Raw genomic sequence first — 144,179 nt, forward strand, 5'->3', positions numbered from 1 at the left:
ATGGTTGCTGTTTATATACTGTTGTATGTTTGGTTACAGCAGTCAATGCTTTTTTCAGTCGTCTTTGTTGACAATTGGGAAAACTCTTCAGATGCAATGCGTTTTGTGTAGCATCTTGTCTATCATGGTTTTTGTAAATACTGGAGAAGCTTTGACCAATTTGACTTAGAAATGGAATGTAACTTTGCTTACAAAATTGCTATTAAACTCCTCTGCTTAAGGTGTTCTAATTTTCTGTGAGCACACTAAAAGCGAAAAAAATAAATGTGAATAAAGTTTCGACTTAGTGTTTTTATTATTTGGTTCATTCTTTAGGTGAGAGAGTATACAGGTGATGACTCATTTGAGAATGTCAATGATTGCACTCAAGGTAGCTAAATCTTTAATGTTGAAAAGGGAAAGGTATTAATATACTTGACATTTGACAGAGGTGAAAGGTAGAAACTTAACTGAACGCAGGTGCTTTATGTATTATTCAAGTCCATATTTTATTCACTTCAAAATAGTCAAAACTATATTAAAGCTATGAGGCACTTTGATTTTTATTTAAGTTGCATGCACTTATAAGTGATGTGTAACATCAAGATCTAAAACAATGAATGATAGTGAAAATGAATTCCAGCCAATATGGATCTATTTTGAAAACTTTCCTAACTTGTTAACACTTTGACCTGTCAGGTATTTTTGCATTAATATGTCACCATTGCTTTCAATTAGCAAACTTGCTCTTAAAGAAATTCATCAGTTTTACTATATGGAATGTTTCCTACTATTGATTTCCAGATGGAGGAATTTTGAATCTTCCATTGGTGCTTTGCCACCTACTCCTGTGAATCAGCATTTTTTTTCTCTGCACTTACACAGAAGTGTATGTAAAGGACTTGTACCTGTTGAATTTTGCAATAACTATCTGGGTTTGATAGGTTTGTGTACCACATTACATTCTCAAAATGGCAGATGTTTCAATATAGACAAGTGTGCATTGACCTCAACACAACTCATTTCATACTTACAGCAATGTAAAGCATATTAACAAGTTTGTACAGAATTTAGTTCTGTTAAAAGTGAGAAAAAAAACATTCACCCATCTCAATTCTCCAGCTATTTGATAAAACTACATTTTAATGTGCAAAATTTCAGACATAAATCCTTCATAAAATTACTGGCACTGAATACTACGAGTCAATCTGGCTCAGTTGTTAGTACAGGTGCAGTCTCATTATGGGACTTTGAACTTATCGTCTAGGCCAGGGATTGTGGCCCCCGTGGGGCTGTCAACAAAGTCCCCCCACCCTGAACATTCGCAAGAGTCTTGGGTAACTGCGAGTGGTAGTGTGTTGTGTGTTTCAGTTTTTTTTTCTTGATTTGATTTGACTTCAATCAAGAAACGCTGGCTGGCTGACCATAAAACTTAGGCACCACTGGTCTAGGGTGACACGAAGGAGAATGCTGCTGTATTTTGAGGTGCCAGTCCTTCAGATTAGATATTAAATCTGCTTGTTTGGGTGGACATAATGGATCCCATGGCACATTGGAAAACGGAAGGGAGTTTCTCCAGGTGTCCTGGCCAACAAGCTCCCAAATTAATTGGCTATTCATTTGATAATGGTGTGAAATATTGTATGCAAATTGGCTACTGCATTTGCCTACAAATACAGAATCACTGCACTTTGAGACATTGTGATAAGATACTACAATACAAATGCAAAGATTAATTTGACATCAATAATCTTGGATAGTTAAATACTGGGCAGTTCATTTTCTACTGGATATGTCTTAATTTCCACAGTAACATTAATCGGTGCACATATTCAGATGTTCTGTTTGTCAAGCTAAATATTTTCTCTGTTTTAACAAACAAATGTGATTAAACAATCAAGTAAATTTGCCTCTTTTGAATTTTTAAGTTTAGGCTTGAATAGAATTTGTATTGGATAAAGGAAAATATTTAAAAGTTTCCTGTGGAGCAAATGTTTTTAACTTGGATGGTATTTGTGCCTATCAAGTTTATGTTCACCCCGTTTGTAAGCTTTTCTTAATTCTAGCTTGCTTTCAACCAAAATGAGCCAAGAGTGAGTGATTGATTTCCTTCCATGTGGAAGAATTTGCCCCGCCTTTTTGCATTCTGTCTGGAAGTCACAATTGGACATTTAACTACATAAAGGGTTGGAGGGGGAACAATATCCCTTGTTGCTATACTATCAAGACATCTTGAAATTCATATTGAGTTAATAATGACTTTTTCCTCACAATTGGATCTTCAGTTCAAAAGAAATGATGAGACATTTAAACTTCCAAATGGATTGACTGGGGATAACCAAATGGATTGCTAAAACGTTGAAATTGTTTTTTCCGCAGTAAAAATGAACCCAAACTGGCTACCTTTAACTCGGGAATCAAATAGCCTTAACTGTTAAGTCATATTATTGGAATAATTAAAAATGATTACTCCATACGAGCTCCTAGTCCACATGTTTAAATTAAGTATGATGCAAAAATGATTTATTTGACCGATCAGTTCAGATCATAATTAAACTATCGTTGTCCGCACTCAACAATGATCTAGATCGAACATTGAATTCTAAAATACATTTACTGGTGATTAGATAATAATAAGGATGTCGGGTAGTTAAAACACCTCCAATGTTTCACTTTTTAAAATATAAGTTATAATAATCCTTGCCTTTGATATAGTGCCTTATAATATTGAGACTTCTTAAAGCGTTTCACAGAATATATTGTAAAGTGGATTTACTGTATTTTGTGGGCGAAACAGCAGCCCAATTGCACACAGTTGTGCTTAATCCAAATATCTAAGGTTTCGCCCCACCTGGAAATCAAACCCAGATCCTCATTTGCGAGGCACATGCTAACCACTAGAAAAGGACAAGAATCCCTTAACAAGCACATTTTCATAACAAGACTGAAACAGAAACAACTTCCAAGATGTTAGTCTTTTTTAACAATAATGTATTTTTTTAAACTGCTTAATAGCACAACTGTTTAAAATTAATGTAAGCAAATCTTTCATTTTAGATACAAAGAGATACCTACCTAATCAATTGTTTTCTTTTTTAAAAAAAATTGGTATAATCATTCTTGTTCCATTATGTTTTTAAGCATTGACTGCTCAGTATTATCTAATAATCCTATTGGATGTTAACAAATGCCTAAAATTGTTAACATGTCTAAAATATCTGATCGCTCAACAAGGAAATTCTTCTAACGAAGTTGGCCAAATGCTAACTAACTTTGTCATTATAGGGCAGTTAAATATCTTCACATTCATCTGAAACGTATGGTAATTCTAAAAAGTCCCAAGCAGTACCAGCTAATGATTTGATTCAGTAAATTTGATTCATTGCTTTCCAAATTCAAAAAAGGTCACTTTGCTGAGCTTCCTACCATTGTTGGAGGGGCTGTTCCTGTTTGTGTTAAAAGACTGAACGTGATTTACAGTTTTTCTTATCGGTTTCCGTTAAGTAACAGCACAGTCTTTAACAGTTTTACAACTTAATTCTCAAGGCAAGTACTGACCTTTACCTACTGCAAGAATGAAATGCGACAAATCAGATTGTGTGTTGCTGTAAAATACATTCAAGAAAGAGCCACTGAAATAACACATCCAGTTTGACCTGCCGCCTCCTTGCTGATTGAGGAGCGGCATCAAGAAACTTGGAACTGGAAGGGATCTGGCTTTGCAGGCTGGAGAAGGTGGAGGAATGTTGGTGAGGCACGTATAAGGGCACAGAAATAGGGGTGGAGGGCAGGAAAGATTTTTTTTAAATCACAGAAAATGTGTACTCATTGGATTGTTTCTTCCATTGAGTAACAGTTGTAGAAAGTCTAATCTAGCTGGTTATTCGAAAGATGAATACGGATTGTATTACATTTTTTTAAAAACACAATTTGTTAATATAACAGTAGGCTCAGTAATGCAGTGGGTTAGTACACTAGTTTTACTTGTACTTGGGTTAAAAATCTACTTCATATATTAAAGGGAAAGCAGTTGCTTTTCTATTTAGTAGAGTCCTGTAGGTTAGTGGTTAGAGCACTCCCCGGGTTAGAGGACCCGGGTTCCATTAGCGGGCAGGGCAAAGCTTAGGCAGGTTTCCTTACTCCATAAGCCTCTGTTTACCAAGCAGTAAGTAAGTGATCCCTCCACCCAAAAAAAAATAATTTGGTCACAATCCACGACTGTTTGTGGGACACTGCTGTGCGCAATCGGCTGCCGCATTTCGCCCACAAAATATACAGTTAATTCACAGTATATTCTGTGAAACTCTTTGAGACATCTCGAAGACATGATCAGACACTATATCAAATGCAAGGATTATTATTAGTGTCCCTTGTGTATTTACCGTTCTTTGCAGGTACAAGTCTACAATAAAATAAATGGAGGTGTCTTTAAGGAATATGCAAAATGGGGGAAAAAACTCGGTAAAGCGATGTATTCCCCATCTCTGGATGCTCTCTCCACTTCATTGTGTCAGTGTGTAACTATGGTGTTCTGTTTGACCCTCAAATCTCTTTCCTTCCTTACATCTGGTCCTTGTCCAAGGATGCTTTTCTTTATCTTCACCACAGCACCCATCCCTATCTCACACCTCATTTGTCCTTAGCCGTGCCTCCATTACCAGATTTAACTTCTTCAATGGCCTCCTCGCTAGCCTCCCTAGCTCTAGCATCTACAAGCTCAATTCATCCAAAATACAGTCGTTCTAAGTTTCATATGTCTATCACTCCCATCCTTGTCAGGCTCTACTGTCTCCTAGTCAATGAATTTCACTCGATACCATTGACCACTCTATCCTCCTCCACCGCCTCCCCTCAACCTTCATGGTTCTGTCTTTGAATGGTTCAGATCCTACCTCTCACACCATCTCCACTTTATCTCCACAAGTGGTTTCTCCTCTTGACTCTGCACTCTCATCTTCAAATCCAACTTCACTTAGCTACTAACTGTGCCAGACCATCAATCTAAAGGACTTTGAGCTATGACACTATGTAACAAGAACAAATTATATAAGTGCTAAATAACTATGTATGTTATTGTTTCACATTGTTGACCAATGACACTGATATCGCCTAATTAACAGAAATGGAACAAGGAGTAAAATCAGGTGTGTCCCACAGTCACTAATACTGGTACTTAGCTGTGGTCAATAAGGGAAAAACAATGTTTGAAGATTGGAAACTCAATAAACACTAGTACTTCATTTATTCTTGTACAAACTTTGTCTCAGCTCAATCTTGTTGTGATTTGCAGTTTGTTTGGATTCAGTTGTATTATGTTGTCTTCATTTGGCTTTGTTACAGAACAAATGATTACTGTAGTTAATGTGAGTTGGCCACATTATAGGCAGAATCCTCTTAATTGGTCTATTACCATGATAAGCTAAAACATTCTCTTTAACCCATTATGTGTTTCATAACAACTGTATCAATGAAAGTACAATGAAAGTACACTGATCCTAATTAGCAGTTAAGTGACCAAAAGAATCCTGTATCAGGTGATGAATTATTACACTGTTTTACTGAGCTCTTTGAAGCATCATTTGAATTCTGGTGTCATCATCAGAATGAATCGCCACTGAGTGGCAAGCTTTGTTTTTGCTGCTGAAAAGCCACTACAACTACGAGTCCTTTTCTTAAAACAAAAAGAAAAATAATTAATTGCATATGATTAATGTGCACATGAACACACCCAGGAATGGACACAGACATTTAAAAATACAATGTAAATTGATATTGAAAGGCAGATGAAAGGAAACGGCGACAGTTTTTGAAGAATGGGATGATCAGATTAAGAAAGAAATTTGATGTAATTTCAATGAAAAGTTATCTCACATGAAGAGCACTGTATAAATGCAAGTTATTGGTATTGTTGTTATTATTGCAGAATAGATCCAGCTTGTTTCAATAGATCAGTGGTAAATTACTGAAGAATAACATGTTTTCGGTCAGCTGGGTGTCGGACGCATGCTGAAACCCATCCCAAATCCTTTAAGTGATGCCAGATTGAGAGTTCCATATATGTATGCCCACCTAGACATGGAAATTTCCTGTGTCTTGAAAGGAATGCGCACTCTCTCCCTGAAGGAACACACCCTGCTTGCTTAAATCTGGAGAGAATTAGGCACAGATTGGCAAGAGCTAAGCCTTGGCATCCCCAGAGTAGTATATATTGGAGTACGGCTGAAGTTTAACCAGCTAAATGCATTGCTTGCCTCCAAGCTTCCTGATTCTTGTCCAACCATGACTACCCTACTAATTAGGACTTAGCTTGCAGGATTTACAGGAACTGTGTGGGAAAAATCCCTGCCCCCAGTGCCCCTCCAATTCTGGTTGATGATCTAGACTGGCTGGTCTGTCATCGGCAGTGCTCTGGATTACTGTGGTCCTGCCCGGCTCAGGAACCAGGTTACCAAGACTTCCACAGGGGGTTGGCTTGATTCTAACATTCTGACAATGCATCACATTGGAGCCAGCTCATTTCCAAGGAGAATCTACTTACTTACCTCCCTCCAGAGAGAATAGTCACTCCACAGATAATAAAGATTTCTTCTTGATAAGGATGCAGAATATTACACATTGTTTAGGAACATCCCTCTGCTACCCCACTTAATAGGTAGGTATCATTGCTCATCTTAGCGAGAGTGTGCTTAGAAGCCTGCAACTTCAATCTTTATGGCTCCTATTCTTCATTGGAATCGATTAGGGAAAGAGCGATTCCATTATCAGGCATACACCAAATAATTCTGATAGAAACTTCTTGAAAACAAATATAAATAATATTTTAATGGAGTGATAATAGGATGTTAGCACAAATTCAGGTTGAAAATCTTGAAATTTAGTTTAATATTTTGATATACTGTGTAGTACAAAGACTTGGGATATTGATTTATTTTTATACTGAAAAGAATATTCTCTTTTAATGACAGGTTTTATGGATTGTTCATTCTCAGCTGTCTAAACCGTGTATTTTATTAATAAAATGGACAATGGTTGCACCCATTCTCTTGGTAGCTGAAATGTTTGACAGTGTGTCTCAGTTGGTACCATTCTCGCCTTTGAGTCAGAAGGTTGTAGGTTTGAGTCCCACATCAGGATTTAGGACGTCCTCCTAATCTGAAAGGCACTATACAAATGTAATTTGTTGTTGTAAAAGCACCTGAGACATTATCCAAGTGAAGGGCAACAAAAACAACTTGCATTTATCTAACGCAAGCTTCACATGGGATAGCATCCCGGAGTTCTTTACAGTGGCGGAATCTGACACCAAGCCAGGAGGAGAAGGAGGGTGGAGGTGACCGTAAATATGATCAAAAAGGAAGGCCTTTAAGCAGGATTTGAAGGTGGGGAAAATTGGGGCAAGGAGGGATTGAGGGAGAGAGTTCCAGAGTTCGGGGCATAGTGGCTGAAGCCAGGGCCACTGATGGTGGAATGTAAGGGACGAGGAACAAACAGGAGGCTGGAGCCAGCCGAGCAGAGGCAGCGGATGGTTGAGTAGGGGGTAAGCAGATCGGATAGGTAGGGAGTTTCGAGGGCAAGAATGGATTTCAAAATGAGTTTGAGAATCTTGAAATCGATCTGTTCGGTGATTGGGAGCCAGTAGAGCCTGGCAAGGACTGGTGTGATGGGGGTACACAATTTTATGCAAATGAATATCCGGGCGGCAGAGTTTTTAATTAATTGGATTTTGTGTATGGTGGAGCTGGAGAGGGAGACCAGTGAGGAGGGCATTAGAATAGTCCAGCCAGGAAGTGACAAAGGCTTGGACAAGGGTTTTAGCTGCGTTGGTTGTCAGATATGGATGGAGGCGGGCAATGTGGCAGAGGTAGTCCTGGTTAGAGAACAGATGTGTGGTAGATAGGAAAGCTGGGGATCAAACCTGACGCTTAACAAATGCATGTTGTTGTTATTGTTGAACTATTCAGCTATTCAAGGTGCTGTATAAATGCATGTTGTTGTTATTGTTGACCTCACATAATCTAGACTGCTACTCCAATACAGTGCTGGGGGTATGTTGCATTGTCGGAGATGCCATCCTTTGGGAGGAGATATTAAACCATGGTGCTAACTGCCTATTCAGATTAAAGATCCCATGACATTATTCAAAAAGAAAAGGAAGTTTATTCCCGTGTCCTGGCCAACAATCACCCTAATAAACGTGATTATTGACTTCATGTCTGAGGGACATTTGGCTGGCAATTATTTGTGGAGTCCTGTAGCTCAGTGGTTAGAGCACTCGCTTTGCAAGTGAGAGACCTGAGTTCAATTCCAGGCAGAGGGCGAAACCTTGGGCAAGTTTCCTTACTCCACATGCCTAATAATAATCCCTCCAAAAACCCAAAAACAATAATAAATTGGTCATTTTCAATCTACAACTGTTTGTGGGACATTGCTGTGCGCAATTGGCTGCCGCGTTCGCCCACAAATATACAGTCAATTCACTTTACAGTGTGTTCTGTGAAGCGCTTTGGGACGTCCTCCCGACGTGAAAAAGCGCTATATCAAATGCAAGGATTATTATTATTATTATTATTCCACTTCACAGTAAATCCTGTGGATTGCTTTGAGATATCCTCCTGACCTGAAAAGCAAAATTATTATTATATTGTTATTTACCATTTAACTCAGCAAAGACTGGTGATGAAACCTGGGATTGTAATTAGTCTGCATGGCTGAACTATTCACTGGAAAAACTCCTTTGGACTTCAATGGAAGCTCAGTGTAGTACTGCAGTTAGTTTCTCTCAGCCTCTTCCCCCACACTCTTCACTCCCCTTCCAGTAATTCTTTTATTGAGCTTCATTGTGTTCAGTGAGACCCAATGGCATTGACCTGTAAAGGATTGTAGCATTAATTCTGCAGAACATCAATCACCCCTTCACCATATGAAGCACACCAGAAAAATAAATGTAAAAAAAGGGAACCATGATTTAAAAGCAAAGATATCATGACATGTGATATTAGCAAAATACACGTCAGGGTAAAGGTGATTTACAGGAAATAAACCACTCACTTGTAACCAACATAACTTGTGCTTGTGGTTCTCAAAAGTCATGCATTACACATCACTTGATGGTTTATTCTATAACCAATGTTTATATTGTAGACATACATATAACTGTAGACAGATATGAAAAACAGAATGAAAAGCCTATCACTATGCTCTTGTGACCCAACTAATTTTCATACAAGCTGTTTCCTTATAGCTGCCACTCATTTGAAAAAAGTTACTGTACCTTTATGGAATCTTAACATTTTATGACAGTAATACAAAATATAAATAACATAAGATATTATCATCTGAAAAGGCATGACAGTAGGAACAAAGAAACTTCCTTTAACCTTTAATCAAGAATTAACTAAATGTTTTCTGAGGGCTGCCCCTACATCTGAACTGTCATCAATTATTATTACCATTTTTATTTCATGATAATTTATTCTTGATGTTGTAAGTGAGGTTAAAAGATATTCAGATGTCTCACATACTAGCCAGATAAAAGAAAACCAGCTGATTGCATAAAGGGAGCCTCCTGAGTCTCACTGTTCTTTCCTGTCTTCCTTTCTTCCAGACAACTCTGTTTGGAATTTAGTTCAATCTAAATTGGAAACACTTAACTAAACAACCTGCAGACGGCCAGTGATATTCCAGAACCCCGCAGGATACAGACTGCTGCTGTGATTATTTTTTATAGAATGAAAGACTCTTTATCCACTTCTCTGATCACTTCATTAGAATTTCATTCATTTCTAAAATAACCCTTAAACATACATTTCATAAAAGGCCAACTTTAACACCATGCTTTCACCTCCTACTCAAGAATGACCAGGAGGTTACGGATATATTGCCCACATCTTTGCTATTGTAATTGATACAACCAATTGTAAGGCAGTTTCAAGTTTAGCTGATTTTAAAGTTGTATCAATCATTACAAACTCTATGCCTTGTGAGTTGTTAGTTAATTGATGTTGGCAGTGGTATGGGGCTGTACTCAGAGTCTATGCTTTTCTGCTTAGTATAAAAATGCAGGGTTGTAAATTAACTGGAATCTCAAAACAGGATTCTTAAATAATTTGATTCTAAATCCACAATCTCTTTATTTAAAAATCCACTTCTCCACAGATAATAGATTTGCATCAACTTCTTAAAGCAAACCTGGTTTCAAGGATGCATTGAGTGGATAATTATAGTACATTGTGTTTCAGAGCCATGTGATGTTTGTTTGATGTGCTTTAAAATTGACGATTTCTGCTTGGTCCACTCATGGTACAAGGAGGGGGAAATCAAACAACATCTTGCACTTATATAGTGCCCTTCATGTAGGCTAAAGTTTCACTGCTCTTGAAAACATCAAGCCATGACTGCTTCCATTGAAAGGTGTGTAAATGACAGTGTAAATGGCACGTGTGAATGATAGATGAGGACAGGACTGGATTCAGTTGTGAAATCTCCCACTGTTGAATAACCTGTCAACTCTCACTGCCAAGAATCACACATGAAGAATGGTTACTTGAGTGAGATAACAGAGGGAGTCCAGCCTCTGTAGGTAGATGTTTACTGCAGGTATGAGGGAGGATCTTGAAGAGTGGGAAGCAACGATTCTTCTCACTTGCCTCCTGTTAATCCTACATATCAAAACCCTAATGGCTAACGTGTCCTATCTGAAAAAGCAGTGAGAAAGCTTAACAGACACTGATCTGAAGAGCAAGCTATGCAGATTTAGATGGTTAAACTCCAGCTAAAGTACCCCAATGCACACTCAGGAGCTTTTCAAGCCTCTCTCCAATTAATGCTTAATACTGTCTGGAATTAGGTAAGTAGGATGTGTCTCTCCAATGAGAGAGAGTGCATTCCATTTCAGATACAGGAAAATTTACATGTATAGTTGATATGCATACATGGAATACTCTGGTTTTTATAATCTTAAGTATGGTGATGGGTTTCCACGTGTGCCACAAACCCATCTGACCAAAACCAAAAGGTTTGATGAAACCATAAGAGGTTGATATCAAATGCTCATTATCTATCAAATCCATGTTAGAATATAAACCACAAGCAAAATCCACACAGTTTAAAAAATCCAAGTTAAAACCTAAAACCATTTGTACACCTTTCATTCTTTCTTTTCTCTTTCGGCCACATTCCTTCCCTCTCCATCGATCCCCAACCAAGCTCGGGTGCAAACTTGGGATGTCCTCCTGATGTGAAAGGCACTGTATAAATGTAAATTTGTATTGTACTGTGTTGTATTAATTAAACTTGTTTCAAAATCATCAGCACCTATTTAAGAAAATCAAATTGCTGGATTCCATTGATAGTACAATTAATAGAAATCTAGCAATACTGAATTGACAGACAATCATTCTACTGATGGTAACATTACCCACAATATTATTTAGCCTTATCCGGAAATTCACGAGTCGATTTATTCTGGGAAGAATTCACAGTGCCAGTGTTTATACTGAAAGAAGCTTTCTTTGCGTGACAAGATGAAGATCCTCAAAGCAATTGCAGAAAGAAGTTTGTCTGGAGTGGGTCAGAAAGATATGTGAAGCACTTCCTACGTTTCCTAGTCAGCTACTTTTTTAAATACCAATAAACTTTGCAACCAAGTGACCTAGTGATGATGCACAGTGTGGTTCATATGCATTGGACGTTTCATATGCTCCAACTCACACAAACCTTTGTAGCTTGTATCCTCTTTACACCAGGCTCTGCACACTCACCAACCCCGTCCTCATGATACTCCACTGGCTTCCTGTTCTCCAGTAGATCAATCTCATACTTTGCTGAATTTCAAATCTTTTTCTGATCTTACCTCACACTGCCACTGCAGCCTCCTTCGGCCCTGTTCTCCAACTTATACCCTCCTTTTTAACCTTGGTCTGCTGCTCAATTTTCCCTCCATCTGTGCCACTTTTGGTGGTTGGGTATTCACACTATGGGAATCATTAGGAACTCTCATTAGGAAAATAGGATTGAACGAGAGTGCAGTGACAAAGTATGAGATTGTTCTGCTGGAGAACAGGAAGCCAGTGGAATATCATGAGGATGGGGTTGGTGAGTGTGCAGAGCCTGATGTAATGAGGATACAAGCTACAAAGAAACTCTCACTCTTTCACTGTAAAGGGACTGAATTTGTTCTCAGCAATGTCTGACAAACAACAACAACAACAAGATTACATTTGTAAAGTGCCTTTTACGTTGAGAGAACATCCCAAGGCGCTGAAACAGCTATGAAGTGAATGAACTATTTTATTTGGTGAGTTGTTGGTCAGGTCATCGGGATAACCTCCCTTCTATTTTCAAATAGTGCCATGGGTTCTTTAACATCTACCTGGATAGGCAGACGGCACCTTTGTTTAACGTCTCAGCCACAGGATGAACCCGACGGACACATTTGAAGGTTGTGGGCTGGTATCAGCAATTCCACAGACAATGTGCAATTCTTTGTAGATGGCTAGAAGCAGGCAATTGTGCAATGTCTCAACAGACATAAATGAGGAGAGAAGAAAAAAATAAAATAATGAAATAATTGTAAAAAAGTGCAATGAGCCATTGTTCACAGTTGAAGTTGCAATATTTTTTTCTCTTTCCTCCCCTCTGGTGAAGGACCTAACACATACTGAGTTACAGCTTTATGAACTGTGACAGTCAGTCGTTACTGACAGTCCTCACTCAAAGTGGCATTTCTCATGTGTAAACCAAGTGAGTGAGTTTCAGTAGGTTATTTGAGGATCATGGCATGCACACACATATATACACACATGCACACACTTTCCAGCAAAAGAGGGCAGGGGGTTGAATAGTGAATAGGAATAGAAACCCGGCATGATTATTTTCTCTCTCTAACCCAGGGGAGCTAAGGTCAATTATAGAAGTGATTGTAAGGTATGAGAGATAGAGTAGTTTTGACTGGCTGAATGGGCCCCAAAGGTCCTTTCCGGTGTTCCACATTCCTATGTACCACAGGCCTGGATGAGATTGACTAACTCAGCACAGACCAGGAATCTGCTGTTACTCTTAACAAGTCAGCAAATATGTTGCTGGACCCACATCACTTCTCATGGAAAGAAAAAGTGCATTTTGCTGCATGCATGGTAATAACAAAGTTATAGCAACTAAGGCAGGCATTGTGAAAGGGAAAAAGCAAAGTGACATTCAGTATTAAAGACCTGCCAGTGAGCAGAGCTCCATAACAGGTTTTAGTGGAAACTTGCAGATTCCCACAACTGACAAGGGACAGCACAACAAGATGTGTTTAACACATGGTATCAAACTGTATGTGCATAATACAATATTATAACATGATTGGTCTGAACGTGAAGTCTGCTTAGCAAAACTGTCAGTTCAGGAAGTTAAATCATCCAGAGCCAAAATTGTTTTATAAAATGGGTTTGATTCTCCTGGGGAAGTTAATTCACATTCTGGGAGGGGTCATTTTAAAAAATGTAATGTCCTAAAGTGCCCTTTAGAATATCATTGTTAAATGTCACTGTCCAAATAAGCTTCTGAATTAATTACTTCTCAAAATCCCCAGTTTGTAATGTAGTTAATTACTTCCGACTTTGGATAAACCTCACAGTCTCTTCCTAAGGAAACAAAAAGTCTGAAAGTCAAACACAAATGGTGAGGCATGACCCTAAGTGCAGTTTGGTGCTCCCTCTTTGTCTTTTTCCAGGTGAATTAATGAACAGAACCATAATGGCTAGGGACATACAGACAGGGGGTAAGGACTTGCATTTTATAGTGCCTCATCAAATTAAAATGTGTCAAAGTGCTTACAATCATTTTATAATAATAATAATCCTTGCATTTGATATAGCGCTTTTCACGTCTTCTCGACGTCTCAAAGCGCTTCACAGAATAGACTGTAAAGTGAATTGACCGTATATTTGTGGGCAAAAATATGCTTTCTTTCCATTTGATATAGTGCCTGGAAAGTTGAAGCATCTCAAAATGTTTCACAGATAATATCTGTCAAGTGTATTAGCTGTGTACTTTGTAGGCAAACGCAGCACCCAATTTGCACAGCAGGTTTCTAACAAACAGCCATGAAGTTAATCACCAATTTATCTGGAAAATTATTGACCAAAACAAACTCCCTTTCTTTTCAAATTAAAATGATAATAATCCATGCATTTAATAGAGAACTTTGTAACATCATCAAAATATTTCAGTGCTTCAGTGGAGAAAGTGCTTCACAAAATTTATTGTACAGTGGCTGTCGGTCTGTTGTTGTTGTTGTTGTTGTAGGTGAATGCAACAGTCTTTTTGTGCACTGAACTGCACTCAGGGTCATGCCTCACATTTTTTTGACCTTGTGTTTGCTTAAGAAGAGATTGTGAGGTTTTCAAAGTGGGAATATCCCACAAACAACTATGCAATGAGTCACCAATTTTACTTGGGGGTTTTAGGAATGAAATTAGGAGACAGTTTTTCACTCAAAGGGTAGTGGAAATCGGAACTCTCTCCCCCAAAAGGCTGCAGATAATAATATAACAATAACAATAATCCTTGCATTTGATATACCACCTTATCATGTTTCAAAGCACTTCATAGAATATACTGCAAAGTGAACTGACTGTATATTTTGTGGGTGAAACGCAGCAGCCAATCATGCACAGCGGTGTCAAGCAAACAGTTTAATGTCTCTTTCAAAGGACAACACTTGCAACAATGAAAACCCCCCACCAAACCGCCAGCAAGATTACTTCCAACTGACCCAGGCTGACACACTATGAGATTCCTTAAACTTCAATGGAGATTTGAACCCACAACTTCTGACCCAGATCCAAAAACACTATCATCTGAGCCAGGCCGATATTTAATGAAATATGATGGTTTTTTTATTTGGTTAACTGATGTTATATATTTCAATTCTATTTTAGCACCATGCCAATTTTTATTTTATAGATAACCTGTTTTGCAGATGTTGTGTTAAATAAAAGCGGTGTTTTTGAATGCTGTACAAAATCTTGGTACACAGGAGATTAGTTGCTGAATATGTATTGTTATTGCCAAGAACTAAACTGAATTTAAGGTGTCCATATGCCAGTGGCCCAACCTAGACTATTGTCAACTGTCGTTAAACTTTTATTAGTTTTGCAATAATGTTGTAGCACATGTTCAAATGTTATTGGGTAAAGTTTGTGGCATTTCACAATGTATTCCTTGTGCTATTGAGCATAAAGAAAGCATTATGAAACATTGCAAACTTTACCATTGTAGTTTCTGATTCCCATCAATTGTTTAAATCAGGATTTTGATATGAATCTTTTGCAAACTGCCCCAAAAGTTCACAAAGAAATGGATCTGTTCCCAAAGTGAACATTCGATTGGAATTCATTTTTAACTTAATGCATAAATTTCCAATTTTTTATATTTTCTTTGAAAGAGGATAGTCAAGCCTGTGGCTGATGTAAGCTAAGCTTCTCGCCAGCAGCTTCCTGACCTGACATGTTGGGTCTTCACAGGAGTGAGGGAGGGGAATTAAAATGAAGCTCTCTCCTACTAGGTTGGAGAGTTAAACAAATATTCATGGGAAATTCTAAAGGCCGGGGTGAGGTGGGGTGGGGGAGGAGGAGGTGGGGTTTGTGGGTGGGGGTGGAGGAGTAGCATTTTGCACTGAAATTACTCCATTAACGGTCTTCGGTAATAAGACCTCAGCCACATAATCTAAAACAATATTCTCTAAAAGCAGAGGAAGAACAATAATTTAACAATCATTTTACATTACAGACTTGCTAATGGTAATTGTAACTTTGCTTTTGTTGGCTTGCAATGGAAACAGCTGTACAATTCATCAGATTTCACCCAGTTAATGTTTGGCTGGCCGATATTAGAGAGAAGCTATTACCTATAATTGGCAGGAATGAAGATTCGGATTTGTCTTCATTTGAATGATTCAAAACTTCCATCCTCGGATTCAAAGACTCAAATATTAGGACTAAGCCTACAATCAAGGCAGCAAAATTAAGTTGCCTGCTCAATACCTAAGCTCAGATGTCAGTCCAGTAGTACATACACATACATTTTGGCATCAGGTGAAATAGTTATGAGGTGCCACAGATGAGAACAGGAACAGAGTACACTTGTGCTACTTATAATGTACACACTGAGTTATAATGGAAGTGCAATTCCACAGTAACAGACAGAAAATCTGGTATCAAAGCTCAACGCTCACTTAGCCTCTGACTGCTTCCTGCATTTATATCTAAATGACCAAGTATATTTGTTGAATCCACCTTTTTTCATATAGTCATTTATATGTTTCATCCTGCATGATGTATAAATTGGTGTCAGCCTGGCACATTTGGTAGCAGTATTGGTCTATGTCAGAAGATTGTGGATTCAAGCCCCATGTCGGAACTTTGAGCTCATAATCTGAGGCTAATTCTAATGCAACGTTGGCAAGAGCTGTATTGTCAAAGTTGTCATCTTTCTGATGAAATGTTCAACTGAGTTCTCATCTACCCATTTAGGTGGATATTAACCATCCCATAGCACTATTGAAAAAGAGAAAGGCGTTTCTCCTAGTTACCTGTCCAACAATCCTGTGATGAAATTGATTTTTCATTTCATAGCTGTTTGTGGGTCTTTGACATGTGCAAAATATGTATTTGCCTATAAATACATAGTCACTATGCTTTCTGGAAGGCATACACTTCATACAGTTTATGGTATGCTTTGAGGTATTCTTAACATTCCTTATCTATATGCTCCCTTTGGGCGATATCATCCGCAGACACGGGGTAAACTTCCACATGTATGGGTATGACACACAAATCTACTTTGCCTCCTCCAGTACCAACTCCAGGTCCGCCAATGTTCCCCAGCTTGTCTGGCAGACATCAGGGCCTGAATGAGTGCAAACTTCATGCAGCTGAATGCGGATAAGACGGAAGCCATCTTCCTTGGCTCACGTCAACGGCTTCACTGCTGTGGATCTAAACTCCTCAACCTCCCTGGGCTCTCTCTCACATTCACCGAACCATTGCGCAATCTAGGGGTCCAGTTCGACCTCCAAATGTCTTTCCTCCCCATACCGGTCCCTGACCAGGACCGCCTTCTTCCACCTCTGCCACATGGCCCGCCTTAGATCGTACCTTACCCCAAATGCTGCCGAAACCCTCGTACATGCGTTTGTCACATCCCGCTTGGATTACTTAAATTCCTCGCCAGTCTCCCCAGCTCCACCATTCACAAGATCTAGCTTATTCAAAACTCTGCCCCCCCGCATACTGAACTGGACCAAACTCCGCACCCACATCTCACCAATTCTGGCCAGGCTGCACTGGCTCCTCATCACCAAACAGATCGACTTCAAGATCTTCACACTCGTGTTCAAATCCATTCACTCCCTGGCACCTCCCTACCTCTCTGACCTCCTCACTCCCCAATCCACCACCAGGCACTTCCACTCGACTGGCACCAGCCTCCTGCTTGTCCCTCGCACTCTCTGCCCCACCATTGGAGGTCGTGATTTCAGCCACTACACCCCAAACCTTACTCCATACGCCTCTGTTTACCTAGCAATAAGTAGGAACCCGGTTGTTAGTAGATTGGCAGATCGCTTTCCCGGGGTAATAATCCCTTCAATTTTTTTCAGGAACACTCAATCCATGACTGTTGTGGGACACCGATGTGTGCAAATCGATGGCAAGAGCCAAAACCTGGGTACCAGCTAAAATCACATAGTTTGCCACTCTCTGTCAATCTTCCCACCCCTTGTCCAGCTAAGCCTATCATTAACTTCAGGGCTTTGGTTTGCAGAGTTAACAACAACAACAACAAATTACATTTGTATAGCACCTTTCACATCGGGAAACAGAACAGAAACGGAGTGGGAAAAACAACTTGCATTTGTAAAGTACTCTTCACGCAGGAGAGCATTTTGAAAGCTGCTCCGAATCTTTACCCTTAGTGCCAGTCTATCTCTACAAGTTCCACTGATGGGTCAGGCTGGCTGGTCTGTCATCACCAGTGCCATGGAATACTGCCGATCCACCTGGCTCAGGAACTGGATTATCAAGAACAACAACAAGATTACATTTGTATAGTGCTTGTCACGTCAGGAGGACGTCCCATGGCGCTGGACAGTTTGCAGCATTTCAGACTTGAGCTGGGGTTGGGGGGGAGACGGGAGGGGAGGGGAAGGGGCGTGGCTGATGGCATGATTGAAGAAGAGGGTCTCGAGGCGGGACTTGAAGGAGGCTAAGGAGGGGGCGAGGCAGAGTGATTGCGGGATGGAATTCCAGAGGTTGGGGGCAGAGTGGCTGAAGGCTTTCCTGCCAATGATGGGGCAGGTGGGTGGGGGACGTGCAGCAGGCCAGAGCCAGCTGAGCGGAGGGAACGGGCGGGTTGGTAGGGGGTTAGGAGGTCGCAGAGGTAGGGTGGGGCGAGGCCATGGAGGGCCTTGTGAGTGAGGATCTTGAACTGGATCCTCTGAAGGATAGAGAAACAATGGAGTCTGGCGATAGTGGGGGAGATGGGGTCACGGAGTTTGGTGCGGGAGAGGACACGGGCTGCAGAGTTCTGGATTATCTGCAGCCTGTGGAGGGAGGAGTTGGGAAGGCCGACAAGCAGAGCGTTTGCAAAGTCGAGCCTGGAGGTGATCAAGGCATGAACAAGAGTTTCAGTGGCCTGAGGGTGAGGTAGTGGCGGAGTTGGGCGATGTTACGGAGGTGAGGGAAGGCAGAGCGGGTCATGGCTTGAATCTGGGGGAGAAAAGACAGTTGAAGGTTGAACAAGACACCTAGGTTCCTGACTGGCTGGTGAGTTGTAGTGTGCAACCATGGAGGTTGATGCTGCCAGAGCCTGAGGTGCTGAGGTGCTGGCGTGAGCCAATCAGGAGGGCCTCAGTCTTGTTCACATTCAACTGTAGGAAATTTGCCCTCATTCAGGACTTGATGTCCGACAGGCAGTCTGTCAGGACAGCAGTGGTCCTGGAGTTGAGGGTGGAGACAGAAAGATAGAGTTGGATGTCATCCGCATACATATGGAAGTTGACCCCATGTCTGGGCATGATATCACCAAGGGGGAGCATGTAGATATTAAAGAGGAGAGGGCCAAGAACAGAGCCCTGGGGGACGCCAGACGTGACAGTGCGGGGGCAGGAGGAGAAACCGTTAGAGGCAACGAAGTGGAGACGGTGAGAGAGATAGGAATTGAACCAGGCAAGGGCAGATCCATGAAGATTGAATAAAGCGGAGAGGCAGTGTATGAGGATGGAGTGGTCGACAGTGTCAAAGGCGGCAGAGAGGTCGAGGAGAACAAGGAGGCAGAGGGAGTCCTGATCACAGATGTTCTGAATGTCATTAGTGACTTTGACCAGGGTTGTTTCCGTGCTGTGGGGTCAAAGAGGGAATGGCGAGAGAGAAAGGAGCGGAGCTGGGACGCGACGACTCATTCCAGGACCTTGGAGAGGAACGGGAGGTTAGAGATGGGGCGGTAACTGGAGCGGAGGGATGGATCCAGGGAAGGCTTTTTCAAGATGGGGGTGATGACGGCTGTTTTTAGGGGGGTGGGAACTGAACCAGTGGACAAGGAGAGGTTAATGACATCAGACAGAAGGGGGTCCAGAAGGTGGAGCTGGGAAATGAGGAGAGAGGTGGGGATGGGATCGAGGGAGCAGGTGGTGGGTTTGAGTTTGTGGACAATCGTGGTGAGGGTGGAGGGAAAGATAGGGTCTAAGGATTATGGGGGGGGGGGGGGGGGGATAGGCCATGAGGGAGAGGTGATGTAGAGGTGGCTGTGGACGGGGCTGAGGTGGCTGAACATATCCCCTCAATTTTAGATTCGAGGAAGTCCAGCATCTCCTCACAGTTGGAGTTTGAGGAGAGGATGGGCGAGGTATGGGAAGGTGGATGGAGGAGATGGTTTGTGGTGGAAAAGAGAAGCTTGGGGTTGTCCTTTGCCTCCAAGATAACCTTGGAGTAGAAGGAGGATTTGGCGGAGGCAGGAGCAGCGGTAGTTCTTGGTGTAGTGAAGCCAAGTCAGCCGATGGACCGTTAGTTTGGATTTGGTCCAGGGGCGTTCAGCAGCTTGCACTTGTGCCTTGAGGTAACGGAGAGCGCTGGTGACTAGGGGATTTACAGGAGTATGAGGCAGTTCGGGAGGTGAGGGGGGCAAGCGAGTCCAGAATGGAGGAGAGAGAGTTGTGGAGAAAGGAGAGTGAGGAGGGGAGATCGGTCAGTGAGGGCCAGAGGTGTATGAGTTCAGATGACTCCAGGGCAGTGGAGAGGAAGAGGGAGGAAATTGTTTTCCATGGATGGTATGTAATGGTGGAGAGTTGGGAAAGTGGAAGGAGTACGGAGGTGTTGAGGGAGATGAAGTGGTGGCCCGAGATGGCTTTATCGACAATGGTGATGTCCGAGACGGTGAGGCCCTGGGTGATCACCAGATCAAGGGGGTGGCCATGGTCATGGGTGGGGGAGTGGATGAGGAGGGAGAGGTTAAGGGAAGAGAGGAGGGAGGAGAAGTCGGCAGAGGTAGAGCAGGAGGGGGTGAAGTGGAGGTTGAAGTCGACTAAGATAAGGAGGCATTAAGAGCAGAGGGAGAGCAAAGATAGGAGGATGGAGATGTCCGAAAGGAAAGTGGGAGAAGGCTTGGGGAGGACGGTAAAGAAGGTAAGCCTGGAGGGGTGGTAGAGGGTAAGGTGTTCAAAGGAGGGGAAGGTTCTGGAGCAGTAAGGGGAAAGGCCGAGGGGGGACCGGGAGATGAGAGCCACACCTTGAGGTGCGATTAGGCCGTGGGGTTTGGTGAAATGTGTAACCTGGAGGTGTGGCCTCAACTAGTGGCAAGGTGTCGCCTGGGGTGACCCAGGTTTCGGTTAGGGAGAGGATGTCGATATTTTCCTTGACAGTGAGGTCATGGATTGTGAGGGACTTGTTGGGACATCCTCCCGACATGAAAGGCGCTCTATAAATGGAATCTTGTTGTTGTTGTTGTGGTTGTTAATGAGTGGATTTTCTGCAGACCGATGTGGAGGGGACAGTTAGTGGTGGGAGTGTGGGGGCATTGGGGGGTGGGAAGGAGTGGGAAGATGGGTACGATGGGGATGTGAGTGAGGGAGGAAAAGTTGGCTCCCGTGAGTGAGGGCCTGTGGGCCTTGCGGTTAGAGTGGGGGAAGGGGCAATCAGGATGGATGCTTTAGGACAGCTGACAGCGTCTATCACGGTGGGCACAACGGAGAATGTGAAGGGAGGAACAGAGGGAGGCCATGGGGGAGTCGAGGAGGGATAAGAGTCAGGGCAGGCGGAGGGAGAGGAGGGTTGAGCGGGAGTAGTGGAGGGAAGGGGACGGGGTCGGGAACATCTTTGGGAAGCAGCTCGGGTCAATTGCGGCAGCCAATGTGCGCATGCTGAGACTCGGAGCAGGCAGGAGTGTTCAGCGAGCCATGGTTAGCCCGTTGGGCTGCGCTGGGCTGGTGAGGCTCAGTGAGGAGATGGGGGCGGTGATGTCTTCCCAGTGAGTCCTGGCCTCAAGATTCAAATGAGGCGGGCGGGATAACGTCACACGGCAGCCAGTTGCTGATTGGCTGAGCCCTCAGAGAGTCCCGGATGGTGGTGTGGGAGCTGATGATGGCGCGGGCGCTGTTGGTGTGGGCCAGCCAAGGCGGTGGGTCCCTCGCGAGTCCCTCTGCACTGCACCCCGCAGGCTTGGGCCCCGCGCTGAGTCTTGTCATCACTCGGAAGACTACCCAGAGGATTGATTTCAAGATCCTCATCCTCACCTACAAGGCCATTCACGGCCTTGCTCCCTCCTACCTCTCCAACCTACTATCCCCCTACCTACCTGCCCGTACCCTCCGTTCCTCTGGCTCCGGTCTGCTCCACGTCCCCCGCCCCAACCGCCCTACCATCGGTGGTCGGGCCTTCAGCCTCTCAGCCCCCAGGCTCTGGAACTCCATCCCCCAGTGCCTTCGCCTTGCTTCCTCCCTTTCCTCCTTCAAGGCCGGTCTCAAAACCTTTCTCTTTGACCGAGCCTTCAGCTCCCCTCTCGACTCTCTTCCCCCTCCTCGCTCCCTCCCTTCCCTCCCCTCACCCTGACCATTTCCCCCCTCCTCGCTCTCTCCCCTCCCCTGACCATTTCCCCCCTGCTCGGGTCATGACCCAACTGTGCAGCGCCTTGGGACGTCCTCCTGACGTGAAAGGCGCTTTATAAATGGAATCTTGTTGTACTACAAAAGATTTACTCAGATCCGATATTCCGTAGCCAAGCACGTTACCTTGGAGCCAGTTCAGATCTGAGGAGAATCGCTTAATTCCCCTCTTCCAATCCCACCCCCATGGAGGTTAATCAAAATCCTAAAGAATAGAGATATCCGGAATCCTAATACCTATTACTTAGAGTTTCTCCTGGTGCATAGCCAACAATCTCCCAATAAAATTGGTCCACAGAAACACACAGTCACTCCACTTAACAGTCTATCCTATGAAGCCCCTTGGAATGTCCTCCCAATGTGAAAGGCGCTATACCAAATGTAAAGGTTATTATTATGTTTTGCCTGGTCAAAGAATCTACAAGGGACACAGATTCATGTTCAGACAAGAACAGATAAATTAAGATTTAATTATTTACACAGAGATTGTGGAATAAATGGATGATCCAGTGAGACGGTGGAGGGAAATTCAAGAGGAAATTAGAAAGCTGTTTGGCAAATAATCATTGAAGAGGATGAGCGATAGAGCAGTGAGGGATTATTGATTTAGTTTTTAACTTTGGGACCAGCCAATTTTTTTCGTCTGATGCTTTCATTCCTACTTACATACAATCACCCCCAACAACCTCATTTGAACTGCTTTTCAAGTAATCAGTAAACTAAATACATAGCACCAAATGTTTATTTATAGTCTGGATTAAGAACAAAGGAAAATAAGAAAAAAAATGTTAAGAAATGCAAATTTCTATCAGAGAAAGAGCAATGTAAACTGGATGAAAAATATTTTTGCTCGAAAAAAAACCTAGACTAAACAAAGAATTTCTGCTGGAATTTCTGTCACAAACTAAATCCATCCCTGTTCATTAACCATTCGACAGCAGCAGGAAATTAAAAGCAACCAGTTACTGGCAGTGGGGTCCTGGTAGAGGTGATTATCTTCACTTTGCAGCAGATTAGAAGGTGTGAAAAACTTGTTAATGTCAACAGATCAAGCTGAATGAAAATATTTGTATCCCTTCACCCAGCAATGAATACAGGCTTCATAAAGTAATTTCTGTGGCTGGACCTCTAATTGAGCAGTTCAGTTTCACACATGAACAAGAGGAAAATGGAGCAGTGGATAATAGACAGAACATAGGGTAGAGAATAATAGTTTATTGGGTGTGAGTGCAAAGCAGCGAGCTCATCAAGCAGTTCAGGTACCATCATCATCAGTAGGGAAGTGATGAAGTTACTGCTCAATGACCAATAAGGTTCTATCGCTGCCTTGGGCTGAGTTATGAAGTGTTTTTTGTTAGGGTTCCGGAGTCCTCTGCCCAGTACAGGCCCACACTGACCTCACATCTCTGTCTGACTTTCTCCATTTCATTAAAGGGTTGGACCACCCCTAAATGAGCATTAATATTATTATTATTATTAAGCCATAAAATATGTGAATAGGGTCCAGTAGAATCTCTGCAATGAGACTGGAAATCAGGAGATGTGTCTGCAATTCATGGTGTTTTTCATGTTGTCATTTGAGTGGGCAAAAATTATCAAAAAGGTTTTGGTGGTAGTTCTCAAACGTGTGCCAAGATGTCCAAGCATGTGGAGATGTGAAACTGAAGTCTGAGCTCTAACGCGATCCCTCCAAACCTTCGTTTGATTTGCCCCCTCTTTATTCTTTTTCAGATTGCACCTGAAGACTTTCCTCTTCGACCGTGCCTACAGTCACCTCACTTTTCTCCCCAGCTCAACTTCAAAATAAGGCATTGTTCAGCGCTCTGAGATGCTATCCCACATGAAGAACACTATATTAATGCAAGTTATTGTTGATGAGCTGTTTCTGATCAGGGTAAGGGCATAGGTTTGAAATGCCTCCTCTCGTGGAGACTGAATGATGTTAGGGTAATGATTCATAATCACTAGTTGTTTCTCCGATATGTCACTCACATGACCATTCTTTCTATGTGATCCTAGATGGCGAGTAGCAACAACAACAACAAAGTTACCTTTATGTAGCTCCTTTCATGCCAGAAGGATGTCCCAAGGGATATCAGCAACTGAAGATGCAGAAAGGGATCTTGATCAGGAATTGGGAAGAAGGAGAGCTGAGGGTTGAACATCAAGGCTGCTGACTGGTTGGAGCCAGAGGCAGAGAATGTTGAGAAAGTGAGAGCCAGAAGAAAGGCTTAATTGGTGGGAGCCCAAGGAAGATCTTGTTCATGTTTTGTGTCTGTGTGTCCACAGGAATTTCCATGTGTAGGTGGGATGCATGGAACTATTAGTTTGATTTAGTTAGTATTATAACCTAGGTTCGATTCCCAGCAGGGCGAAATGTTGGGCAACTTTCCTTACTCCACATGCCTCTGTTTATCTAGCAGTAAGTAGGAACCCGGTCGTTAGTTGATTGGCAGATCGCTTTTCCAGGGGTAATAATTCCTTAAAAAAAACAATATATTGGTCATTTCAATCCACAACTCTTTGTGGGATGCTGGTGTGTGCAATTGGCTGCCACGTTTCACCCACAAAAAAATATACAGTATATTCTGTGAAGCGTTTTGAGACGTCTCGAAGACGGGATATATCAAATGCAAGAATTATTATTAATATTGTCCAAAATTATCCAAATTCTGAAATTTTAAGACAATTTCATTGAGTGGCCCAGCATTGAAAACAATAAAATGGACTTGAAGGCTAAGACGACGAGAAATTTTAGGCTTCAGGAGTTTATTTTCTTTTATTACTTTCTAGTGCAGGAATACTTAAACTAATTGTAGCATTTCCAGTGCAATGCTTACCTACATTAAGTAACTCAATACAGTTCAGGAATGAACCTGCGACCTTTCTGATCAATGTGATTCATTACTGCAAAGGACGGTATATTTAATAACAGAGCCATTAGGGGAACTTAGGCATACATGGCCCTAATGTTATTGATCACATTATTGAATCAAAAACATTGACCTGGTTTGATTTTTTTGCGTGCATCCCAGTTATCTTCTGCGTTTTCCTGTATATATAAAAAAAAACACTAAAACATCTGCCTTTGCTATGTTTTTATAATGATCTTTTCCATGGTGTATTTGCCAATGAGTCCATGTTATCCCAACATCTTGGAGCCTTTGTGATATAAAATCACTTTACCCCCAGATGGCTAGCACTTTCTGTTGACCCTGAGATGTTTTTTTTAAGGTTTATTATTGCGTTCTTTGTAAAGCATGTGCACTATCTCACCCTTATATATTGAAGTGTGCTTACACTGTCCCACAGTATTTTACAGCTGTCCAGGACACACCGTACATCACTTTCAATGTCCTTCTACTTCAATTTTGTTTTCAGCATCTATTTTCTATGAAGTTACAATTCAAATAGCCATTTTGCTTGAGTGAAAGCAGCCATAATATACAATAGGTTTGTCAGTGGTTACTATTGTAGTTAAGCAAAGTGAGGCTGGTTTCACAGGATACAGGAAAGTTGCTAATTAGTTTTTTAACATGCTCTAATTTGTGATGCAAAAGCATTTACATGACAAGATATTTCCTTCAACAACAACAACAACAACAAGATTCCATTTATAAAGCGCCTTTCACGTCAGGAGGACGTCCCAAGGCGCTGCACAGTTGGGTCATGACCCGAGCAGGGGGGAAATGGTCAGGGTGAGGGAAGGGAGGGAGCAAGGAGGGGGGAAATGGTCAGGGTGAGGGGAGGGAAGGGAGTGAGCGAGGAGGGGGAAGAGAGTCGAGAGGGGAGCTGAAGGCACGGTCAAAGAGAAAGGTTTTGAGACCGGCCTTGAAGGAGGAAAGGGAGGAGGCAAGGCGAAGGCACTGGGGGATGGAGTTCCAGAGCCTGGGGGCTGAGAGGCTGAAGGCCCGACCACCGATGGTAGGGCGGTTGGGGCGGGGACGTGGAGCAGACCAGAGCCAGAGGAACGGAGGGTACGGGCAGGTAGGTAGGGGGATAGTAGGTTGGAGAGGTAGGAGGGAGCAAGGACGTGAATGGCCTTGTAGGTGAGGATGAGGATCTTGAAATCAATCCTCTGGGGGATGGGGAGCCAGTGGAGGCGAGCGAGGGTGGGAGTGATGTGGTCCCGAAGCCTGGTGCGGGACAGTACACGAGCTGCAGAGTTCTGAATGAGTTCTGAATCTTCAGTGATCTGCAAAAGAAAAAAGAATGATTCAAACTCAGGGGAGGTTCAAGGCACTAAACTAAAATAATACAAATGGATCGCCTACTTTTGTTTCTCAGTTAAAACAGCAATGGGGTAGAAATTCCACCTGGCTCTAGATTTACTCTATTTTCTTAGCATTTTGTGCAATATCTAGTGAATTGTTCAATTCAGTTTTAACTTTAAAACCGGTTTCCTGCAGTTTCTAAAATAAATGATGCAAAAAACAGCTTCAAAGCTAAGGTTGAATTTAAGAATTTGATAAATTCTGGATGCTCTGAAATGCCAAGAAAATAAGAGTAAATCTAGAGCCTGGTGAAATGCATCCCCTATGGTGATCTGTCTGTCTTGCATTACCTTCCAATTTCTGTGTTGCTGCAGATACAAAATCGATATAAATATCTGTCTCTGCTATATTTTTAAAATGATCCACACCAATCTCGCTCTTGGTATATTTAATGGTAAAAGGCTATTTACTGGCACAGGTCTGGAGTTCTGCAGCTCAGTGGTTAGAGCACTCGCCTCACAGCGAAGGACTTCAGTTTGGTTCCCGGGTTGGGCAAGTTTCATTACACCACACGCCTCTGTTTACCTAGCAGTAAGTAGGAACCTGGTTGTTAGTCGATTGGTGGATTGCTTTTCTGGGGACAATAATCCCTAAAAAAACAATAATCCACGACTCAATCCACGACTGTTTGTGGGACACTGCTGTGTGCAATTGGCTGCCGCGTTTCGCCCACAAATATTTCATCAATTCACTTTACAGTATATTCTGTGAAGCGCTTTGAGACGTCTGGAAGACATGAAAAGCACTATATCAAATACAAGGATTGTTATTGTTGTTGTGGTAGTCTAAACAAAAATTAAACAATAATAATCCATAATAATCAATGTATTTGCAGCACCTTGTGTCATTGAGATGTCTCAAAGTGCTTCACAGGATATATTGTAAAGTGGATAGACTATGCATTATGTAGGCAAATGCAGCAGTCAGTTTACGCAAAGCAGTAACCCACAAGCAGCCATGGAATGAGTGACCAATTTAATTGGAGGATTTGTTGGCCAGGACACCGGGAGAAACTCCTTCCCTAAATAACTATTCCTACACTGCTCTGTCTCTCCACTTTCTCAATGATTTCTTTGCTACGAAAAATTCTAATTTCCTCTTGAATCTGCCTCCATCGGTGAATTATCCTGTAAGCTTTAGGACTATAGAAATGTACCAGACCAGCCTTGTAACATATCTGGTCAGACCCAAAGTAAAAATGAATCCTGCAATATTCCATCTCTCATGATCCTCAATTGATTTTTTCACTAAATAACAAGTAAATTCCCTCTAGAGTTTGCTGACACCAATCTGTCTCCATCACCTCTCTTGGGAGTCCCCTCTGCATATTGTATTCCCCACTCTGTGCACCAGTCCATGCCACAAACAGTACACGACACTCTCTTTGCAACCTGATGCCTGGATTGAGCACTCCTAGGTCAGGAACTGTACAGGTTAATTACAGAGTAAAGCTTCCCCAATTCTTTCATAGCAATGAAGGTGAAATTCCTCTTGGAACTGAGCATAGAAGTATTGATCACGTGTGTTTGTAAAATGAGAAAATTTCAAATCAAGACATTTTTAAACATAAGAATAATAATCATTCACAGAATCTTCGGTAGAGTTTAGGGCCTGTCCATTTGTAGGTAAACCCTACAGCCAATTTGCACATGGCAATGTCTCACATAGAAGCATGAAGTGAATAATAAACTTTATCGGGGAGATTGTTGGCCATCTTAAGCTGTGAATTTAAAGTTGCTGCATTCACCTATAAATACACAATCATTAGTGGAGCCCTATGGCTCAGTGGTTAGAGCACTCACCTTGCAAGCAAGAGACCTGAGTTCAATTACAAGCAGGCCGAAATGTTGGGCAAGATTCCTTACTCCACATGCCTCTGTTTACCTAGCAGTATGTAGGAACCCGGTTGTTAGTCAATTAGCAGATCACTTTTCCAGGGATAATAATTCCTTCAAAAAAATAATAATAATAAATTGGTAACTCAACCCACGACTTTTCTCAATTAGTAATAATAATAAACTCATAAGCCCAACATTAAAAAATAGGGGAGACGGTAGAAAGATTTTCTTCACATTGAGGGCTATTTGAGTTTAGAATTCATTATCACCGTGGCCACTGAGTTGAACTGAATGAACACCTGAGCGATCAAAACATTTAGGGATACAGGAAGAGTGATGGAAAGTGGGATTAATTCAGATATAAACAGTGAGCAGTGGCACAGACAGACACAACGGGATGAATAGCATACTACTGTGCAGAAAATCTCTGTGTTTCTATAATCAGTTCTGGAAATAACATGTGTGTCAAGCGAGAAGGTGAATTTCAAAGGCACTGTTTTTGTTTTCACCCACATTTCGTTTGTAGCTGATATATACATGCAACAATGTGAGTTAAATGTTGTGGCAGGGTCTGAATAATAATTTGCACATAAATAAAGTATTGACTTTCTCAGACTTCAGCGCTATGTGAATTAGATTGCAAGCTAATACTGTAGAAGGAAGGCCAAATGAGTTAATTCAATAAAAATGTATTTTGTGCATGTTTAACATCACACATGACTTGCTGTACCAAATGGATTCAGTATGTATAATGTGGAAATAGTTACAAATTACATTGAATTTGATCTGTCACTCGGAGACTTGTGTCGAACGTTTCATAGAAACAAGAAACAATTCCACTGTTTTTTTGAAGGCATGTGTTGGATTTCAGTATTTAAATAAATCACAAGTTTAATGATTTTAATGACTGCATTTTTGTGAGGAAAATTACCTATCTATATTCCAGAGGATTTAACTGGGAGTCTGCTAGCTGCCCTATGTAGAGGGAAAACCAACAGAGTGATGACTTGATAATCCATCTAGATTTATGGAAGACAAAACTTGCTGTGTTGGCAAAGCTGCTGCATTTAAAAGTCTCTTTTTTCACATTGTAAGGAATGGACAGAGCAGCAGAATGTGGTGTTACCAGGTTAAACCCAATATAACCTGAATAAAAAATCTCCAGTTTAAGCATTATATGGGAATGTCTATTTCAGATCACTATTGTTTCAGCCCCAAATTTCCTCCTATAAATAATAAATCCTGAAATTTGATATAGTGCCTATAATGTTCAAAGGGCTAAAAGCACTTCACAGTTAACATCGTTGTGAACATAGGATCAGGAGTAGACCATTCAGCCCCTCAAACCTGTTCCACCATTCTATTACACCATGGTTAATATGTCCCTTGACTCCATTTGCTTCATATTCCTTGATACTCTTACCTAGCAAGTGTAGTGAAGTATAGAACAAGTGTATTTCCTTGCTCCCTTCACCTTGTTCCCTCCCTTGTCTCCCTCAAGGCACGCCTCAAGACCTTCTTCTTCGGCCAAACTCCTAGGCCTTCCTGCCCTCCATCCCTCCTAATTCCAACTGCCTGCTTGGGTCGAAATCCCTGACTGTCCAGCACCTTGGGATGACCTCCCGATGTGAAAGACGCTATACAAATGTAATTTGTTGTTTTAGTGAACAACAACAAGATTCCATTTATTGAGCGCCTTTCACGTCGGGAGGACATCCCAAGGCGCTGTACAGTTGGGTCAGGATCCGAGCAGGGGGGAAATGGTCAGGGTGAGGGGAGGGAAGGGAGGAAGCGAGGAGGGGGTAGAGAGTCGAGAGGGGAGCTGAAGGCACGGTCAAAGAGAAAGGTCTTGAGACCGGCCTTGAAGGAGGAAAGGGAGGAGGCGGCAAAGGCACTGGGGGATAGAGTTCCAGAGCCTCGGGGCTGATAGGCTGAAGGCCCGGCCACCGATGGTAGGGCGGATCGGGCGGGGGATGTGGAGCAGACCGGAGCCAGAGGAACGGAGGATACGGGCAGGTAAGTAGGGGGATAGTAGGTCGGAGAGGTAGGAGGGAGCAAGGCCATGAATGGCCTTGTAGGTGAGGATGTAGTGAAGTGTACTGATGTGACTGTGTATTTGTAGGCAAACTCCTCTTCCAAAGGCATTGACTCTAGCTGGAGTATGGGTGCCATTAGACCACTCACCGTTATCTAAATAGGCATTCGACATGTATGAGTTTGTACAGCGGAGTTCAGTCTTTTGCCTGCAAAATATACAGTCATTACACTTTACAGTAAATCCTGTGAAGAGCTTTGAGACGTCCTCCTGTGTGAAAGGCACTGTATCAAATGCAAGGATTACTGTTATTTATTTGACTTGATTGTGAGAGCATCAGAGCTAAGCTTGATCTTGTCCCCAATCGATGTTGATGCACCCAGTTTCTAGCAGAGGTCACCTCCCAGTGAATAGGAGCAGTAGCTCTGTCTGATTGTCCCTTCCCTAAACCAGTACGCTGAGACTCCTTGTGAATCTCCAACTGCAAACCCAGCTCCTAGCTGAGATCACATAACTCAGAACAGACCAGAGGGCAAACCTGTGACATTCTGATATGTATGTTATGGTGTTACACTTGGGATGTTATTACCCACTGGGTGATCAGACTCGGAAACAAGAATTTAAATAAATTTAGGCCAATTTGGATTCAGGGCTCACAAAATCCCAAGACTGAAAAATTTGAATGCAGATCACAACAACATTTTACATTTAAATAGCGCCTTTCACATTCAGGAGAATGTCCCAAAGCACTTCAACAACAACAAATAACAAAAAATTATATTTGTATACCACCTTCCATGTTGGGAGGATGTCCAAAGGCACTGTTCAGACATGTGACTGCGGGGAGGAGGGGGAAGCTGGAGGGGTGGGGGGGGTTGTAAAAGCTGCAGGTCAGTTTTGAACTTTACAGCATTGAGCGAGCTACCCAAGGTATCACCTTTATTGTTTCAAACTGTGCTTCAAGATACAGCTAATCCCTGGGATCCCACAGATCGATGTGAACCGCCGGTTCAGTTGGATATTAAAGATCCTATGGCATTATTGAAAAAGAGAAGGGAGTTTCTCCTGGTGTCCTGGCCAACAATCCCCAACATAAAATTGGTCACTCATTTCATAGCTGTTTGTTGGACATTGCTGTGCATAATTGTGTTTCTGTTGAAATGGGGTGACTGCCTAGAAATATGCAGTCAATCCATTTCACAGTAAATTCTGTGAAGGGCTTTGAGACGCTTTGGCGACATGATAAGGCTCTATACGAAATGCAAGGATTATTATTATTTTACTCCCACACTTTTCAAATACAGTCTCTCGACAGTATTCAGGAATGGGAACCGTGGTTGATTTTAATTACTCCTATAGTTCAGGGCTTCGAAGCAAATTATAAGATCCCACATTGCCACTGGCTAATATCAGCTAACGCATTCCTTGTTTGTATGGGTTCAGTTCCGTAGTATGGAATGACTTATTAATAGAAACATCAGGGAATCCCAAATGAGCATTGTTAAACTATTGAAGGGGTTAACAGTCTGGGAGAAGTTAGGGATAGCGTGATGGTATCCGAATGCCCGATATGCAGTTTTATCAATGTTAGACTGAGAACTTAAATGAGATTGGTTGTATATCAGAAATGAAAACATCTTCACAGAGAGAGGTGAAATGTGGCTGTGCAGATCTTTGTACGTAATTGCTTCCCACACGATGGGCTGCTCCAAATCAATTCAATGTGTAGAATGTGGTTCTAGGCACAGGTTACAGTGGATTTCATTGGCCATTTTTCAATTAGTTCTGAATCCTTACTATTTAAAGCATTGCTCCATATAGAATTCCAGCCATATGGTGTATATCAAGGGACTTGAAACCATGCCAACAATATAGATGGATTAGAAATGTCAAGGTAAAATTCATCAAAAAGGTAAATTTAGTTACAGTATGTGACAATTTCTACTTTAAGCTGTGATTCCTTTGCTGTTTTCTTTTTCCAGTGTTTTGTAATGGATACAAAGTTATAATTATGAAATGTTGCATTTTTTTCAACTATTACTGAAGACTGGTCAGCACTCTCAACCCCCACCCAAACTTCGGCACAGTGGTATAGTCCAAAGACCATTTTCAAAACATGTTGGTACCAACTTGGATATTTCAAATATCAGGCCTGATTGTTCCACTCACCTGGAGGCAGTTTTAGAGTGGGTTCAGAGGAAACTGCTTGAGTTAAGTTGGTTGTCTACCTTTAGCTACACGCAAACGTCAATCGCCATAATCAGAAGCAGCCATGACTCAGTTGAGTTTGTGTGTCAGCCTATATCAGTTGGTAGCCCTCTCACCTCTGAGTCAGAAGATTATTGGTTTAAACCCCACATTGGGACTTATATAGTCTAAGCTGACGATGCAGTACTGGGAAAGTCTTGCATTGTCGGATGAGACATTAAGATGGGGTCTCGTCTGTCTGTTTTCGGTGGACATTAAAGATCCTGTGGATCTACTAGAAAAGAGAAGGGAGTTATCCTGGTGTCCTAGCCAATTAATCCCCCAAATAAATTGGACATTCACTTCATGGCTGTTTGTGAGACATTGTTGTGCACAATTGGGCTGCTGTGTTCACTTACAAATACACAATTTTATTGCACTTCAAAGTATTCTGTGAAGGGCTTTGGGACATCCTACTGACCTGAAAGGCACTATATCAATGCAAGGATTATTATTATGAATGATAATAATTGTCAGAGTCTTGTAGCTCAGTGGTTAGAGCACTCGCCTCGCAAGCAAGATATCTAGGTTTGATTCCCAGGCAGGGCGAAATGTTGGGCAAGTTTCCTTATTCCACACGCCTCTGTTTACCTAGCAGTAAGATGGAACCTGGTTGTTAGTCGATTGGCGGATCGATTTTCTGAGGGTAATAATTTCTTATAAAAAAAGGTCACTCAATGCATGACTGTTTGTGGGACACTGCTGTGTCCAATTGGCTACCATGTTTCACCCACAAAAATATAGTCAATTCACTTTACAATTTATTCTATGAAGCGCTTTAGATGTCTCGAAGATGTGATAAGGCACTACGTCAAATGCAAGGATTATTATTATAATAATAACAATAATGACTGTAGTAATCTTTGGGCCCATCCAATTTGTTGAGGGCCATGAAAGGGGTCCAGGTATCGAAACTCTTATTTCTGTCAGTTCTTAGCAATTGGAGACTTTTTAGGGAAGCAAATTATTTCTGTGTCAGATTCCTGGTTGACAAAAAGAAAGGTTGACAATAAAAATGAACAAGGCTTGTTGCTCTGCTCTGCACTGCTTGATTGGCTCAGCTCCCTTGTGTTATGTTGACAAGAACCAGGTGTGGATTAATCAGATTATGATACAGCTTCAGAAAGGCTCAGAATACTTCACTTTGTAAATAACTGCGGCTAAATGTGAAACAAGTATCAAATAATGTATTGTTTCTGGTTTAAGTTTCTGGTGTGCTTTGGGAGTCAAGTACGAGATTCAAGCAGCAACAAGACAGGACAAATAATAATAATAATTAACCTTGTATTTGATATAGCTTCTTATCACGCCTTCAAGACATCTCAAAACGCTTCACAGCCTATACTGTAAAGTGAACTGACTGTATATTTTATGGTTGAAATGCGGCAGCCAATTGCGCACAGCAATGTCCCACAAAATAATCATGGATTGAGTGACATCTAATCTAATTTTTATTTATTTATTATTCGTTTTTAAAGGATTATTACCTCTGAAAAAGCGATTTGCCAATCGACTAACAACCGGATTCCTCCTCATTCCTAGGTAAACAGAGGCGTGTGGAGTTAAGAAATATGCCTAATTGGGTTTCCGTGCCGCCCACAGCACAGAAACAGCCCTGGTCAAAGTGACAAATGCCATTCTGTCCATCTGCCACCAGGGCTCCCTCTGCCTTCTCATCCTACTTGACCTCTCTGCTGCTTTCGATACGGTCGACCACTCTATCTTCATCCAATGCCTCTCCTCTAATAATAATAATAATCCTTGCTTTTGATATAGCGCTTTTCACATCTTCTCTACATCTCAAAGCACTTCACAGAATATACTGTAAAGTGAATTGACCGTACATTTGTGTCACCTCAACCTCTATGGCACTTTCCTTGACTGGTTCAGATCGTACCTCCCACACCACGTGCACCTCATCTCCACAAACGGCTTCTTCTCCAGCCCCCGCACTGTCTCGTGCAGTGTTCCTCAGGGCTCTGTCCTTGGTCCCCTCCTATTCAATATCTATACGCTCCCTCTTGGTGACATAATCCACAGACATGGGGTCAACTTCCACATGTATGCAGATGACACCCAACTATACCTCTCTGCCTCCACCCTTGGCTCCAGGACCACTGCTGTCCTGACAGAATGTCTGTCAGACATCAAGACCTGAATGAGAGCTAACTTTCTTCAGTTGAACTTCAACAAGATCGAGGCTCTCCTGATTGGCTCCCGTCAGCGCCTTCACACCTCAGGCGCTGACAGCATCACCGTCCATGGTTGCACACTCCACCTCACTGAGCCAGTCTGGAACCTTGGGGTCTTGTTTGACCCTCAACTATACTTTCTAACTCACATCTGTGCCATGACCCGCTCTGCCTTCCCCCACCTCCACAACTTCCCCCGGTTCCGCCAGTCTCAAACCGCAGGACACCGAAACCCTCACCCACGCATTCATTACATCGAGGCTCGACTATGCAAACTCACTGCTTGTCGGCCTCCCCAACTCCTCCCTCCACAGGCTGCAGATCATCCAGAACTCTGCAGCCCGTGACCTCTCCCGGCTCCGGGACCCTATCACCCCCATCCTCGCCCGACTCCACTGGCTTCCCATCACACAGAGGATACAGTTCAAGATCCTGGTGCTCACCTTCAAATCTCTCCACGGTCTTGCTCCCCCCTACCTCTGCGATCTCCTAACCCCCTAGCATCCTGATCGCTCCCTCCGCTTAGCGGACTCCGGCCTGCTTCACGTCCCCCACCTCGCTTGCCCCATTATTGGCGGGTGGGTCTTCTGCCACTCTGCCCCAACCTCTGGAACTCCATCCCACAGTCCTTCTGCCTCGCCCCCTCCCTCGCCACTTTAAGACCCATCTCAAGACCCTCCTCTTCAACCGTGCATTTGATCTCTCTGCTTCCCTCCCTGCACCCTCCCCCACACCGACCCCAGCTCAGGTTCGTAACTCTGTCTATGCAGCACCTTTGGACGTCCCCCTGATGTGAAAGGCGCTTTACAAATATAAATTTGTTGTTGTTATTGCCCAAGTTTTTGCACCGCCTGGGAATCGAACCCAGGTCCTCTCACTTGCGACCTCAGCGTTCTGTTCGACCCTGAGCTGTCCTTTCTTCCTCATATCCGCGCCACAACTGGCACCGACTTCCATCACCTCCGAAACATCGCCAGACTACGGCACTACCTCACCCCTCACGCTGCTGAGACTCTGGTCCACTCCTTTATCACCTCAAGGCTGGACTATGGGAACTCTCTCCTCGTCGGCCTTCCCGCCACCTCCCTCCACAAGCTGCAGGTCATTCAGAACTCTGCAGCTCGTGTACTGTCCCGCACCAGGCTTCGGGACCACATCACTCCCACCCTCGCTCGCCTCCACTGGCTCCCCATCCCCCAGAGGATCGAATTCAAGATCCTCATCCTCACCTACAAGGCCATTCACGGCCTTGCTCCCTCCTACCTCTCCGACCTACTATCCCCCTACCTACCTGCCCGTACCCTCCGTTCCTCTGGCTCCGGTCTGTTCCACATCCCCCCCCCAACCGCCCTACCATCGGTGGCCGGGCCTTCAGCCTCTCAGCCCCCAGGCTCTGGAACTCCATCCCCCAGTGCCTTCGCCGCCTCCTCCCTTTCCTCCTTCAAGGTCGGTCTCAAGACCTTTCTCTTTGACCGAGCCTTCAGCTCCCCTCTCGATTCTCTACCCCCTCCTCTCTCCCTCCCTTCCCTCCCCTCACCCTGACCATTTCCCCTCTGCTCAGGTCATGACCCAACTGTCCAGCGCCTTGGGACGTCCTCCCGACATGAAAGGCGCTCTATAAATGGAATCTTGTTGTTGTTGTTGTTGTTGTTGTTGAAGGGAAAATCATTCAACAGCTTACATCCTTCTCTCTTCACACTCATTCGGTTAATGCTGTTTGAGTAGCACACAGACATATGATACATCCCATATTGTATTATGCCTCATTCCTCTCTCTAAACACAGCTAAAAACTTACAAGCGAGGTATCTAATAACCCGCTCGTTCAAATGGCCGAGATTTCCTTCAAAGAGGATGCATAATAATCACAAGCCAAACTCTGATGTAATTTAAGTCTTTCCACTAAGCAATAAGTAGAAAATGTGATGTACGCCCTGGAACAGGATTGGTGCTTTATTACTGTATGAAACGTTTATATCTTGTTATTAATGGTACAATATCGCCCTCTGTTGGTGCAAGAACAAACGGCACTATCAGAAACATTTTTAAAAGGTAAAGTATAGGGGAGGCAACTGACATCTTATCTTTACAGTTCACTACTTCTGCCCTCACCAAAAAATGGTGTCAACAGAAGGCCATATTATTTAACAGTAAACGTTGCCAAAACTCTCAACCATATTTTTATCACCTCCCATCTTGACATCTCAAAAGCACTCCTCTCTGGTGTCCCCAGTGTCACCATCCACAAGGTCCAGCAAATACAAGATTGCACACTACCCATCTCCTCACCCATACCAACCTCCACTGCCCATCTCCTCACCCACACCAACCTCCACATGTCCATCACCCCAATCCTAGCCAGGCTGCTCTGGTTCTCCATCTCCAAGTGGATCGATTTCAAGATCCTCACCTTGATATACAAATTCCTTCACGCCCGAGCACCTTCCTACATTTCTGACCTGCTTATACCCCACTCTTCTGCTGCCCCCATTTCTCAACTAACACAGGCATTCTCTGTGCATTCAACTACCTCGCCTCTAATCTAATTGACAGCACCCTAAGAGAAGGGTGCTATATACATGGAAGTTGTTATTGCAGTAATCTCTGGAACTCCTTGTTACAAGTTATTGTTAATACCTTAACTTAACATGACCTAGGTTTAATACCTCATCTGAAGAACAGTTAAAGTGGTAAATAACATAACAACAACAACAACTTGTATTTCATCCTGGCTAGCAGCTCGGAGCACTTAACAGTTTCAGAGCCCTATGCCGAGCCGGGTGGAGAGAGGAGGTGATCGTAAGCACAATCAAAGCGGAAGGTCTTCAGGTGAGATCTGAAAAAGGGGAAGGAGGGGGCAAGTGGAGGGATTGAGAGAGACAGTTCCAAAGTTTGGGCTGAAAACACGGCTGAGGATGGTGGGGTGGAGGGACGAGGGACAAGCAGGAGACTGGAGCCAGCTGGTTGGAGGTAGCGGGTGGTGGAGTGCAGAGTAAGCAGGTCGGAGAGGTATGGAGGTGCCAGGGCATGAGGGGATTTGTAGACAAGTATGACGATCTTGGAGTCAATCCATTCTGTGATAGGGAGCCAGTGGAGTCTGGCGTGGACTGGTCTTAGGTACGGAGTTTACAGCCGGTGAGTATACAAAGCATAGAGTTTTGAAATAGTTGGATTTTAAAACTCTGCCCTGACCCTGTGCACATAGGTGCACCATCCAGCAAAGTTTCTGGATAGCAGTCAGGATCTGATGGTTTCCCTCCCTGATCCTGTGTACTGAGGTGACATGGGATTTTTAATGTGCACCTGAACAGGCAGACAGAGCCTCAGTTTTAACATCTCAGACAAAGGACAAACAACATCAAGATGGCATTATTATATCAGAAGGAGGGACTGTTGAAATGAGATGAAAACTCACCTTCTTGCTGTCATTTGTTCATGCAAGGATTATTATTATTAAACCTGGTGTCACAGAGTCACAACAAAAGCTTCTCATTCTCCACTGAAGTACCAGTGAAGAACTAATACTCCCCTTTTCAATACCACTGACTTCAGGGAATAGATAATAATAATAATTCTTGCATTTTATATAGAGCCTTATCACATCACTGAGACATCTCAAACGGCTTCACAGAATATGTTGTAACTCAACTAACAACTAGGTTCCTACTTACTGCTAGGTAAACAGAGATGTGCGGAGTAAGGAAACTTGTCTTATAATGGATTGTGAACATTCTTAAATCCACTCTTAATTTAGAAACCAGTTTCATTTTATGATCTGGAGGAAAAACATCTCCAGGATTCAGTCTGAATTTAAGCATTTTTCACATATTGTATGAATTTATATTTTGAGACAAAACAATCGCAGGCTAAGATCAGTAGAATTTTGTGCCTTAATTGGTCTCATTTGTATAATTTTCTTAACAGGATCCTTAATGTGAAGGATTTTTTATTGACACTCAATAACTGTGTTCAGTTAGAGCGGAGTTCCCACAGGTTGGCGATGACATACCTCCGGTTACTGGAAAGAGTCGCTCATTTGTACAATTCAGATTCTTTATTAAGGAATTCCATTAAGAAATGCATTAAGAAATGCCTAATTTTGATCCCCAATAGAAATAAATAAATACAATTCATCGGCTTAAAACCAGCTCACAGAGACGAAACCTGGTGATGAATCATGAAGTTCTCCACATGCCTGAAGTGTATGTATCAGTTTAGCACTTGTGGCAGTGTGTTAAGCAGGGGAAATTCCACAGTCTCAAACAAAGGCTCTCATATCCAATTTATAAGAAGTGACAGTCACAGACCTCATCTCTGGACAGAAACTGATCATTTTCTGCCTTCTCCATCCTGCATCCTGATTCATCATGTTTGATGCACACGAACCTTCCAGCTCAGCGTACAAACCACAAATGTGATACTTCTGCTTTTCACCTCCGCGTTTTTTTCATACATGTCTCCTTACACTTTCCACTTACAAAGACTAAGAGTTCAGACCTCTGAAACCAAAACTTTCGACTGCTCAAAGAGAAAGTAAAGGGATCACGAATTGCTGGTGGAGTAAAGGTGGACACATAAAAACAGCCTCTAACTTGATATAAATTGATCTTCTACTTTGAACAGAGTACTGCAAACAGAACAGAATAAATGAAAGGGAAAGCTGTGAGTGGAGAACAAATAGGAGAAGGTTAACAATAAAGAGAGACTTTATGTTCCTGTCCTCCATCACACAGACGTCCTCCGTCGCTTTGCAAGTGAGAGACCTGAGTTCAATTCCAGGCAGGGCGAAATTTTGGGTAAGTTTCCTTACTCCGCACGCCTAATAATAATCCCTCCAGAACCAAAAACAATAATAAATTGGTCATTTTCAATCTACGACTGTTTGTGGGACATTGCTGTGCGCAATTGGCTGCCGCGTTTGCCCACAAATATACAGCCAATTCACTTTACAGTGTGTTCTGTGAAGCGCTTTGGGACATCCACCCAACTTGAAAAGCGCTATATCAAATGCAAGGAATATTATTATTATATTATTATTATTATCCCTCCAACATGTCAACCTGGCTCACTCAGTAGCACTCTCATCTCTGAGTTAGAAGGTTGTGGGTTCAAGTCCCACATCGGGATGTTGAACTCACATGACCTAGGCTGTCAGCAGTATTTGAAAGAGAAGGAATTTTCTCCCAGTATCCTGGCAAACCATCCCCCCAATAAAATGTGACATTTAATTCATGGCTGTTTATGGAGCATTGCTGTGCACGAATTGGCTGCTGTGTTTGCCTTAAAATACAGTCATAGAATCATAGAATTTTACAGCACAGAAGGAGGGCCATTCGGCTCTTTGTGTCTTTGAAAAAAGTTATCCAAATCAATCCCACTCCCCCGCTCTCTCCCCATAGCCCTACAGACGTGTCCGCCCCAGTCACTACACATTACAGTAAACCCTGTGAAGCACTTTGAGACTGCCTCTCAATATGAAGAGTGCTATATCAAATATACAGATGTAATGTCTGCTTGGGCTTGGATACAAAAAATCAGCAATGCATCATGGGTGCCTGAAAACACCATCAAAAGTTATACTAACTTTATTTTTGCAAACTCCAGTTTGATAAATTGCAGTGAAAGAAAATCAAGACAAGTCAATATTAAATGTTGTCTATTAATCATCAGCAAATCCGTTAAGTCTGACTGACATATAACAACATTATCAATTAAATTAAGATATCGACTGGAACAAATTGGGCGCTGTTGTCTTTTGAAGTGTCTAGTAACAGAAACTTTAATGAAACTGTTAATGTAAGAGGCAAAGCTTAATCAAAATGGCATTAAGCTAATGATACTAAACTTCAATTAAAGTGTAATTAATAGCTGCAACTTTAATTATAATTGGGTTGAGGGAAAGATTTGTTTGTTTCATCCCAAATACAAAGATAAGTGTTATTCGATTGGAGGTAATGTGTTTTACTTTTGATAACTGATATCAAGAAAATAAAGAGACAAAATAAATTGCTGAGTTCCCCAAAAAAGCTTCAATTTAGAACGACACATGAACCATTAGAAATGGCCCTGAGTGAAGAGGTTGGGTTGTTATTTCATCGCTTTTATTGTTTACACAATTACGGATGTGATACAGAACAGACTGGTCTTTGAACAGGGTTAATATTAATAATAACCAAATAACGCTAATGCTTGTATTTTATAGAGCTCCTTTCATGTCAGGAGGATATCTCAAAGTGCGTCACAGAATTCATTGTAAAATGCATTGACTATGTATTTTGTAGGTGAACCAATTTGAGTATAGCAATGTCTTGTAAGCAGCAATGAGGTGAATGACCAATTGTAACTGGGGGATTTGCTGGCTGGGATACCTTTATTTTACTCCCTTCTATTTTTGACTTTTGACACAGGTTCTGAACAGGAAGACAAGATCGTCTGAACATCCGGGTTTGGGTTTTAAGCGAGCAGAGATGACTGCTGTACCAGGGGGAGCTGGTGGGTTTGGAAACAACCCTGGATTTCAGTGGAGTTAGGGAATTAAAGGTTGTGGAGAGACGATCATTCAGCAGCTTGACAGCTGCATCAGGATGGCTGCAGGTGTAGGGCCAGAGGGAGAGGAGGTTCGAGGAAGAGAGGGCATTTGTGAGGGACTCAGGGGAAACTTTTTCTAGGGACGGAAAAGATGGTGGAGGGTTTGGAAGAGGGGTGGGGAATGTGGGAGGAGAGGGAGATGAAGAAGTGGTCCGAGATGGCCTTGTCCGTGATGGACAGGTCGGAAATACCAAGGCCATGTGTGATGACGAGTTTGAGGGGGTGGCCACGGTTGTGGGTTGGTCAGTTGTTGTGGAGGGTGAGGTTTAAGGAGGAGAGGAGGGCAGTGAAATCCGAGGATTTTAGCTGGAGGTTGAAATCACAATTACCCCAGATTGCCACAAGAGGATCAGGAAGTCACTGTGCAAAGAGCTGCCAGGTGGGACACGTTACTGATGCACCACCCCATTATCAGCATAGTTGAAGTTTGAAACACAGGGGTGAAATTTGCAGTTTCATAACCTTGTGACGATTATCACAATGAGCATAATATGAAACGCCACAAATTTTCACCTCACAAATATCAAGTGACTCTGTTTGTTAAGCAAGTATCCCAGGATCAGGCACTGAATAGCCAAGATCAGTCCTTCTGGGGTTCTAGGGATAAGAATAATGAGTAAGATTACCCAGTTATCATTGTGGTCCCTCGAAGTAGGACTGACAATTGAGTGGCACTTAAGATCTACCTGATAGCATTGGAAGCAGACCACTTTCAATTGGTCTATTCAGGAGAGATATGAATGCAAATCCTACAAGATAAAGAAATATGCTTTTACATTTTTTTTCGTAAAAGGACTATAAAATGCCCTCCAATCTGCAGTTGATATTTTTATAATATAATAAACCTTGCATTTGACATAGCGCTTTTCACATCTTTTATTACCAAAGCACAGCTCCGCAACATTGCCAGACTTGCCACTTCCTCACCCCTCAGGCTGCCAAAACCCTCACTCACACATTTGTCACCTCAACAACAATTGCAAGATTATATTTGTATAGCGACTTTCACGTCGGGAGGACTCCCAAGGCTCTGGACAGAGTACAGCATTTCAGACCTCAAGGCTTGATTATGGGAACTCCCTCCTCATCGGCCTTCCGAACTCTTCCCTTCACAAGCTGCAGATCATCCAAAACACTGCAGCATATGTACTCTCACACAACAGGCTCCATGACCCCATCACTCCTACCCTCGCCCGACTCCACTGGCTCCCCATCCCCCAGAGGATCGAGTTCAAGATCCTCGTCCTCACCTTGAAGGCCATCCATGGCCTTGCTCCCTCCTACCTCTCTGACCTGCTGACTCCCTACCAACCTGCCAGCTCCCTCTGTTCATCGGGCTCCGGCCTGCTCCATGTCTCCTGCCCGACCCGCCCTACCATCGGTGGACGGGCTTTCAGCCTCTCTGCCCCCACACTCTGGAACTCCATCCCACAATCCCTTTGCCTCGCTTCCTCCCTGGTCTCTTTCAAGGCCGGTCTCAGGACCTTCTCTTCAACCGTGCCTTTAGTCTTCTTCCCACCTCTCTGCCTTCCCTCACCCCTACACCACCCCTCCCCCATGCTCGGGCCCTGACACCTGACTGTTCAGCGCTTTGGGACATCCTCCCGATGTGAAAGGCGCTCTATAAGTGTAATTTTGTTGTTGTTGTAGTAGACATCTCAAAGCGCTTCAAAGAATATACTGTAAAGTGAATTGACTATTTTTGGGGCAAAACGCGGCAGCCAATTGCACACAAGTGTCCCACAAACAGTCATGGATTGAGTGACCAAATTGTTTTTTTTTATTTTCTTGAGGGATTATTATCAGGTGTGTGGAGTAAGGAAACTTGACCAAGGTTTCACTCTGCCGGGAATCAAACCCAGGTCTCTTCACTTGAGAGGCGAGTGCTCTAATCACTGAGCTACAGGACTCCTATTTTTGATATCTTTGTAGAGTCCTGTGCAAATCTGGAGTTCCTAACCTGTTAAAGTGCTTTCAGTTTAGGAGGAACAAAGAGGCAGATGGATCCATCATTCACTTTGCTTCTTGTTCATAAGGGCTGTACTTGGCACTGCCCTACCTCTCTGATGTCCAAGTTTACATGAAAAATCTGTGTAACTGGAGAATGTTTCTAGAAATTGAATGAAAAAAAATTGTTAGAGCACCTTATACTGAAATGTCTCAAAGCTAATAACTGTCATTTTGTACACCACAGGTATTCCCACAAATAGTCAGAAGTAAATGACTAATTCACATGGAGGATTGTTGGCTTGTAGAGATCTTTGTGTTTTGAACAATGCCATAGCATCTTTAATATGCACTTTGATATCAAGGACAGCTTTCATTCACAGGACAGCCCTCGGACAATGCAAGTTCTACCCTACTATTGCGCTGAAGTGATGGCTGGAGATTGTGAGCTCAAGTCCCGACAAGAGAGGGCCACAAATGTCTTCTCCAAAGGTAAAAGTGCTGCCAACTGAGCCAAGCTGCCACTTGTACAGTGGGAGTGTTTAAATGTCTTGTGGTGATGGGGTTATTCTGTGCTTAGCAGGCTGTGCTTTGGCAATAATGTTCATGCTGAGAGTCAGTATGCTCCAAATCCTTGGATGTAAGATGACAGTCACACAAGAGAAGTCATGTTTTATGACATTATTACTGCAGTCGGCTGTCAGATATATTCTATGTGTAGTGCAAAGCATATTAAAGTAGGTGAGAATTAGATACAATTCTTTGCAGTCAAAGACAATCTTAAAAATAAATAAAAAAATAAGAGTGGGTAATATTAATGACTAGAATTGCATCATATGCTTGGCAGGCAGACACACTGTGAAACAATCGTTAATAGTTTCTTAAAGGAAGAAGAAGTTTGTTCACAAATTATGATGACCTTCAGTATGCAAATTTTGTTAGAAGCTCTGCTCATTTAAAGCACATCAAAAAGCTGGCCTATGTTGTTTCCTGATATCAGCCCAAGCAACAGAGTGCCTTACAGTGAGCGAGGGAAGAAATATTAGCTTGGATTCTTGTTCCTGGTTGCTATCCAGAGATCCCTGCAGCAAAGTGCACGTGTGGATGTCAGGTGAGTTCAGGATTAAACTCAGTTGTAATGTCACTCAGGTCAAATAGCCTGCTGACATTCATTATCTAGGCGCACACATTAAGATGGCAAGGGACTGGAGAACCATAGTATACCAGCATGAATCAACATTCTTCAGAAAGGTGGCGGGAAAATATGGAGGGGGGAAACTAACAATAAATATGCAGGAATATGAAAATATTCACAGAACATAGTCTGAGAAAAAAAATCAATAGCACAAGAATGAAAGCTATCTCATTTTACTTTATCAGACAATGCTACACACACAATCAATGATGTTTCCATTTTAGAGTTTATTCCAAATCCAATTTTCTAAAATATGGACATTACAATGTTTGTTCTAATTGTTTGCCTCAACTGCTCAATGTACGGCGACTGTTTTTTTCTTGGAAGAACAATGAGATTTAAAAACCTATCTTAGAAATAACTGCAGTAATATCTGAAGAGAAATTTTCGGTGAAGTGTGCAAATGGTCGACGGAAATAAAACAATAATGTAGCTCTCATGATGGTACTAACAGAATGCTGCTAAAGATGGACCTGTTCCAGGGTTTGAGACACATGGATGACAGATGGGCTTGCTGAGCATGCATTTTATTAGAATGTGCTTTGAGGAAGACCAGACTGTTACAACCTTGCCAAACTGCTTATGAGATGGTAGTAGTGATATAGAAAATTTGTAGTTCAAGCAAGTCCTTTCAACTGCCTTACACTAAGTAAGTTCAGTCAGGAACCACACCTACATAAGCAATTTTAAACAGGCTATTCTTCATCAATATTTTCAATTTCATTGCAAAAAATTAACACACTACAAAGAATTTACCCAATTTTATTTTCAATGCTTAAACATATTTGTACTGCTATTTAAAAAGTATTATTGCAGCATTTCAGAAATTATTCTTAACAAACAACTGGCAATGAAAATAAGTAGAGTAGAATGCAATAAAGTTAACAATAGCAAGAAGAACATGTCCTTTGTAAATATTTTAGCACAGTAAGATAACCACTGAATCGAATTGCATAAGTTGGCTGTTCTGGCATTTATGTTCCACAAGGGGCTGCTCTTTACCATTAGAATGGAGGAGGCAAAGCAGCTGATTAACATTTGTGTCATTTAGATTTATTGAATTCAAGCAAAGGGATATAGATTTGAGAAAAAAAAGTGATGAGACTGGTCTATACATGCAGAAAAAAGGCTGGTACTATGGTAGAATGCCAAATAACAAAGAAATCAAAATGTCAGAGCAGAACAATACTTTGTTAATGCAGCATAAATTGAGTTCCGTAAAACTATAGTTCCCATGATATTTTACCATAAGAGTCAATCTGCTGCAAGCATCTGTTTTATTTTGGCATTTTAAGAAAGTCTTACAGATAAGATGCAACCAAAGACCCTGAAATTTCTAGGGAATGAAGGAAAAAAATAAAGGCACTGGTTGATTCACACGTTTCCTGATGTCCAGAACACAATGGAATGCATCATTCCAGATCAGGAAAGTGAGAGAGAAAAAGATTATGTTATTGGAGTTGGGAGCAAGGATATAGATTTCTTAAAACATTACTTTATTTTGAAACAAATTAAGTGTTTCGTCAATTTTTGAAATACTGGCTTCTCTTCCTTCACAATAAATGTAACTAGTCCCAACTGATCTGCTGCTAGCAGTAGAATGTTAAAAAAATGATAGCTCAACACTAAAGGATTTGCTCTTCGATGCTGGACTGCAACTCTACAGTTTAATCATCTCAGTCTGAGGGAGAGCAAGTGAATGAGTGTTTTATAGCACACAATCGTTTTTGTAAAATGGCTCTTTGTTCAGCAGAATGGTAACGAAAGACCCTGAGCAACAACCTTGATGTTTAGGTACGATTATTTTCTAACCTAAGTACAAGGACACACCATGAACAACAAGCTAATTAGAAATATTGTTCCGCTCAATCCTTGAATCAGTCACATTACAAAGACCTATAATTGTCTCAACTTAAACAATTAAGTTTTTTTCAGTTATTTTTCCCCTCCACTTCAGAAAGTACTCTTTTCTTTTTGACGTATGGTTGCTGAAAATCTATTTTTTTTCTGATTTTTATTACACATTATACAATTTCTTAAAACAATTTTTCAACAATTTTCACACTTGGAGGACACAAGAGACATATTGCCAATCATAAAAATAATTTATCCACATTTATCTCAAGGTCAAGATGGAGATTATCTTTTACGATCTATTGGGCTCCTCCACTGTAATTGTAAAGGATGCTGATCCTCGACTGAAAAAAGACAATCTTGGCTCTTGTACTGATTAAGGACACTCTTGTCTCAATTGGTTGGGGGAAAAGGGCATCTGATCTCCCAAGTTAATTTACATATGCTGTTACCCATTCTTATATCTTAAAAGGCAGAAGCAGAACAACTATTAGTATCATTTCAGAAATGAGATTAAGTACAGAAATGAGATTAAAATTATAAGCAAACATTTTAAGCATTGTAACCAGAGGTTCTAGCCTTTTTGGATTCTTGGGAATTTACTTCCATTGAAACGTTGGAAGGAGCACATCACATTCATCACATTTTGAGTTTCCAAAACTATATTTGTTCAAAACAGAAGGAAAATACTGGTTAGATATTATGATAGTTGTGAGATGGTACAACACAACATGGTATATAATCTTATCACTGAATGTCTGTTGAAAAGCTATTTCGCATCTGAAATTCCTGTTGCATTTTCAATACTGCATACTGCCCAGAATTTCCTCAACACAAGACCAATTGGCCCTTTCTTCCAAGACGCATGCAAACATAGCTCATCTGAAAGAAGTGCATCAGAAATCAATCATTTTAATTGGAACCAGCAACAAAAATCAGTTTATTTCATGCGTGTGTACAGTGAGATACTTTCATGGCATAATATAGATGTAATGAGAATGTACTGAAAGCATTCAGTCCAGTCACTACAATATTAATGACCCAACAATACATGCACTCCTTGTTCTCTGGTAATCACATTCTATATCCTCAAGGGGCCATAGATCTTTGCAGTGTTGGCATACATACCACAAGTGGAATGCTAAATGAATTTCATTTTCACCAATCATTTTTAATAACAGCAGACTTGATATTTAGAATTCTGAATCATTCAGGATTACCTTTTCGAGTAGCATTTTTCAGACACAGCACAGTATTGTTAGGATCGCTGGATTTCCATTTTGAAGTCTTTGTGTGAAGTTGGTCAGCATGTTTTTGTAGCTCTCGACAAGTAGATACATTGTACACTGTAGTTTCCACCACATCAGTGTTGTCTCACAAAAGAGCATTTCCAACCTTGGCCCTGACAATGTCTCAATCTTTTCAAGTGTGTAATCTCCCTTCTTGTCCCCACCCAGTGTAATCATTTGTGTACTTTGGATTCTATACATCAAGAGCATACAATTAAAGGCACATTTTTACTAAAACTAAATAATTCTTAATCTGTATTTCTCAGGATGGAAAATCTTTTGTAGAATGGATTTCTTATTTTTGAAAAGACTGTAAAAATAATGGTAATTCACCAATCAGAGAAGAAATAATAAATTTGAAATCCGTAGCAGAGGATGATATATATTTCAGATTTACATGGAAGTTTCTTCCATGACTAGACTCAAATTAAAACCAGATTCTTCGAAAGGCAGGAAACCTTTTGGGGTTAAGGTACAAAGCCTTCCAATTAATCAAAAATTTTCAGGGCAGGAGAAATCAATCACACAAAGGAACAAAAATGCTGAGATGAATACCAGTGTAACAAAGATATAAAGTATTTGGAACCTTGTTTTCTTCTCTTCCTCTCTAAGCACATGTCATAACATAATGCATTTATGCTAAACATAAATTAAAATAAACTACTTCACACCCTCAGCTTCATCACACTGTTGGACTTCAACCCCAACAGTGAGCTACAGCGGTTTCCTGTACTGATAGCTAAGTGCTTCAATGATCCCAAATGAGAATTATTTTTCAAGAAAGTAAACTTCAAGTTACAACCTGGAAACATATCGAAACAATGCGATGCCCCGCTTTCAAAATAAACTATTTATTAAATCTCATTCTGATACTACTGTTTAGAATAGACAATTTAGTAAATATTACATATTCATCAGATCCACTAAGCATAGCCTTTTGGTAATAAATTTGAAATTCTAGGTTCATATTTTTTCAATGAGATTATCAGTTCCTCTGCTGTGAAAACAAATTGCTAAACAGACTTACAGAGACACCTTATCCTTTCCGATTAGGTGTTAGAAGTGTTACAATGTTAGAAGTCTGGAGTTTATGTCAAGTATTAGAGCTAACTACTAAGCTTATTTAGAACTTGGAAAATCTGGCTTCAAAAGTCATACTTAGGATTTTTATCGAATTCAATGTTTTTAAATATAAATAACCAGCTTTTTGTTCTGTTGGGTTACTTGACTAAAGTGTAAAAGAAGTAGATCCCTGGACTGTAGTGAGAATACACTGATTGGTTATCAATGGTACATTGGTTATCAATGAATAACAAACTCACTGGAATGTGCATCACTCACAGGAGCTTGCAGATCCCTTTGGATAAATCGAGATACCATCTACCTATTTAGACGGACAAAGATCTCATGGCACTATTCAAAAAGAGAAGGGAGTTTCTCCCCATATCCCATATTGTGGGATATGGTAGCTTGTAAATTGGATTCTTTCGCCCTGTTCAAGCAATTTTGTCACTGCAAATTTAAAAGTAGCACTTCATGAAAAGCATCACTGTGAAATTCGTACAGTATTTATCACTGGCAAATACCACACATATTTCTGTAGTATTTGGTTATAAAGCACCATTTAATTACAAATGTTTGTAAAAGTAGTAAAAACAGTCTTCAAAAGAAGATAACAAACACGACTTTTTCAAAGTAAAACAGCTCCAGATATAAAAAGAAAAACAGGTCCACGTACAATGTCATTACTTACAACATGGTAGGGTCATTGTCAAACTAAACCTCTCTTGCACTTTCATAATTATGACTATTTGCATTCATGTTCCTTGCAATATCGCACACAAAAAAAGAAAAAACAGATGCCCGTTTTTAAAATAAATATGGCCCACTTAAGTAGTACAAAAAAGCCATTAATCTCAAAACAAAACAGCACTCGGATCCTTCCAGACTCTGATATGTAACCTCCATTTGTAATACAAAATGGAGATAAAATGCTCTCATGGATTGCTGGGCTGTTCAGACTTGATCCTGTTAAGACAAAATGAAAATACCTTTATACTGTAGAATTTTTACAAAAGTTTTTTGTGTAACTGTAAATATGGAGAATACTGGTATAGATGTTTTACTAGAGTTCAAAAATTATGCAGATTGTGACTACCATCTCCAGCCCATTTAAATTACAAGAAAATTTGTTTACATAACTGGGAAAGGGGTGTGGGGGTGGAGAAAGAGAAAAGTATTTCATCATCTTCTTTGAGAGCTTTGTCTGCTTTGAGTCAAATATATTGCTATTCACCACAATACACTGCACTAATCAAAGTATTCCAATATTAAGCAATATAATGAGTACACAGGATCTATGTTCCAGTGACTAATTTGATTGCTTATTTCCTCATGTTTAATTTACAGATTTTTTTAGAATATATTTTTAGGTCCTCTGAAACTGGCACTAGGTTGCTGCCCCATTTACATTGTAGGCCAGAATCCAAAGCACTAGTGGCATCAGGAACACTGCTGCCACCTGCTTACATATGCAGTGTTTTTGAACCCCCAACCAATTTGGCCCAGATTCTTAGGAAAGGTACACAGCGTAGCAACATACGACTGCATTACTGATCTGAAAGGTTGGATGACAGTTTAGTTCACCCAAAGCTAGAACATAGACAGCAGCGGAATATTACTTTAAGCAGCAAGTGTTTCTGAATACAGCATGCAACATTTTTATATAGCAATAATGTACTGCTAAAAGCAGGCATCCTTAGCTGTAATATAACAAAGAAATCAAACACTATATATCAGTTGATAAATAATCTGCATATTGCAAATACACAATAACCCCCAAAAATTAGGCATAATCTACATGTAGAAAACAGACATTAGTTGCTGTCCAGCAGCCTTGAGTATATTTTTCTATATTTTCCTGATGTCAGGGGAGCAAGTTGATTGTGATCTAAAGGAATTAACTTAGAAATATGATCTCAGGAGTTCTTAAGTCATCCAAAATTGGATTTCTAACTGCAATAATTTATATTTATATAGCACCTTTCACGTTAGCAGGACATTTCAAAGTACTTCACACAGCTGACTGGATATCCGAGCTGGGAAGGGAGAGCTGAGTGCGGGGAGAGGGGGTGGGGCTGGCGGGAGGCGCAGTCAAAAAGTTAGGTCTTAAGGCGTATTTAAAAGTGAGGAGGGAAAGGGGGAGGTGGACTGACTCTGAGAGGCAGTTTCCAGAGAGCAGTCGGGCAGAATAACAGTGGTTCTGGAGGGTAGTGGCAGAGAGAGTTGGGTGCCATCCGCATACATGTAGAAATGGACCCCATACCTACATGTGATATCATGAAGTGGGAGCATACAGAGTACTAAGGGTAGAGCACTGAGGAACACTGCATGCGATTGTGCATGGGTATGAGGAGAAACCATTAGAAGAGATGAAATTATGACACTGATATAGGTAGGAGTGAAACCAGAACAGAATGGTGGAGGAGAGCAGGGAGGAGAGACAGTGGAGAAGGACAGAATGTTCAATTGTGTCAAAGGCAACAGAGAGGTGTTGAAAGGGGGAGTGGAAGTACCGCACCAGTGGAGAGGGAGAGGTTAATGGTAGGCCTTGCAGGGGTACAAGGAGGGGAAACTGTGTGGCTGTGGGGATTGAGAAAATACAACATTTCCAACTGACCCTGGTACAAAATAACATCTAAGGAGTTTGGCTTGCCCCCTTTGATCAGGCGTTTACATATAATTTTTTGCATCTTTCAAATGTTATAAAATGGTATGGTTTTGATAATAATTTAGCTTACCCTTTGAGATCCGCCTTCTCTGCATTGCCATCTTTAGCTTTGTCTTCTTCTTTCACATCTGTAAACAGTCAGTGAAGTCACTGTCAATTTGAGGACTCAAGAACATGGGTAAGAAAAAGCCATAGCTTGCAAGATAGTGAAACAAGATACATACATTTCCACAATCCTGTTTACCTACCAGGTTTTAAAAAATCTTTAGAAAGAAAGTGTTTGTGTAGATGCTTACGTACAATCAAAGGTACTTCCTGTACTTCTCTGACCCTAATTTGAAAGTACAGACCTTTCAGATCAGTATAGACTATTCAGTCGCCACCGTACTACTTGAGTTAGAAGAATGGTAACCATCTTGAACTTTTCCTAAGCAACAAAAGCTTTCAAACACGGAGATCAAACAGTTAAAAAAAACTCTTATTTTGGGCAGGGAGAGGAAAAGCCATGACCAAATGTTTTCCACAGTCCAGCATGCAAGAATGTTATATATATATATATATATACACACACACACATATATAAGGAGGTGAATATAAGGAATATATATATATATATATGAGGTCTGTCTCCTTTCTTCAAAGGATGCATTCACATCTCACAAAGTCTGACATCATTTGCTTCTATTCATTTTCAGATTAGCCAAACCCTGAGATCCCTTCATGTCCGGGGAGAAAAGGAGGTTGGGAGGTAAAAGAGAAAAGCACTGCACCATGCTGCAGCCAGAATTCACTGTTCGGCAGAAAAGGCAATGGGAAAATAGGCTTCCCTTTCTGGAGCTTGTTTACCACCTGATGAGAATCATCCTAGCATGGATCTCAAGGTTCTTTTTTGCACCTAAATTAAGGAGCTTACGGTTCTAATGCTGTATATACCGAGGGAGTCCTTCAGAGATTCTTTAAATATCTGTTCTGCAATGGAATGTCAGCGTAGAGTATGAGATTAAGGACTGTGTTGAGGTTTGAACCCACAGTGGCAAGAGTGCTACCAAGTAATTGAAACTTATGCAACTATTTCCATTTGCACATGAGTCGGCAGCTGACTCTAGAAACAGATACCTTTCAGAACAGCATTGACAACAGGTCCTTAACTATGTGCTTTGAGCAAAATACTCCAGAGACCTTTGTTACTTTTAAAATTTAGTAACCTCGCTAATGTGAACCCTGTCTAATCTTGCCTCGTCTCTGCTTTGCATTATTTTTCTTGCCCTATAACTGTATAATAGAAAAGGTAAAACTTTTAGTGGTGCTCCAGTATTCTCACCTGCTTTATTCTCTTCTGGATCTTTCTTTTCTTCTTCAATTTTGGCTCGTTTTACACTCTTCTTATGATTTGCGATATTTCGTCTACCGCCTTCTCCTTCATCTTCAGAGTCTGAAAACTCCTCATCACAGGCTATTCGCTTATCAGAAGCTCGGACTGGAACAAATGATACAAAAATAGCTATTTGCATCGTTCTATTCTCGTATTAAAGGTTTAAAACTTCCTCAAAGAATGCAAATATGTAAGAAATATGATTTTACTACACAGCATGAAGTTTAAATAGCAAAGTAAAAATATTCACAAAATCTTAATTCATTCCCGACTTAATACCAATATAGCAGTTTCTGTGAAATGAAACCTAATTATTCTTTTTTATATCACAGATGCCCATAGGCCACAAATCAGAAATTTTGAAGACTGAGGAACTTCTCATTAACTTGATATCAGTTCACTTGATTCACACATTTGTCACTTAAAAATATTCAACTACCCACAAGTAACTTAAATTTGCATGCAAACCTCCTTAATCTTTTCACGTTTAGATTAGATGGAATTAGTCTATTAACTGCATCAGCATTAAAGCAATAAAATTTTATTTCTATTTTGAATTAAGCATCTCTCTGAAGAGTATATATATGATATATAAAAGAAATCCAGTTGGTCTCATATCGCCTGAGTGACAGTTAAAACAGTCAGGGGTGATTTTCTATGAAAGTCAGTCAGCAAATTTACAGGCCCATTGGGTCTGTATATTATTCTCTACTGGCCCATAAGAACTTTAGCAACATGAGTTTGCAGTGGTAATAACTCATACCCAAGGAATGTATATTTAATCATTTCCAAAGAAATCTCCCCCACACCCACCCCGCCATTTGACTGTCATGGGCAAACTATAAGATGGCAGAAAGACTTGCTGCCCAGATTCAGATTTTAAACATGGCCCACTCTGCTGGAAACATATTATGTTTACTTACATAGCTTTTAACTGGCAGATCTAAAATACAGTGGAAGCTCAATATTTTTGTGCTCGACAAGCTAACCTCAGCACCTAAAAGCCAAGTGAGATAGATAGGCAAGAGGACATTAAGAAAAAACAAGTGCTTTCAATATAAAGAATCTGCCTATACAGTGAAGCCTCAATTATCTGCCAATTCCAAACAAAGGAGAAAGGCAAAAGAAGATTGCCCTATATTACAGAAGGTAATCAAGACTCCACTATATTACAAATTCTATGGACCGAGAGCAGTTAAAATACAAGTGCAAATTTGTTGAAGAAAAAGAATGGAACAAGAAGAGACCATTAGGCTATGAAACCCATATGGATTTCAACCCACACTATTTCCTGGGCAAAACTTGTGTCAATATTCCACAATCTTCATAAAATACCATAATATTCATCCACCTGATCACTTTAAAATATGATCAACTTCTGGATTATCAGGTTGCTGTTGGCATCACTTCATTTTTCAGTTTTCTGTGAGCACACGTAGTGAATATGGAATCAGTGATCTCACCCAGTTATATAGAATGGAAAATTGTGCTTTGATGGACCGCAACTAAAGTATTACATTCTACTGTAATACTGTATGAAGACAATAGATTTAGCAAACAAAAATATAGAAGTTTGACACCAAACTATTTGAAGCATGAGGCACCAAATGCAAGTTTTTCAAATAAATAGTCTCTAAAGAAATAAGAGCTAATTACCACATTGTGTTTTTTAAAATTATTTCATAAACAAAATAACCCAGCCTGACAACCTGAGAGCAGCGACCAATGTTAGAGAGCCATGTCGTGGCCTCCCACCGTCTCGTCACAGATAGGGTGAGAGGCGGGGTAGGAGGCTTCGGTGCGGCCCTCCAATAGACCAGAGGCTTGTGCAATAGGATAGGGCAATTTGGCATGCGTGCCCAACCTCCGCCCAACACCCACACCTGTCACAGGATAGGGAAGGGGGCATCTGTGATGCAAGCCGTCATCTTCTAGGACTAGTTATCCAATCAATTTTACATTGCAAATATTTCCAAGAATTGCTAGAATGGAACTAATTATATGTTAAGCAGAATAACAGTAAAGCAGAGCCACTTATTAAGATTTTGCATGGGAAGTGGCCAGGATCTTAACAGCATGACAACTTAAGTGTTGTAACAAGTTAAGCCAGGGTCGAGGTATCAGGAGTTTACTGTACATTAGACTGCACAAACAATCAACAAGATTTCTGATTGGAACACAAAGCATATCACGTCACACTATGTCGTACTTGATATGCGTTTGTCAGGATCCTCTTCCTCCTCCTCTTCCCCACTATCTTCTTGAATAGAATCCTCTGGAATAGCCTGCATTTGAACTCCGGGAGCATGAGGCAGCATGCGCAGGTTTTCAAATAAGCGTAATCTATAAAGAAATGGAGTTAGTTACTGCCAACCTGAGTTTGCTTCAATTATGGTATACATACAAAAAAAAGTATATTCCAAATAATTTGTTATACCATTACATGGAGAAAAATGTCACCAACAGTTAGTAGAATAATACGGTACAGTTTTCAGAGCGAACAAGAATATCAATACGATTGAAAAAGCATTCAAATGGGAAGTACCCTTGCCTCGGAATCAGAAGGTTGTGTGTTCAAACTTCACATCGGGGCTTTGAGCTCACAGTCCGTGTTGACACTCCAATGAAGTGTTGGTGGAACTGTTGCAATCCTTCAGATAAAACATTAAACCTGTCTGCTTGTTCAGGTGGATGCTAAAGATCACATGGCACTTTTTTTAAGAGAAGGAAGTGCTCCCGGTGTCCCGGCCAACATTCCCGCAGATATAAAAAAAAATTGATGACTGGGGCACAGGGAAAACTCTTCTCGTTTCAAATAGTGGCATGGATTCTTTAACATCTACCTGAAAAGGCAGACGAAAACTCAGGTTAACATCTCATTCGAATGCCAGAATCTCTGACAATGCAGCGCTCCCCCAGAGCACTGCAGTGTCAGAATAGACTATGAGCTCAAAGTCTTGATGTGGAACTTTAACCCACTTTTTTCAATTCAGAGCTGAGCGCTACTGATTGAGCCAGGTGCAAAACAACAGCAATGTGTTCTGGCATCTGCTAAACACTTCTGCCAGGAGATAAATCATTATTGATTACATTTTCAGACAATTTGGTTAACAGCAGCAACTTGCACTTACATAGCGCCCTCCACGCAGGGTAACATCTTACAGCGTTTAACAGTGGCGGAGCCTGACTCCGAGCCGGGGGAGAGGGGAGGTGGCCGGTCAAAGAGGAAAATTTTCAGGCGGGACTTGAAAGAGGGGAGGGGGCAAGGCGGAGTGATTGAAGCAGAATTTTCCAGAGTTTGGGGGCGTAGTGGCTGAAAGCGCGACTTCCAATAATCATTTAGTCATCTGATAATCGATAATCGACCTCCGATAATCTTTTGGTCATCTTTTGCTCAAGTTGCAGTCCCGCAAAAAACTAAAATACTACTAATCTTCACAAGAGCTTTTCAGATAAAAAAATGTATTCATCACTGAACATGATTAATTTAGGTGGGATATGTAGTAGATTCCCTTTTTTTCCAAATTTAGTTGTAAACTTTCAGTATTTTAGAATACAAATATAATTAAATCATTTAAATACTGATGTAAACTGTAGGCAGGTAAATTGTATATACGTAGTGCTTCTTGATCAGCAAACCATCTCTCTTTTCTACCTTACAACAAATTTACTTACTTAATCTTTTCCATATATTCTAATGTGTTCTGATTGGTCATATTGGAAGGACTGATGTGCAGTTTGAAGTCTGGCCCAAAGTACTCAAAATAGTCATTGTATGGTAGTTCTAAAGTAAGAAAAATAAGCAGAAATAAGTTCAGGAACACAACTGTGAAAAACTATACTACATTGAAACTCTACTTGACTTCTTTAAAATCATATCAGTTATAATCATTTTTATGCTGCAGATTTGTACTCCGCTTTAAAAGTTCTAAGTGAAATGATAATCAATGTCAACTGTCAAGTGAAACTTTAGGAGACTTCTGCACATGTGCCACTAAACACATATGCATAGCACGGCAAACATTAAAGATGGGTCCTTTTCAATAGCCTTTAAGGGACCATTAGGAACGGAGACAAAATCATTTTGCATCACCTGCAATTATATTTTTCTGTGTGACATGCTCAATCAAAAATACGTCAAGATGTCTTTGCAGTCAAAGCTCCAGGGTGAATCTCACAACTCAAATTCACACTGTATAGAGAAAATAGCAAATGGTGCAACATAAACAAGCTATTAATCTACCAGACGCACATTTGCAACCTTTCCCAAGAATACACTTTTAAAAAAAACTGAACTACCATACATTTTCCTACTGTAGTGATGAAACTCAGTACAACAACAACAAGATTACACTAGTATAGCGCCTTTCATGTCGGTAGGACTCCCAAGGCACTGGACAGAGTACAGCATTTCAGACCCGAGCTGGGGTCAGGGTGGGGGGGGAAGAAGGGAGGGGAAGTGACCGATGGCATGGTCAAAGAGGAGGGTCTTGAGGCGGGACTTGAAGGAGGCTAAGGAGGGGGCAAGGCCGAGTGATTGGGGGATGAAATTCCAGAGGTTGGGGGCAGAGTGACTGAAGGCTCTCCCGCCAATGGTGGGGCGGGTGGGTCAGGGGACGTGGAGTGGGCCAGAGCCAGCTGAGCAGAGGGAACAGTGGGTTGGTAGGGGTAGAAACGTTTGTAAAAAAACATCACTAGCTATCTCCAGGAATGCAAATCACACTTGTGTTCCAATTTTATTTTTTGTTGTGAAAAATTAGTTTAGAAACCAAGAAGCATTTACAGTAAAAGGATAAACAAACAAAATGAAAAAAAGGTGCTAGTTATATGTAGATATATATTGCAAACCAGATGTTGGAATGTATCAAAAGATCAATAGCAAGCTGAAATAGTGAAGTAATCCGGCCACTGTATAAATCATTGGTGAGACCATGCTTAAGGGTACTGCGTACATTCTGGTCACCACAGTACAAAAAGAATATTGGAGAAATCGAGAGGATGCAGAGGAGGGCAACCAAAATGATGGGAATGGAGGGACTGGACTGTGAGGAGCGACTTGGTAAACTGCTGGAAGAGAAGATTGAGAGGTGACATAGCATTCTAAAAGGACAAGACAATATAGATCATGACAGGCTGTTTCAACTTGTCCAGAATAATAAAACCAGAGGACATGGCCTGCAATTGAAGGGAGGGAAGTCAGAACAAATCTATGCAAACATTATTTCAGTGAGCGAATAGTGAGCCTGTGGAACAGGCTCCCTAGGGAGACGGTCTTGATTCTTTCAAACACAGATGAGATAGTTTTCTTTTAGGAAATAAAATTATGGGATATAGTACATAGGTAGTTCAGGACATATGCACATGCGACGGCCAAGAAGGTGGAAGGTGAACTAGATGGACCTTGTTTCTTTTATCACCTAGCATTTCTTATGATCCCGGGATCCGTTACTGTAAAGCGCTCTGAGATGCCGTCCAGCATGGAGGGCGCTATATGAGTCCAAGTTGCTGTTGTTGTTATGTTCTATTATATATTTGTACTGCTTTTATAAATCTGTGCAAGAGTAAGTATGTTCTACAGAATAAAGCAATGGTCGGTCATCCATGCCTTTTATTTTATATATATATAATATGGGAGGGAAGTGGAAGATCTCAAATTATTATTCAATCCAGCAAGTACATCCTGTTCTTTGGAGAAGGAGTGGGAGGTAGCCACTCATTGTAGCTGCAGAATAAATGCACTCAGAGATCCCGATTTGTGGTAGTATCTAAAACAGTATGACGTATAAATATTGTATGTAGTTGCAGCAGCTGGAGTAAGCCAATAGGAACGGTTCTATCCAGTAGAAGACTTTAATCTTAGTTGGAAGCAATTAAAGTTATTTATTGCAATTACCATTTGGAATCTCTGTATCCAATGCTACTGCTGTCTCATATGTCCAGCATCGAGCTACATTGCGGATTGTGTAGCCTCCACCTCCGAGCATCAGCAGAGGTAAATTGAAGGTTTTTATGAATTCCACACATTTAGCATGACCTGTTGAATAAAGAAATAATAACGCATATTAGTCCAAACAATTTTCCAGAATAAACATTTTCACTAGGACAAATTATGATAGATTTGCTTATACCTTTGATAGTGAGATTGAAACATCCAAGTCTGTCTCCAGACAAAGAATCAGCTCCACACTGCAGCACAACTGCACTTGGTTGGTACATCTCCATCACCTTTGTCAAGATCTACATTAGAAATGAGCCACAGTTAAGATCATCTACCTACAAATTATATATGCCAATTGTATATGATTATTGAGATAAACAATAACAAATGGTTTGTGAAAAATTGTCATTTTATATTAAATTTATGATTATTTTGCATTGTCGTATGGCATAATAGTTTAATCTAATTATTATAAAAGGCAAAATCTTAAGATACTTACTGGCTTGAATATTTGCTCATAAGAATCATCGTCAATTCCATCTCTCAGTGGAAAGTTAACAGCATAATATTTGCCTTTTCCTGCACCAATATCCTAATGGGGTATAACATAGACAATAACACTGCAAAATGCAAGACAGGAAGGAATGTACAAAAAAAAGTACAAGTGGAGCCCTATCACAATGTGTGATTGAGGTCCATCCAATTCTCTTTCAAAATGATTTCAAATTTAAACTTGTGGCAATGCATCCCACATCCTAATATTAGTACGAAGAAAATTAATATAACCTCCCTTTGTGCATCTGGTAATACATCCATTTATATTGCAATTGTCCAGTTTACTCCCCCAGATTTTGCTGTTCCTACCCTTTCCCTACAGTAATCCAAACTATGTCACCTCCCTGTTCACTGTCAACTCAACATGCAACTTCTCCATCTGGTTCCTGTGCTCTGATTTTCCTACAAAGTCTAATATTAGCCAGAAATCAACCAATATGTTTTAAAACTCTTCCATCACCCTGAATATGATTCATCTCTCTTCACCCGTTTTCCTTCCCTTCAGTTCTTTAAGTAAAGTATTCACAAATATAGCCTTGTCTAAACTCCTCAGATCTTACACTAAACAATCATTGTTTTCACTTGTTTTACAGTTGGGTCCTGGCTAATGGGATTTTAAACTTAAAAGCAAAATCAAACACCAAAGTAATCTCTTCAACTCATCAAATCAATCCACTGTTCCCCATATTTGCTTATTTTCTGCTTAACCCAAAGCTGTGGTGGAACAGCACTTAACCAAAAAGTAAGTTATACTTGAATTGATTTTAATTTAGCTTAAATGTTTTCAACTCATAATCCTTTATCTTAACTCTACTGCTCAACCCACCAATTCATTTTTATCACACATCTCTTGTTGACACTTCAAAAAATAGTTCGCAGAACTCACTTTAAATTATGTCACTAATCAACATTTCCGACTGAAACCTCCACAAACTAATTACCTGGGGAGGGTTGTATGAGCTGAAAATGTTGAAAAGTGGAACCTGGAAAGCATTCTATCACCTTAAGCACAACTCAGTAAGCATAATAAACTATACAAATTAAAAATCTGCAGAGCCCAAAAGGCTTCTGTACTAAGAAATATGATTTTGGCATTGTTATATTAAATTGGTTTTAAAAGACGTGATATTTTGCTGGATATATCACCTTAGCAACAGGTGATAAAGCAAATACAACAACAACAAAATTACATTTATAGAGCGCCTTTCATGTCAGGAGGACGTCCCAAAGCGCTGTACAGTCAGGTGTCGGGGCCCGAGCGTGGGGGAGGGGCGGTGTAGGGGTGAGGGAAGGCAGAAAAGTGGGAGAGACCAAAGGCACGATCGAAGAAGGGTCTTGAGACCGGCCTTGAAGGAGGCAAGGGAGGAAGCGAGGCGAAGGCACCGTGGGATGGAGTTCCAGAGTGTGGGGGCAGAGAGGCTGAAAGCCCGGCCACCGATGGTAGGGCGGGAGACACGGAGCAGGCCGGAGCCCGCTGAATGGAGGGAGTGGGCAGGTTGGTAGGGAGTCTGCAGGTCAGAGAGGTAGGAGGGGGCAAGGGCGTTGGATGGCCTTAAATGTGAGGATGAGGATCTTGAACTTGATCCTCTGGGGGATGGGGAGCAGTGGAGTCGGGCGAGGGTGGGAGTGATGGGGTCACAGAGCCTGGTACGTGAGAGTACACGAGCTGCAGATTTTGGATGATCTGCAGCTTGTGAATGGAAGAATTGGGAAGGCCCACGAGGAGGGAGTTCCCGTAATCGAGCCTTGATGTGACAAATACATGGGTGAGGGTTTGGGCAGCCTGAGGGGTGAGGCAGTGGCGGAGTCTGGCAATGTTGCGGAGGTGGTGGTAGGCAGTGCCGGTCATGGCGCAGATGTGGGGGAGAAAGGACAGTTCAGGGTCAAACAGGATACCCAGGTTCCTGACTGGCTTAGTGACGTTGAGTGTGCAGCCGTGGAGGCTGATGCTGCAAGCACCCGAGGTGCGGAGGCGCTGACGCGAGCCAACCAGGAGGGCCTCAGTCTTGCTGATGTTGAGTTGGAGAAAGTTGGCCCTCGTCCAGGACTTGATGTTGACAGGCAGTCGGTCAGGATGCCAGTAGTCCTGGAGTTCAGGGTGGAGGCAGAGAGGTAGAGTTGGGTGTCATCCGCATACATGTGGAAATTTACCCCATGTCTGCGGATGACGTCACCAGGGCGGTGCATGTAGAGGGTGAAAAGGAGGGACCGAGGACAGAGCCCTGAGAAACACCGCACGAGGGCCGGAGGAGAACCCATTTGCCGCAATGAAGTGGAGGCAGTGTGAAAGGTAGGACCTGAACCAATCAAGGACAGAACCTTGAAGGTTGAGGTGGGAGGAGAGGCGGTGGAGGAGGATTGAGTAGTCCACGGTGTCAAAGGCGGTGGTGAGGTCGAGGAAGACGAGGAGGTAGAGGGAGCCCTGGTCACACATGGTCGGGATGTCGTTTGTGACCTTGACCAGAGCAGTTTCCGTGCTGTGGGCAGCACCAAAACCCGATTAGAGGGGTTCATGGAGGGAGTGAGAGAGGAAAGAGCGAAGCTGGGAGGCAACAGCTCTCTCAAGGACCTTGGATAAGAAGGGAAGATTTGAGATGGGCCAGTAACTGGATAGCTGTGATGGGTCGAGGGAAGGTTTCTTCAAGATGGGGATCATAGTGGCTGTTTTGAGGCTGGAAGGAACAGTGCCAGATAGAGGTTAATGATGTCGGCGAGTAGTGGGGCAAGGAGGTGAAGCTGGGATTGAAGGAGAGGGGTAGGGATGCGGTCGAGGGAGCAGGTGGTAGGCTTCATGGAGGTTACCGTGTTGAAGACAGAGGAGGGGATGACAGATTCAAGGAGGGATGGATAATTGTCGGGTGGGTAATTGTGTGGGGTGGGGCTATGGAGGGGGTGGAAGTTGGGAGGGCAGTGGCAGCTGAGCGGATTCCCTCGATTTTGGACTCGAGGAAGTCCAGCATTTTCTCGCAGTGAGAGTCAGAGGAAAGTATCTGCGAGGAGCCGGTTGGTGGTGGAGAATAGGAGCCTGGGATTGCCTTTCGCCTCCAGGATTAACCTGAAATAGAAGGATGATTTGGCTGAGGCGAGAGCGAAGCGGTAGTTCTTGATGAGGTACAGCCAGATGTGGCGGTGGACAGTTAGGTCGGATTTGGCCCTTAAGCAAGCGGAGGTGGCTGGTGAGGATCAGGAATAGGAGGCAGTACGGGAGGTGAGGGGGGCAAGGATGTCGAGTGTGGTGGAGAGGGTGCTGTGGAGAAGAGTGAATGCAGCGAGTGGATTGTTGCAAGAGGTGGGCCAGAGGGGGAGGAGTTCAGAGGACTCCAGGGCAGCGGAGAGGGATTGCTGGGAGATCTTCTTCCATGGGCGGTAGAAGACGGTGGCAGGTTTGGAGGCAGTGAGAAGAGGGATATAGAAGTTGAGGGAGATGAAATGGTGGTCAGAGATGGCCTTAGTCAGTGATGGTGACATCCGAGACGCTGAGGCCCCGGGTGATCACCAGGTCGAGCGGGTGACCATGGGTGTGGGTAGCAGAGTGGATGTGGAGGGAGAGGTTGAGAGAGGAGAAGTCTGAGAAGTTGAAGCAGGAGGGGGTGAAATGGAGGTTGAAGTGGCCTAGGATGATGAGGCGGTCACAGCAGATGGCAGAGGGAAGCAAAGAGGGTGGAGATGTCAGAGATGAAGGTGGGAGAGGATTTTGGGGGGCGGTAAAGTAAGAGAATTTTCAGAGAGAGGTGGGAGGGATGGCAGAGGGTAAGGTGTTCAAAAGAAGGGAACGAGCCAGTGGAGTAGGGGGATAGGGCAGTGACGCCCTGAATATGAGGGCCACCCCACCGCCACGACAGTTGGGGTGTGGGGCATAGTGGTAGGTGTAGCTGGGTGGTGTGGCCTCAGTGAGGGGGAAGATGTCACCTGGGGTGATCCAGGTTTCTGTGAGTGCCATATTGTCCTAAAAATAAAACAACCATAACAAATAAAATAACCATGTGTATTCCAATCCAATCTGGATCCTGGACTTAATGCCTCCTGATTGAGGAAATATAAGTCTTTCCCAATGAGTCCTTTGTGAAATTAATTTAAAGTCTCAACCCAGTTTGCAGTGGGCAAGAATCCAACAACAAAATTACATTTGTATAGCGCCTTTCACTTCGGGAGGATGTCCCAAGGCACTGGACAGTCATAGTTTCGGACCCGAGCTGGGGGTCGGGATCGGGGAGGATGGAGGGCAGGGTGATCGAAAGCATGGTCGAAGAGGAGGGTCTTGAAGAAGGAAAGGGAGGGGGCGAGGTGTAAGGAATGCTGGATGGAGTTTCAGAGGGTGGGGGCAGAGTGGCAGAAGGCATGCCCGCCAATGGTGGGGCGAGTGAGGCAGGGACGTGAAGCAGGCCGGAGCCCGCTGAGGGAAGGGAGCGAGAAGGATGGTAGGGGGTTAGGAGGTCGCAGAGGTAGGAGGGAGCAAGACCATGGACAGCTTTGAAGGTGAGGACCAGGATCTTGAACCGTATCCTCTGTGTGATAGGAAGCCAGTGGAGTCAGGCGAGGATGGGGGTGATAGGGTCACGGAGCCTAGTGCAGGAGAGGTCAAAATAAAATAAAACAAGAAATATGATTCTGTTTAAAAAAATTCAATAAAATAAAACTGTCACTCAACCAAAAATTCACACTGCTTACATGGAAAAATTATCCTATGTTTAGACATAAGGTTGGTTCAAATCAGCAAGCAGGCTTGATTCTGAAACTAAGTGATAATTATAGACAATTTTAAATTCCCAACACTGAGTAGCACAAACACTCATCAATTAAATATTTGAAAAACGGCAACCGACAATTACAAGAGATTGTGACACAGTAGATTAGAAAATGCATTCTCTTGAGTTTAAATCCTGCCCCCTTTACCTTTACCAAAACAAGTATCGTCAAAGATATAAGATCTTTTTTTAAAAAAAATAACAATGAGCTGCCGTGCTGTTTTATAAAGCTACCACCTGCTAGACTATCAAGACTGTCTGCAGAATGCAACCCAGAAGTCAAACTCCAAAATATCAGACTAATATTTCACAGCTCAAGTGACAATGCTATATACCAGGAAGGAGATGTGACTATTTCATAAAATTGCAATCAGAAAAGGCTGGCTCATTAATTTTGTAAGTGGCCATCCATTAACTCGATGCTCAACCTTGAACGTTTCAACACAGGATCAGAGTGTACCATAGACACAATTTCCATACAGCTTGTCCTGTATTTTGTAACACTGAACCACATTTGTGACAATCATTATCAAAGCAAAAACTACAGCTTCTCTGAATCAATGCAGAAGACAACCATTTACCCATTTACTATCAGAAGGCCTCAAACTGTGCAATTGCAATGAGTGAAAATATTCCCACCTCTGAATACAAGTGAAATTGTAAAAATATATATACTCTTAGATCTGAATGTGAAATCTAATTATGCACACATGGAAGAGTTATTCATGAATTCCTGAAGTGGCAATTCAGCATTAGTACTGGTGTTTGTATTTTCTTAAGCTTTTAAATTTATAATAATAAATCCTTGCATCTAATATAGCATCTTATCAAATTAATAATAATTCTTGCATTTGATATAGCGCTTTTCATGTCTTCTAGACGTCCCAAAGCGCTTCACAGAATATACTGTAAAGTGAATTGACTGTATATTTGTGGGCGAACGCGGCAGCCAATTGCGCACAGCAATGTCCCACAAACAGTCGTAGATTGAAAATGACCAATTTATTACTGTTTTGATTGTTGACAAGTGGAGGGAGTGGGCAGGATGGTAGGAGGTTAGAAAGTTGCAGAAGTAGGGGGGAGCAAGACCATGGAGGGCTTTGAAGGCGAGAACCAGGATCTTGAACTGTATCCTCTGGTCTTCACCTTCAAAGCTCTCCATGGCCTTAGTGTCCCCACTACTTCTGCAACCTTCTAACCCCCTACCAACCAGCCCACTCCCGCTGCTTAGCAGGCTCCGGCCTGCTTCACGTTCCCCGCCTCGCCCTCCCCCCATTGGCGGGTGGGCCTTCTGTCCATTCTGCCCCCACCCTCTGGAACGCCATCACGCAATCCTCCGCCTCGCTCCCTCCCTTGCCTCCTTCAAGACCCTCTTTGACCGTGCCTTCGGTTACCTTCCCTACCCCCCTGCTCCTCACCATCCCTGATCCCAACCCCCAGCTCAGATCCGAAAAACTGATTGTCCAACGCTATGGGACCTCCTTCCGATGTGAAAGGCGCTATACAAATGTAATTTTGTTGTTGTTGTTGAATGTCTCAACAGGATCCACTTTGGAGTGGAATGATTGTGCATTTTGCAGGTGACCACAGCCATGAAGTGAATGACCAACTGTATCCGGAGGATCGATCACCTAGACAGTGGGGAAACTACCTCCTCTTTTCAAAAAAGTACCACGTGATCTTTAACACCCATCTGAACATGCAGACAGTGCTTCACTTTAGCATCTCACCCAACGGATGGCACCTCCAACAATAGTGTTTGTTTGCCCTGCATTTGAGTGTCAGCCTAGATTACAAGCTCAAAAGCCTCAAAGTAGGTATTGAACCCACAAACTCTGACTCAGAGACAAGAGTGCTACCAACTAACTCAAGCTGACACCTGTGCTGAAATGAACACTCACCCGAAGATCACCTGTGCCAGGGAAGTATTCACCATATTTATGGAACGAAACAGTCATCACACGATCTGTGGTATAAAATGCCTCTTCCACGCCATCTCCATGGTGGATATCAATATCAATATACAAAACTCTCTGGTGGTACCTGTGGGAATAGAACATTCTTCAGAATATTGGTTACAATGAACATAAATGTTCAGACTTAGTCCAGTGACCCCTTTAATTCACAACCTATTGAAACCCTGGATTCCTTTCTATCTGATTGAATCAATGCTGGGAACCAAATTGCGAATTATTTGTCATTTTTGTAAATAACATTTCTAAAATAAAATCCAATTAATTAAATAGCCATAGTGGGGGTGATGGGAAGTACAGTTGAAAGAATAAGAAGAAATAAGTTCTGTTAGGCCAAAAGCTACTGAGTGACAACAGACTTTAGTTGCCCTTTAGTTGTTTGGGTCATTGCAACAAGTGTATGAGATACACTGGAAGATCGAGCCAAGCAGAAAGCAAAAGGCTGGGTTTAATTCACCTGAGAAATGTTTGGGATAGATTGTGCCTTTGTAAGTGATTGTAGATCGTCGTAAGGCTCATTTACATTATTTTATTTCGAGCGAACATCTGATCTAATGATTTCTACTGCTGCCAAAAGAAACAAGGAAATTATTGGGTTTTCATACTTGAATCCTGGGATTGCATCTGTGTGTACAATCCATCCAAATTGTATCAAGAGTATTTAAGAGGCAATGTAGAATGAGGCCCACTGAGCATACTGTACTTTAACAAAGGTGTAGCCAAGATTGTCCACCATTACAAATCATGTTTGATGTCAAAAACAATGTCAAATGGCATCAAAAGAGTTGGTCTAGAAAGCATCGGTTCCACGTACTACTGGTAAGAATACACAGCTTATTTTTACTGATGTCAAGTTGTTGATACATGTTGGTACAACTGGGAATCTCAGGGGCTTCTTGAACAATGGGCTTATCAGTGGATTGTGGTAAAGTGATAAAATGCAGCACTACAGCTCTGCCTCACTCAAGACTTCCCCAAGAATGCAGTACTCCAACATTGGACTGGAACATCAGTCTGAACTGTGAACTTAAAAACTGAGTTTTAACTCACAATCCTCTATTCAAGGTCAAGACAAAACGTGCCAGCAAATTCAAGAGGGAATTAGATAAGATGTTTGACAATAATCAATTCAGGGTCACGAGAGAAAAATGTTCAGAATTTAAAACAAAACTTCGGAACCGGCCAGCCAGACCAACTGGAACTATCTTTTCCAGTCCTGTGCATTCCTATGTAATTCTATGTAAAATCAGATCAACAACAACAACAAAATTATATTTGTATAGCGCCTTTCACATCGGAAGGATGTCCCAAAGCCCTGGACAATCAGTGTTTCGGACCCCAGCTGGGGCTCAGGATCGGGGAGGTTGGAGAGCAGGGGGAGGAGGGTGATCGAAGGCGTGGTCGAAGAGGAGGGTCTTGAAGGAGGAAAGGGAGGGGGTGAGTCAGAGGGTCCTCAGGGTAGAGTTCCAGAGGGTGGGGTCAGAGTGACTGAAGGCCCGCCCACCAATGGTGGGGTAGGCGAAGAGGGGTCCGTGAAGCAGGCTGGAGCCCACTGAGCAGAGGAAGCGGCGGGTTGGTTGGGGTTAGGAGGTCACAGGGGTCGGGGGGAACAAGACTATGGAGGGCTTTGAAGGTGAGGACCAGGATCTTGAACTGTATCCTCTGTGTGATGGGATCACTTAATTAATTAAACAATGGACATCACCTCTTAACATTTAGGAATATGAGGCAAAGGCAAACAAAGGCAATATTATTCTTTGAAAAACAAACATTTCCACTGATAGAATAGAATCTTTAATATCAAATACATCATGTCTATCCTTTAACTCTTAAGAGCAAACTTCCCAAAGTCAGCTTCTGCCTTTAAAATTGGAGACAAAGATTGCACTTACTTCAGCAATTCAAGGATGGCAAGAACAATATCGTTGACATAACAAAAGCCTGATGCCTCAGACTTCTTTGCATGGTGCAGACCTCCAGCCCAATTAACAGCAATATCAGTTTGTTGTCTATTCAGTTTTACTGCTCCAGCTATGAAGTAAAGAAATGCAACAAGACTTTTGACTCAGCAATAAATTTATTTGTAATAAATGTCTAAGAATTTGCCACTATAAATTAGGCAGTTGCCCAGATTCTGTACAAACTTCGGTACTCACCCACTGAACCACCTGCTGACAATTGACAAAATTCAAACAATCCATCAAACACAGGGCAATCTTCTCCAACATTGACTGCAGAAACAAACGTTCATTAAAATTACATCTCATAATCCCAAAACTACTAAAAATTAAAGACCTATTATACAAATCTTCTATATCTATTATATATATATATGCGTGCCCATCCGACACACACACAAAAATATATTTTTTTGCTTATAAAGGTGAAGAATACAAATCATGGAAAATAGAATTTTCCATTCTAAGCAACAAAAATGTTAAATTATTTCAGTTAAATATACCAAGTATGCTACAATCCTTTATCTCAATAATAATGTAGCCATATTTCCAACCACATTTTACCCCCAACAATATGGACACCAGAGAACAAACTACTCCACTTGAGTGTTCATTCCCCACATCATCCAACCTTGTGCACTGGGAAAACTGCTGGTTATGTTTTTTCACACTTACCTACAAGGAATGGGTAGAACTACACAATTATTTCAATAAATTATTTATTGTGATCAGAAACAGGGACTTTTAATTCTTTCTGGGATGGACTTAGTGCAGATCCAGAAAGTTCTAAATACTATCAAATCCTGATGCCAATAACTTAAGTGTCAATTATCTTTCTGAGGAAATTATTTCTTACATCAATCAAAATAATGTATTTTCATATTACTGTTATACACAATACAATTTAACTGCATTCTTACATCTTTGCATCTGTTTGCTGTATTCAGACATATTATCTGGTCTTATTGATCGCAGAAATTTGATGTAATCATCGCTGTGATATTTTGTCATCTCCTCAGCTGTGGCCTTGTGGGGTCGCTAAGGAGAAGAAAAATACACAAATTACATTTCTGACAACTCCCTCAAAATAGTAAAACATTTTCTTTAAAAGTCATTAACTTACATAAATTTCCATTTTTCTGTACAGGCCATAATTCAGCAAGAGATTATGAGTCATACGAATTCGATGTGGTTTCATTGGGTGTCCTTGCCCATAATAATAGTTTCCAATGTCACCTATTAAAAAATGAAATTTCTCATTAACTATAAAAGAAAATGGCAACTGTACAAATAAGTCCATTTATGGACTTCAGATACAGATGTCTGGGGCTTATATTTCAAACTGAGTCACAATCACTAAGCAATGCAAAAGTCGATACTGAAGAAAAGCAAAAAGGATTTTTTTAGCAATCAACAAACACCATCTTGTGCCAACACCCAACATAAACTACTATCAATTAAACATATTGTGAAAGGTGAACAAGGAAAGACACAATGGAAAAACTGGCCTTTGGTACGCGACATTGGAAGTTTCTAATCCATTTTTTGAAGAATGACACTTGACTCTAAGCCAGGAAAAGTTGCAATAAATGATCAACCAGCCATTGGGCAACTCATTCCAACTAACACAAAAGCTAGTGATTTGAGTGCGGATACATGTAAATCAAATCTAGGAGAGAACAGTAATCCCACATTTTAACTATAAATAACAAGAAATGCAGATCAATTTTAAATTTGTTTTAATAATCCTCCTCCTTGCATTTGATATAGTGTTTTAGTGTCAAATTGTCTCAAAATAATTCAGAGCTTTCTATAAAACAGTTACAGTGAATTTGTAGGAATACGCAAGAGCCAATTTGCAGGCAATGTCACACAAATGGCCATAAAGTAAATGGACAATGTTTTAATCTGGGAGATTTTGACGAAGTCAATACTTTTTTTTTGGAATAGTGGAGTCTCCGATATAATGTTTTGCTAAAGTGTAAATTTACATGGTTGCACTGTTTACCAATTTCACTGCTCCCTGCCTGACTTTCATGCTAAAATGGTAAATTTCTTGGTCATTAGATTGACTTCCTTCATTAGCATCACTTCCTGCTTTTCTGCATAACGCAGAAAGTAATATTAATGGCGACCAATAACCTAGAAGTCAGCCATTTTAACTTCCGACACTAAAATAATTCCTGACTTCCAGCTCGCGGCCATCATCATTTCTTGCAATGTTCATCAAACAGGAAGCGACATTAGCAGTAAACCGGTAACCTGGAATTCAGCTATTTCTTTTCAAGCAGATAGCAGCTGGATTGCAAAAAGCAAGTTGGTCAGCTGCATGTAAGTGCAGTGAAATGCTCTATCCTTGCTATAGCACAGGGTGGGATTTGATGAATCCCAAACACCACCTAATGTGACACCACTGCAGCACTATGGGATATTTTAACACTCACCTGAAAAGGCAATTGGGGAGCTTGGTTTAACATCTGATCCGAAGAACTATATCTCAAGAATACAGTACTCTCCCAGCAATGCATTGATGTCAGCTTAGAATATGAGTTCAAATTCCCGACATGGGGCTTGAAAGTACAACCAGATGAGAATTCTACCAATCATGCCAGGTCAAAATAATTTTCACCAACAAAGCAATGAATTACGTGTTAACATGAATACTTGAATGAAAAAAATATTCTGAAAGAAATAGATTAACAATATTTTATCAACTACTTCAAGTGTGTAACGAGAAAAGATCCTTCAACCTATTTAACACACCCCATCAATCATAGAATTTGCACTTAGGAAAAAATGAATAACCATCAAGTCTGTTCCATCATTTAAAATATAATACAAATTTATATTTGTGTAGAGCCTTTCATAATCGGGAGGTGCTGTCAAAGAAAAAGGTCTTGAGCCGGACCTTGAAATAGGTGGGGGAAGGGGGCGAGTCAGAGGGACTTCAGTTTGGAGTTCCAGACAGTGGAGGCAGATAGGCTGAAAGTTCGACCACCAACGGTTGGGTAGTAGGGCAGGGGACGTGAAGAAGGCCCAAACCCACTGAGTGAAGGAAGAGAGCAGTCAGTTCTGTTTGAGGAGGTTGCAGAGGTAGGGTGAGGCAAGACTGAAGAGATTTAAAGGCGAGGTCGAGGATCTTGAACTCAATCTGCAGGGCATCAGGAACCAATGAAGCCAAAAGAGGATTGGGGTGGGAGACTCTCTGGACCGATAGTGTGGGAAAAGACATGGGCTGTAGAGTTTTGTAGAGTCTGCAGCTTGTGTAGGAATGAGTTGGGTGGTCCAGCAAGCAGTGTTGTCATTGTCAAGCGTGATAAATGAATGGATTAGGGTCTTGGCAGCCTGAGGGGAGAGGTAGTGGCGAGGCGGGCAATATTTCAGAGGTAGGGGAAAGCTGTGCAGGTCAGAGTATGGATGTGGAGTTTAACGGACAGTTGTAAGTTGAACAAGACACCAATATTCTCCAATGACCCCATGAGGTGCAGTGTGTATCCTTGTGGGTTGATGCTGTTTGCACATGACTGGTTCATACACATCTTCTAAGCCCATTTCCAACCTTCTCTCCATATCCCTTAATACACTTGCCAATTATCTAAGCATTTGCCTTTTAAGCATCACAACTGATTCTGCATCTACAGCTCTTAAAATTCTCTTAACCTTAATTACAATGTCAGTGCATTCTACATTTTCACAACTCACTGTATAAAGAAACGTCTTCTGATTTGAACCATAGGAATATACGCTGCAGATGTCATTTAGCCATCGTGCCGTGCTGCTTCCTATGGAAATAATTATTTCAGTCCCATTTCCTTGCCCATTCCCTGTAATTGACACTTTTACCTAGTCTCTTCTGAAAGCCAATATGGATTCGACCTGAACCACCACTCCAGGCAGGGTAATCCATATCCTAACTGCTGTGTGAAAACAATTCTCATAACCTTAATTACAATTTTAGGACAATGTTTTAAGATCCTTCTCCAATATAGTATTGCCCCTAGTAACTTTACCAATTCCCTTCATTATCTCAATTATATTTCCCTTTAACACTCTGAGCTAAGAGACCAAACTCTCAAGCGAGCTAACTGATAACTATTTTAATGAAATCTCCAACTTATTTAATCTTCTCAGAGGAAACTAACCACAGATAAAACTACTGTGCTAAATTAGCTAATTTGAGGTAGAGCAGCAATTGAGCTGCTAAAAATTGGCATCAAGAGCTCTCTCAGCTAAGGGCAGAGGGTGAGTAGCCAAAAAAAAACAGCGAAGGCAACCTCTTAATTACTGTCCAGTGATAGCCAGGCGCCTGACACACGCAGAAATCCATCTCCATGCTTAAGAGTATTCAAACCAAACAGCTCCATGCATCCCACATACACATGGCAATTCTGGACATATTTACTGAAATGGAATGTGTACTCCCTGGAAAGACGCATCTTGCTTACCTAATTCCAGACAGCAGTAGGTGCAAGCTGGCAAGAGCCAAGGCTTGGGGATTCCAGACTCTGTGTTGAGGTACTGGTGGAATCCAACCAGCTAAAACTGCATAGCTTGCCACTGAAAACATTATCTGGCAAGATTTCCTGCTGCTTGCCCAATGGGTAGGACCATCCAATTTGCACACAGCAATGTCCCACAAATGGCTACGGAGTCACTAATTTTATTTGGCAGATTGTTGGCCAGGACACCAAGAGAAACTATAATAAAGAATCCTTGCATTGGTATAGCGTTTTCACGTCAGCAGGACATCCCAGAGTACTTCACAGGATTTACTTTGAAGTAATTGTGTATTTGTGCGTGAACGCAAACCGAATTTGCGCAAAGCAATGTCTCACAAACAGCCATGCAGTGAATTATTTTTTTTATTTTGGTAGATTGTTAATATAGCGCCTTATCTCATCATTGAGACGTCTCAAAGCACTTCACAGAATATACTGCAAAGTGAATTGACTATATTTTGTGGGGGAAAAGTGGCAGTCAAATGCACACAAGTGTTCCAGAAATAGTCAGGGATTGAGTGACCAAGTTATTATTTTTTCTGGAGGGATTATTATCCCTGGATAATTGACTAACAACCAGGTTCCTATTTACTGCTTGGTGAACAGTGGTGTGTGGAGTAAGAAAACTTGCCCAACATTTCGCCCTACCCGGGAATCAAACCCAGGTCCTCTCGCTCACGAGGGGAGTGCTCTCACCACTCAGCTACAGGACTCCATTGTTGGCCAAGACACAAAGAGAAACTCACTTCTCTCTTTTCAAATACTGCCATAGGATCTTTAACATCCATCTGAACAGGGAGATGGGACCTCAGTTTAATATCTCATCTGAAGGAAGGCACCACCAACAATGCAGCACACTCCCAGAACCACAATGGAGTGTCAGCTTAGCCTATGTGATTTCAATTTCCGACATGGAACTTGAACCCACAACCTTCTGACTCAGGTGGGAGTGTTATCACTGAGCCAGGCTGACATACATCTCTTTTCGGGTAGTAACATGGGATCTCCAAAGGCTACCTTAAACATCTCATCCAAACAGCTGCACCTCTGAAAATGCAGCACACCCCCAGCACAGCATTGGAGTGTCAACATCGACTGCATGGGTTCCAATGTGGTACTTGAACCCACAATTTTCTGATTCAAAGGTGAGAGTGCTACCAACTGAGCCAGGCTGACACACAATGTGGGCATAAGGGTAAAAGCAATATAAATCTATTGTGATCTAATATACAAGCTCAATTGGCTGAAAGATCACCTCCTATTCCTGTGTTGGGCAATGGCTATATAAATATCAGACTACAATCTTGACTATGTAGCTCATATTATTCTGAAATCTACAGAAACTTATTCCTGAGCAAAGTGCTGAAAATCTCACTAGTTTTAGATGAGGTCCTTTGTCCTATTTGATCTCATCCTTCCACAATGTCAATGCCAACATCTTTCCATTAAGCAGTTTCTTAAGCAAGTTCAATATCCTCTCCTGTTAACCTATTCCAGTTGCGGATTACCTTTCATGTAAATATTGACCCATTGTCCTACTGTCTTGCTTAGCTGAATACATTGATCTGAGTTTACTTTTTTTTTAAAACTCTATTTAGTATCTTTAATACATTCATTTGTTTACTTCCAAAACATCCATTCTCAAGGATGAAATATGTAGGTTATCAAGTTAACGATAACACTGGGTTATTAGCCTTGTTATTCTCCTCTGCAATATTCATTCAGAAGATGAAGACATCTTTAGCCTTAAGGCTGGCAAGGCAATATAAACTATGCTATTATTTATGTGCTTCAGGGGTACATGAACACCAGGAATTTTAAGTCCTATTGTACATTAATAACTATTTCTGGCAAAGTGCTTCTTTATTGTCGTGAAATTTTGAAGCCAATGTTTCTATCTACTTGTGCTAAGACCATCAGAGATTTACTCCTATTAAAAACACTTGTGGAACATACAAATTGATTCTGTATAAAGCGTAAATAATAATCGATTATAAAGTCATATTACTAATATAAAAACAAATTAAATTTTCAACAATAAATTAAAAGCAGAGTGCATTCATTATCAACCATAAACAACTTTATATTGACTACACAGATTACTGAAGTTTTAAATGAGACCAGTGAAGCTTTATAAACATCTACAAAATTGTCACTGCAATTTCAAAGAAGATTCATTTCTACAGTAATTAATAGTAATATATCTTACTACATATCTTAATTCTTCATTCATTTGTGTTCAGAACCATTAGGATATGGTTGGGTGGAGAAAAGATAGGAAGAGTACAGAATTAATGGAGTACTTACACAGGGTTAAAAATCACAAAATGTACATGAAGATGAGGATGCAAGAATTAAACGGGCTGAGTGAGAGGAGGGTAGGCCTATCATACAGTCGTTGAAAATGCAACAAATTAAGGCAATCTAGGACCCAATTATTTGCCATTTTTCTAAAAGCTCAAATTTGTAAAATGAGCAGTGAACTGCACCCTGGAAATTGAACATGGAACTGCATAATCATATTGCAATACCAGCTCCCGCTGGAGGAAACTTAATGAAAGTTTAAATATTTTCCTCCCAGTGACAGAAAATTGGTTATACAGGAATGGAATATGGAGGAGACCAGCAATTTTGCCTCAGGACTTTAATTTGTAAAGAAATATATCGGGATATGCCTATTCCTGTGAATACTCCCAAGAAATACACAACTGGTTGAGGATGGGGACTAAAATTTGGGACGTCAAAAAGGTAGCTTCATAAAACAGAATTTTCAACACTTGTTGATGCCTCAGTGGGTAAATGCACTTTTTGGTGTCCTGTTGAGATCTGCAGAGTTCCAGGTTCAATCCGTTTTCCATGCTTCTTTAGCTGATCTCAGCATGAACAGGTGTCATACTGACTCAGTTGGGAGCACTCTTATCTTGAGCCAAAAGGATGTTACTTCAAGCTCCATGTCAGTACTTGGGAGCTCATCTAAACTGACACACAAACCTAGTCTTGGGAATCGCTGGATTGTTGAAGGTGCTGACCTGCAGATTAAATATTGAACCAAGGTCCTGTCTGCAAGTTCAGGTGAACACTAAAGATCCCAAGGCACTATTTGTAAAGGAATATTCTCACGGTGTCCTGGCCATCAATCCCCCAAATAACACTGGCCATTTATTTCAGGAGACTAATATATGCAAATTGGCTGCCCCATTCAATTACAAATATACAAGTAACCTCACTTTACGGTGAATTCTTCGAAGTGCTCTGAGATTCCCTCCCAATGTGAAAGGGGCTATATCAAATGCAAAAATTATCATCTCAGCCAAGGTTATAGAGCAACAATTCAAATAAGCTAGCGATCTTTAAAAATAACCATGGATTTCCCTCCCGACTGCAATTTAGGGAATTCATATTAATGGTAAGAAAAAAATTATTCTAGTATATTCTAGTAATATAACAAGACACTCTACCGCAAAATAAATTCTGTATTGCTGTCCTCTCAACCAATACATTCTGGGTGCTCATAAATCTCTGGATTTAGATAGCATTCATGAAAGTGTTCTAATTTTCCATGGCTAGTGACATCAGCCTCTAAGAAACATGTACAAAAAANCTGATAACTTATCACCCCAAGAGAAATAGCTCAAATCACTACTTATCACTATTTAATTTTGTATTGTATTCTTCAAAACAGACATTATTATTATATATTGAAGGGATTCTCTCAACATGCAAACAACTAAAATAAATACTTATACAAGTCCATTGCAAATGAAAGTGCTAAACCTTACCTACAGCCGGGAAGGAACTATCGATAAACTTCCGTTAGTCATAGCACTCAACTATATTTACCTCTTAATTTAAAGAGAAACTCAAGCGGTAAGCAATTTTGTCTATTACATTGTTCTACATTTAGTTATAAATATCTTAGCAAAGAAGCATATTAGTGATTAGGGTTTGCAATTTCCCCACACAATGAATTTCCAATCTTGACTGTGCCACTGTGGGGAAGCCCCATGCACAGCCTATAAGAATGGAAATTACTGCAGGACAAATGACACTAGGATGCAGTCATGCAACACTATCATACAGCATTAGGTGATTAATTGAAATTCCACATTGTTAGAATCCCAAGAGCACAACTTTACCCAGTCCTCTCAACCAGGGAAGCAGTGTATGCAGAATAAAAGAGGGGAAGTACAGAATAAAAGATGGGAAACAAACCTCAGTAATTTCTCATTCCTCAGGTCAATGCACTTGGTGATTTGTGCTACCTGAGTACAAGACTCTCCTCTTTGACCGTGCCTTCCTCCACCCTCCTACCCCCCCACCCTCCCTGATCCCAACCCACCCCACCCCGCTCAAGTCCTAATCCTTGACTGTCCAGCGCTTTGGGCCGTCCTCCCGAAGTGGAAGGCGTTTTACAAATGTAACTTTCTATTGCATTGATAAAAACTTTTGTTACATAAAAATCGTACAAGTAAAATCAATCATGAGCATAAGTGAATAAGGAACCACTAACTCATTCATGATATTTATTCAAAAGAGAATAATATTAATTATTATACAGAGGTAGCCATTTAAGCCATTTGCATCAGCCCCGGACACGCTTAAACCGAAGCTAACTGAAATTCCCTTACTTCTTCCAGCCCAGCGAGGAACGGAGGCAGGTCGCCTACTCCCTCCCATTGCAGTCCCATTAAACAGGAAGAGGACAAATCAGCGGCGGTTCCTATATGATTAATAGCCTGAAGTTGTGAATGGATGGGGGTCTCCATACAATCACAAACGGCCCCAGTCTTATCAGTTAATCGCAATTTGACTCCTCTCATCTCCATCCCGGAGCCACTCATGGCTGATTGGAGCCGCTTGAGACACAAAGTAAGTTGATGCAGTGGCAATCAGTGTGGTATTTTGTCCAAATTAACTGGTATATTTAAAATAGGAAACAATACAAATGAATCAGGGCTGGGAGTTGTCTCCGATTTACCCAGAATCCAGCGTTAAGCAGTGTCTGTCTTAAGCAGCTTCCCCTGTATTTGGGTTTAATTAACTGTCTCATTCCTGTATAATTCATGCCACTGTTGTTTCCACAGAAATCAGCAGTCATCCAATGGTTTCAAGAGAGTTTAGCTGGACATCAAGTGTCAACAGTGAAGCAACCTTAGCGGTCGGCATATCAGTTAAGCCTGATTCTGTCGTTAATTGATATCCAAAGAAATCCAAATCCACACTTATTAATAATAATACTTGCGTTTGGTATGGCGCCTTATCACATCATTGAAAAGGCTCAAAACGCTAAATTTTACCATGAAGTGCAGTGAGTGCAGTGCATATTTGTAGATCAATACAACAACCAAATTGCACACAGAATGTCCCGCAAATAACCATGAAGTGAATGACTAATTTTGTTTGGGGGATTGTTGGTCAGAACACCGTGAGAAACTCCCTTCTCTTTTTGAATAGTGCCATGGGATCTTTCATGTCCACTGAATAGACAGCCAGGACATTTTATCCGAAGGACGGAACATCCAATACAATACCAGCGCCTTGGGACATCCTCCCGATGTGAAAGGTGCTATACAAATGTAATTGTGTATTGTATTTTGTATTGTAACACCCCTCCCAGCATTGCTATGAACTAAAAATCTCAATGTGAAGTTCAAACCCAAAACCTTCTGACACGGAAATGAGAGTACTACCAACTAAGCCAGGCTGACAGTTTCAAGCAGGGAGAAAACAGATAACAATCAGAATGCAGAACTGGCTTTTCTATGCTGCATAGACCTGGATTTAAACTCAGGAACTAACTCATCTACAATAGTCGAGTTCTACACCAAGCAGTGCATCTGTACTGAGCCATCAGTTGAGTAAATTACTTTTAAATGGTTTTCTGTTCACATCAAATCTATTCAGACAGTACTTCAAAGTCCACAGTAATAATCATATTGCAGAGGAATGTACAGGACAAATTCTAACTGTATGATCTTGCAAAAAATAGATTTTCTGCAAAAGAAGAGAATCAATGTTCTGCAGCATAAAAAATTTTCCAGCAAAAGAATTGGCTAAACATTTCCTGCCATGTAGAAGATACTTTTATATAGAATATTCATTAACATTACCTACGGGGATCTGACACCTGCTTCACATCAGGAAACTGTTGCAACCATTTAGATTATTATAACTCCATAGAGAAGTCTGGAAATTGGCATTTGGAACAAATTTGAACGCCAAATGAAAGGTGCAAGAGCAAAAGTTAGTATTACCCAGTCAGCACCAACTCTTACTGGCTCAGGCATCCTCTTTCATGTTGGAATACAGGTCATGGCAAAAGCTGATTCCTAAGCGGTTTCATAACCTGTCATCAGAATGGTTCCTGGTGCACTGTGAAACCCCAAATGGAAGGCTTCTACAAACAGTATAGACAAAAGTTAGGAATGGTGATCTTTCTTTAAACCAAACTGCTTTTTTTCCCTACCTATTTTTCTATATTTTATGCATATAGTGGGGAAGGCAGGAAACAAACATCCTATATTTAAAATATTGCCCCCGCAATTGTATTTCAAAGGTGTATTTTTTGAGTGCGTATGTGAATGTATGGGGAGGGAGGTATTAGACGCAGAGAATGGAAAACTTACTTCTAGCAGCAAACTTTGCCAAGTCAAGCAAAGTATGGGCCAGACACAGAGTAGCATCGTCTCAACAATATGCTTCGACCCCAAACTTTCCAAATGATCCCTTTTTCTACAGCATTAGCCCGCATATTTTCATTTCTCGTATCAGCCACCTTTACAATAAAATACAAAATTACATTTGTATAGTGCCTTTCACGTTGGGAGGACATCCCAAGGCGCTGGACTGTCATGGATTTGCACCCGAACTGGGGATTGGGATCAGGAAGAGTGGAGGGCATGGAGGGTAGGAGGGTGACCAAAGGCTCGGTCAAAGAGGGAGGGTTTTGAGACATGCTTTGAAGGATGCAAGGGAGGGAGTGAGGCAAAGGGAATGTGGGATGGAGTTCCAAAGGGTGGCGGTAGAAAGGCTGAAGGCACGACCACCGATGGTGGGGCGAGCCTGGCGGGGGACATGAAGCCATGAAGACATGGAGCAGGCTACACCTTTGTGATTTGAATATTACTGGCAATTCAGTGCCAACATGGGCACAAACAAAATTCATGCCAATACTTGAAGCTGTTAGAATAAAATCTTCGACTGGATCAGATTAAACCAGATTTAAACCCATGTCACAGAAGTTACCCATTAATCATCCAGTCTCCAGTCAAATTACACAATAATCAGAGAGCAGGGTCTGAGTGGATGTATTTTGAACATCAAATTGAATTAAGATTAAACAATTTGCATTTATATAGTGCCCTTCACGCAAGGTAGCAGCTTGGAGCGCTTAACAATGGTATAGTTTGACGTCGAGTTGGGGAGAAAGGGGAGATGGAGTCCTGTAGCTCAGTGGTTAGAGCACACGCCTCGCAAGTGAGAGACCTGGGTTTGATTCCCGGCAAGGCAAAACCTTGGGCAAGTTTCCTTACTGCACACGCCTGATAATAATCCCTCAAGAAAAAAATAAATTGGTCACTTCAATCCATGACTGTTTGTGGGACACTGCTGTGTGCAATTGGCTGCTGCAGTTTGCCCACAAATATAGTCAATTCACTTTACAGTATATTCAGTGAAGCGCTTTGAGATGTCTAGAAGACGTGAAAAGCGCTATATCAAACGCAAGGATTATTGTTATTATTAGGTGACTGTAGGCATGGTGAAGAGGAAAGTCTTCAGGTATGATATGAAGATAGGCAAAGAGAGGCAAAGCAGAGGGATTGGGGCAGGGAGTTCCAGATTGGGGCATAACGACTGAAAGCACAGCCACTGATGGTGGAGTGGAGGGGTCAATGGACATACAGAAGGCCCGATCCGACTGAGCAGAGGGGAGTGGAGGAATGGAATGTGCCCAGGTTAGTGAGGGAGGTGCCAGGGCATGAAGTGATTTGTAGGCGAGTATGAGGACATTAGGGTTTCAATTTCTCTCCCTCCTCCCTCCCCCACTCCCCTCTCTCCTCTCACATAAAAGTACACATTATTTTTGCTCCTCTGAATCTCGCACAGTTTTGGGGGGATAGAGCAAGGCCTATCAAAAAGTAATCTCAAGTGTATAAACAGCATTTGGATTAGAAAACAATATGATCCTACTGACTACTTGAAGTCCAAGTTACAGGCAAACTGCACAAGTCATATAAAAATTTGAGTTAATCAATAATCTACAGTGCATGCGTAATTCAATGCAGCCAGTAAGTGTGCATGTGGTACTTCATAATTGCAGCTGGTAAGTGTGCATGCCAGGTCAAGACTGTATTTCCCATTATTCAATGTATATTGACTAAATACGCCATATTTGCACTTATCGGCAAACATTGGAATTGCGGGAAATGAAGTTCATTTGCACATGCACCATCAGGTCAAGATTACATTTCCCATGATTCAACGAACCACTTTGTTATGCATGTGCAGATTTTTGATTAAATCTGATTTTATACGACTTATACAAGTTTGCTTGCAACTCGGACTTTACGCAAGTCATTTTAAAAGTTGTGGTCCTGGCTGATATGATTTACGTGAGCTTTACTGTATATTAGTTTTAGGATTGAGCTTTGTATTACAGTGCAGCATCTCTGAATTTTTGTTGTATTTTGCTACAGGCAACATCATACATAAGAATAGAAATCACGGTCAAAAGGAGTTTCACAATGACATCTTTGGGATCACATATCAATTCATACTCAAAATTCTGTATTTAACATTATTACATTAGGCACAGTATAACCACAGCACAGAATGAGCTATAGAACTTACGGTGTCGACCATAAATCATGAACAGAAAAACTGTAAGATTCACAATTGATTTATGAGGCTAGCCACCTGGGTTATAAAATCGTATCTGACACATACTCATACATCCATGTTAATCTTAAAACCTGTGCAAAATTACAAAATCAAAATTTTGAAGATAAAAATGCACCGTGAAAACAACAGAATATCTTGCACTTTTTATGATAGAAATGAGGGAGCTAATCTGCGCTATGTTACTACAGTATACAATCTATTTAGAAGGGTCATACTGAACTACACTGCAAATATATCATTATCTTACAACTTGCACTTCTAAAATAAGTGAGAAGAGGGAATAAACAGTATATTTATTATCTGTTTCCTGATAAGTGCAGCTGGTCATGGAAAGTAATATAGAAAACACTTCAGTTTGATTTTTTCAGTCTTTTGGTCAAAAGCTAAAAACTTACCTACAACTTCAGTACTGTCAGCTCCACTTAAGTGAATACCTGATAAATGAATATTACTGTTAAGTAAGTAGAAATTTGAAAATCCAAAAGTATATTTTTTATCAACACACATTTGTTAAATAATCTTAGTGATTTATTCTTGCTAAATCATTACACATTTCATTATATAGAGGCCAAATTGCAATCATTTTTGCATGACTGCTGTTATTTTAACAACATATCAACTCACAACATTAGTTATTCTAGTAAATTTATATTTTGGACAATAATCTCTTACAATTAAAAGCATGCAAATAAAGTGTGACAAAAAATACTAAACTTTCACTGTAAATCTCACACAAGTGAACAAAATGTTGTGGAAACAGCATTTAACTTTAGAGACTGCAAGTGTGGATGAACAGCAAGCATACAGTCAATATCAAATCCTCCGCAGCTTATTATCTGTCCCCGGTTGGATTTTTAATCCATTTTTACCACTTATTATCCTTAGTTGAACGACTTCAATGGAGTCAATTATGTCATGCTCTCAGATGTAAACATGCTTTATATACCCACATGACTTACTGCAGCAGTTGGCCTTCTTTTACAAACTGGCCCAAAGTTACATTTTGAAAAAAGTGTCCTGAAAATTTAGTATGATTTATACTGTTCAAAAATGGGTTAGTTTGTATTGAGGACCATCTTTGTCTGATACCAACAGAGCACTTTTGTTTCTGAGCTCCATAGTAGAGCCTTTCAACTGAGGATTCACTTAATGTATATGCCTATTAAAAGTTAAGCAATCTGGAGGCACAAAAATATGAATACTTCACATTTGCATCCTTTAACAGAAAACGTTTAATCTCAAAATCAACAAAGATGCAACTTTTCAACAATGCAAATAGACATTTTAAAATTTAAAGCTGCAGACCCTCTCCAATTAACATTTTTGTTATTTCAGGGGACACCCATTGAAATAATTCCTTCCCACTCTCAATTAGTGTTTCTTGATGCAACTATGCAATTACGATTACTGTGTGCAGTCGGTCAACCTGATCAAGTTTTCCTAGGTCTTCAGGGGCCGTATCAAAAATGAACTGAGAAGACCTACATCAGTCTGGGAAAAGGAATGAGGACTCATCCAGAGTTACTCAGCAAGAAGGCAGCAATGGTCAAAAGCAGAAGATGTGGAAAAATACAGTGAATTAATAAGACAGGGAAAGAATGACAAAATAGTTGGTGGGCAGGAAGAACATTAACCAGTGCTGAACTGAGCAATCAATCAGGAATTCCCAAGTAATAGATGGAACCAAAGTGATTTCATTCAGATTGTGCATTTGATATTAAGATCCATGGATTACTGATGTAGACCTCAAATTAAGATGAATTGGTAACCCCAGTTTTCGTAGATAGACACGATTAATAATCCTAACCTTTCAATCCCTCTGTGGTGTTGCCCCACCCTACCTCCGTGATCTCCAAAAACCCTACCAACCGCTCTGCTCAGCGGGCCCCAACATGCTTCACATTCCTTGCCCTACCATTGGTAGCCAGTCTTTCAGCATATCTGCTTCCACTCTCTGGAACTCCCTTTGGCTCGCTCCCTCCCTCACTTTCTTCAAGGACTGCCTCAACGCCTTTCTCTCCAATTGCACTTTTAGTCAGCTTTCCCATCAACACAGCCCTCACTCCCAGCATGGGTACAAACCTTGGACAGTCCAGCGCTTTGGGACGGTCCTCCCAATGTGAAAAGTGCTATATAAACTATGTAAATTTATATTGTATAGAAAGATTGGAGATACAGTATTAAGGTGTTTCATCATTGAGGTCCTAGGAAAGAGTGAGTAAAGCATAGGACAATACAATTAAATTTGGACTTCAACACAGTAAAAATACCGAGAAGAATGCATAGGACAGCATACAAAGAACTTAGAAGGAAGAGAGGAAAGTTTGATATGGCAATAATCATAATATTATCAAACAAGAGAAATATTTGCAAGTGAGAGGAAGGTTGGAAACAGGTCTTTTTGTATAACCTATCCAGGAGGGCAAATAAAGTTCCAGATTTTTCCTAGCACTGATAACAGTAAACATGTCATGGACAGATTTCAGCAATATATTGTTAAGGGTTATCAAGGAGAAACATGTTTGGCACAAAAAGAGGAAACCAAGGTTCTTGAAATAGCTTTGGAGAATCCCATTTGAAAACAGAAATAATACTTCAATTACAAATGAGGCTTTCAATAAATTCCCACAAATATTTTAAAATAGGGCTGGCAGGAGTAAGGCATTGTGGTGATAGATAATTCCCAAGTAAAACATTGAATTATATTTATGTCTTAAGCACATGGAATGGATAGGCCTAGGAGTATTCCCTATTTCATATTCGGGATAGAAAAAATATTCCGGTGTTTTACAAGATTACCTTAGGTCAGGTGCTTTGTTAAAAAAAATCTCAGCTGACTAAATAAGTGACGTGGAGCCCATGAGGTGATAGGCTGTGTGCAAACTGTGAAAGGAGCACGGTTCAAGGCCCAAACAGCCTTTCCTTAATCCATTTTCTTCTGTCCTATTTCATGAGAAAAATGTTGACTAGAAAAAATTTCTCCCTATGTGAAATGCCTACATTCTGCCAGTTGACCTGTGACAAGAGACTTTTTTTTAAAAAAGGTGGGTGCCGCATGTCACGGAAAAAAAACATAATGTTAATTTTAAACCCGAGAAACTGAATTTAATGGTCACAATTTTAGTTTCCCAATCTTTCAATGCACAATTTATATAATATTTAAGCACAATAGGGGAAATAATGAAATACAAAGGGGCTCTAGAACTGTGTTCCCTAGTTATAAGACGAGGTCATTGATGGATGAAATTTTTCCAACATCTCAAATCTCAATATCGCATTAGCTTTGAGACATTATTTCACAGGAACATTGGCCCATCTTCGCGATTGTCAACATGAAAGACTTTAAGAAGGCACGAATGATCTCAAAATGCAAATATGAATCATATGTTGAAATATATTTTGAATTACTGTGAATTAGGTTGTGTAAATAATGTTGAATTATGATTTAATAGGGACATGTTCATACATTTTTAATGCAGTTAGCATTGTGCTTATCAACCCATGGCTGTTTATTTAGATTTTACCAAGCACCCCTGAAATAAAAAAAATCTAGAAATGCAGCTTTAATGTAAAAAGTTAAATTTCATTCTTAACCGACAAAATGAAAATAGCATCTTAAGAAATAAGTAATTCTCCATTGACTACATATTTCAAAGACAATGGAGTGAAATTTTTTAGCTTATAAAAATATACAAGTTCGATCACAACCACACATCCCACTATTTACTACGAGATGGTTCAAGCAGTCACTATACGTCTCACTCTCTGTCTCATTCATTCAAATCCAACTAGTTAATGCATGAACCTGCAAAAGGGAATTTCAGAGACTGGGGCGCTCTAAAAAAACATTTTTTTTAAATGCGCCAAAGGACCCCAATTTTCTGGAGGGGGGTGGGCAAGGAGGGGTTTTTGCTGCTTAAAACAATTCCCCCAAAATCTGTCTTGGAAAGTATGAGCAGTGAACAATTGGCCCGGGAGAGGAGGGAAATTGGTAGGGGAGGAAAAAAAAGCCCCTGGGGGAAGACGGGGTCGGAAGGCAAAGGAGGGGGCCGGCAAGGCGGGGGGGGGGGTGGGCTGGGAGGGGAGCCGAGGAGGGGGCAAGAGGGGGGTGGGCGAGACCGGGGCAAGGGGGGGGGGGCGAGACCGGGGGATGGGGGGCGAGACCGGGGATGGTGGGGGGCGAGACCGGGGATGGTGGGGGGGCGAGACCGGGGGATGGTGGGGGGGCGAGACCGGGGGATGGTGGGGGGGCGAGACCGGGGGATGGTGGGGGGCGAGACCGGGGGATGGTGGGGGGGCGAGACCGGGGGATGGTGGGGGGGCGAGACCGGGGATGGTGGGGGGGCGAGACCGGGGGATGGTGGGGGGGGCGAGACCGGGGGATGGTGGGGGGGCGAGACCGGGGGATGGTGGGGGGGGCGAGACCGGGGGATGGTGGGGGGGCGAGACCGGGGGATGGTGGGGGGCGAGACCGGGGGATGGTGGGGGGGCGAGACCGGGGATGGTGGGGGGCGAGACCGGGGGATGTGGGGGGCAGACACCGGGGGATGTGGGGGGCAGACACCGGGGGATGTGGGGGGCAGACACCGGGGGATGTGGGGGGCAGACACCGGGGGATGTGGGGGGCAGACACCGGGGGATGTGGGGGGCAGACACCGGGGGATGTGGGGGGGGGCAACACTGAGGAATGGGGGGCAAGACTGGGGAAGCGGGGACAAGACTGGGGGGGGGGGGGAGACTCGGGGAGGGGATGTGGGGGTAGATTGGGGGGAGACTGGGGGAGGGGATGGGGGGGAGACTGGGGGAGGGGAGACTGGGGGAGGGGAGAGGGGTGGAGAGAGTGGGGGAGGGGAGGAGTTGAGAGAGTGGGGGAGGGGAGGAGTTGAGAGAGTGGGGGAGGGGAGGAGTTGAGAGAGTGGGGGAGGGGAGGAGTGGGGAGACTGGGGAGGGCAGGAGTGGGGAGAGGAGTGGAGAGTGGGGGAGGGGAGGAGTGGAGAGTGGGGGAGGGGAGGAGTGGAGACTGGGGGAGGGGAGGAGTGGAGACTGGGGGAGGGGAGGAGTGGGGAGACTGGGGGAGGGGAGGAGTGGGGAGACTGGGGGAGGGGAGGAGTGGGGAGAGTGGGGGAGGGGAGGAGTGGGGAGAGTGGGGGAGGGGAGGAGTGGGGAGAGTGGGGAGGGGAGGAGTGGGGAGAGTGGGGGAGGGGAGGAGTGGGGAGAGTGGGGGAGGGGAGGAGTGGGAGAGTGGGGGAGGGGAGGAGTGGGGAGAGTGGGGGAGGGGAGGAGTGGGGAGACTGGGGAGGGGAGGGGAGAGTGGGGGAGGGGAGGGAGAGTGGGGGAGGGGAGGAGTGGGGGAGGGGAGGAGTGGGGAGACTGGGGGAGGGGAGGAGTGGAGAGAGTGGGGAGAGTAGGGGAGGGATGGAGTGGGGAGGAGTGGGGAGAGTAGGGGGGGAGGAGTGGGGAGAGTGGGGGAGGGGTGGAGTGGGGAGAGTAGGGGGGGGAGGAGTGTGGATAGTGGGGAGGGGTGGAGTGGGGGAGGAGGGGTGGAGTGGGGAGAGTGGGGAGGGGTGGAGTGGGGAGAGTAGGGGGGGAGGAGTGTGGAGAGTGGGGAGGGGTGGAGTGGGGGAGGAGTGGGGGAGGGGAGGGGTGGAGTGGGGAGAGTGGGGGAGGGGTGGAGTGGGGAGAGTGGGGGAGGGGTGGAGTGGGGGGAGGGGTGGAGTGGGGAGGAGTGGGAGACTGGGGGAGGGGTGGAGTGGGGAGAGGGAGGGGTGGAGTGGGGAGACTGGGGGAGGGGAGGAGTGGGGGAGGAGTGGGGAGACTGGGGGAGGGGAGGAGTGGGGGAGGGTGGAGTGGGGAGAGTGGGGAGGGGTGGAGTGGGGAGACTGGGGAGGGGTGGAGTGGGGAGACTGGGGGAGGGGAGGAGTGGGGGAGGGGAGGAGTGGGGAGAGTGGGGGAGGGGTGGAGTGGGGAGACTGGGGGAGGGGAGGAGTGGGGGGGAGTGGGGAGACTGGGGGAGGGGAGGAGGAGTGGGGAGACTGGGGGAGGGGAGGAGTGGGGGAGGGGAGGGTGGGGGAGGAGTGGGGAGACTGGGGGGGAGGGGGAGGAGTGGGGAGACTGGGGGAGGGAGAGTGGGGAGACTGGGGGAGGGGTGGAGTGGGGAGGAGTGGGGGGGGGGAGTGGGGGAGGCGGAGTGGGGGGAGGGGTGGAGTGGGGGAGTGGGGGGGGAGGAGTGGGGGGAGGGAGGAGTTGGGGAGGTGGAGGGGGAGAGTGGGGGAGGGGAGAGAGACAGAGAGAGGCGGGAAACGGCTCCTATTAACATGTCCAATCTCTCGGGGCCTGGAGTGCGGTGGCGGTGGTGGTGGCTGTGGGGGGGGGCGCGGGGCCCCGGTGTGTTTGGGGGTAAATCCCCGGGGCGGGGGGGGGGCGCGGTGTCTGGATTGCAGGAAGAGAGAGAGAGAAAGTGGGACGGACGGACGGACGGAGAGAGGGAGGGAGCGCGGCGCCCATCCCCGGCTCTTACCGTCATAGTAATAACAGACTTTCTTCCTACCGCCGCCGCCGCCGCCGCTTCCCTGACTCAGCGCCATGACAGCAGTGAGAGCCGCGCGCACCCCGCAGCGCAGCCACCAATTCAAACCGGTTTTGTAGCCCAAACCCCCGCAATCCCTCGCCCAGAAGTAGCCCAACAGCGGGGCGTCGCCTCCCGTCGGTGGCCGCGCGGCCCCGACTCGGTGTGAGTGCTCAGTGAGTCCCTCCCGCAGGATTAGGTTTATTCGCTTGTTTTGCGTTGGGACACCCGCCCAAAGCACCGCGCGTTTCACTCCCCAACACCCAAAACAACAGCGGCCAGGACCCAAACCCGCCCCAAAACCCGCCCAATCCAGCCGCTGTGTTGGCCAGCACCAACACCCACCCCGCGGGGGGGGGGGGGGGGACACACACACACACACTCTCTCAAACACTCCCGACACAACAGCCGGACTAACTCTACTCGGAGCGTTGATTCGGGAGTGAGTTCAGGTTTTGCGCGCGTTGCACCGACAGAGGAAAGGGGGAGTCATCGGGTTTCTTTCCCCCTTTAAGTCTCTCTCTCTCTCTCTCCCCTCCCCCGGCAGTGGGTGATTGGCACGGCCCGCCAGCCCCTCCCCCCCCCCCCCCCCGCACTCCCCGCGCGCGCGCGCGCACGAGGGACTGTAACAAAGAGGGAGCCCGGGCTCGGGGTGTCACGTGGTGCGGCGCTTGTTGGCTCTGGTGTCGAGATGCAGAGGAGGTCGTGTGTTTTCCCAAAGGGCACCGACCTGCGGCTCTTCTGCGCCCTGAGCTCAGAGTCACCACCAGCCTTCCGCACTGACCAGGGCTGGATGCAGAACTCAAGGGGAGGGACGCAACCTTCCAGCCTGTTCCACCGGTTTATTAGAGCGTGGCAGATCTTTTCGTCCGAACGCCTCGCTCCTCCACCGAACCCCCCCCCCCCCCCCCCCACAATGCCTACCAACTATCTGTATACGTATCTTTTAAAGGGTCTCGTCAGCCTGGTTCAGTTTGGTAGCACTCTCGCCTCTTGAGTAATAATAATAATAATAATCCTTGCATTTGATATAGCGCTTTTCACGTCGGGAGGACGTCCCAAAGCGCTTCATAGAACACACTGTAAAGTGAATTGACTGTATTTGTGGGCGAACGCGGCAGCCAATTGCGCACAGCAATGTCCCACAAACAGTTGTAGATCGAAAATGACCAATTTATTTTTGGTTTTGGAGGGATTATTATTAGGTGTGTGGAGTAAGGAAACTTGCCCAAGGTTTCGCCCTCTGCCTGGAATTGAACTCAGGTCTCTCACTTGCAAAGCGAGTGCTCTAACCACTGAGCTACAGGACTCCACGAGTAGGAAGGTTGTGGGCTTCAGCCCTACGTCAAGCTTTGAATTCAGCCTAAATTGACCCTCCAGGCCAGTGCAGGAGTGTCCTGTCCTGCATTGTCCAGCATGGAGACACTACTGAGAGTGAAAGTGGTATATAAATGCAAGTTTTTGTTAAACCAAGGTCCCATCTACCTGTTCAGGTTCACGTTAAAAATGCCACTGTACTATTTAAAAAGAGAAGGGAGTTTCTCCCTGTGGCCAGGCCAGTTACTCCAAATAAAACTTTACGGCTGTTTGTGGGACATTGCTGCGCGCAAATTAGATGCACATGTCACCTACAAAATATGCAATCACTGCACTACTCAGTATATCCAGCGAGAGGTCCTCCTGATATGAAAGGTGCTGTACCAAATTAACAATTATATTAAACATCGGACATAATCTACAAAACTAAAATAAAAACAGTAAAGAGCTGGAGAGCAGAAGAGAGGGGGAGATATAGGAGAGAGGATTAAGAGGGGTGGGCGCTTGTGTGAATATAAACAATGGCATCGACTTCTGAAATGCACTCTGCCGGTTTCCCCAAATCCACCACGCACAGGATCCAGCTAATCCAAATCACTGCCAGCCACATACTCACCCGGGCTAAACCCCGCATTTCCATCACACCACTTCCAGCCAGGCACCACTGTCTCCCTTTCGTCGAACCGATCTATTTCAAGATCCTCACACTCATTTTTAAATCCCTTCATGCCCTGACACTTTCCAACCTTCTTATCCCGCAACCCACTGCCTCCACTCGACTGGCTCCAGCATTCTGTATGTCCCTCGTGCCCTCCATTCCACCATTGGTGGCCGCACTACAACCCAAAACTCTGGAAAATTTCCTTTATCCCTCCGCCTTGCCCCTTCCTTTCCCATCTTCAGGTCACACCTGAAGATCTTCTACCCTGAAGCTAACCTGCGTACCAGAGTTCTTGACAGTGGCAGAGCACGACAGCGAGCTGGGTGAAGGGTGAGGTGACCGTAGACACTCAAATAGGAAGCACGAAGCTTCATCTCAACAATCTGCTTTTCCTCCAGCCTCGGCACTGTCTCGTGCAGCTTTCCTCAGGGCTCTGTCCTTGGTCCCTTCCTCTTCAATATCTACATACTCTCTCTTGGTTACATCATCCGCAGACATGGGGTCAACTTCCATATGTATGCGGATGACACCGAATTCTATCTCTCTGCCTCCACCCTCGACTCCAGGACCACTGCTATCCTGACAGAATATCTGTCAGACATCAAGTCCTGGATGAGAGCTCACTCTCTTCAATTGAACATCAACAAGACCGAGGCTCTCCTGATTGGCTCTCGTCAGTACCTCCTCACCTCAGTTACTGAGGCTTCACCATCCAAGGATGACACTCCACCTCACTGAGCCAGTCCAGAACCTTAGTGTGACTTGCTTGACCCTCAACTATCCTTTCTACCCCACATCCGTGCCATGACCCACTCTGCCTTCTCCCACCTCCACAACATCGCCCGGCTCCGCCACTTGCCTCAACCCTCAGGCTGCCAAAACCATCATCCATGCATTCATCACATTTAGGCTCGACTACACCAACTCCCTGCTTGTCGGCCTTCCTAACTCTTCCCTCCAGATCATCCAGAACTCTGCAACTCGTGTCCTCCCCCGCACCACGCTCTGTGACCCCATCAACCTCACCTTCATCTGGCTGCACTGGCTCCCCATCCCCAAAGGATAGAGTTCAAAGTCCTTGTCCTTGCCTTCAAAGCACTCCACGGCCTTGCTCCCTCCTTCTGCGACATGCTGACCCCACATCAACCTGTCCACTCTCTTCGCTCAGCAGGCTGTGGCCTGCTTCATATCTCCCCACCCGGTCTGCTCCACCATCGGCCATCAGGCCTTCAGCCTCTTTGCCCCACCCTCTGAAACTGCATCCCACAGTACCTTCAACTTGCTCCCTCCCTTGCCTCTTTCAAGGTGGTCTCAAAACCCTCCTCTTCGACTAAACCTTCGATCACCATCCTAACCTCCCTCCCCAATCCCGATCCCCAGCTCGGGTTCAAATCCCTGATTGTCCAGGGTGTTGGGGCATGAAATGCACTATTCAAATGTGATTTTGTTTTTGTTGTAAATGCAAGTTGTTGTTAGTTGGATCAAATGGCCTGTTTCTAAGGCTGTATCTTTCTATAATTATATGTATCAGCCATAAGGTAGATGTGATTGGCAGACATTTAACTGGGACACCTTTGCAGAATGCAGTATATATATTTTTTAAAAAAACAAGCTATACTATACTCCTTTAAGATAATATTAATAATAATTCTTGCATTTGATATTAAGAAGTCTCAAAGCTCTTCACAGAATATACTGTAAAGTTAATTGACTGTATATTTTGCGGGCGAAATGCAGCAGCCAATTGCACACAGCAGTGTCCAACAAACATTTTTTTAAAAAGGAATTATTACACCCGGAAAAGCGATCCGCCAATCAACTAACAACCAGGTTCTTACCTACTACTAGGTAAACAGAGGGGTGTGGAGTAAGGAAACTTGCCCAACATTTTGCCTTGATGGGATCAAACCCAGGTCTCTAGCTTGCAAGGTGAGTGCTCTAACCACTAAGCTACAGGAAGATGAGAGGAACACTGTCATCCTGGCTCAATTTGTTGTACGTTTACCTGTGAATGAGAAAGTCATGGTTTCACAGATCACCTCGAACTCTGAGCTTCAATGGGCTTCTGCTGCAATGTCAAAGGTACCATTTTTGAATGATATGTTAAACCATGGTCTTTTCTGCCTGTTCTGGAGGATGCTAAAGATCCCATTACACTGTTCAAAAAGAGGAAGTAGTTTCTCCTTTGTCCTGGCTAACAATTGTTCAGGTAAAGTTCATCATTTACTTCATGGCTCTGTATGGGAAATTGCTGTGTGTAAATTGACTGTTGCATTTGCCTACAAAATGCACAGTCACTACACTTTACATTTCTTTGTTAGAACTACTAGATTGAGGTGTATTGGAATCAGGTTTTTATGGTTATTTGGGGCAAATACTAGTCCTGAAAGATCCTAGCAATGGCTTCCTTTAAGCACTACAACATGCTACTCTGTGTAAAGGGCACTGTATAAATGCAAGGTGGTGTTGTCTTTCCTGATTTGTTTGTTTGTAAATACGCAGTCATGATCTGTCATTAATCTTACTTTTTCAATTTGAACATTTTGTCTGTTATCGTCAAAATAACCAATCCCAAACTGACTAAAACCACTGCATACATTTACACTGTTGTTTTCATTAAACAAAATACCCTGAAGCAAGTTAAAGGTACTTATTATTTTAGAATTCATGAATTGTAAAAAGTATGAAGCCAGCTGAATGATTTATAACATCATGATTTCTGCTTGCAAGGACTGTTAGGACTCCAATCTCTATTTAATCAAAAACTTTTTTTTCAATTATTACAAACATTACTGTATATACTTTTTACCTAGTCTTTAACTGCTGTAACCAGCCTCCCCAAGGTAACTCTCCAAAGTCTGCCTCAGATTTTAGACAGCAAGGTAATGTATATTGGCATGGTCAGATGTCCCTGTTTTGATGTTAAAATACTATACACAGTTTCACATCACTTAATGTAATATTGCTGAAAGCTATGATTTACATGAGGTTAATTATAACAGTGTAAGGTTTTTAAAGAGCCTTATAGCTGTTTAAATATGCTCAACAAATATTGCAATAGGCAGTTTGGGTATATGCAGATAGAAAAAGTATTGTCACAAGAGACAATCAAAATCTACTAGAAACAAGCAAATTTATCTGCAGGAACAGTCATACTGTATGTCAATTTTATAGATAAATGCATCAAAGGAATCACGTGGAGGTGTGTTATAGATCAGTGCTATCCAATAGAAATCGCTGACTAGCCACAGATGTGGCTACAGTGACACAAGCAATCATTTTGGTAGAAGAAGCTTTACATACACTCACACATTCAAGTAAATTTACTTCACATGTATGTATTTTGTCCACAAATATATGGTCAATTCACTTTACAGTCTATTCTGCGAAGCGCTTTGCAATGTCGAGAAGGCGTGAAAAGTGCTACATCAAATGCAAGGATTATTATTATTATTTATTATTATTGTTTATATATGTATACCTACTTAAAGATCTACCACATTCAGTGTGAAATGTTGTCGTCTTCTCTTTATTTTTCTTTCGCAAGATGCACCAGCCCTGTTCTCCATCCAGACCCGCCCTTGCTCTCCATCCAAAACATGGTTCGATGCTGTTTGCCCTTTGCCATGATCTGCCCTGTTGGAGATGCCAATTGCACACAGTAAGTGTCCCACAAACAGTCATTGATTGAAGTGACCAATTCATTATTATTATTTTTTTGAAGGAATTATTCCCCTCAGAAAAGCAATCTGCCAATCGACTAACAACTGGGTTCCTACTTACTGCTAGGTAAACAGAGGTGTGTGGAGTAAGTAAACATGCCCAATAATTTGCCCTGCTGGGAATCGAACCCAGGTCTATCACTTGCGAGGCGAGTGCTCTTACCACTGAAAGTCCGAAAGTTCAATTTAACTTTCTCACATTGCAATTGGCTGCCAGGTTTCAACCACAAAATACAGTCAATTCATTTTACAGTCTATTCTTTGAAGCGCTTTGAGTGTCTAGAAGATGTGAAAAGCACTATATCAGATGCAAGAATTATTACTATGATTATTATTATTATTCTGTGAAACACTTTGAGACATCTAAAAGATGTGATAAGGCGCTTTATCAAATGCAATGATTATTATTATTATTGTTAGACTCGGTGGGAGAGAAATTCCACCAGAGTCTAAATTTACACCATTTTATTAGTATTTCAGAGCATGCAGAATTTGATAAATTCTTAAACACATTATTAGTTAAAAAAAAGGTTAGGGTTAGGAAGTTAAGAATTTGCCAACTTTTACATGCTCTGAAATCCTAAGAAAACTGAATCAATCAGGATCCAAGTGGAATTTCCATATATATTAATAGCGCTATATCAAATGCAAGGATTATATATGATTCTTCTCAGCTGATTGCCTCATGTTGATTTCAAACCTCCTATTTTGGGATGCTGCTTGTTTCATTTAAAGTATTCAAACTGTGTAAAGTGGTTCCTATGCACTTTAGATCTTAATGGAGTCTGGAAGTTGACAGTTCAACCAACAAATCACTGTTTTGTCAGTTAGATGCTGCACTTATACCATTGCGTTAAAGACACCAAATAACAGTATTCATCTTCTCCACAAGACTTTGAAGATATAGGAAAACTATAAATCTTATCAATTTGTGTGGAAGAAAGGCGACCAGGACATAAATTTATCACATTCTCAGTATCAATATTTAGCTGTAAAATTATTCATTCTTTAGTTAACACATGGGAATAGGCAACACATCAAACAGATCTTAAACAAAACATTTGGACACAATTAATTTGATGCATATTTTTATTGAATCATATTTACATAAATAATTCCAGACTTGACAGTGCTGTTTGCCATATGCTGATTGCTGATTTATCTGTTTTATTTATGGGATTTCCCATTGAAACAGATTGCTATTTTCAATGATTGGCATATGATAGACCCCGATGTGTCAGCACATGTAGTTATCTCAGACTCGTTGATTTTATCCCAGACCTTTCTTGGGACATTCTCACAAGGGTAGTTCACCTGCTGCTCTACGAACTCCGGATGGAAGTTACAGGGAATCTATTGCAAATCAGTAGGAGAATATAACAAAGCTGTTAAGAGCATTGTACTGCATCAGAAGAATTTTATTAATTATTTTGACAATTATCTTTCCTTTTGAATTTGTTCTTAAAACTCTAGTTGTCTGGTGGATAAAGACCCATATTTAGTTATAAGCTATAGTAAGCTAAGCAGAGCACAACATCACATTTGTGGAAAGTTACTTGATCTCAGCTAGGTTTGAAGTGGGGATGCTACATTTGGGCTCAGCTGCCTTGGATTTGAGAGCAGGTAAAATAAGTCAGATTTCCTGTTCGCTATGCAATGACCCCTACTGGAAAGAGCAATTTTGTGGATGTCAGGTCAATGTCAATGTGTTTTGTCAGCATCAGGTCCAATGCTGACAACACTTGAATAACATTCAGTGTGTCCACACTGATGAAAATGATCACTTGAGCATAATACCAGAAGACTACAGAAGTCCATGGAACCCCTGTAAGAGTTGGATTGTTCAGTAAAACGAGAGGGAGAAAATGACAATAAGGAGAGCTTTTTACCCTTATATCAATTACAAATAAACTAGATTAGTTATAGAAATTGTTTATTTTACTTGAATTAAAAAAATCCCCCAAACACCCTGGGTCGTTGATTTGCATTAATCTACTATGGACTCATGGACACTAGGAATTGAGTTTTAGCCAGCATAAACCCAAATTCTTTTAGCGCTCTTACAGCCCACTGGCAAAATAGACTTTAATTTCATTGAGAGGTCACAGAGGTTAAAAGACAGTTTACTACCTAGTTGCCCATTTGCTACAGTGTTGAAGGGAGGTGACAAGGAAACGTATCATGAGAATGTTGCATTTTGTGATTCCCCCCCAAATTAATGTCACGTGCTTCACTGCAAGTTGTGTGCACTGTAAAAGACTATCGGTTTTGTAGTGAAATCTTAATGACGCCCATATCTGAGGTAGTAAATGATATTGACCATTTTGAAAATCAGAATTTAAGGCACAAAGAAAAAGTAATTCTGGTAATAGACCTGCAATTACCTGTACAAAGTGCCGCATTTTGCTCACAAAATACGCAGTCAATTCACTTTACAGTATACCCTGTGAAGCACTTTTAGATGTCTTAATTACGTGATGAGGCACTTTATCAAGTGCAAAGATTATTTATTATTATTTATTAGAATGTAATTTGTATTTTGCCCACAGAATACATATTACACACAGTAACATTTCATAGTGTATGTTTTGAAGCATTTTGAGGCATCTTGATGTCATGATAAGGTGTCGTGATTGAGTCGTCTTGGTGTCGTGATTAAATGCAAGGAAATCCTTACATTTAACATAGTGCCTTATCACATCTCAAAGTGCTTCATAGGATATACTGTAAACTGGTGTGACTGGTTGTGTTTTGTGGGAAAAATTGTATTATAATGGGGTATCTGAAAGCTACACCTGAATATTAGGTGACTTTGCTCAAGGCTGTTTCTTGCTACTATTATTTAGGTAGCAGTTTATCATGAGAAAAAGCAATGTGTAAGGTTCTGCTCATATATTCACAATTTTGTATTCTACTCCTCTCCCAGTGGGATACAAAAAATCATCTTTGGCAAAATAACTTCCCTTGAACCATTTCTCTTCTCAAACTACCATCCTACCTCCAACCTTCCCTTTCTTTCCAATGTCATGAAACAAGTCGTTGCTTCCCAGCTTTGCTCTTTCCTCTCCCACCACACCCTGTATGAACCTCTCCAATCTGGTTTCTGTGCTGCCCACAGTGCGGAAACCAGAGATAGCTTAGTCAAAGTTACAAATGACATTCTATCCATCTAAGTGCTCTCTCAGTCTCCTCATCCTTCTCAATCGCTCTGCTGTTTTCGACACTGTTGGCCACTTTTCTTCTCCATCGCCTCTCCTCTCAGCTCTACCTTCATGGCTCGGTCCTTGCCTGGTTTTGTTCTTACCTTTCCCATAATTTCCACTTTGTATCTGTAAACGGGCTTCTCCTCCAGGCCTCGCATATGGTGTTTCCCAGGGTTCTGTCCTTCGTCACCTCCTTTTTAATATCTACATGCTCCCACTCAGGGATATCATCCTCATGCATTGGGTTAACTTCCACATGTGTGCAGATGATACCAAGCTCTACCTCTTTGCTTCCATCCTCGACTCCAGGACCACTACTGTCCTGACGGAGTGTCTGTCAGACAACAAGTTCTGGATGAGAGCAAATTTTTTCCAGTTGAATGTCAACAAAATCGAGACTCTCCTGATTGGCTCACAATTCCTGGATCACTCTCCACCTCACCAAGCTAGTATGGAACCTTGGTATCTTGTTTGACCCTCAAAGGACTTTTAAATACCATATCCATGCCATGAACCATTCTGCCTTCCCCTACCTCTGCAACATTGCCCACCTCCGCCACTATCTCTCCCCCCAGGCTGCAAAGACCCTCATTCATTGCTTCATTATGTCCAGACTTGACTATGCTAAATCGCTGTTTGCCAGACTTCCCGCTCTTCCCTCCACAAGCTGGCTGCAGATTATTCAGAACTCTGCAGCTCATGTCCTCTCTCACACTAAACTTTGTGATCCAATCAACCCCATATTTGCCTGGTTTCCCTGGCTCCCCATCCCCTAGAGGATCAATGTCAAAATCCTTGTCCTCACCCTTAAGGCCCTCCGTGGTCTTGCTCCTTATTACCTCTGGGACCTATTGAAGGGTTACCAACCTGTCCACTCCCTCCACTCGATGGGCACTGGCCAACGCCATGTCCCCGCCCTGCCCTCTCCATCATTGGTGGTCGGGCCTTCAGTCTTTCTGCCATCATCCTCTGGAACTTCAGAATGGTTCAAGGCCCCCCTGTCTTGTTCCGTTGCCTCTTTCAAGGCCCGACTCAAGACCTTCTTCTTTAACTGTGCCTTCGGTCATCTTCTCACTCCCAGCCTCCCTGTCCTCCACCCCCTTGATTCCTATCACCAGCTCAGGTGCAATCCCTTCATTGTCCAGGACCTTGGAATACCCTCCTGACGTGAAAGGCGCTGTACAAATGCAATTGTTGTTGTTGTCTGGCAATAGCGGAAGATGATTCAACAACAAAGTGTTCAACTGCCAATGCCTCAAACTAGTCTTTTACTTTTCATTGTAGGTATTGACATTACAAGTGGAGCCATAGAATACCCCCAAGACATTTGGAAGAAGTTAACGATTTTAAACCACTAACTATATACACTTGGAGGCAACTAATGGGTCATTAACGAATTGTGAAATACTGGAAAGAAGTCCTAAAGGGCTGTACATGATAATTTCTTAAATACAATAAAACAGAATATAAGTTCATAATATCTCTTTATAACACCTTTATTATTAAGGGTACAGAGAACAGAGGCTCAATTAGGCATGCTTGAGGGAAAGATCTTCAGAAGCCTTTTAACCAAGAAGAGTGTGATTCATTCTACAGAGAAGCAAATGTCACCTGCAATCGAATTAAAGAGGATCAATTTAAAATCCTTCACCAGGCCAATTGCATACACAATAATCTTCAGGATTTAATCCAGCTGTTTCAAATGAACATTCACACACACACACACATGAACACAGCATAATTGTTTATATGATCGGATACTGCTTTCCAACACCATCCCACCAGGGTTTGATCTCACAAGAATTTAAATCTAATCATGTAACAAAGATTGTTCTGGGATTTATGTCTAAATTTAATTATTTTATGTTAAAACATTTTTTTCAGAATTGCCCTTTCTAGAAATGACTCAATTAAGAGAAAATATGGCAACTAATGGTTTCTTAAAGTTTACAGCAGCCTCAACAAAAGTCACCAATTAGCTCTTAAAAAGATAAAGGACGGCATAATGATGAATTACAGGTGATTCTCTGAAAGTCTGTAAATTTATGGACAAGAACATTGTATATGTTCTTACTCGCCAAGGCCTACAAATTTACTGACCTTCAGAGAATTTATGTGCTACTAAACAAAGTTAATTTATTTGACTTAAGATGTGAAATATTATGAATCTGATGCATTGTAGCTATAGATGTGATTATGGCAACCTAAGCAAAGGATGTAACTTGCACAACTAGCATAGTAACATCCAACATATCAGCACATTATTAAAAAAAAACTGTTTAAGGTTTCAAAGGTTTTGTGATTCCAGTGAAGGGACCAAAAATAGCCTTCAACAGCAAACCCAGGAGAGTTGTCCCTGCAAAGAAAATGTGGCTCATTTTTTTGCTCAGGAACACGTAAAGAGGAGGTAAGGTTAGTTGGTGCAGTTAGGATGCTTGAAGTTGTTTTTATTGTTGATTACTGACCAGCTTTGGGGTCAAGCTGAGAGGAAGCTGGGAGAATTTAAGGAAATTTGACCAAAAGCATAGATTGAAGATCAGAACGAAATAAAGCTGCTGGGATAATGGAAGTCAGAGAAACCTGGGGAGGATGGGGTAATGGACAGGCACAGTCTGGTGCAGGGACTATAAAGGTTGCAGAATTATGGATGAGTTGGATCTTATGGAGGGTAAATTTGGGGAGGCCGATGAAGAGGGAATTAATCATATAATCCGCTGCTGATGCTGACGTTATCCTGCACCATATTCAACACTCAACTTCTCTTTATAGGTGAACCAGAACCATCACAGCATCACACATCACAACAAAAACAACAGCCATAGTCTAATGAGGAATCAGCACCAGACCTAGGGCATTTACACTTCCATTCGTATTCTAACCACCTTGCACCAAGAACATAACACGTTTGATTGAAGATGATTTGAAGATGAGAGTGGTGATCCATAGAAAGGTAGAAACAACAACGTTATTCCCCAGAATCACAATGAATTTGGGGAGGCTAACAAGGACACTACCCCATTTGAAAGGTGCTATATAAATGCAAGTTATTGTTGTTGTTTTGCAGATACTATCCCCGCTCCCTCTCTGTGAGATCCATATTGTAATGAACCATAGTCTGAATGGACAAAGCTGTGCTGTATGGGGAATATAACACCTAAAATAGCTATATATAATCATCAAAACTGATGGGAATCAGCCTTCTCATGATCTTCTACACTAATGGTGTTGTTTCTTAAGGTTAGCTGTTGACGGCCCTTCACTTCTAGCCACAGGATAAAATCATCCTTCATTGATTCTGAGGTGATCACTCCTTTGAAATGGTAATGTTAGACAGCAAGCAGAGCATTAAAAAGAATTTGAACACTTTAGATTGTCTCATCCTATGAAGCTTCTGCTTTTTAGCCTATGTATTGACAATGTGTAAAATTCATTGATTTACGTCTATCTCCCTTTTAAACATACCAATCAATTTAGCATTCATAGCCTTTTTGTGAAATAATGTCTTCTGAGCTCACTTCGAATCAGGCCATCTTTAATTTTAAGACAACGTCCCACCTCCATCCTCTTTGCCCTCCACCCCTCTTGATTTCAACCCCCAGCTTGGGTGCAAACCCTTCACTGTCCATAGTTTGGGGACATTCTCCCAATGGGAGTGCGCTATATAAATGCAATTTGTTGTTGTTCAGAACCCACATTGGGTCTTAATAATAATAATAATCCTTGCATTTGATATAGCGCTTTTCACGTCTTCTCGACGTCCCAAAGCGCTTCACAGAATATCCTGTAAAGTGAATTGACTGTATATTTGTGGGCGAACGCGGCAGCCAACCGCGCACAGCAATGTCCCACAAACATTCATGGATTGAAAATGACCAATTTATTATTGTTTTTTTTGGAGAGATTATTATTAGGCGTGTGGAGTAAGGAAACTTGCTCAAGGTTTCGCCCTGCCGGGAATTGAACTCAGGTCTCTCACTTGCAAAGTGAGTGCTCTAACCACTGAGCTACAGGACTCCGTTGAAATCACAGTATAGGCTGAACCTATAGTACAGTGCTGGTGGACCATTCATTGTCAAAGACAAAATGATAAACTGAGGTCCCGTCTGTCTGTTCAGGTGGAAGTTGTGTCCTGACCAGCAATCCCCAGGATAAGATTGGTCACTCACCTCATGTCTGTTAGTGAGACATTGCTGTGTAAATGATCAGGGAAAATACACTGATCATGTATTTTGTATGAATAGTGACTTTCATACAAAATACATTGTCACTGCACTTTACAGTAAATCCTGTGAAGCGCTTTGAGGTTTCCTCCTGATTTGAAAGGCACTATATGAAATGCAAGCATTACCTAATATATTATTTTAGTTCTTGTAAAATCTAAATTCATGGAGGCAAACATAATTTTTTTATAAATTACAAACAATGAAGATTGTTGCATAAGTATTTATTATTGGAATGCAGTCTTAGTACATACATTACTTACATATAAACAAACAATGTGTACAATGAAATATACAGAAATTATGATGCTTACAAAGTCCACAGTGTGGTATGCAACATTTTGTTCTGGGTCACTTCTCTGCTACAGTAGTATATATACCGCTTACAACAGATTAGCCAAAGCAGATTTCACATATTGCCCATTTGGATCTGTTTGGCTCCACCACTAGAATTTATATTTTTGGAATGGTGTTAAAATACTATTTATTGGCATTACAATTTTAGATTTTACTCTATAACGTCTGCATATAGTTTTGGTAGCCACAGTGCAACTTTGCACATGGGTACTTTGGAGGAGGAATAGTGGCACATAATAAATTCTGACCACGTTTGGGGGTATCTGGGGTTATATGCCAGTTTTTGGGGTGGTGTCCTCACTCTGCCACACCATATATGTTTATTATTTAAACAAAAGGAATCCTTCCTTGCGAGCAAAGCTTCCTAAAAGAAAATTGAAGTATCAACTCATGTGACTCAAAAGCATGCATAGAATACCAACTTTGCACTTGTGTGTATCTATGCTCCGCTAGTGCTGCTATAATGTGTAAAACTAAAATCAGGCACTTGATGGCTGAGTTCAAGCTGTTACCACTTCGTACCTAAGAATATTATTAGATTACTTGACATGCAATACAGTCTACAAACAATGGAATACCACTGCAAATCTGTGACAAGGGGTAAAGTGGAAACTATACCAATGCTTGAATTCAACAAAACATTATTCTGTGTGTGCTTAACATAACAATATATGGAAGAACATGTAAACTAAAATCAGGCATATATATATATATATATAAGCTTTCACAGAAAGCATGATTAGTGCTCTCCAGAAATGTGATGAAGTGTTCGTGTGTCGTCATATTATAAAAGCCATTTGGATTCTTCTTTACATTTATAGTTTGTTAATTTGTGATGGTGTAGAGTTGGTCTGAATCTGTCTTCATTTTGTAACGGAAGAATGAAAATTAACAGTAGTACATATGTTTGTGGTGAAAATGAACCCCATTGAAGCCAATCCTTTACTGGTGTAATCTAGGATACCTAATGCATTCAGACAGTGAAAAACTGCTTTTGTTTCCAGCTGTCCTGGAAAAAATACAAACAGTCTGAATGGATTGACAATATTCTAATTAATTATTGTAATACGTTTGTTTTTTCAGTAATTTTCCCCACCCACAAAGAGTTCAGTCATTATGAGCAGAGAAGTAATAATAAATCATACAATAGGTTGTAGCTTTTTAGCATTTTTTTTTACCTTCAGTATATTTTTTAAATGTTATTTTCGCCCTGTAAATGTGCATAACTATTTTCTTTATCATGAGTTGTGAAATGGTATAATTGAGGTGTATCCATCCTTAGCAAATCCGATGCATAAAAATATGCATCAAGATGCATTAGTTCATGCTGGGGTAAATAGGTACAACTAATTATTTAGTCACTTGGAGACATTTTCCTAACTTGAAAGGTGCTATATAAATGTAAATTGTATTGCATTGTTTAGTCACCTAGCTCGCCTAGTTATCCCAAATGTTCACCCAACTGAAGACCAGAGTGTAAATTGTCAAAATGGAAATAGTTTAATCCAGAAGGGATGTCAACCCGAGAGTTTAAAATGAATCATTCTGTATGCTACTGCATCCATCCATACTCAGTTTTCTTTTACCCCAACCAACATCAGTGCAAGTTGCATTATGCTGATAAAATACTAAAAATGTCTGGAAACTGCTGAATATACTTGTGGGTCTGAATATTGGTAATAAATGATGTAATTGGTTGGAGATTTTGAAACATTGCTTTAAAGCTGGCTATCTTTGGCAATTCCACAGACCAACCTTTTTAAGGAGGCAGAATTGCTGTAGGTTCTTGACATTTTGACCGAGAAAATGCTGCAAATGCCACTGAAATACAAATGTTGAAACAAGCTTGAAAAGAGTCGAGAACCAGGAACACTAACAGTACGATCTTTTTGCTGCATTATTACTCCACATGTGCTAGCAGAATGCATGATATATAGGAAATCACAACTTGAATAGGTAAAACTCACTTAAATAACACATACTGGAGCACTGTACCTAGACAACATTATGGCATAAAACAGATGTAAATATCTAGATGTGTTTAAATATTAGTTAGGGAGTTAGATTTGTAGAATGGTATAAATTGGTGTGTTAGTAGGAGGGTTTGGAAGTATAAAATGTGCTGACAGCCACAAAAACTTGTCTTTTTTTGACATTTCTGGTAACAAAATTTGTTTTCTCATCAATAAATCACACAAGCATTTGCAATATGCTCAGATAAATTGTACATGTACTTGCTTTTGATGCTTGGCAGATAAAGGTGTTAGGAGAAGCATGCCAAGCTTTTAATTGAAGTTCAAGAACCGGGAGCTTCTTTGAAATTTATAGCAGTTGTTAAAACATTTTCGGGCCCCTCATTTATGTAAAATGAATCAGGAGCAAATGAAACCAAAACACAAAAATACAGCAGAGTGTTGCGAAGCATTTTAGATAGAATTGAAAATCCATTCCCAGTTTAAACACCCAAATTCACAATCAAATAAATGACAATCTATAATATACAAAATAGAACTGCTCAGTGTCAAACTAGTATTTACAGAAGTATTTTACAATATCTACAATTCCAATTTGCTTCATAGCTGCTATTGGAAGTAATGACAAAAAAAGTGATCAATGCAACGCATTACAACACAAATAGCCACAAGGTGTGAAAAAGGAAGCTGTAATACAGGTGTGAAAAACGATTGCACTGTAAAAGCGAAGGTGTAAATTTCCCGGAGTTACTGGCAGATTTCAAGAACACAGAAGTGTTGCAGTTGGAAACGTTAGTAATTACATTTAAAAGAGAAGTGCCCCAAACATGTACACCCATGTGTACATATTGTACAACCAACAACAAAAGCACATTCATGTAACCAGATCCATTTTTGTATAAAAACAATTAAAACATTTAGGCTTTCAATATATTTTGGAGTTTTGCCAACAGGGTGCAAGGTGATAGAAGCATTTGTTCCTACTCTACTGTTTCCTTTTTACGACCTTTCCTTTTCCTTTTTCGCGTTTCATTTTAAATAAGGATTGGCAATATGGTCTTTCACCAAGAGAAGGATTTAACTTTCTACTGGAACCCAGGCAAGATATATCCCTGAATACATTACTTGATCCTGAAGCATTATACCCATTGGCTCAAACACTTTTCATTGGGTATTTACCCATCAAAGATCCTGCACCACTTGCTCCTTAGCTCTACTTTACAAGCCTCTCTCCCAATCTTGTCAATGACACCTCAACTCTGTTTTCCTTGTAAACATAGTGTTTCTGACTGTTACAGTTGTAAATTAGTTTAGCATTTGGACGGCCCAAATACTTCACAGGACATACTGTAAAGTGGAGTGGCGATGTGTGTTTTGTGGGCGAACGTAGCAGCCAATTTGCACACAGTAATGTCCCACAGACAGTCAAGATGTGAATGACCAAAACTGAAACCAAAGGGCCCATTTTCTTCCACCACAAAATTATTTTAGGTAGCTACCAAAACAGAAGTTTACGATCCTATCGACTTAGGGATATGAGGTGAATGATATTGTAGGTCGAAGCTCAACACAAAATATACCAGGCAGACAATAATGTAAAAGAGCCCTCATAAGGCAAGAGAGAACAAAACACTTGAATTAGAGAGACAAGCGTGAGATGCTCCTTGCAAGCACCCTGAGACAATTGCAACCAATACATCAATTAGGCAAACAGATGGCAGATGACTCTGACCTCCCTGATCAGTAGGCAATTTCCAGATCATTCCACCTCACTCTACATCACTAAATCTCAAGCCACTCAACAGAAGACGAACATAATTTAGATCCCTTTCCCTCGCCCAAGCGAATGCGGTCACTGAATTTCCCAATTTTCAGGCAATAAGATCCATCAGGCAGCAAAACATCTCTGAACTTGGAATATCCCTGGGATTTGACAGCTTCCTTCTGAACTTTGGGTTTTCTGTTTAGAAAACTGAAATCCCTTAAATGTTTTTTTAACTAAAACTCCTCCACTGTGCAGTAGGGATGGCCATTCACCTCAATTCCTTCAAGGCAACAGTGATTAAGCTAATACACAAACAGGGTAGGTTTGTGTCCAACATGTCCATGTCCAACAAGTCCATTTTCCTGCAATTACAAATTTCTAGCCAAGATCTTGACTCCCAAACTGGGCACCATTTCCCTGATTAAGACCATGCAAATCAACTTAATCTATGTATTTGATGTGGCAGCTTCCACATCTGAAGATGTCACAAAGTGCTTCACAGGAAATATTGTAAAAAAGTGTAGTGACTGTGAAACCTTCAGTTTGTATGGCTCAGCTGCATGCTGTAAAGATTGCTGAATTATGCTATTTTATGGTGGACGAACCAATCTTTTTACTCGAAAAGCACAATTTTTTCTTCTGGAAAATATAACTAAATAATTTAATAGCTCAGTGGGCTTTATTGTACTGGATCCCTAAAAATATTTGCCATTTTTTGCCAGCTGTTTCTCGCAGAAATATTTTCCAACAGAAAATATTAGGCTGTGTATTTACAGTACTTCAAGTTGACAGCATTGTTGAGTGATATTGCAGGATAGCTGCTGGCAATCACGAATCTGTCTGCTGCAAAATGAGAACAATTCACTACAGTATTCAATCTGTCAAAAAACAAAGAAAAAATTTAATCAAAACCTTCAGACATGCAGTAATGGTTGTACTATACAGACAGAGCAATGTAAAGAGCTATTTCCCATCAAAACACACAAGCGTCAAATTAAAAAGGAGCCCGTCAGAAATTGGGACTGCGTTTTAGTCATTTGTCCCTCTCACAAGATACTGGAAAAGAATGGCAATGTTAGTTCCCTTTTCAAAGTAGGGCTTGTTCTGATCACTATTGCCTGTTTTCTTACAGGTTAACTCTTGAACTTGACAATAAGGTTCTAAAAACATCTACAAACAAAAAAACAGTTTATAGTATCCATAACTAACCCTTATATAGTCAGTTGCACATCTTCCCATATTCTGGAAAATATGGCTGCTTTATTATCCTTTATCCATTAAAAGCATTATATATCATTTTCAACAACAATTTTGCTTTACATCAACACACAGTGTTGCAAGAATCACTTCTACGGCCAGTTGAATGTCCTTCCAGTGATCTGATAGAACTTCTGATTGAAAGGATGAAAAAACTTGTGCAGTTTGTTGATGACGGAGGGATCCACTTCAGGATGTATCCGTCCCTTGCTGCCGGCCAGACACTTGTTAAACACAATGTTAAACCGCAGACAGTAGAACCCCCTTGTAGCATTAAAGTACAAGTTATACTGACTTATTCGTGGAGGAAGATTCAGGAACTTCTCCACCAACTGAAGTTCAGGTAAAGGCTCTGTTATGAGACGATCACCATCTACAATGTGAAATTGTTCGATGGGAAAGAACTTCAACCATCTCTCCAGGTGCTTTGTGTATATACTAGTTCTCACAGCCTTGTATTTAGTGTTTACCTCACAGGTGGTGGGATCAATTGCTAACTTCTCAAACTTGTAGTATGTTTTATTCTTCCTTTCCTTCCCCTCCAACACCTGAGTGTAGTCGGAAATAGCTCGAGTGGTCGGCTCTCGCACAATGATCAACAGTTTGATGGAGGAGTTCATTTTGTAAATTCTTTCGGGGACTTCCTCTGTGATGAAATATGCTGGGCTTTTCTCGATGGTGATTTGGTACGGGTAAGAGAAGGGCATCTTTTTTCTGTACCACTCCATTCCCTTGGCATAGTTCTCATCGTTATCAAAGAAATGGATTTCCTGGGAGGCTTTGACTACGGCTGGGTGTAAGTTCAGCATTTCCAGCAGGGCCCGCGTACCACCTTTCCTCACACCTATAATAATGGCCTGAGGAAGCTGCTGCACCATGTTGTGTAGTCTGATTTGTTCTTTTGTTACATTACCTCTTCGTAAATCATGCGACAAGCCTCGCTTGGACTGTAAAGCACGAAGCATGATTTGATCTTGGTCGTGGTTCCCGAATTGACCTTCTATGGGACATGCGGGCTGGAGTCTGCAATAAAATAAGCACAGTCAGGATGTATCAGAACCAAAATGTTACCCTATATTTTTCTTCCAGATACTTATGAAAGGCGCTATACAAATGTAATCTTGTTGTTGTTTACATGCAATGCATTTTTGATCGCAGCCAAGAAATTCTTAGGTGGCAAAATACAACTGTCTATTGTATTTACTACATTGTATTCGCTATAGTTTAACCTCAATGATAACTACAAAGGAGGAGTAATTGCAACAATGTTGTATTTGTTACAGTGCCTATAATATTAAAATATCTCAAAATGCTGTAGTGTGGTGACTGTATCTATAGAAATGTAGCAAATTTGGTTACATCAGGGTTCCACAAACAGCCAGGAGATGAATGATCAATTTATTTGGAGGTTTGTTGACTAGGACACCAGGAGTAACTCCCTGCTGTATTATAACCATGGGTTCTTTTAACATCCGTCCGAACAGGGACCTCAATTTCATATCTCAACCCAATCACGGCATCTCTGACAATTCAGCTATCCTTCAACACAGCACTGAAGTATCAGCCTAGACTGTTGGTATATGTGAAAATATTAGTTGGACTTCATTCTTTATAATCTTTTATTAATACTTTTATTTACACTGACAGTTATCCACTGTTCAACTAAACTAACTGTGTTTCTGTACATGGGTACACTGGACCCGCTGTGGAGTCCTGTAGCTCAGCAAGAGATCTGAGTTCAATTTCCAGCAGGGCGAAATGTTGGGCAACATTTCTCCGCACGCCTCTGTTTACCTAGCAGTAAGTAGGAACCCGGTTGTTAGTCGATTGCAGATCGCTTTTCTGGGGATAATAATCCTTCAAAAAGACAATAATAATTTGGTCACTCAATCCACGACTGTTTGTGGGACACTGCTGTGCGCAATTCGCTGCTGTGTTTCTCCTACAAATATACAGTCAATTCACTTTACAGTATATTCTGTGAAGTACTTTGAGACATCTAGAAGACGTGAAAAGCGCTATATCAAATGCAAGGATTACACTATATGATTCACATTATCTGCAATTTTGACTAAGCAATAAAATAATTATTGTTGACTCACTTTTTGGGCTAGCTTTTCTATGAGGTTTGTGCTGCTACAACTTATAGTGCAAATAAAATCCAAATTGTATAGACAAGCTAGACTCCAATACCTCACACGAAAAGCCCTCAACAAGAATCCATGGGCTCAATCTCAGAGGGTGAATAGATAGGATAGGTTTAAACCATTTTATCCAGAGTGTTGTTATTACATGGAACAGTCTAACCTAGGTAGTAAATTGCATGGAAAGTTTCAAGAAGGAATTGAATATACAGTATATTTTTAAGGGGCATGGGGGACATGTGAGACAGGGAAAGATTTGAAACCTAAACTAGCAAGATGGACTGCAAGGTCTTTTTTNCTGGACTGTACATTCTTATTTTCTTTGTAACAAAGCACTGTTGTTTAACAATACTGACTCCTCATAATGTATGAGTATAACACAAAGAAATAATCTCTCCCTAAATGAAGTTCAGTATGACTTTGGTCCTTACTTAAAATGTACAGTTGTACTCCGGGAAAAAAGATTAGCATGGCAGATGATAAAGAATGTATTTTCCCCCTTCATAAATTAGAAGCAATCCAGCAGATAGAGTGTTTAAAACATTTGCTTCACAGGTTGTGGTGGCTGAAGTGATAATTAACACATCAGTCTACCAATTAAATGTGACACATTTCATTGTATTTCAGCCAAACTGCTGGCACCTTGAGGAAAGAGATGTCCTTCTTTTCCCACGATCAGCATGTCCTTTTATAAGCTTAGTGAGGTTGTGCTACAAGAATCATAAATTGTAGTGGAGACTGCAGCCTATTCACCAACTTTGCTACCTGAGAGAAGAATGTGTTAAATTTAACAGCTCTGATGGCAGAGATAAAACAGGGACAATTTAGAGACAGGCCAACATCTATTACAGTAATATTAAATAATTTATGTTCAATTTCTCTTGAAGCTATTTAGCATACAGACCTCATTTATATGTTCCAGCATATTAATTTTTATTTCTCACAAATAGGTCTGCTCTGAATATCACTCAAAATGGATTAACTCAGCATATAAATGGAAACATTTTTGTCCCTATTTGTCGGTGCTTTCTGTGCAAATTTAACCTTTGATTTTCTTCATTACACAGGTATGTACAGACACAGGAAAGGATACTGAAACCCATCTGCTCGATCCCAATGTAAACAAAAATCATATAATCTTCTAGCTTTCATATCCCTCAATTAATGTCTGCATCAAATTACTTTGTTATTCTCTTTTTGAATTTCTGACCCAATCTTCCTCCACCATCAACATGGGAAATTAATTCTAGTAATTAATGTAACTGGCTTCCCTCTTTAGAATTTGAGTCCATCTCCTCTTATTGTAAACAAGGAACCGTATATTTCTCTTGTATATTCTGAAAAATGACTTTCACCGCAACCGAATTATTGGGTCGATGGAGGGGGTGATAGTATTTGAAATCACATCACCAAATTCATTTCTTAGTTACTATCTTCCAATTCTTGCATATGCTGGGAACAGCAAAATAATAGATCAGGAGAAATGAGATGCCAAGGTCTTTGACAAAGAACTAGTACAAAATATTGTCTGAGGTGAACAATGGCATTATGTCAAGGACCATCACGATTTTATCTGTGCATGCGTCAAAATGATTAATTATTCAATAGAACGAGCTAGGATTTCTATAGCTTTGGTAGCAACTGGTATTTTGTTTTGCACGAGATAATCCCTCCAATTGGGGGTTGCAGCGATCAAGGGCATGTGCCTTGAGATAGGTCAGGATTTACTAAAAGCAACGTGAGCTGGGACAAGAGCCAGCAAACGATCAAAGATTGAAAACATGTGCAGGAAGATTCTTAAAAGTGGCTGGATGAAGAATGACCTCTCTTCCCAAGTTTGTAATTATGCATAAAATACTATGTTGGCTTGTGAACAACTGAAATTGCTCAATTAAACAAATCAATTCAACAAGGAAAGCATTTGGGATGAATATTCAGTTTGGAAAAAAATCAATCTTATTGTGCAGCAGTTATCCAGTTAGTTTCACTCGTGGAGTTACTTATCATTACTCATTGTGGATCATTAGATATATTCTCCATAGTTTTACCTGGTCCAGCAGTAAATCTAATACTGCCTACCCCAGGGAACATTGCATAGCAAGTATCGAAACTCTATACAAGTTGGAGAAATGGCTAGACTATAAGTAAATAACTAGGAAACTGTGCACTGTGACTGCCATCATTCTACTGACAATAAATGGATACCTATAAATTACTGGCCATTAGAACTGAAACCAAAATGGGCAGAATTATGATAATTTGGGTATGTCAATTTGATTCCTTTAGTAGCACTCTTGCCTCCGGGTCAGAAGATTGTGGGTTTAAACCTCAAATCTGGCCTTGATCTTATAATCTAGGGTTGAAACTGCACTGCTGTCCTCAGGGAGAGCTGAATTGTCAGAAGTGTCATCTTTCAGATGAATGATTATTTAGTGGTCCCATCTGTCTGTTCTCCAGATGGACGTTATCTTCAAAATGGTTTCTCTCAGCAGTCAACTCCGCAATTACACCACCCTCTATTCCTTCTAAGTTCTCTTTTAGATCTGTTAGTGGCTATCATATATGTATGCCCTCTTGTTACGGACTCGCCATTACTGGAAATAGTCTATTTATGTTTATCTTCTCAAACCCTTTAAGAATTTTAAACATTTCTATCGTCTCACCTTCAGTTACCTCATGGCTGTTTGTAATATTGGCTGCTGTATTTGCCTACATAAGCTGGCATTACACTGGACTGGCTAGGCTTAACTACACCAACACTCAACTCGCTGGACACCCCATCTGTTTCTTACCCAGGCTGTAGACTATCCAGAACTCTGAAGCCTGTGTTCTCCCCCTTACCTAACCCCCTCTCTTCACTCAGTTCCACTGGCACCCCATCCCTTAGGGATAGAGTTGAAGATCCTCGTTCTCACATTCAAGTCCTCTCTATGATCTTGTCCCCACCTTACCTATTGGTGGGTGGATTTTCAGCTATTCTGCCCTACTCTCTGGAACTCCATCCTGACTCACCACCCACCCAACCCCCACTGCCCCTTGTTCAAGGTGCATCTTGAGATGAATCTCTTTGACTGCGCTTTCAGTCATCTGTCCCCTCACCACTCCCTAGGGTCCCATCTCCAGCCGTCAGTGTCAAGTGTTTTGAAACGTCCTCCCAATGTGAAAGTTGCTATATGAACATAAATGTTATTGGATTGCAATTACTTGTGATGCATTTTGAGATGAAATATGTTCTTCTAATTCTCATTTTAGTTACAATATTATTAGTAGATAATTAACTGCAAATGAGTGCACCAATAGAATTTACCATGGATTGCAGTTAGCTCCTGAATCTACCCACAGCTACTCCAGCTGAGATCCTGTAACTCAGCACAGAGAAGCGAATGGCTTCATGTAGACTCTGAACATAACATCCTTAATTAAAAATGGTAAAAAAACTTCCATTTGAGACTAGATTTACTGTAACATTTTAGTATGTTCAGAACTTTGCAAATTGTTGAATTTAGTCTTAAATCTCAACTTGTTTTTTTGTAGTTCTTAAAGGAACTTATAGAAAAACAGCTTCAATATTGTGGTTGTATTTAAGAAAATGCTAATTTGCTCGAAAATGCAACATAAATAGAGCTTTAGGCACTAAAGTTCAGCAAGAGATGAATGTTAACCTCTGGACATGGCATGCTCAGTGCTAATATCATACTTTCTGAATCATGTCACCAAACCAAGACTGGTTCAATCTCAGATTTTCACAGAAGCAGTGAAACAAAATGGGAATACCCACCTCTGTTCAGGGAAAGGGAAAATAACAGACTTGCTATGTTGCATAAATAAAAATGAAAGAAATTAGCTTAAATCATATTAACATGATGTAAGTTTATGACACGCAACTGGCATGACTGCATTAAATTTTCATATAAATTATTGAACACATCTGCCTTACAGAACAATTACAGAAATGGATTTCATATAAGATTTACTGACTCCAATCATAAATTACAATGTTCTATTTATCGTGAGTCAATGAAGTAGATCAATTTCCTTCTCAATATCTAACTGTCCTCTTTTGCTGCTATTGATTTACTATTCTTGCATTTTTTTCTTTTCTTCCGTCAGCTGTGACTTATTTATATATAGGAAGCTTCAAAGTGCTGTTCTCCAAATCAATTTTCTTTTAAGAATCCTCTGGACAAACATTATCTGATCCAACCAAAGTCAAGCTGCTCTATATCACTGTGCAAAACAACTCAGTTTGAGTTTCAATTGATAAGATCCTTCCAAACAGCATTAGGTCAATTGAGGCTTAGAGTTTAAGAAAAATGTTGCCTTGTGCGAAAAATTATTGTTGTGAAGAAGTGCAGCCTGCTGATAGATATACAAAAAAATTGATTTACATAATATTCTACACTCCCTCAATCCAACAAAGGAAAAATAAAACAGAACAAAATTGGGGTAGGACATCTTAATTCTTGCTGATCACACCTGAGATGTTGGATGTCAGACAGGATTAGCCAGTTTGAGTTGTGAACTCAGGTTGTGTGTAAAAACTATCATTTGAGATTAAGCCTTGTGTCACTGTGGGAATGGGGTTGGTGGGTGTAAAACTTATTCATTGAGCCATTAACACCACAGCTTTAAAGATGGAATCCCCCTCTAGCCCAATCTAAAATGGCAGAACAGGCAAAATTATGCTAGCCTGTTGTGCCATTTTAGATTGGGGTAGAGGGGGAATCTATCTTTAAAGTTGTAGAGTCAATGGCCCAACTGTTTTTTCTTCACTTATATAAATGATCTGCATTCAACACCAACAACTTGCATATTATGATGCCCTTCAAGTGGGTAGCATTTCAAGTGCTTAACAGCAGTACGGTTTGAAGGTGATCAATAAATCCAGATCAATAATTTTGGATGCAACAAGAATGTAGAACAAAATGACATAGGTTTAGATTTGTAAAGAGAAATTTCAGGACAGATACCAGTTAGTTTTCTTGACAGAGGGTAACCAACTACTAGAACCAGCTATTAGGAATGGTAGGAGAGGCCAGGATACTAGACTCATTTAAAAAGCAGCTTGATGCAATGAAACAATGTGGTGGGTGTTCTAGGGGGCCATGATTGGATGGGTCAAGGGGCATTTCCAGACCAGTCGTGTGAACTTGTGACGATCATGAGCTGGGAGGAATTTTAGATGTCACGAATGAGATTTATGATAGATGGAAACACATTTTTTAACCATTGAATGCAGTTAAAACAACTAACCTATCCAAGCTCCCAACTCTGGCAACTATGTATAAGAGACTTCCAACAGCAAGACTGCCCAGCACAAAGAGCTTCTGTCTCAGCACCGCCTGCTGTTTGAATAGCATGGCCCTCCATCAATCTTCAGGACTGCTTCTTCAGCCTGCAGTGATCAGAGAGAAAAAGCACCAATGAGAAACACGGAATCCTATGGAATAACATTAATTAACAGTCAGTTGATCAATCATTTGTTGTTTTAAAGGTTAAGCAAGCCTCCTCTTAAAGAAAGCAAAGCCATTAGATAAATAGATCAATATTGTTTCTCCTGTAATGAAGAACAATAATTCAGTGTAAAGGTTTCAGGAGGTGTCCATTAGTTGTTCAGGCTTTTACACCTTAACAAGAAGGCGCACTGCCAATTTACAAGACTTGGAGTAATTTCTTCCAATTAACCCTTACCAATCATGATGTGTGTTGTCCGAATACTATGAAGATAAATGGGGTTTATCTTGGATCTTTGACATGAGAAAGTTTAGTCTTTAGACTTGAAGGGGGTTGACATTGAACAGGTGAGTTTCTTCAGATTCATAACGTTTATGAAACAGCCTTTAAACTTTTCTAGATTCTGGCTTATTTTCTGATGTGTTCCAGCAGTGGACAGAGAATTACCTTTTCTAGGATATTTTGTTTTACTGAAAACTTAAATTTGACAATACGGTAATTATATTTTCATTTCGACCACAATGCTCAAGACAATCTCCTACATGAAGGATGCATTTAAATGCAAGATATGGTAATTTAGCTTTTTAATTTACAGTGAGAACATAGGAAGATGAGTTGTGGATCTGTAAAATAACAACAGACTTGCTGGATCTAATGGTCTTTTCCTATAAAATCCTTTGTTCTGAGCCCAGCTGCTTGTGGGTGCAGAGCAGTGATCTCAGGGTGAATCTTTTTACACAATGCCACATGCTGGGCTATTTCCCAACATCAGTACAGCAGCAATTTGGAGTTCACTCTAATGGGGAGTCCCACAAACACACAATCACAACACATTAGGAATCTATCGCATTGTATTTCTGCATCCACCTGAATTTTAAAAATCTATCCACTTTACAGTTTATGCAACATACTGTATTATAAAAGCAGCTGAAATGAAAGGAATATTTTGTTAGTTCCCAGTAATTCTGTGACCAAAGAAACAAAAGGTAATAGTCTATACTGACCTCAAAAAATTTCTTTGGATTGATTTCCCAAGTTTAAAATCTACCTGCATTGAAATAATCAGCTCTAACCTTTACAAAGGCAGTGGAGGCAGTGCTGACAGCAATCCACCACTCTGATGGAACGTCTATGAAGATATATTGCATGCAAGAGAATTAGCAAAGTCTTCGGCTGTGCTGGGTTACAGAAACCTAAATCAAATACAGTGAACATAATCCCCATCTTAATCTAACAAATGAAAGTCAATTGAATTATAACGTTAACCTTTCCCTGGTACAAAACTTCATTTAGGTTTGAAGAAAATCCACTCAGAACTGCATTACCATACATTTCTAGGCAGTACAGTGGCACAGAGTGTTGATGCACTGCACTTAGGGGATACAGTGCCAGTATGGCATGATATGGTGAAATGCTTCCTCAGGAGGAAAAGAAAATTAGAAATTAGAAACTCCAAGCCATTCTTATGCATTTCTTCACAACTAGCTATAAAACAGCCAGCGAAGCTGGAATCTTGTATCGCCTGGGAAAAGTATGGGAAACAGAGAAGACCAAACCTGGGAAAAGTATGGGAAACATTTTTATTTTTCATTTTATAGATCACAAACCTGAAATTTTGCTTAGTTTTAATCCACTGGGACATTTTTGCCTTAAAATGTATGATTGCTCAAAATTGTGAATAAAATTCTTAAATTGAAAGCCAGTTCTCTTTAACGATTGTGAAAAAATAGATTCCAAATTAAGACTAAATTTATGATTTATTCACAATGTTCCATGATCTCAGATTGTAAGACAAAATTATCTTACAGAATATAGGCCAAGTGGCGATTCGGGCCTTGGGACATGTCTGTTTGAGGCCTAGCTTCATTTCTTTGTTCATAGAAAACAATCGTAATCATGAAATTAAAGTCATGAAATAATAAAATTCTTTTCTTTAAATTGAAATTAAATAAATGCAGCAAAATAAATATTTTGATAAAATGCATAAAAAAAGAAGGAAGCAACATTCAAGATATTAATCAATAGCCTGAACCCAATGATAAACAGAACTGTGAATGCTGGGAATTTGAAATAAAAGCAGCAGGTTTTTATTTGGAATGTATTTGGAAGAGAAAGCCAATGTAACATCCCAGTAACATTCATCATTCAAACATAGCCCGAGCTTTCTCTTTCAGATGTTGAATGCCCTGCAATACATAAAGACCCGAAGTGTGAGTTTTAAATGTTACCACAGCAGACCCATTATAAGCCAAATGTGTGCTTGTGATATGCCGAGTTTGCAGAAATAAATACAGAATCTATTTTCAGCACCTTTGCAAGTGTTTTGTGTTCTGTATATTGAGTTAGGCGAATGGCATGGTAATAATTAATTTGCTGTGGGAGGCTAATTTGCATAAATTTGTTATTGCTGTGTCTAGCTGACTGTAAGAGTAGTATATTTTTTATTTGAATTTGTTTTTGGGAATGAATTTTATGCTAATCAAGGTGAGGGATGATAACACTGGAAAAAAGGAATATATTCCTGTTCAGCCACCTAATCTCGGCTGCTACAATAATAATGGTGGACAAATTCCACTTGTGTCTAGTTTTACTGTTTTTTTAGCCTTTCAGAATGAAGTTCTTTTTGAGAATTACAGAAAACAGCTTCAAAGTTGAAAATGAATTTTATCAAACAATTTGTCAAATTCTAGATTGTCTGAAATGCTAAGAAAATAGAATCAATCTAGACCCAGGTGAAATTTCTCTCCTAATGTGCCTTAACTTTAATCTCAAAAGATCACCACTACTGCAGTATTGGGAATCTATCTATTTCTCACACCAGCAATCCTCAAGGCGTCTTAATACTTTGGAAGTGGTGCCAATAAATAGAATAACCTTTAAAAGAGACCACATAAAATGTAACTAATCTTAGCAAGTTATTTACTGCTGTATCACTAACACATTGTGAGCTTTGAATGAGAAACTCTACACTTAAGCAACTTAGAATTCTTTGATATACACACAGAACAAGAAAGGTCAACACCACAGGAATGCAGTACCATGAATAAAAAATATTTACCCAAATTTCCACAGCTGATTTTAAATTATAGTAATATTTGCATTTCATATAGTATCTCAAAGCACTTTGCACTGGGATAAATAATGCAGTTTTGGCTAAAGGCAGACAACACATTATTTACTTAAATAAGTTGTGTTGGAAGTGCTGTAACTTGATAAAGTGGGCAAACAAAAACAACTTACATTTATACAGTACCCTTCATAAAGAATAACGTCTCAGAGCACTTAAACACAGCAGGCAATTTGCTCCAGCAACCTTCCGCAAAATAACAAGGAATAATCGCTAAGACAAAGTAATCTTAGTCTTGGTGTCTTCTATAAGATTTGGATAGAAGATGAATATTTGCCTTGACTCTAGTATTGGATTGAAGTCCTGTAGCGTATTGGTTTGAGCGCTCGCCTCGCAAGCGGGAAAACCTGGATTTCATTCCCAGGCAGCGCAAATCGTTGGGCAAGTTTCCTTACTCCACATGCCTCTGCTTTCCTAACAGTAAGTAGGAAGCCGATTGTTGGTCAATTGGCAGATCGCTTTCCAGAGGTAATGAACCCTCAAAAAAAAATTGGTCAATCAATCCAGGACTGCTTGTGGCACACTGTTGTGCACAATTGGCTACGCATTTCCCCCACAAAAATATACAGCCAGTTCACTTTACAGTATATTCTGGGAAGCATTCTGAGATGCCTCGAAGATGTAATAAGGCACTATATCAAATACAAGAATTATTATTATTATTGACATGGGATCCTGACTGTCCACCTGAATAGGTGGATGGGACTTCATATGGAGGATGACACCTCCAATGACAAAGCACTCCATTGTATTGTAAGTGCGGATCAAACTACATCCCTTTGTCCTAGAGGCAAGCATGCTACCAATTGAGTCAGATTAGCACTGACAATTGAAAGGAAATACCATATGCATTTCCTGTTAATCTGTGGTGCATATTCACTCCAATACTAATATATTTATATAGCACCTTTAATACAGGGAGGACATCCCAAAGGGCTTAACAGCGCAAACACAATCACAAATCTTCCATGCTATGTTGTTTCAGATTCATGAAATACAGTAGTTTCATCAATATGATCTTTACTTGGTGCTTTGGGACGTCCTTCCATCGTAAAAGGCGCTATACAAATGTAATTTTGTATTGCATTACATTTACTTGCTGTTTTGAATCATCCAGAATTGCCTGGCCTGCCTTTGGTGAGAACAAAGAAACTATTAAATTAATGCCATCATTATTATCCTAAACAGTGATTGGCACAGTGACTGTTTAGGTAAGTACTGTTCTCCGGCAGAGACTTAATTCTTCCAGTTTGTGGCACACTGCATTAATTATCTGCACTATTGGATTGCTTCTATGTTTTTAAATAAAATCCACCAAACTGCTGCAAAAAAAGCCCTAGTTAACTCCAAAAACAAATTTCCTAAAAGAATGGAAAGTGCTTGTGATTTCTTACAGGGGGACATTTTAAAATAAAACGGTTATAATTGAGTTTTAATACAATTGTTTAGATCTCTAGCAGTAAGTAGGAACCTGGGTTCTTAGTCGATTGGCAGATTGCTTTTCCGGGGGTAATAATCCATTAAAAAAAAATAATTTCAATGCCTTGGGACATCCTCCCGACGTGAAAGGTGCTAAACAAATGTAATCTTGTTGTTGTTGTAAAAATAAATTGGTCACTCAATCCACAACTGTTTGAGGGACACTGCTGTGATCAATTGGCTGCTACATTTCACCCACAAAACATAGTCATTTTATGGAATGTTTACAATTCATTTTATAGTATATTTGTGAAGTGCTTTGAGACGTCGCGAAGATGTGATAATGCTCCATCAAATGCAAGGATTATTATTATTATTTCTTTGAATTGTGATAAAGAAACTACTAAACAAGCAAATCAAGTGTGAACTGTTCTCCTTCCCTATGGCTAACTCTTAACAGTCTCCAGTAAAAGTGGGAATTTAAAATGCTGTCCTAAAACAGCATGTGGTAAACTTGCTACTTTATAGCAAGATACCAGGGGGGCGAAATTCTACTTTAATCTAGATTTATTCTATTTATATCACATTTTATAGCATCCACCATTTTCAACAATCTTAAATAATCTTAATTTTGAAGGCAATTTTCTGTAAGTAATTAGTTAATTGGCAGATCGCTTTTCAGGGGGTAATAATCCCTTAAATTTCTTTTAATAATAATAATAATTTGGTCACTCAATCCGTGACTATTAATTAACTTTACAAAAAATCTACAAAATGTCTAAATTGCATTACTTAGCTATAATTTTTAAAAACTATGTTAGCAAAAGGATATTTTATTAATATTTATTCTTAATAACTATTTCCCCAATAAAGTCTCATTTTATTATTAATATAGTAATGGCTCACTATTAAGCTTTTGTGATGTACAGTGCGTAATATACAAAGTACAAATTACTAGTTAAAACAAAAATTATATAAATCATTATCTGTGGTTTTAATACCATCATTATAGAGAGAAACTACTATAAATAACAACAGCTTGCACTTATATAGTGCCCTCCATGCAGGGTAGCGTCTCAGAGCACTTAACAGAGGCAGAGCCTGATGGTGGGGAGGTTTGGAGGTGGCCGTAAGCATGGTCGAAAAGGAAGGTTTACAGGCAGCACTTGGAAAAAGGGAGGGAGATGGAGGGATTGAGGGAGAGTGTTTCAGAGTTTTGGGGTGTAGTGGCTGAAAGTGCAACTTCTGATGGTGGGGTGGAGGGTGCAAGGGACAAGCAGGAGGCCGGTCCCAGTCGAGCAGAGTCACTGGGTGGTGGATTGGGGAGTGAGGAGGTCAGAGAGGTAGGGAGGTGCCAGGGAGTGAATGGATTTGAACACGAATGTGTGGATCTTGAAATCGATCCGTTCGGTAAAGGGGTGCCAATGGAGCCTGGCCAGAATTGGTGAGATGCGGGTACAGAGTTTGGTCTGGGTCAGCATGCGGCAGCAGAGCTCTGAATGAGCTGGATCTTTTGAGTGGAGTCCTGTAGCTCAGTTGTTAGAGCACTCGCCTTGCAAGCGAGAGACTTGGGTATGATTCCCGGCAGGGTGAAACCTTGGGCAAGTTTCCTTACCTGATAATAATCATGCCTGATAATAATCCCTCAAGAAAAAAAACAATAATAAGTTGGTCACTTCAATCCACGACTGTTTGTGGGACACTGCTGTACGCAAATGGCTGCCACGTTTCACCCACAAATATACAGTCAATTCACTTTACAGTTTATTCTGTGAAGCGCTTTGAGATGTCTAGAAGATGTGAAAAACACTATACCAAATGCAAGGATTATTATTATTATTATTTTGAATGGTGAAGCATTCAAGGGGACATTACTGTGCACAATTGAGCTATCGCATTCACCTACAAACGCACAGTAAAATTCTTTGAAGCGCTTTGGGGGTGAAGTGTTAACTGAAATATTAAACTTTTTCATTGTCAAAAGTCCATGTAACTTCATCTGACCTTTCAATTAGAAATTGGACTGTTGAATTCTCCAGAGAACATCTTCTGGACTCCTTTGTGTGCTATCAATCTGAAAGCCTTTGTGTCAGGCTCCATGAAGACTTTCTAAATTGCAATGGTCTCTAATGCCTAATGTTTAAGACAACTGTCCAGTTGCTCCCATCGTCATGTTTCAAGATAGCTTTGTACTACAGAACTCCATTATTTGGCTTCCAGGTATCTGTTCATTTCCCTTTTCTCATAATCGAGAGAAGATCTCAAAAGATTTTTTCAACTTGTTTCAATATTTGTCTAGACATGCTCTGAGCTTGGTATCTTGTCCACTTCCAATAAACGCAACTTCTTGTCATTAATAATTTCCATCTGTAATTCTACCTTTATCAAACACTTTGCTACAGCCTCAAAACAAGATGCCTCAACCACAACTACAATACAAATACACATTTATATAATGCCTTTCACGTTGGGAGGATGTTTCAAAGTACTTAAATAATAATTTGGTCACTCAATCCATGTCTATTCGTGGGGCGTTACTGTGCAGATTTGGCTGCCGTGTTTTGCTCACAAAATATACAATTGACTTTAGAGTATATTCTGTGAAGCGCTTTAAGACGTCTCAAAGATGTGATAAGGCACTATATCAAATGCAAGGATTATATTTTTATTATAAATATATCTAAAACGTATTCCTACTCTACTCTGATATAAACATTGACAAAGATATACTATTGAAAATCTCATATGAATCTTGATTTTCTACCATTAAAATATATAAATATATATGGTTTTAGTTAATACTGATTTTGACTTTCTGTCATGCTGTTTCTATTGTCCAGTCAGTAATAACAGTAATTTGCATGATTCCCCATTCCGTTTTTCTTCTTTTTGTTTTCTTAAGCAACATTTTGAACTGTAACACAGTTATTTATGCTTTTTAATTAAAAGTGAAGGTTCAGATTTAATCCAGTCAGTACTGGAGTCAGAGAAAATGAAGCTACTGTCAAAAATGTCCAAATCATATGATAAACTAAAACTAGAACTACACATATGCATAAATCTTCCAGGCAACATTTTTTTCCCAAAAAGCCCAATATGCTTAAGATGAGTTCGACTGAAGAATGATACAGTATGGCTATTAAGATTGAAACATTAGTATTCTATGTAGATTTTACTTTGAATGGCTTTAGCATATTATTTTCTGCTCATTTCTCTTGTTATCAAAAAAACATTCCTTTTGTGCATACTGAAAAGAGACCTTTGAATTATTCAGCTGCACAGAGTTTATTATTATTGATCTACGCACTTTTCACATGGGAGCAATCACGGTCTTTGCTCCAAGCCCATACTAAATTCTCAAATAAGTGCTCTACTTTGGTTTCCTTTTTGTGAAATTGTACATAAATTATTTATCAAAGCTGATCTTACTTGGTAGACTTAAACTAAACATTGTCCGCTGGCACCAACCTGTCTGCAGAATGTGGGGTTTTAGTCATTAGAACATTTGCTTGAAAAAAATCTGTTAAAATCAAATTTGTCTTCCATTAAAAACTGAAGCATTTATCTGAATCCTGCACAGTAAATTACCTCAGCAATAAATGAATGCACAAGCGTCAGCTCCTTGTGTTCATATTGACATTCAGGCTGGCCTTGAGTCAAACCATTTTCATGGGCAGTCTGTGCCTGAATTTGAAAAGAAGTCCACGGGTTGAATTCAAGAACGAAAGCTTGAAAAGGCAGATGCTTAAAGGGAAACTGCTGCACCTCAGAGTCAGTACACTGAGACTGTGATTACTCTCTTTCTTGTTAAGGGTTGGCTAACGGCTATTTTGTTTGTAGAAATAATTCCAATCACAGACTCCTTTGATACAAGTCACCATTCATCTATTTAAGAGGATTGGCTGGAGTGGAATAGGACAAGCAGATCCTTTTGCAGTACCTCCACACAGTGATATTGGTTACGATGGTATTGGTCTGTTTGCAGCAGGATTCTTGCCCATTTTTGGACCAATTTTTCAGATTCACTAAAGTACTTTGTTGGTGCTATACCTGCTGAGTCTTCCGTGTAAATGGAAATCTTATTTAAAGTGAAATGTTCATTTGTTAATAAAACAAACACCCTGGAGCACATCCAGGGAACAAGGGCTCAAAAATGACACCAATGTTAGATAACACATACTGAAAGCGAATCCCTTTTCCCTGCAACAATAATAAGTGCATCTGCTCCACTGAAATTAATTAATACGGAGCACTACACAGAAGCCCTGTGATAAGCATTATTTAAATATCTAATCATTAAAAAGCACACTTCATATAATTTACCGTAAGTTAATTGCCTGTAAACTTATTTTCCAAACAAAGTACTTGTCCTACTCTCTGTAAGCAACACAAATTTATGTTTCTACAGACAAGATTTCGATTTTTAAAATGAATCACTTTAGTCTTAGATATTAATTATGCAAATATGGTTTATCTGGTGCCAAGCTATAATGTAAACACTATTTCTTACTTCACAAATGAGATTCCAAACACTAAAATCTTTACTATGGCAATGTAAAAACAAATTGTCCCTGTATTTTGGTATTGCTTCTCCCACTGTTGTTGGTTCTTACTGGTACATCTGTAACAAAATTGAAATAAAAACCAAAGCTCCTCACCTTACATTGCCAGGCCTGCCATCTGAAACTGAATAGGGCTTAACAATCCTACACTGTCAATTGCTCGAGAAGTACATGACTGCACAAGCTTTGCCTCTTTGTATTTGTACTGCTATCCAGTCTGGCCTTGACTCAAACCTTTTTTCTTAAAGACCTTGTGCTTGAATTTTAAAAAGCAACTTTGCAGGTTTGAATTGGCAAATGAAAAACATATTCTTGAAAAGGTGGTTGCTTCAGGCTATTAGTATAAAGCAAGGTAATTTTCTAAAACTATGACAGATTTCAATTAAAAAGCTCAATTTTATATAATCATTTGATAAAAAGGATTCTTTACAAAAACGTATAATTGAAAGGAACACTCCTTCATAAATGAGCTCAGAAATGATAAAATTCACTCAATAGCAATTTAGAAGAAAATCTTGTGCATAATTCAACAGTATCACTCTAACTGTGACGTCTGCTACATATTGTAACACGGCTGACATAAAAAAATCACAGAACTCCTCACATTTCATTGCCAGTAAGCACAGTGCCATGTTTGAGGCCCTTTTCTTGGCATCATTATGCCCAACATGCTGCCTGCTCTAAACTTCACTGAATGAAAAAAAATTGTGAAATGCATATTGATTTTTTGTTACTGTGATGTGCTGTGTTAAACATGCAAACTTTTAAAAAAATTGTCAACTGACACATCATTGTTTTGAGACCTTCGGAGAGCTTCAGAGAGATATGTGGTTGAGATCATCCTGAACGCATCCCACTCTTAATCACATATTGTGTCTTTAAGATTTTTAGCACACAAGAATTGCAGCAATTAAACCTCTTTGCAATAACAGTCTGTTCAATAGAAAAGTACCACTTTGAGGCATTATACATCATGTAAAAAAATATTGATTACCAGTTTCTCTGTCCAGGTTGATTAATACAGATTAGTTCAGATTTTTGTGTTTGATAACAGCAAGGATAGCTTGATAGAAATGGCAGACAAGCTTTTGTGTTTGACAGCTCAATGTGTGTGTAGAATAGACTGGAGATGTGAGGTCATTCCTCTGGGAATAAGAGTAGACATCACTTTATGTTGCTAGCATGTAAATGACCGTAATGTGAAAGTAAAATAATTACAGAAATCACTTAAGAGGTCTACGAGATTTACTTTCGCACCAAGTCTTATGTTTGCATGTGCTGTTCTGCATAATTCACTCAAACTGACTGTGAAAGGACTTGTTATGTTTTGCACACATTATCTTTAACTTAATTGGACCTACAAGTCAAATGAAACAGGCTTAGCAAAGAATGGAGCTGTGTCAACCTGTCAACCATTTCTCTAATATTAACTCCTGAAAGGACGTGAGCGCTGCACTCAGAGACTAGGTTCCAGAAATAAATCCTCTAAAACATTTGCTGTTGAATGGTTGGGTAGGTTCATGTTGAAAACAGATATCACATCTACTTTTTTTCTCTTTCTGGTTTACATGATATTAAAGGGCACCAGCTCTATGATAAAATAGCTTCCGTTTATTTTGATTTCCATAGCTCAGACAATGATTTATATCATACTATTTGCCCATGATTGCGCACCCGTCTGGCTCAGCTGATTGTACTTTCATCTCTGGGTCAGGAACTTATGGGCTCCAGGGTTATACTAGGATTTGAGCTCATAATCTAAAATGACATTTCAGTGCACCTCTGAACGAGTGCTGCATTAATTAGAAATGCCATCTTTTGGATAAGAAATTAAAGATCCTGCCTCCTGCTTATGGTGGTTCGAATGATATTAAGGATCCCATGGCACTGTTTCCAAGAACAGGGAGTTTTCCTGGCTTTCTGGCCAATATCCCTTCTTTAATGAAATTCATGCACACACACACACAAAAAATAGAAAGGTCATTCAATTCATTGTTTATGGGACATTCTGGTATAGATTAGCTGCTGGGTTTAACAACATGACTGCACTAACTAATTTTGTGTGAAGTGATCTGAAACATTTTAACACAATAAGGTGCAATGACAAATGCAGGTACTATTTTATAGAATTATTTTTCACCTGTCCCATAATTGTGTTGAAAATAACACCTGTTCCTTGGCTGTTTCCCCTCCACCTCTAACACAACTAGGAATGTTGTTTCATATAACTGACTGGGAGCCTGATATGGAAGCGCTGAGGAGGAGAGGGGGAAAAGGTACCCAAATAGGAAGTCGAAAAGATACGTCTTAAGGCAGGTTTTGAAAGTGTAGAGGGAATGGGGCAATGTTTAGAGGCTCTAGGATAATGTTCCAGACAGGGGGGATAGAATGCTTGCCCACCAATGGTAGGATGGAGTGTGTGGGCATGAAGCAGGCCAGTGTTTGTTGAGCTAAGGGATCAGCGGGGGCAGTAGGATCACAGGAGGTTCCAGAGGTAGAGCCAGATGAAGCCATGATGACATTTGAAAATGAGGATGAGAATTTTGAATTTGATCTGCTCGGGGATGGGGAGCCAGTAAAGCTCAGTGAGGGCGAGGGCGATGGGCTCAGAATCTGGTACAGCAGAGGACATGGACATGACCTTATTATGTCATTGATCACACCATTGTGGAATCCTCTGTCTCAACATTAGTCATAAAAAATACTAAAGCTTTGTATAGCGTCTTACAGATCAGGAGAGCGTCCCAAAGCACTGAATAGGATATACTGTGTGTTTTGTGGGTGAATGTGCATTTTTTATGATCTAACAATTTGCACCTCAATTGTGCTTCATTTTTCCCCTGTTTGGTGAAGATGCTGTGTTATGTTGGGGTGTGCTATAGCACCAGCTGCCTTCAAAACCACCCCTGAAAGGCCATTATTCGAGATAGGAGTCTAGAAAGTGAGTGCTACAAGGCACATGTGATTTCCACCAGGAGTCAACATGGGAAATTTCCTTTTTCTGTCCCTTATTCTCGGCCAGGGGCACCAATCACCTTAGCTTGCATCTGCTAACTCGATACAAACCAGCCGGAATCAGTTATAGACCGGGCAATGCCTATAAGCCACGGAAAGGAAGGGGAGGAAGAAAGGGGGCAGAACCTGCAGCTATTTTTCATTTTTTTTTTAAAAAATTGCACAGCCATTTTTATACCAAATACCACCTCAGGGTCTATTCTCTTATTTTTGCATGTGACGAGCACGCATTTATAACATGAGATTTGAGACCCATTGTTCAAAGCACCACTGGAAGCACTTCATGGTGAATAAATTGCAGTGCAGTGCCTCTTTCAAATTGCAAAATCAGTGCACAGCTATATTGTATTGATAATAGGAATGATGTGCTACAGGCATTTAAGATCATAAAAGTAGATCAGGCTTTTTAATTATTTTAAAAGCAGGAGGCAAAGTATCAGAGGTGAGAGGCTGATTCAGCAGTAAACTTGGGTCAAGGTGGATCAGGTTAAGAAATAACTGTACACATTAAAAAAGGAATCAGTAAATAGCATTATCAGCAAATTATCGCACTGTATCACCAGAAGAGGCAATATCAGAGTGTGTTGAAAAGACTGCATATATACAATGTAAAGTCAATGTAAACTTATTCAAAGTAGTTGCTCACTCGTACACATAGAATAGAGTTTCATGAAATAACATTACAAGAACGTCAATTTTATAACAAATTTAAATACATTTGAATTTTTGTTTTGGTTCGGCAGGTGTCTGACACATGGGAAAACTCATTACCATGCTTAAAAGTATCCAAACTGAGAATTCTGCATATGTTTGCCAGTTACACATGGAATTTTCCCTGTCTATGGAATACACACTCTCTCCCTGGAGGGATGCACTCTGTTTATCTCATTCTGGAAAATATTCGGCACAGTTTGGTGTAACCAAATGCTTGGAGATTCCAGAGCGTGTGTTAAAGTTTTGTTGAAGTCAACCAGCTGAAACCTCATAGCTTGCCATTGAAAATACTGTGTGGCAAGCTTCCTACCGCTTGTCCAGCTAGGATCACTCTACATGTTGCGACTTTGGCTTGTAGAGTTAACAGATGAGAGGAATCATTGCTCCAAGTAACTGGTCTGCTCTTCTAGATTCTGCCCATGAACGAGGCTGGTTGGTCTGTCATCACTATTGCTCCGGAGCACCAGAGAATCATCTCGCTCAGGAACTGGACTATCCAGAGGATTGACTCGATTCCAACATTTTGTTACCAAGCATGTCAATGTAAAACTAGCTCAGCTCCAAGCAGCTCCCTGACCTTTACTGGAGTATGGTTTAATGGATGCAAGTTGCCCTCTCGTACCTCACACAGTGTCATTCTTAATGTCTGAGCCTGACATTGAATGTTGGTATATTATTAGATGGAGAGGGGTACAATGTGTGAGCCTGATCCTATCCTCACATACGTGTACTCTCCAGCAGTGGCCACCAAAATAATGGTAAGGAGCAGGTTGATTTCCCCATGGTCATCGTGTCTAATTGTGTCCAACCTTGTTGTCATCCAGTCTCAAATCAGTAACTTAGCAACTTATGAACTGAAGTTTTTCTTGGCATTTGGGTGACATTATCCTTTAATTTGAGAATTCCCTCTGGTGGTCGTAGAAGAAATTTTGGCTGATCTCAGTCATGGAAGCAATGGGGACAAAAAACTTGGACCTCAGCATTCTTGTGCTAGGGAGTGATTGCTGTTCAGTGACTTAGGCCATATAGCTATCAGGCTCCATCAGGATTTGATTACAGTCAATTCACTTTGCAGTATATTCTGTGAAGGGCTTTGAGACGTCTCGAAGACATGAAGAGCACTATCAAATGCAAGGATTATTATTATTTAATATAAGTGCAATTCCACCCAAAATGGAATATCCAGACAGACATTCACCATCCCGGTGAATAAAAATGGATACTTGAATACAGTACCAGTGGTTGATCACTCATACCCCAGCATATTGTGTTATTCATTCCTTTTTGCCTGAATCCCCCATATGTATGGATCCTAAGAGAAATACAGGTGTGATTTTCAAACTACACACTGCTCAGTGCTGCAGATGTTTCTTTTAATGTTCTTGTAGTCCTCCTATTAGGTCAGAAGAGGGCAGAATTGATGCAGTGAGAAATAGTAACAAGTCAGTTCGCCAGAAGAAGACACTCTCTAAACTAATATAGCTCAATTTCAAACGTGGTCGTGTTTGCTGAGTTTATACAGGACGCTATTTTTATCTATCAAACTGAATTTTATGCAATGAAACGAATGCCACAAGGTGCTCAGAAGCATTCCCTTTTCCCTCTTTCCCTACCCTTAACTGCTCAAGTCTTGTGATGCCTCCTGTGCAGGCTGTTCGCTGGGGGCACTGGCAGGCAAGAGCGACCATTGCCAAGGTTGTCAAAGACTTACAGTGCAGATGGCCGCCTGTTCAAGGTGTGTGAGGAAAAGTTGACCTCTGCAGCGATTCCCAATTTATCCGAAGGGAGAGGAGGTTAACAAGCTTCATTGCTTCCAAACAGCAAACACGTGAAGTCCGAGTCCTATCTCCACCACCTCCTCACTTGCTGCTGGCAGAGATCTGGTAGTGGATCCAGCTACTCACACTGCATGACCTCCTTCAACACACAGGGAAGGCAAAGGTGGCATTTTGGTTGGGAAACTACTGGAGGGGCCTGAGACTGAAAACTCATATATATTTAACTGATAAATTCAAGGTTACTATTGGTTGTGTGCAGATAGTAACCAAATTGACAGGGAATTCCAATTTTAAAGGAAGATACTTTTACTGAAACAAATGTTTGGCAAAGCTCTTCTAGTTTGTTTGCACGCAAGAGAAAAACATTTTGATTGTTCAAACCCATCAAATTCAGTTGAGCAATAAAACACATTATTATTAAAATAACTTCCACCCCAAGCAAAAAATGATTTGCCAAACATCCCCCCCACTCTCCATAGTCCTTTTTTAACAGCCCTGCTGACATTTGTAATGATTGTTGAGTGTGTTTAGCATCTGTGTAACAAGAACAGCTTGCAGTTCTAAAGCAGCTCTCATATAGGATAATGTCTCGGAGTGCTTCACGGTGGCAGGGTCCGACTCTGAGCAAAGGGAAGGTAACTATTGAAGGCACAGTGAAGAGATAAGTTTTAAGATGGAATCGAGGCAGATTGGGGGAGAGATGGTAAGGTGGAGGGATAGGAATTTCCAGAGGTTAGGGACATAGTGACTGAGGGTTTGCCACCACTAATGACAAGGAATAATAACACACCATAATATACTAATAATCCTTGGATTTGATATAGTGCCTTATCATGTTGTCGAGACATGTCAAAGTATAGTGACTGTATTCTATATGTGAACATAAATTAATAATTATGTTCATTCATTTTCTTTTTTGGCACCACTATTTTTTTAATATATATCTTTAAGAGCCATTGCCTGCTCAGCAAGATGTGCAGTTACATTTTGCAAAGCTCATGTACCCTGTGTATAGTGCTGTTGCCGCAACACCTCGGCTGGTCTGAAATGAGGGAACATACAAAGAAACATTGAGCAAGTGCTTTGAAAACCACTAGGGGACATTTCACACTGCAAAAACCTTTCTGCAGCATTTTCACTATCAGCAAATGATAGTATGATGTCTCCCAGAGAAACACCAACATTTTCCTTGTGGGTTTCATACCAATAACATCCTATTAAACTGTTGTTTTCAAAGCCTACCCAGCAGACTGCTTGAAGTATCACCATGTCTTCATTGAGCACCAACTGATATGAACTGAGTGAGTGAACAAGCAACACTGCGTAATACCCACTGAGAAGCTGGCAGCCTTTAACAAATCAAAATGCGGCCATAGGATTGATTTAATCATTTTGATTTTCAGCTATACCTTTAAGATGAGATGTGAGCACTTCCCTTTAGGGAACCATCCAAATTACAATACATCTACACAAGCAGAGTAAGAACGTCTGAAAACTGGTATAACATTAAGGGATGGGGTTCTTTTGTTCCCTGCTCTGGCACTAAAATGCTATCATTATGTCTCTGCCCCGGGAGTCTTGTCTGAAAGGGAGAAATGTTTTGTTAGAATCACTTGGATATACAAATACCAGTGCTCTAAAACCAAACTAGGCCTTATTATTAATGAGGAAATGTTTAGCTAGAGAATAATGGATGGTTAAGAATTAATTATAGATGTGTGTGCAGTCCCCAACGAAGGGTTTCATACATATCAGCAATTTATCCTCTGGCCATCTGTTACCTTTGTTTCTTGTTCTGAAAGATGGTCCAAGTCAAATTAGGGTGAACCTGCCAGGTGAGTAGTTCACTACTGAAAAAAGAGTGGGCAGTGTTGCCATAGGTGCCACTATGTAATGATTGGCTCAGATATGTGGTTCACAATTATTGGGGAAATAATCTTCATGTTTTTCATTTCATATTTCAAATGAGACTTTAAACTGATGCACCGTTTGCCTGTTCAGGTGATATTAAGGATGCAACTCAACTGTAAGTACACCCATGATGGAATACCCAGACAGACACTCACTGTCTCCAGCTCCATGAAAAATGGACACCAGTGAAGGACCAGAGGATGATGTACGGTCAAATTCTGACATTCCTTTGCTTGAATCTCCCACATCTTTCGATCTTATGGCAGATGTGTCCAGGTGGATGTTCAAGTCTCATTGAGCTGGACAGGCTGTTCAATGATCAACAAAGAAGTTCAATTTGCTCCCCCAGAACATATTTTTAGAGATAGTGCTCTCCCTTTATTCAAGCTCACAGTATGAAGGGTTAAGGGATATTATGAAGCGAATAGTTTGTCTAAAAATATCTTCCTTGGTTCTGAATCTAGTTCTCATCCAACTAAACTGCTGGGATTTTAAGTAGTTTTAGGGTGGTTCCTCAATGGGAGGGCTTTATGTAATCATTTGAAAGACTGTGATTGATGGGCAATAGCTTTTTCTTGTTGTAGTTTTGAAGGATCTTGTATACCTTTCTGTGTGTTTTGGTATGCAAAGACCATAAGACCATAAGATGTAGGAGCAGGAGTAGGCCATTTGGCCCCTCAAGCCTGCCCCGCTATTTAATAAGATCATGGCTGATCTTCTAACCCAATTTCCATTTACCCGCCCTATCCCTATATTCCTTAATCCCTCTATCCTTTAGAAGAAAGCAATTCCACATTGTTATTTATTCACTGTCAATGTCTCCCAAGAGGGATTGCTATTTTATCTTATCTAATGTGTATTTATAATAAGCTAATAACTGAGCAATGTTTACACAAATCCTTCATCAATAAAAATTGTTAATAGTTACATCCGATCCCATTCAAAACTCAATTGAAATCTCAGGATAGAAAGCACGGACACACAGATAGTATTGAACATTAAAGTGGAACTGACCATCTGATAAGACTTTGTTAAGGTCGCACCAGCATGAATTAGGAATTTGAGGAGAGAGTGGGAGAAATTTAAAGAAAAATGTCAACGACATGATATTTCTCTGGCTGAGAAATAGGGTAACATTGACAATGGTTCTGAAATGTAATATTGTAGCAGAAATTGCAAATATTATTATAAATAGCAACACTGAGTAATAAATAATGACTCCTGCTGGTAACCAGGTGTGGTCTCTATCTGCAGCAGAGTTGTGACAGGTTGGTTTGATGCACATAGAATAGAATTATGTAGACTGTACAGCATTGAAACCGGCCTAACTAGTCTCTGCTGGTGTTTATAATTCTATATAAATCTCCATCTCCATTTCTATATAAACACTCCTTCTAAGTGTTCATTTTGTTAAAATTTCTACACTGAGTTGCAAAAGGCATCTCTCACCCCAGGTTACAAATGGGAAGAAGTTCTATATAAATTTGGATATAATCTAATGAAGTGTGTGAAGTAAAGAGATCACAAATCCTGTATTATTTTTGCATGCTAAAACCTATACAGATGTGGAATGTAACTCAACTGATGCACTGATGCCAAAAGTCCTAAATCTGGCAAAAAATCCAGGGAACTGGTTCCTGAGGTTCTGTTTGTGCTTAATTACAGAATGTGCTTGGATGCCCTCAAGCCCATTATAAACATTGAACATAAGGTTTGGTCATGTTAATGAACAGCAGATGTGTGCCCATTTTTACAGTGATCTCAGTAAATGGGCTGGGGAAATGTACATAAACCTATGGAGGGAAAAACAAAATCAGTTAGGGTTTTGTCTTCTGTCCATCTACAAAATACACAGTCACTTCACTTTACAATAAAATCCCGTGAAGCCCTTTGAGACACCTTCCTGATATGAAATAGGCTATATCCAATGCAAGGATTATTATTATCATTATTATTTTTATCCAATTGCCCTGCTATAACATGTGTGCATGTCAGTGAATTTGTGTGTGTGTTTCTGTGTGTTTGTGCAACAGTACAGGCGTGGAGAATGACCATTTGACCAACATACCTTCAGTAAGGGAGTAGAAAACATTACTGGGGGAAAAAAGCATGGAGAATTCTAAGCATGTCCCACATTTGAAAATAACAAATTTGAATACAATTTAATGAGGGGGAAAGATATTTAGTGATTCCAATTTAAAATTTATGTAGAGTAGATTTCAGTGCCACAACCTTGTATCTGCATTATTTGTGAACACTTCACTTACATTAAACAAATACACAGCAAAGCCCTATACAGAAGATCTAAGAATCAACTACAAGAAGGAAAACTGTAGAGTCTGGGGCAGGCAAAATGATAATTGTCACATTGCATGGTACATTTTTCACACTGGAATCTTTAAATCTGCTTTTTTTTATTACATTAAAATATCTAATGTAAAAATTTAGTGCCACATTCAGGTCATTTAACATTATAATCAGTTGGGATGACTGGAATATATGTATTTATAACTAAGCTTATTAACTAAATATCTTGTCAGAATTTATTTACAACCATAATTTATCATTCACTGTTTAACAAAAGGAGGTTATACTTAGAAGCAACAAGAATGAAATTGGAATGACCATGTTCCGTTTTTACTACGGACAGACAGTACCCCAGGGACTACTGTAATCTAGTTTGTCTGTCAATGTCTATTTTTGCATACAGTTATTTATGGACTAAATCCATAAAACAGTTTCGTAAATTCATATGTTTTCCAACCAGGATCCATGTGTCAATTCTTCATATTGTAATACCAAACCACGTTATGAAATTGATTTCGCCATGTTTTTTTNATAAATTCCACTTACATTCTTTCAAAATTCAAGGTTTATAGCATGAAAGGAAACAATGTTTACCATGAGAATGGAGAACAATTTAGCATTAGCCACTGTTAAATCAGTATGGATTTTACAAAACAGAAACAGCTTTGATCCTCATTTTTTATTGAGTATTTCCAAATGAGATCCAAATGAGAGTCTTTCATCAAAACAGACCACTGGATATTTATTATTCAAAACACGTTATAAATTGGTGTCTTTCTTTTTTGAAGCTAAATGCACTTCAATTTATCATCTTTCTTTCAGGCTGAAACAAAACTGCATTTGGTTTCATATTTTTGTTTTATATTGAGGGGCAGATGATTATTTTGCAGCTATTAATTAATACATGATATGTCATTGGATAGCAGTTTAGAAAATAGTTGTAGGGACCGGCAAAAGTGATATGCCACAGTCCTGCCAATACACCATATACTTCAATTCTACATGTGTGAGAACAATGAAGCACACCATTAATGTACACCTGGAAAAATAGTGGAACATGAATAGATCATTGAGGGATTGCAAGCTCCACAGGAAGGAGTATAGACTTCACACCATCAGTTCCAAATGTGTGACACTGATTCACTGATTATTATTATTATTTGGTAGGAATTAAATCAGTTAATAGGATTAGGTGAAAGATTGCTGACAACATCAGATACTTCAACCAAACCCTTACAGAGCGTTAGCTAGCAGATTTTTTTTATATCATGTTCGCAGGATATACTGCAATGTGGATTGACTGTGTATTTTGTGAGCTATATGTGGCAGCCAGTTGTACACAGCAATGTCCCACAAACAGCCTTGGAGTGAGTGACCAATGTTATTTGGGGGAATGTTGGCTAGGACACCGGGAGAAATTCCTTGCTCTTTTCAAATAGTACCATGAGATTTTTAATGTCCAACAATGCAACCACCACCCCCCACCCCACCCCAGATCTCCATTGGAGTGTCATCTTAGACTATGTGATATCAAGTCCCAAAGTGGGGCTTGAACCCACGATCTTCTGACTCAGAGGTAAGAGTGCCACTGTGCCAGACTGAAATTCTAGGGATTAAGACTGATACTTTAAAAAGAAGAATATTAAAGGGTAAGGAGGGGAATGGGATTAGATTATATGGCTCCTCTGGAGAAAAACAGTAGAGCAGCCTTGATGAGCAATTGGCCTATTTTTGTGTTATGATATTCTAAGATTTTATGAAGTTCATCAGAATGATAATTGGACTTCTGATGTGTTTCCTGAGCTGTTGAATAAGGGAATTACAATACTAATTACTGCTAAAACGTCTCAAGAGCCAGGAACAGTTCACTAAACATAACAAAAGTTCTCATTCTTTTTAAAAATCATCTTAAGATCTAGGAATTCTTTTGTGAGTCACTTAAATGTTATTCTAATATTGTATATATTGTTGGTGAGGCTACCTTTGGAATATTGTGTGCTGGTTTATTTCACTGATGATTGAGAGGATGTTGATGCATTGGAGAAGGCTGTGAGAAGATCAAAAAGGATGGGCTTCGAGATTGAGATTGTGTTCAAACTCAGAAATTATTTCCATCGTAGAAAAGATGGTTGAAAAGAAACATGTCTGGGATTTATAACATACTGAGAAATGCAAAATGTACATGAAAGCAATCTATTCCACTTATTTTGCAAATGTAAATATAGAGGATGTATGTTGAATATTAACTAGCTTGACTTGAAATTAGAAAGGATTCCATCCCCACTCCCAAATAGCAAGTATTGTATGTAGAACAGAATGAACAAAGTTCCAACTGAGGCCTTTTACAAAGAGCTAGATTAACATATTGGGGCCTAGGGACTGCAATACTGTCATGGCCTGAGTGACGACTGTTGAAGGATGTAAGATTTGAATCACAACATTTTTTGGGGGGAGGAAGAGGAGAAGGAAAAACTTTGCAGAAACTTTCCTCAGCTTGGGCTATGATCATGATAGAGGTAGTCTGTGGAAGAAACACGGAATTTGTGTTTTCTTGTTAGAACTCAAGGAAATGCAGATCAAGAAGATCCTATTCTGTCCACAAACCTGCTCTCTCTACATCCACATAAAACCTGTCATGTTATATACTTCACCACACCCACTCTAACTCCTGGGGGGAATTATTGTGCAGATACTCCTGAACACCAAAGGTAATTGAGGGAAAGCTTCAAATCATTCATCTAACCCCATTATTCAACCTTGACCTCACTCTTTTTCTCTCCTCCCCCCCCATTAGAAAACATTATGTCTTGTGGAGCATTTGTTCTTTTCAATATCATTCAATAACATGTTCTCAATGAGACATTTATCTAGTTCTAGTTTGAAGGAGCAGCATCAACTGTTTTTGTCTGCTCTTCCTTATAGTCTACTGTTCTTAGAAACATCTATGACCTTAGGCGAACAGAGACTAGAGATTGCGGGGAGAAAGTTGCAGTGTTTTAAAATGCATTCCTTTATTAATAATTGTGATTAGAATAATTATGAAACAGCTAATATTTCATTTCTGTAACTTGTAAATAGATTACAATATAAACCCATGTGGTGCATTTGAAGGTTTTTTTCCACTTGGTGAATTTGAAAAGGCTTTATCTATTAGGAAATGGCACAAATTACTTTCTGTGAGTCAGACCCACTTTCATAAAAAACACCTTAAAATGTTACATGATAGAGTGACCAGCCACTATCAAAGCAATAACTGTTTTTGGAACTTTTTTAAAAAAAGAAACGAGGTTGGATGACATCAAGAACTATATCCAAGCTATTCAAACACATTGATGCAATATGTGAGCATGCCAGAAAATTCCCCAATGCCAGTTAAACAAAGTTAATTTTCATTGTTCAGAATCATCCATCGTTCTCTTTATGAAATACCATTAAAAAAAGCATTGCAAATGTGAATCAAATCTATGGCTTTAGCACTCAGCCAACACCAGCACACCTATGGTTTTGTATATATAAAAAGGGATTCAGTCATTCAAGCATGTATTTATTATCAGCTTTCTGGCTGTGATTGGGAGGGTGGGCTTTTTAAGCACCTCAACCCACTCAAGGCTTTCAATCTGCTCAATGAATTTAGAGGAAATCAATCTTATTTATAGGATGATATTTAATTACCTTTGGAACAGAATTAGCCTTCTTTTGCTAATGAATGACCAGGACTAGGGCGTGGCTGTTTGATGAATTGGTGACCAACCCCATCGCCTTAGCTGGAAGGAGCATAAAGCAATTAAATCAATAAGAGGGCCAGAGTGGCTTGCGAGAGAGGCGTCTGAAGCAAGCTGTCGGCAAAGATAACATAAATTATTGAATTAATTATCAATTTCAACTTTTGAGAAGCTGAACTAATTTAAAATCTAAAGAGTGCCTAAGAGTGATTTGCTCTATTAAAATACCAGAGAATAACATTTCTAGCTTTTTAAAGGTTGGTTCTTTCAACAAACCCAAACTGGATTTCCAATTACCTACATTTTGCTGAGTTCAGCTTTGTGTATACATATAGCATATGTGCACTCACCGATTCAGCTTTACACATAGGGGTACAGTTCTCTTCTGATGAGTTTATTGGCCTTTCACGATGAGCGCATTTTATTCCTCCCCCCACCCTTCAATATACCATCAGCAATTACGTTTTGATTACTCAGAGATGAATATCTGGTGACCCAATGAAATAAAAATGAAAGCTGTAGATAGTTAGAAATGTGAAATAAACCCAGTTTGACTGGAAATCTACAACAGGTCCATTTGTATGTGAAAGAGAAAAATTGGGTAACTTCCAGCAATTATGCGTCAGCCTGGATCAGTTGATCTTTTGAGTCAGAAGATTGTAGGTTCACGCCCCACATTGTTGCCATCTAATCTATCCTAACACTCAAATGCAGTGCTTGGGGTGTGCTACATTGATGGACGTGCAGTACTTTATCTGAGATGGTAAACCAAGGTTTTGCCTGCCTATTCAAGTAGATGTTAAAGATTCCTTGGCACTTTTCAAAATGGGAAACAGGTTTGTCCCAGTGTCCTAGCTAATAATCTCCCAAGTTAACAGTACAGACATGGCTCTGTATAAATTGTCTGCCAAAATACAGTCACTCCACTGAATAATATTTCCTGTAAAGTGCTTTGAGACATCTTGACAATGTTCAAAGGCACTTTATCTTGACAATGTTCTAAGGCGCTATATCAAATGCAAGGATTATTATTATTTTGGTTTTATTTCAAGACCTATTGAAGTTTTGTTTAAAATCTGATGCTGCTTTTTCATGTTGTTCAGGTGACTGGGTTAATGTTTCCAGATGAACAGACAATGAATGCAATGCCATAATTGTTTTTTGTGAAGAGGGTGGGTGAGGAGGGGAGATGCTTCATAATGAAATAATGTTGGCATATAATTTCCATAAAATCTGAATATTTATGGTATTTTTCATTAAAAAGTAATTATGACTGAATCTCTACAAACACTAAATGGCAGGCAGTGAAAGCAGCTGTGCAGAGTGGCTGCGAGCTATAGCGAGTGACCCATAAAGACTCACAGTGAATGAGTTAAAATTGCATTCCAGAAGCAATAGTGTGTAGTCACATTTTAATGACACAGTCACATGTCTTGTAAGTACTCAGTGTACAACTCTATTAATTCAGTCACATTGAATTTGAATCCTGTAATGTGACACTTGAAGAATTTTTAACAAAGGATTGCCCCCTCTTCCAAAATGTCACTGAGTAAAGTAGACACAGCAGTTACCAAAAGAAGTGTGGCCATTTCTAAAGCTGCAGCGAAACAAAATAATTGGTAACTGCAAAAGATTACATAAATAAGAAAATATTTATTATATAAATAAGAAAATAAACCTTATGTTTGGTATAGGACCTTTCATATCAGAAGGACATCCCAAAGTGCTTCACAGAATATAGAGTGTAGTTACTGTGTGTTTTGTGGGTAAATGCAGCAGCTAGTTTTGGACACAATAATCTCTCCCAAACAACCACAAAGTGAACGACTAATTTTATCTGGGGGATTGTTGGCCAGGACACCAGGAGAAACTCCCTTCTCTTTTCAAATAGCGCCATGGTATCTGTGAACCCAAGTCATCATTAATATATAGGAGGAACCAGGAGAAGTCCTAGTGCATACTCCTGAGGCACACTGTTTAGTACCGCTCCCCATTTTGACTACTTCCCTCTGCTTCTTTCCCAACAGCCAATTCTTAATCCAAATCCATGTCTTGCCCTTGATACAGTTTGTTAAGGAGTCTTTAATTTGATACTGTTGAATACCGTTTGGAAGTATAGATATACTACACAACATTCTGAACTTGTTATTTTGAGTAACATGGTCTAAACAGAAAAAATATATATTTGTAATAGCTGCTATTTACAAAAAATAAATTAATTTCAGAAAAAACATGAGATTTATTTGCAATGGAAACCACATTTTTTTCTTTTCTGAAATATAATATTTCATATAATTTAATACAATATAATTTCAGAAAGGAACCCATTGTGCTGATTCCTAAAATTTCTGTTTTCACTTTGGATTTACAGTTTTCCTTTTTTTACCCTCAATGTGCAACTGCTTTTATTTTTATATGAAACAATATCTGCTAATTATTGTTGTGGGTTGAAACCTCACATCGCCAACTTGTGCTCATAGTCTAGTCTGACACTTCAGCTCAACATTGGTACACGGCATTAGTGGTGGAGGTGCCATCCTTCAAATGAGACATTAAATCAAGGTCTGGTTTGCCTGCTGAAGATCGATTTGCAATATTTGCACAAGGATAGAGAAGAGAATTGCTTTGTTGTCCTGGTCAAAAATCTCCAGGTAAATTGATCATTCGGCTCATGGTTGCTTGCTGGACCTTGCTCTGCAGAAAGTGGCCGCAAGTTTGTCTACAGCAAGATCGCTGGATTTGACAGTAATTAATATAAAACACTTGCAGATGTTTTGACATGCTAAGATGCGATAAAATTGCAAGTTCTTTTTTTTTCCTGAACAACCAAAACAAATGAAGGCCAGCTCACCACTGTTGGATACAGGAGGAAACAAACAGTTTTCTGCACCCACTATTCTTTTCCCCATCTACCTTCTTTTGGGAAAGATAAGATAATCATGGCCCCTCATGTGTGGTGCTTGTCTTGAACAGTTAGTAAATCGTGCAATGGAGTGGCAGTAAATTAGTTCATTTAGCTATTGCAATCTACACATTTTAGCCTTGACCTGAATTATCACCAGCTGAAAATTTATTGTTTCAACAAGGATGAAATTACTTAATCAATACTTCATTTGAATTTAGTTTACAACTTAAGATAACAGCTGCAATACAGTACAGGACATTGAAAACATCATTACCATTGCTAAGATCAGTCATTGTTTAATCTAATGCAACAGTCTGAGGGGCCACAGCTTCGGAGAACATAGGGATGGTAGGACGTATGACTTTTGATTCTGACCTCAGAGTCTTAGTTAGTGATAAGGATGGATTCATGGCTGATGTTTGGATATTTCTATGCAAAATTTGCTACCGTGTTCACCAACAAAATACCCAGTAGGTACACTTTACAGCAAATTCTGTGAAGAGCTTATGAAATGTTTTGACACCATGATATACGAAAGACAAGGTTGTTACAATTTTATTTCTATAAGGAGTACCTCCCGTCTTCTCCCAACAACCTGCAGTACTAATTTTCCTTGATTCTCTCTGTCTAAAACATGTCTATTTTCTTGTTTATTTCCTCTTAGAGGTTTCCTTGCTAGACCTCCAATCTACCCAGACCACAAACCACAGTGGATAAACATTGACCAGATCTCATGGCATGCCATTCCACTGCCACTCTGAATTGAACATGTCAGGGTACACAACAGCAGCTCAGAAATTGCTTGTTGCTCTCCCCACCTGTCCCAAACAGGTGCATAAACTCCCCTTGGCACTTCTCCACAGGAACACAATTGCCGCATTGTGGAGTCCTGTATGTTATTGGTTAGAGCACTCGTCTCACAACCAAGAGGACATGGATTTGTTTTTCCCTGGTGTCAAAATCTTTAGGCAGGTTTCTTTACTCCACACGCCTCTGTTTACCTAGCAATATGTAAGAACCCAGTTGTTAGTCGATTGATGGATCACTTTTCTGGGAGTAATAATCCCTTCACAAAAAAAAATTTGGTTATCATTCCACGACAGTTTGTGAACATTCTTGTATGCAATTGGCTGCCGCGTTTCACCCACAAAATATACAGTCATTTAATTTTACAGTATATTTCATAAAGCTCTTTCAAGATGTCTCAAGGACATAAGGGATTATAACAAACGCAAGGATTATTGTTATTGTTGTTTAAGGGAGAGGAATCAAATGTGTATCACACCATCCAGGGTGCTGTTAACCAGAGATGCCCATCACCCTGTCTAATCATTAAAACTGATTCTTCAGTTGTCAGACAGAAATGTTTGGACATTCTCCCTTAAATCTATGCACAAAATGCTGAATGACAGCTAAAAGGATTCATTTAAAATAAATAATACAGCAGGGTGCAGCCCAGTAAATTAGCAATATTATGACATGAATTACTCAGATGCCATGACATTAACATTTCAATTCTGGTTAAAGAATTACAGTGAACAGAATCTATAATGCAAAATTGAAAATCTAATATGGCACACTCTACTTAAATGTGCTGAGAGTGTTCTTCAATCAAGATTATAGATTTTGAAAAGATAAAATTCTCTCTACCATTTCTACGGGAACCTATTTTGGTTAATACAGAATGGTGTGCCTGATGGAACAGGCAATTTTGTGCTTCCAGTCCACAGTTCTTGCGGTTAATATACCCAGTATTGAAAAGCAGTCACGGTCAGCCTATTGTTTTGTTCAGATACAATTCTTGAATTTTTAATTTGTTGCCTGCAAAACAATCTTCAGTTGGCAGCGTGGTCAGGGAGGCAGAAACCTGTCAGCAAGTGTTTGCTCACAAGTTATGCTAAACCTCATTCCGTGCTGCCAATTCCTGCCAGTCACAGAGGCAGGAACTGGTGGAGGTCATTCCCCATTTGTGAACAAACCTGTGTGAGAGGAGATGGTCCTGAGGTTCCAGAAATGAAAATTATCTGTGAAACTAATCTTTAACCCTTTCACCACCTGCTTCTCAACACATCGATGCTCCAGGAAGAAAGTATTTGGTATATTAACAGCAAAACATCTCAATGTTGCTATTTTTGATGGTTACTTATTATACCATTTTGCTATTGTTGTTAAGAATGGATCTTGTCCTTACCTGAGACCTGAGATTTCTTAAATTTAGGATTATTACTTCCCCCTCCTCGCTCCCTCCCTTCCCTCCCCTCACCCTGACCATTTCCCCCCTTCTCGGGTCCTGACCCAACTGTCCAGCGCTTTGGGACGTCCTCCCGATGTGAAAAGCGCTCTATAAATGAAATCTTGTTGTTGTATTATGCAGCAATTTTAAAAAATCTTAAATTCGGTCTTAATTTGGAAGCCAATTTTCTGCAGTGCTTAAACGAACTTCCAAATTAAAACTGAATTTAAAAATTGTTCAAATGTTTGATATTGTTAAATTTTAAGATGGATAAGACCAGGAAATATTTAAAGTTTCATGGAATCCACACATGAGTTTCTAATAGCAGACAGTGGAAAATGATTCAGAGTTTGATTCTGGGCTTATTTGTTTTCCTGACCTAACCCAGCCATGCCGAGGCTAATTTTAGCAGCATCACTTCTGTCTTTATCAATGAATCCTACAACAACTTGCATTTATAGAGTGACCCTTCACTAGAATTATGTCATAGAGTTCTTTACAAAGATGGCATCAGGTGCTGACAAAGTGAGATGGGAGGTGGAAGGGGGAAGGGACCATAGGCATGATCAAAGAAGTAGGTTTTAAGGCGAGACTGAAAGACTTAAAGACACAGAGAGTAGCAGGGTGGGCATTTCCAGAGGCATTTCTCCCTTCTGGATTGTCAATCCTTGCCCCACTTTATCATAAATTCCACCTGAAAAACTACCACTTCAACCGTGCCTAAAATTACTTCCCTCCTCCTTCTCATTTGCTTAGCATCCAACTGTACAGTTATCCAACGTGAAGGGCATTACACAAATGAAAATTATTGTTGTTGTTGTCAGCAATCCCCTAGATAAAAATAGCTTGTCATTGATTTCATGGTTATTTTTGAAATATTGCTGTGTGCATATTTCCCACAAATACTGTAACTGCACATTACAGAAATAAACTCTGCAGTGCTTCATCAGATTGAGACATTTCATATATGATAAAACACTCATCAAATGCAAGGATTACAATATAAATATGACAATAACTTTTCTGATGCAAAATTCAGGAACTGGACATAATCAGATTTGATTAAATGGTAAGAATGCCATTTTCTCATTGATGGTCTTTACATATTTTTAGTTTCCTACCTGAAGATCTTAAGTATTTTTGTATGGTTTCCAGCTGATTAGTGGAACCAGTAGTATTCATTAGCAAGTCAATACAATCATGAAACTCACTGATGATGTGATCTGTCAACCGAAACTAACATTCATTAGCAGCAGTAACTGGTTAGAGAAGGCTGAAAGCTCTTGTCACTCATTTATTTAAAACAATCACACACTGTGTTTCACTGACCATGTCACAGATTGGTCATTGACATGCCTCACGGATCTTTGTGGAACCCATCCTATTCCTAGCAGAAAGAAATGGCCTAGATTTGCAGACTTTATGCAAAGTTGTTAAATTTGCAGATGACCCCAAACTAGGGGGAACTGTGCAATCAAAGGAGGCAGCCAAGACCTTACAAAGAAAGCTCAACACGGTGTCCACCTGGCTGTTCACTGGCCAATAAAGTTTAATAATGCAAGGTACTGCATATGGGAAGTAAAAATAGGAGATACGTGGATGTAGAACCTGTCAAGGAGGAAACTGGAAGCGATCTAGTGGTGATAGTTGACTTGTCTAACAGTGTGAGGCAGCAAAAAAACAAGGCAAGCAGGATGCTGGGTTATATTGCCAAATCAGTTCGGTGGGTTATATTGCCAAATCAGTTTGGTTTAAATCCCCAGAAGTCATGCTTCAAGCTGCACAATATTGTGGTCAAATACCAGCTGAAGTTCTGTGTCTATAGGCAGTGCAAAGTAAAGCAACAAGGCTGGTTCCCAGTATTATAGAGATGAACTGTCATGAATAACCAAACAATCTGGGGTTCTTTAGCCTTTAAAATGACATCTCAGAAAAAAATCTTATAAAGATATATAAGATGCAAAATAGATTAGAAAGCAAATCCTGAACAATACTTTCAAACATTCCAAGTCAGCGGAATAAGAGGGAACTGTTTCAGGATTGCGAAGGGAAAATTTAGGAGATATTTCTTTACACAAAGAGTGCTCTATGGTTGAAATGGTACAGACCAGAATTCTGGATGGTCTAAGAAACAGTTTGATGCTGTAGTGGGACTGCTATTCTGGACAGATGAGATCAAATGGGCCAAAGGGCCTTCTTCATCCAGACCTCTCTTGTGACAGCTTGTGATTGATCAGTATGTTTGAATTGTGCTGATCAAACAAAGCTGCCAATCTTTTGAACCATTGCAAATCATCAGTACTAACAGCATTCAGCGTTGTTTCTTCTGAGTGGGATTCTGCACATTCCACTGCTATCAGTGCACTGGATTAACTGTCAAAATGTTGTGTATAGATCTCAAGTACTGTGCTGAGCTTTCATGTATTTAATCGTCCTGCGACCATTTTCTACCAGTTTCATATACTGTATAGATTTTTTTATTGTAAATGTTTCCTTACCTAAAAAGAAAAGCTGAGTCCAAATGAAAGTAAATTATACAATAATGTACCTTCTGTATGATAGCTGCATTTGGAATGTCACTCAGATTAGGGAGAGCTAAGGG

General features: G+C 40.8%; 3 protein-coding genes across 5 annotated transcripts in view; 1 reads left to right on the plus strand and 2 right to left on the minus strand.

Moving 5' to 3' along the window:
• marcksa (myristoylated alanine-rich protein kinase C substrate a) overlaps nt 1-279 on the plus strand; it is a 10,396-nt gene extending 10,117 nt beyond the window's left edge. For both annotated transcript variants that reach the window (XM_042333324.1, XM_007899641.2), the window contains one exon: nt 1-279. This exon is cut by the window's left edge and continues 1,690 nt beyond it. The gene's annotated coding sequence lies outside the window, so the exon portion shown is untranslated.
• Nucleotides 280-45,178: 44,899 nt separating this feature from the next.
• Nucleotides 45,179-88,114, minus strand: LOC103182606 (histone deacetylase 2). Of its 2 annotated transcripts, XM_042332798.1 has the most exons (15): nt 87,764-88,114; nt 81,642-81,680; nt 68,970-69,082; nt 68,767-68,884; nt 68,045-68,119; nt 67,781-67,919; nt 65,817-65,958; nt 59,115-59,207; nt 58,806-58,914; nt 58,571-58,711; nt 56,353-56,461; nt 54,887-55,020; nt 52,627-52,782; nt 51,376-51,433; nt 45,179-49,603 (listed from the first exon to the last, which is right to left on the minus strand). In XM_042332798.1, exons 1-15 carry the CDS (start codon nt 87,828-87,830, stop codon nt 49,573-49,575), a joined length of 1,524 nt encoding a protein of 507 aa, XP_042188732.1. In that variant the 5' UTR covers nt 87,831-88,114; the 3' UTR covers nt 45,179-49,572. The 2 variants fall into 2 exon arrangements, with proteins under 2 accessions (XP_042188732.1, XP_042188733.1); XM_042332799.1 differs by lacking the exon at nt 81,642-81,680.
• Nucleotides 88,115-106,378: 18,264 nt separating this feature from the next.
• On the minus strand, nt 106,379-113,790 carry LOC103182576 (heparan sulfate glucosamine 3-O-sulfotransferase 5). Its single transcript, XM_007899640.1, has 2 exons — nt 113,684-113,790; nt 106,379-107,309 (listed from the first exon to the last, which is right to left on the minus strand). The coding sequence occupies exons 1-2, from the start codon at nt 113,788-113,790 to the stop codon at nt 106,379-106,381; spliced, it is 1,038 nt and encodes a 345-aa protein (XP_007897831.1).
• Between the last annotated feature and the right edge of the window lie 30,389 nt (nt 113,791-144,179).

Source organism: Callorhinchus milii, unplaced genomic scaffold (assembly GCF_018977255.1).
Source record: "Callorhinchus milii isolate IMCB2004 unplaced genomic scaffold, IMCB_Cmil_1.0 Scaffold3, whole genome shotgun sequence".
Taxonomy (NCBI): Eukaryota; Metazoa; Chordata; class Chondrichthyes; order Chimaeriformes; family Callorhinchidae; genus Callorhinchus; species Callorhinchus milii.

Bases quoted from the DNA above. Each gene is read 5' to 3' on its own strand.
- LOC103182606 (XM_042332798.1), bottom strand. From the start codon at position 87,830: ATGGCGCTGAGTCAGGGAAGCGGCGGCGGCGGCGGCGGTAGGAAGAAA. The intron at 67,920-68,044 runs GTGAGTACCGAA...TTTACTTCATAG, and splicing joins GTCAGCAGGTGGTTCAGTGG to CTGGAGCAGTAAAACTGAAT. The intron at 58,712-58,805 runs GTATAAGCAAAT...TTTATTCAACAG, and splicing joins TTTCAATCTCACTATCAAAG to GTCATGCTAAATGTGTGGAA.
- LOC103182576 (XM_007899640.1), bottom strand. From the start codon at position 113,790: ATGCTATTCAAACAGCAGGCGGTGCTGAGACAGAAGCTCTTTGTGCTG. The intron at 107,310-113,683 runs GTTAGTTGTTTT...ATTTTATTGCAG, and splicing joins AGAGTTGGGAGCTTGGATAG to ACTCCAGCCCGCATGTCCCA.